This window comes from Homarus americanus, unplaced genomic scaffold (assembly GCF_018991925.1).
Source record: "Homarus americanus isolate GMGI-L3 unplaced genomic scaffold, GMGI_Hamer_2.0 scaffold6147, whole genome shotgun sequence".
NCBI classification, from domain to species: domain Eukaryota; kingdom Metazoa; phylum Arthropoda; class Malacostraca; order Decapoda; family Nephropidae; genus Homarus; species Homarus americanus.
Window position 1 is genome coordinate 314,806 of NW_024725075.1, and position 144,179 is coordinate 458,984.

Below are 144,179 nucleotides of genomic sequence, written 5' to 3' on the forward strand. Positions count from 1 at the left end.
GACGTTATAAGAGCGGTACAGGGATGTTATAAGAGCGGTACAGGGACGTTATAAGAGCGATGCAGAGACGTTATAAGAGCGGTACAGGGATGTTATAAGAGCGGTACAGGGACGTTATAAGAGCAGAGACGTTATAAGAGCGATGCAGAGACGTTATAAGTGCGGTACAGGGACGTTATAAGAGCGATGCAGAGACGTTATAAGTGCGGTACAGGGACGTTATAAGAGCGATGCAGAGACGTTATAAGTGCGGTACAGGGACGTTATAAGAGCGGTACAGGGATGTTATAAGAGCGGTAGAGACTAGCGGTACAGAGCCATTATAAGAGTGGTACAGAGACGTTATAAGGGTACAGGGATGTTATAAGAGCGGTACAGGGATGTTATAAGAGCGGTACAGGGATGTTATAAGTGCGGTACAGGGATGTTATAAGAGCGGTACAGAGCCATTATAAAGTGGTACAGAGACGTTATAAGTGCGGTACAGGGATGTTATAAGAGCGGTACAGAGACGTTATAAGAGCGGTACAGTAACAGAGACGTTATAAGTGCGGTACAGGGATGTTATAAGAGCGGTACAGGGATGTTATAAGAGCGGTACAGGGATGTTATAAGAGCGGTACAGGGATGTTATAAGAGCGGTACAGGGATGTTATAAGAGCGGTACAGGGATGTTATAAGAGCGGTACAGGGATGTTATAAGAACGGTACGAGAGACGTTATAAGAGCGGTACAGGGATGTTATTATAAGAGCGGTACAGGGATGTTATAAGAGCGGTACAGGGATGTTATAAGTGCGGTACAGGGATGAGGCGGTACAGGGATGTTATAAGAGCGGTACAGGGATGTTATAAGAGCACGTATAAGAGCGGTACAGGATGTTATAAGAGCGGTACAGAGACGTTATAAGAGCGGTACAGGATGTTATACGGTAGGGATGTTATAAGTGCGGTACAGGGATGTTATAAGAGCGGTACAGAGACGTTATAAGAGCGGTACAGGGATGTTATAAGAGCGGTACAGGGATGTTATAAGTGCGGTACAGGGATGTTATAAGAGCGGTACAGGGATGTTATAAGAGCGGTACAGAGACGTTATAAGAGCGGTACAGGGATGTTATAAGAGCGGTACAGGGATGTTATAAGTGCGGTACAGGGACGTTATAAGTGCGGTACAGGGACTTTATAAGTGCGGTACAGGGATGTTATAAGAGCGGTACAGGGATGTTATAAGAGCGGTACAGAGACGTTATAAGAGCGGTACAGGGATGTTATAAGAACGGTACAGAGACGTTATAAGAGCGGTACAGGGATGTTATAAGAGCGGTACAGGGACGTTATAAGTGCGGTACAGGGAATTTATATGAGCGGTAAACAACACTGACCAAGAGGCGCCGTGGTCAGGTGAAGGATAGACTGTTGGTGGCTTGATGGTCATGATGTCTATCCCCTCTGATTATCTTCTCTTTTTTTTGTGTTGCTCTCTTGTTTGTTTTTATGTTCTTCTATACATATTGTATACTGGATATACATAATGTATGTATTTTTTTTTTACTGGGATTAACCCACCCAGGCATAGGTCACTAACCCACATCGGGGCCTAGGGCGAAAATGTAATGATCATAATAATAATAGTAATAATAATAATAATAATAATAATAATAATAATAATAATAATAATAATAATAGTAATAATAAAAATAATAATAAAGAACCATAAAGAAATACAAAATGAAAAAAAATCAAAAGTGAGAAACATTATATGTATGTTGTGTTGTCCAAGTAAGAGAAACAATTGAGACCCTGCAATTGTGTGTAAATGAGGCAGAAAGTCAAATCAACAGCCTGGGACTTGATCACAATTTTCGTGATGCCATATGGCAGCAGGGTCTACCATAGACAATACAATATCTTCCCAGGCAGTAGTACCTCCCTGTTTGGTAGCTGCCTACTACCTGTAAGTATATACATAAAGGTTATTGTGATTACTGTTATTCTCAATATCAACATTACTGAGCTCTGGGTTTCTCTACAGGAAAAAACATAATTTCCACAATCTTTTACAAGACCGTCCGCGGCATCTGGGGATTTTTTTATGAAAAAAAAAAATGAAATTGACCTGTGCAGTTTTGTGTAGGAAGGAGCGTAACCTAAAGGCAAGATATAATCTTCCCATGATCAAAGGTGTGTCCTCCACAGCTGGCAGGAAAGTATACAAACCTTGTACAGCCTACTGCAATCTGGACCAAATCGAGCACAAGGATTTTCTTTGGTGTAGCTTCAAAAAGAGAAAAAAAGATCTTTGTCGAGCTTATTCATTTTTATTGGAGCTCCGGCACATAAAAAGTGACACTCCCACACTTACCTTCCAATTCAGTTCTAGAATAAAATTCTTTACATTAATTCAATTTTTACTGAGTGCTTCAATCGAACGACTTTTATCTCCGGGAGAGAAAGGAAAAAATTATGTTTACGTCAACGATTTATATAAGTTTTATAAACCCAAGCGGATTACACTGGCGGACCTGGGGGGAGGAGGAGGACCAACCACGAGGTGTTTTGTGTGACATGCCGAAAAACGACCAATCAGACGCAAGCACACCCATGTCGTCATCACGGTGACTAAATGATCAGTGATTCGGTCCAATTCTTCAAAATACTGAAAAAACAACAACTTATTAACCTAAGACGTATGAACCTAAGGATACCATGTTGTAAGCCAGATGGGGCAGAGGTGGGGGGACACTACCCCTCCTCTCCCCCTAAACCGTTTCTAATTCTCCTGTGGATTATGAGTCACACCGTTAATATCATCGCCAGTAATTAAACTCGAGGTAGTTGGGTGAGATCAGCGGCATCTCCTTACCTGTCGACATTGTTGAAGGATAAGACAGTGTTTGGAGCCCCCACGTGGTGTGTCCCGGCAACAAGGGTTTACATACAGTACTTTCTTTTACAGTGGAGACAGTTGACAACATTATCCCACGGTTTAGAGACAGACAGACAGACAGACAGACAGGCAGACAGACAGACAGAAAGAGAGACAGGCAGACAGACAGACAGACAGGCAGACAGACAGACAGAAAGATAGACAGACAGACAGACAGACAGACAGACAACCCACCCGCTACAGCTATGGTAACAACACTACAGCATTACACCGTCCGGGACTCACCAGACCAGAGCGTGAGACAGCGGGTAGCCTGGCCGACACTGACCATCGTATAAACAATTAAAATCACAAGCACACTCCTGTTGCAAGTTGCAGCCGTGGCCCGGGTCTGCCTGACACACTTGTCCTGCGCCGGGAACTTGATATGCAACTCTGTCCAACGGTAAAATGAATATTATATCGTGTTGGAGACGGTGCCGAGACGGACTCTATTCTCAAGGATATTATTATTATTTTTTTATCTGTGACTGTATGTGGTGGTGAATAGTGCTGTGGTGGTGGTGTATAGTGCTGTGGTGGTGGTGTATAGTGCTGTGGTGGTGGTGTATAGTGCTGTGGTGGTGGTGAATAGTGCTGTGGTTGTGGTGGAATAGTGCTGTGGTTGTGGTGGTGGTGTATAGTGCTGTGGTGGTGGTGAATAGTGCTGTGGTTGTGGTGGTGGTGTATAGTGCTGTGGTGGTGGTGTATAGTGCTGTGGTGGTGTATAGTGCTGTGGTGGTGGTGTATAGTGCTGTGGTGGTGAATAGTGCTGTGGTGGTGGTGTATAGTGTTGTGGTGGTGGTGTATAGTGCTGTGGTGGTGGTGTATAGTGCTGTGGTGGTGAATAGTGCTGTGGTGGTGGTGTATAGTGCTGTGGTGGTGGTGTATAGTGCTGTGGTGGTGAATAGTGCTGTGGTGGTGGTGTATAGTGCTGTGGTGGTGGTGTATAGTGCTGTGTGGTGGTGGTGTATAGTGCTGTGGTGGTGGTGTATAGTGCTGTGGTGGTGGTGTTGGTGTGTGGTGGTGGTGGTGAATAGTGCTGTGGTGGTGGTATAGTGGTGGTGGTGGTGGTGTATAGTGCTGTGGTGTGTGTGTGGTGGTGTGGTGTAGAGTGCTGTGGTGGCGTTAATGCGAAGTAATGGTTGTTGTTGATGGTGGTAGTGCTGATGTTGGTGGTAGTAATTAATGGTGTTAGTTTGTAGTGATGGTGATTGGTGATGGTGATGATAGTGGTTGTGTGGTGGTGGTGGTGGTGGTTTTGTCCTTTGTATATTGGAATGATAAAAAAAACATGAAGGAGGAGGAGGAGGAAGGAAAAAGGGAGAGGAGGAAGATCTGGAAGGAGGAGGAGGTGGGGGAGGGGGAGGAGGAGGAGGAGGGGGGAGGAGGCACAACTTGGCTGTGACAGGTCATCATCACCTCAGGCCGGCGGCGTCTAGTAATGAATTCCCACGAGAGGATGGCAGTACTCTCTCTCTCTCTCTCTCTCTCAGCATCTATCTACCAGCACATGTAACTCTTTAATTATCTATCTATCTACATGAACAACAAGATAGCGTGATACAGTCAACACCTTAACTACATCCCTCACCAACCACTAGACGGTAGATGCAGACCCCCCTTATCTGTCCTTTCATCTCTATTAGACAGAAGTAAACGGGGGAGTAACTACACCTCCTCACACCTGGTAATGAAGATGATCTCGGGGTGGGTGAGGGTGGGGTGGGTGGGTGACGGAGGGGGTGGGGTGGTTGGGTGAAGGTGGGAGATGGTTGGTGGCTGAGGGTAGGTAAGGTGGGGGGGGGGTAGGATAGGCGATGGAGACCTCAGGTTATCACTATCATCAATCATCTTCACCACCATCACCACTATCTCTACCACCATCACCACCATAACCAATATCGTTATCACACTCGCTACCACTATCACTACTACCACAGGATACCATCACTGGTATCGGCAAGAGCATGAGTTAAATCTATCAGCATGTAGATAATGATGATAATAATAATAATAATAATAATAATAATAATAATAATAATAATAATAATAATAACACACACTTACAAAGCCTTAGTTAGTTTTACATTTTGCTCCTGAATAAAAAAAAAATAATTTTGTCATTGAACTATAAATAACAATAAAACTATGGAAATGTAAAAATATAATTTACATTTACTGAACTGTAAACAATATTTACACTATTCGACTGTAAAAAAAAATCATTAAACAAACCCACTATGACAGTTATCCCTTAAAGTGAATTAATATCCATGTATAGTAATGTCACTGATGATTATGTATATTATCATACATACGAACACATATATAACACACGGGAGAAAGTTTACTCATATGAATAATGATTATACATACGACCAAAATACACAAATAATAATAACCTAATGAAATTATTATACATACATACATACATACATACATACCTGTACATACACACATACATACATACATACATACATACATACATACATACATACCTGTACATACACATACATACATACATACATACATACATACATACATACATACATACCTGTACATACACACATACATACATACATACATACATACATACATACATACATACATACATACATACCTGTACATACACACATACATACATACATACATACATACATACATAATATTCTTAACTAATATCAAAGTAAAACGATAATATCCACATTTTTTTAAAGATTCTCACGTAAATACAAACTTTGCCCGATCACTTACCATGCAAATTACATCGTTCGGGGAGATATTGGTGGTTGGTTAGGTTAGGTTATGTGATTATTATCTTATTCTGACGTGACTAGTTGGTGGTAGTGGTGAGAGATGGATGGATAGATGGATGATGTTAGGCTCAGGGGACAAGGGAGGATGTATTGGTGGATGAATGGATGGATGATTGGGTTAATTTAGGGGCCAAGGCCTGTCAAGAGTAGCTACAGTTGACAGCGAGGAGCCCCAGCGACAGTGGCTCTCCCGGTAAGCAGTGAGACTTCCCCATCCATCCCTCCACCGAGGCCTTTCTCTCAAACTCCAACCTTCATCAACCTTTCTATACTGTTAACACTGACCACAACAAGCCCTCTCAACCCACAAGCCTCCATCCTCCCACCTTAACAGTAAAGGCCAAGCGACTCTCTCAAATCCCTCCCTTAGACTGCTGTGAACCATCAACTGAACTATACAAGTGAACGTTCATACATCGTATATACACTACAGAACCACAACAACTATTTCCGCTTTCAACAGTTCACCTCACCAGGCATAGAGCCTGACAGACTACAGTACTGTATTATGAATGAGAGAAAGGAAAAATGTATGGTGTAGCTGTGTTATATTTAATGATCTTTGTCATCATTGTAACACACACTAACAGTCTCCACCAGCCGCTGTATAGTGTTGTCTGTCACGCCATCACACGACAGGAGGAACCGTGATGGGAAAGTTGCAACTATTTGAGAGGTAAACGAGGATAAAGTTTTACTAGATGAAACTCGTGCCGTGTATGGGACAGCAGAGATGAAGAACGACGTGTATTGTGACTGGGAGTGAAAGGAATGGAAATTGATGAATTGAATCTCGTTGGTGGGAATAGCGAGGGAAAATATATAGTGAAGAGACAGATAGGTTGACGTGAATGGGGGAAGTGAGGGATGACTTGGTGATAAGGTGAAAGGGCTTTTGACCACGTTTTGTGCAACCTTGATGACTGGCACCGTGTAGCGACACCCTATGTGTAAGGTTTATATTACATGTTTATGGCTGAGAGAGAGAGAGAGAGAGAGAGAGAGATTTTGTAAACTCTTCTTTTTATCTCACTTTCTTATACGTTCTCTCCGTTTCCTTCACCCCTTTCCTCACTCTCACCCTTACTTTCACCTACAGTTTCCCATCATTTTCCCTCACTTTGATCTTTCCTTTCCTGTCTTCATAATGCTTGATAGAGTCTCTCTCTCTCGCTCGCTCTCTCCCTTCTCTCTCTCTCAGCCGCAGGAGGATGAAGAAGAATAGGCACGGAGGTCGTCGCTGCACGGAGACTAAAGATATGCTAATTAAAAGCGGGAATTGGAGAGTCTTCCTCATTTGCATCAGAAAAGTTTTTTAATTGGAACAATAAAGGTAGCGAGATTTTTTCACGGGGCAGGAGAGAGAGAGAGAGAGAGAGAGAGAGAGAGAGAGAGAGAGAGAGAGAGAGAGAGAGAGAGAGAGAGAGAGAGAGAGAGAGAGAGAGAGAGAGAGAGATGAAGTTAATGGAGTTACCCCTTAGGATGGCATCCCAGCCTCGTCTTAATGTGGATGTCTCAGTGCTGCCAGTAAGGGAGGGTGGCGTGACAAATATTGCACTAACCATTAAAGGAACAAGAAGGAAAAGATGAAATAATCAAATACTAGCCACTACTACTACTACTAGCCACTACTACTACTACTACCACTACTACTACTACTACTACTGCTAATAATAATAATAATAATAATTTTTCTTCCCCAACACCATATAATTGTCTTGTCAAACACAGAAAAGAATCGAGACAGAATGAAAAAAAAAAGGAATAAATAAAAAAGGCAAACAATTAATAATGGAAATACTCAGATACAATGATAGAGTAAAAAAAAAAGGAAGAGGAAAAAAACCCACTCGATTGGGGCAATTTTCTCCAGGGTTGAAGGGCAAATGAGTGGACAAGATGGAGTGAGGGAGAGAACCCACTCCACCTTCCTCACTCCATTGTTGAGTATAAAACTGTAGGAAACTGGAGTGCCCTGGGACAATCACTAGGTGGTTACACACACACACACACACACACACACACACACACACACACACACACACACTCACACACACACACACACACACACACGTTTTGATCCCCAGTATATGTAAAGTATATTGTTCAGATGTTCACAATTTTTATTTGATTTTCTCACGAATTTTATGTCGAGTTGAAAAAGGCAATAGTTTGACACTGTGCAATTGTGATCAGAGGTGAGCGGAGGTCATGGTGACAGATGGGAGGCAGGATTGGGGGAGGATGGGAGAAAGGATAGAATGAAGGATAGAGGGAAGATAGGGCCGAGGATGGGTGAGAGGATAGGGGAGGATGGGAGGAACGGAGGGGATGGGTGGGAGAATAGGAGGTAGGATAGGATAGAGGATAGGAGGAAGATAAGGGAAGGATAGGATGGATGAGGGAGGATGGTTGGGACTCATATTTTCTTTCAGGGATAACTATTGAAAACCAGTTGAGTTAAAAAGTTAGCTTCTTCCCTTTATTTATGACACTCGCTGATGACAGGAAAACTGACACTATAACTTATTATGACAGCGCACCATGACAACCCCACGTCTCTTGCCCATTACACACGCGGACAACCAATCGATGGGCGGAGGATTTTTAAGTTTGTCTCTCTGTAATGACCTAAAAGCTTCGGTTGTTTACCTCGACAGAACGGAATCAGTAGGAAGATTTATCATGCAAAACAGAGGGAGGGTTATGTAGGTGGGGGTTAGGATCAACTTGGATTTGATCTCTTCCACTCTCTCCCTTTCCTCTTCATTTCCTCTCTCCTCCTGTCCTCCTTCCTCCCTCCGTCTCTCTCTCTCTCTCCCCTCCCATATTTCCTTTCTTCTTTCCTTCCTTTCCTCCTTCCCACTCTCTCCCTCCCTCCCTCCCTCTCTCTCCTCCTTTCCTCCTTCCTCTCTCCTTCTCTCTCTTCTTCCCTACTTCCTTTCCTCCTACCCACTCTCTCTCACCTTCCTTCCCTCCTTCTTCACTCCCTCCCTCCCTTCATCTTTCTAGCTCTCCTCCCTTTCCTCCTTTCCCCATTCCTTCCCCCCATTTTTCTCTCCCCTTCCCCCCCTTCCCTTCTATTCTTCCCTCTTCCACTCCTTCGTCCCTCCCCACCTTGCTTCCTCTTGACCTGCCACTGCTGACCCAGGACCTGTAGCTGACCTGTACTCCGTAATAGACTATAACACGTATGATTAACCAAGTGACCAACCATCACCAGGGAGCAGTGTGTCATTGTTAAAAACATCTTCAACCATAACAGGACACGTTCAGATGGCTTCAGGTCATTCATGGTACAGTGGTGTCGCCCTCGTTTGTCATCTGAGCCGTGTGGGTTCGAATCCTTGCACGGAACAGTAATGTTGTTGGTCTGCTTTTCTTCGTGACGTTGTGTGTGTGTGTGTGTGTGTGCGTGTGTGCGCGCGCGTTTATTGTGTGTTTTTCAACGTGCAAAAAGCCTTGTCACGATAACCTCAGGTGTGTGGGGGAGATTTACATAATATATACAGTATATACCTCAGCACACATGAATCTCTTGACATATTTACGAGTCACTTCAGGAGTTCAATGTTGACTTGACTTGGACTCTTAGCTTCATATATACAGTGTTGTTTATTTACAGTATTGTTTATATACTTGTACAGTGTTGTTTATATAGTGTTGTTTATTTACAGTGTACCGAGTTAACTCGTGACCCCTCAGTAACCAAGCCAGGCTGAGTAATTGAAAATAACTCTAAGAAAACTAAAGAAACACGAAATATATTGAGAACTTGGAAGAAACTTGAAGTGGTGATTATATTTCCACTCGATCATATTAGAAAGAATAGTGTTTTGTCCAGAGGGAAGCTCAGAGTGGGATTTTGTCCGGAGATTATTTTGGTCAATGACAAATCATCCGAAGGTTTATTTATTTATTTATTTATTTTATTTATTCATGGAGGGGATAAGACGTTCATTGTTGATATTTTGTTCAGAAGAAATAGTCTTATGTGGTAGAATTTTGTCAGAAAGTATTTTGTCAAGTGAGACTCTGACCTTTATGGGTTTGCTCCTGTATTCAGCAAACCTCGTTGTATTCAACCACACAAATTGACGGACAAAAGATCGAACACCCCCTAACAACGGCATCTGGCCACTAAATGATTCAACCACTCAGGGAAAGCCACGTCTCTCACTCTCCCCTGATAGATGCATTCTTAAGAGGCTGGGGAGAAAGACTTACGTTTACGGTACAGTAGTGAACTCCACAACTCAAATACAGAAAGTTAATTTTAAATATTTAACTTTAGGTACAGGTTGAAAAGGAGGTATAGAGTACAAGAAGAATAATAGTGTATATAGTGTAGATTACAAGTATAAGTAGTAAGTTACAGATACTTTTAATTATATAACTTAACAAATCCTCAGTCTTTGGTAAGGTAGGTATACTTCGGTGACTAAAATATCAAACAAGAAGATATTTTAAATAACTCAACTTTAATATTTATAACATATGTAACCAACAGGCATAGGTTTACCTTTAAAAGTCAGGTAGAGTAATTACCGTAACGAGACTGTATCGCCAACCACACGAGGTCAGGTACTCAGGTACAGGTGTAACAATCCTCCCACACCTACCAAATGTTCCCATGCAATTATAATACACTAACTATGCCCAACTACCCAGTAACACTACCACAAGTTGTACCCCAAGATTGGGAATTGGACCAAGAGGACTGATACAGGCTCAACAAAATGTACTGTGGCCTGACCTGGATTTAATAAACGTGTACCTAGAACCGACTCGTGTGGATAATAGGATTTTGAGGGAACATCTGGTTTTAATTAATGTGTGGGTGGTGGAGACTCGCGGAGATGGATCATTAGATAAATTTATATACGTGGGTGGATAGTGGATTCGGTGTATGGATAAGGAAAGATAGGGAAGGAAAGGATAATAAACAATAGAAAACGGAGGTGAGAGGGAGAGAGGAGAGAACAGAAAGAGAGAGAGAAGATAAAAAGAGAAAGAGAGAGAGGTAGGGTAATAACTTTGTTCATAAGAGCGCTGTGAATGTATGTGCGTCGAGTAAACGGAATTCCAATTAACAGGAGAGAGCAGAGCAGAGCAGAGCAGAGCAGAGCAGAGCAGAGCGGAGGGAGAGAGGGTGGGCAGTTGCTGGAGCTGTGACAAATATTTAGTTCTATTGCATAATACACGGTGATATTATTGCACTTTTTAGATGGTGGGAATATTTTTTGGAATGGTGGGAATATTTTTTGGGGATGGTGGGAATATTTTTTTGGGAATGGTGGGAATATTTCTTTGGAATTGTGGGAATATTTTTTTGGAATGGTGGGAATATTTTTTTGGAATGGTGGGAATATTTTTTTGGAATGGTGGGAATATTTTTTTGGAATGGTGGGAATATTTTTTTGGAATGGTGGGAATATTTTTTTGGAATGGTGGGAATATTTTTTTGGAATGGTGGAAATATTTTTGGGGATGGTGGGACATACATACATACATACATACTCATCGTAGTGGCGGCCGGAGTAGCTCAGGACAGCACACTACTCTGGCATGGAACGTAATTTGAATATTTCATCCCAGCGAGAGAAAGAGAGAGAGACACGCTTCTACCCACCTCTTAACAGCATCAATAAAGGATTCTAACATCTTGGGACTTGAGGAATAAAGGTGATTATGTATAGATTTAAATCTTATTGGTTAGGTTAGGGAAAATAATGATAGGGAGAAGTGGAAGAAGATGTTGACGATGAAGTAGAGAAAGAGGAAGAGGAGAAGTGAGAAGAAGAAAGAAAATGTGATAGAAAATTATAATAATTCGGAGGGAAATAAAAGGGAATCATACATAAATAATAACGACAAAATAATAATGATAATAATAATACACACACACACACACACACACACACACACACACACACACACACACACACACACACACACACACACACACACACACACACACCTGTAATCCCATTCCATTCGTCTCCCATCAGCCAAATGTTCTCACCTCTGTTATTACTGCATCTCTTATCACCTCCTTTCCTCTCTCATCTCATTTCTTATTTTACTCCCTCTCTCTTCCTCCCTTTCGTTTCCCTTCTTCCCCCCCTCTCTTCCATTCCTCCCCCTTCTGACCCCTTCTCTTTCTCCCTTTCGTTCCCCTTCTCTTCCCCCTCTATTCCTCCATCCTTCTGACCCTTTCTCTCCCACTCCTTCTTACTTCTCGCTCTCATCTTCTCCTCCCTTTGTTATTACCTGGATCTCTCATTATATCTCTTCTTTTCTTCTTCACTTTTCCCTTCTTTTCATCCTTCCTTCCTTCCTTCCTTCCTTCCTTCATTCCTTCCATCTCAGCTATTTTACCCTCATTCCCTCTTCTCCTTCAACTGCTCAATTCTCTTCTTTGCCTCTAGTTTGATTTCTCGTATTTTTTCTCCTGGTCTCCTTTATCTCCCCTCTCCCCTCTCACTCCTTTTCTCTCTCTCTCTTATTGTCCATTTCTCCCCCTATTTATTTTCTTCTATATTGTACTTCCTCCTTTAGTTCTTTCTCTACTCCATCTACCTTTTGATTCTCTCCTCTCACCTGACCTCACCTCTTACCACCACACCCCCCTCATCCTATCTCACCCCTCCTCCTCCTTCCTTAACTCCCCACTTCCCTCTCTCTCCCTCTCATCCCCCTTCGCACTCCTCTCCCAGCATCCCCAATCCCTCCTTCCCTACCACAAAATCCCTGCCTCTGTCTTTGACCCCTCCCCTTCTCCCTCATCCCCCCTTCCTCTCCCCTCACACCCCCCTTCCCCCTCACACAACACTAATGCCACACATACCCAGGATGCCTCACCGTAAAATGAGAATGACCCGCGGCAGACGACCTCACGCTAGTAGTAATTGTAAACCGCACCTCCAACCTTGGCCAGAGAGTCTTATTATTTCTCTGATTGTACTGGAGATGGGTGGTGGTGGTGGTGATGGGTGACGGTGGTGGTGGCGTTGTAGGGTGGTAGAGATGATGGATGATGGAGATGGATGGTGCTGGATGATGGACATGTGTGGTGGTGGAGATGATGGATGATGGAGATAGGTGGTGGTGGTGGTGGTGATGGATGGTGAAGATGGTTGGTACAGATAGGTGGTGGTGGTGATGAATGGTTTAGTGGAGATATATATTATTGCTCCAGTAGTGTTATATAATACACCTAATATATGGTAATTAATTTCGTCTCGTTTATACTATAGGTTATAATATTTTAATAAACTAGTTAATTAATTATAGTTTCTTCTGTACTGAGAGACGCAGGTGAACGTGTAGTGATGGAGGTGTTGCCGTGGTCCAGACTTGAACACAACCAACAAATTTTTGACTTACTAAAATACCAATCCTTAATTGGCCTTAGTCTAACATAACCTTACCTTACCTTACCTTACCTTACCTTACCTTACCTTACCTTAACCTAACCTTACCTTACCTTAACCTTACCTTACCTTACCTTACCTTCCTTACCTTACCTTACCTTACCTTACCTTACATTACCTTACCTTACCTTACATACATACCTTACCTTACTTACCTTATTACACCTTACCTTACCTTGCATACATACCTTACTGTACATACAACCTGTACATTACCTACATACCTACATACCTTACCTTACATACCTTACCTTACCTTACATACCTTACCTTACCTTACCTTTACCTTACCTTACCTTACCTTACCTACCATGTACCTGTACATACCCACTGTACCTTACATTACATACCTTATACACCATACATACATACATGTACCTTACCTTACATACATACATAATATACTACCTTTACATACATTACATTTACATGCATACTACATACTTACACCTTGTACATGTGTTACATACTACTGTACATACATGCACCACATACCTATACATACATACATATTACATACAACCTTACATACCCTGTACCTTACCTTAACCTTGCAACCATACCCACTTACCTTACTGTACATACCTTACTGTACTACCTTACATACACATACACATACCATACCTTACCTTACCTTACCTTACCTTACACATACCTTACCTTACCTTACCTTGTACCCTAATATATACATTACATACATACCTTAATACACACCCATACATACCTGTACCTCCACATACTTACATAATACATACCATGTACATAACCTTGCACATACCTTACCTTACTTACAGTACCATACACATACATGTACTACCTTGTACCTTACCTTACATTACTTATTTACATACCTGTACCTTACCCATACTGTACATACTTAATACCGTAATACAACTACCCATACCATTACCTTACCTGTACCCTTGCATACATAATACCTTACTTGTACATACCACATACACCCTTTACCTTACCTTACCTGCAGCTTTACATACTTACCATTACCTTACCTTACCTTACTTTACACATAATAACCTTGCTTACCTACCCTTACCATTACCTTACCTTACCCACACCCACCTTACCTTACGATCTCGTTTCCTCACACGGGTGGGTGACTAAGCATTTATGTATAATTCACACCTACACATGAACACAGGAGGAACCCAAGACGTAGGGGTTCAGGCAGTGTAGCGAGTGAAGGAACGAGATTCTGATGCGATACGTGACATTAGGAGAACCTGATTCTTTTATTAGTGAATCTTTTATGGCATCAGAGACCATGGGCTAGAGCAATACTTCTAATGGAATATTTGATGATGAATAGCGAGACAGGAGGTCGCGGGCTGTGAGCGTTAACTTGACGATATCTGGGGGGTGGTAGGAGGAGGAAGTGTATGGAGGACCAGAAGGAGGGAAGGAGGAAGGAGTGGAGGAGGATGCTTACGATGTGCTTTTGTGGGGAGAGAGAAGGTAGGGGTGTGAGTGGAAGAGTATGGGGAGAATGGGAAAGGGAAGGGAAGAGATAGGAGTAGAAGGATGATGTGGGGGGTAAGAAGAGGATGAGGGAGATGAATGAGGAGGAGGGGGAGGAGGAAGGTGAGAGAGAAAGAAGAGGATAAGGTAAGAAGAGGAGGAGGAGAGAGATAGAGATCCAACAATAAATATCAAATTTCGGCGCCGCACATACTGGAGATATCATAAAGTCTACGGTCAGCGGTTGCCACATTTCACTTACTCCTGTTCCTCCTCTCGCCCGCTGCCGTTGCTCACACAGTATTCTCTCTCTCTCTCTCTCTCTCTCTCTCTCTCTCTCTCTCTCTCTATTAAGATTTCTGATACACATCAGCTCGTCCCCTTAAACTGAGTGAGTGCTAAATGGTGTTCCCGATTATCGTATCTCCTTTAAATAATAATATCTTAATCCATTTTACATTAGAGAGTTAGCATGAACATACGTCACAAGCCCATTCGAGTTAAGAATGAATAACACCATAAATAATCCTATTATAGTTCATGAAACTCAAATAAACTTTTTTTTTAGCCTGTTATTTCCGGGTTTACGTCCAGGAAGCATCGTCATCACTCATTAGCATTTGAATTCCATATCAAAAAATAGTTATTAATTGGCTATCTGGTTTTGTCCCCTGGATGTTATGTTGATTTATTGTTTAGGAGTGATCAGCTTTTGTTTTGTTTTGGAGTGATCAGCTTTTGTCTTGTTTTGGAGTGATCAGCTGTTGTTCTGTTTAGGAGTGATCAGCTTTTGTTTTGTTTTGGAGTGATCAGCTGTTGTTTTGCTTAGGAGTGATCAGCTGTTGTTCTGTTCAAGAGTGATCAGCTTTTGTCTTGTTTTGGAGTGATCAGCTGTTGTTCTGTTCAAGAGTGATCAGCTTTTGTCTTGTTTTGGATTGATCAGCTGTTGTTCTGTTTAGGAGTGATCAGCTGTTGTTCTGTTTAGGAGTGATCAACTGTTGTTTTGTTTTGGAGTGATCAGCTTTTGTTTTGTTCTGGAGTGATCAGCTGTTGTTTTGTTTTGGAGTGATCAGCTTTTGTTTTGTTTTGGAGTGATCAGCTGTTGTTTTGTTTAGGAGTGATCAGCTGTTGTTTTGTTTTATGAGTGATCAGCTGTTGTTTTGTTTTATGGGTGATCAGCTGTTGTTCTGTTTAGAGACCTGTTCAAGCTGAAAGAGGTGTGTATAGTGTGACATTATTAAAGGGTTTAACCGAGTTTACTACACACACACACACACACACACACACACACACACACACACACACACACTGGTACAAACAATTCTGTCCCTCACACCCATCACCTGAATACCTGTCTCTCAGAAGGAGGTGGTCATCATTAGTGCATAAAGGGGATGGTGGAAGGATGAGTGGAGTGGAGGGATGAGTGGAGGCCGAACTATCAAGTGGGGTGGAGGTATGGGTGAAGTGGAGGGAGGACCGTAGGTGTATCAAGAGAGATGGAGGGGTGGTGGAGAGATGGGGTGTGGAGGGATGGTTAAGGGAGGGGGTGTGGAGGGGTGGTTAAGGAACGGGGTGTGGTGGGGAGATGGAGGGGTGGTTAACGGACGGGGTGTGGAGGGCGCTTCTTATATACGTCGCTCGTTAGGCTGAAGAAATGCCATATATACCTGTTGATATCCAATTGTGTAGTCCTCTCTCTCTCTCTCTCTCTCTCTCTCTCTCTCTCTCTCTCTCTCTCTCTCTCTCTCTCTCTCTCTCTCTCTCTCTCTCTCTCTCTCTCTCTCTCTCTCTCTCTCTCTCTCTCAGATGGTGTGGGTCTTGTGCTGTAATTCTCTTCTTTTGTTTTTACTGTCGGCCATTGCTGTTAGATGTTGGTTTAATAAATATGAGTAGAAACGAAAAAAAACAATTATATTATTCATATTTTTTCATTTTATTTATCCTTTTTTTTGTACCATTTATTCATTCTCTTCATAAGTGATTAATCCCGGAGGCTCAGACACACGAGGTGAATTATTTATGAGGAGCCGAGCTGCGTGGCGCCACAAGACACTACTGTCACCATCTCGACACGTGGCACACTCATACACACTGGGACGATGATTCACACACCACTATACGAGAAAAACATACAAAGGCACTTTTACATGGAAGAATAATATCAAATGGAATTCATAAGTGTACATGACACGTCTATACAAGCGGGGAATTTATACATTGACGTATGAATAAGAATTGGAATAGATAATACTTGAACCAGACATGTGTGTGTGTGTGTGTGTGTGTGTGTGTGTTGTGTATGTTGTGTATGTGTGTGTTGTGTGTGTGTGTGTGTGTGTGTGTGTGTGTGTGTGTGTGTGTGTGTGTGTGTTTTTATATGTGTGTGTGTGTTGTTGGCTTATGTTGTGTGTGTGTGTGTGTGTGTGTGTGTGTGTGTGTGTGTGTGTGTGTGTGTGTGTGTTAATTCTAATACTTATATGTATATTCATATATCCATTAACATACATATGCATAACCCATTTATACATACCCTGTATATTAATACATTTACAGTCATTCAAACTTATCTTCATTTTCATATTCATTTTTACATTTACATTAAGACTCACGTTAATTTATCTCGTATTTATATTATTATTTTTTTTTATAATTACAAAATGGACGACTGAGTAATGTGAACCCCCGTGGAGTTAACTTGTGTATATATCTCGCCTTGAGTACGATATTCTAAACCATTATGTACTCAGGAGGTTAAATCGTTGTACTCAGTGTGTTATAACAGACAGGTGGACGTGGTATAGGTAGACAGGTGGACGTGGTATCACAGTGACAATCAAGGAACGCTTATGACCCTGTCTCATGCAACACAACACATTATCAGGGATTAAGCAAACGAGAAACAGACAGACAGAAGAGGAGAGACAGACAGACAGACAGAAGAGGAGAGACAGACAGACACACAGACAGACAGAAGAGGAGAGACAGACAGACACACAGACAGACAGAAGAGGAGAGACAGACAGACACACAGACAGACAGAAGAGGAGAGACAGACAGACAGAAGAGGAAGACAGACACACAGACAGACACAGAGGAGGGGGAACAGACAGACACACAGACAGACACAAGGAGAGACAGACAGACACACAGACAGACAGAAGAGGAGAGACAGACAGACACACAGACAGACAGAAGAGGAGAGACAGACAGACACACAGACAGACAGAAGAGGAGAGACAGACAGACACACAGACAGACAGAAGAGGAGAGACAGACAGACACACAGACAGACAGAAGAGGAGAGACAGACAGACACACAGACAGACAGAAGAGGAGAGACAGACAGACACACAGACAGACAGAGGAAGAGACGAACAGACACACAGACAGACAGAAGAGGAGAGACAGACAGACACACAGACAGACAGAAGAGGAGAGACGAACAGACTTGGACAGACAGAAAAGGAGAGACAGACGAAGACACACAGACAGACAGAAGAGGGGAGAGACAGACAGACACACAAGACAGACAGAGAGGGAAGACAGACAGACACACAGACAAACAGAAAGGGAGAGACAGACAGACACACAGACAGACAGAAGGAGAGACAGACAGACACACAGACAGACAGAAGAGGAGGGAGGAGCAGACAGACACACAGACAGACAGAAGAGAGAGGGAGAGAGCAGACAGACACACAGACAGACAGAAGAGGAGGGGAACAGACAGACACACACCAGACAGACAGAAGAGGAGAGACAGACAGACACAGATAAACGAAAAAGGAGAACAGACAGACACACAGACAGACAGAAGAGGAGAGACAGACAGACACACAGACAGACAGAAGAGGAGAGACAGACAGACACACCAGACAGACAGAAGAGGAGAGACAGACAGACACACAGACAGACAGAACTTTGATAAATAAGAAAGTATAAACGAATGATGTTCTATTTTTATTATTATTATTATTAATTTTTAGACTTTTTGAACCAGAGTAGAATAGAAAGATGTAAATAAAACAATATTAATAAAGATGGATCAATAGCAAAAATAGATTAATGTTTGACCCGGATAGTTGCAAGAAATGTTAATTTAATGTTTTCGTGTTTTAGCTAAAGGCGTTTTATTCCCAGGCAGGTATTTTCAACATGGTCACCGTTGGCCCGAGGCTTTACTGGGATTTTCAAGTTTGACTGTGCAAGAAAAGTTTGTGTTGTCCTTCGCTCCCCACCCACTTTCTTTCTCTCTCTCTCTCTCTCTCTTTTTTCTTTCATATCTCATTTTTTTCCCAATGTCTATCTTTTTCCTCTCTCTCTCTCTCTCTCTCTCTCTCTCTCTCTCTCTCTCTCTCTCTCTCTTCTCTCTCTCTCTCTCTCATTTGTTTGTACATATTCCTTCTATTCCTTCTACGTCTGAATGTCCTTCTTATCTCTACATTTTTGTGAGAACTTGGGCATGATGTGCACACACACACACACACACACACACACACACACACACACACACACACACACACACACACACACACACACACACACACACACACACACAGTTCCTCATTCCCATTATCGGTTCCATGACTCAAGATACGCATCATTTATCCGCCTCCACTTAGATTAGGTTAGGTTGTGGTTTGGTTAAGTTACTTTAGGTTAGGTTTAGGTTAGGTTACTTTAGGTTAGGTTACTTTAGGTTAGGTTTAGGTTAGGTTACTTTAGATTAGGTTACTTTAGGTTAGGTTACTTTAGGTTAGGTTACTTTAGGTTAGGTTTAGGTTAGGTTACTTTAGGTTACTTTAGGTTAGGTTACTTTAGGTTAGGTTTAGGTTAGGTTAGGTTGTGGTTAGGTTAGGTTACTTTAGGTTAGGTTTAGGTTAGGTTTCTTTAGGTTAGGTCACTATAAAGTAATTTGATCGACGTAAACAAACATCCATCTCAATTTGTTATGCCAAAATATTTCAGCATCAAAGTGAACACAGTTTCTAGGAAGCCATGTTATCATTCACTGGATATCTGTTCCACGATTTCTCTCAGGTGATAGTCCAGAACTCTGCCAATTGCCTCACCCAGATGAGTTAGTAATGATATTCCCTTCTCGTGATGACATTCCTTCTTATATCCCATTTTAGGTTAGGTTAGGTTAGGTTTGGATAGATTAGGTTAGGTTACTTTTTGTGAGGTTAAGTTAGGTTACTTTAGATTAGGTTAGGTTAGGCTACTTTTGGTTAGGTTAAGTCATTTTAGGTTAGGTTAGGTTTGGATAGATTAGGTTAGGTTACTTTTTGTGAGGTTAGGTTAGGTTACTTTAGATTAGGTTAGGTTAGGCTACTTTTGGTTAGGTTAGGTTAGGTTTGGATAGATTAGGTTAGGTTACTTTTTGTGAGGTTAAGTTAGGTTACTTTAGATTAGGTTAGGTGAGGCTACTTTTGCTTAGGTTAAGTCATTTTAGGTTAGGTTAGGTTTGGAGTTGCTCATGTCAAGAATACTCAGCCACATCGATGCTCCTCCACATTTCATTCATTTATCGGAGCTTTATTTGTGCTTGAAGCTTTATAAAGAGTACGGCAGCTCCACACTCTATAAACAGGTCAGCTTATAACTCGTAACATTCGGAAGTTTTCTTATTTTTAACCTCAACATTTGTCTTCTCCTCTGTGATGTCCCCTTGTAGGTTCATATCAAGAGCGGTCACAACGTATAGCTTATCTGTTCGGTTATCTGTGTTTAGTATGGGTGAAAGTTGATCCATCCATCCATCCATCCATCCTTCTATCTATCTATCTATCCATCTATCTATTTGTCTATTAATCTATCCATCTATTTGTCCATCCATCCATCCATCCATCCATCCATCCATCCATCCATCCATCCATCCATCCATCCATCCATCCGTGTCACTGTTGATAGAAGGAAAATAAACAACATTCGCCTCACCTGCTACCATGTGACAGCAGAACACGAGTGTCACTGGTCTGTCTACCTGTCACCTGTCTCAATTAAGGCCAGGTCGCCGTGTGTTGTTTGACAGGTGTGACAGTATGAAAATAAATCTTTATCCTAAATTTATTTTCGATATTCATGATAACTGATTATTTCTTCTTGTTTTTTTATATATACGTTTAAGGTGAGGTAAATAGATAAGGAAAGGTACATTAATATATGACCGTAGTTACAATGCTGACCAAAACGTGTTGATCTTTGGCGTTACTTAACTCCTCTAACTCACAACATTCTGATTCAAGTTCACAGAAAAAAACAAGATTCAACAAAAGTATAAATATTCGTTTAGAAAATACCTGACCGAAAAAAAAATAATAGTTGTTTTGTCGAAAAATTCTCTCTCGCTCATTTTAAGCTTCATATGAAAATCCGATTTCTTTTTAGAGATAGAAGAAAAAAACAGAGAGAGGAAAGAAAAACGTTATATGTATTTTCAGCTTACCAAGAATTATTTTCACTGCGTTGAAAAAAATAAACAGTTCCCCCGACGTAAACTTGTTATATTTTAGCTGTTGAGGGTCGGGTCTTGTCTTTGTAAGTTGTGGTACCAATGGCTGATGGTATGTACAATATATCTAGAGAGAGAGAGAGAGAGAGAGAGAACAACTTACTGCTATCTCTTGGAGTGGCAGATAAACTCTTGAGAAACAATTAACTCTTATTATTCCTCCACATTTTGCTGGTATCTACTATTGTGTGCCTGTCTGTCTCGCTGTCCACTTACCTGTCTACCTATAACCCTATTTCCTAATTGCCTGTCTGTCAGTACCAATCATTCATATTTTCCGTCTGTCTTTCTGCATCTCCGTGTGTCACTCTGTCTGTCTTCCTGTCTACTTCTTTATATTTCTTTCTGTTTTTCTACCTGTCTGTAACATTATCTGTCTCAGTCTCTATCCCGTTGCCTGTATGACTCTCTCTCTCTCTCTCTCTCTCTCTCTCTCTCTCTCTCTCTCTCTCTCTCTCTCTCTCTCTCTCTCTCTCTCTCCTCTCTCTCTCTCTCTCTCTTTCCTCATCCATTCATCAATCATCCGCCTCTCCACACACACACACACCTCACCCTAATAATCTTTTATACACAAACACCCTCGATAATATTTCTCGCTCCTCTTATGATAAATAAACCACTCTTACGACCCTGCTGCCATCACCTTAAGCCACCTAACCTAACCTAACCTAACCTAACCTAACCTAACCCTAACCTAACCTAACCCTAACCTAATCCTAACCTGGAAGTGGGCGAGAATTCGATATTTTTTGACGCTTTATATATAAAAATTTGTTATCCTAAAAAAAAAAAATTGCACTGAAAACACATCATTTACCTAGATCCAGTTTGCAAATGGTCGCAGAATATAAGTCGCTTCGTATGACCTGGAAAACACTCTCTTGTTTACCTGATGTCTTGGAGACGCGCGCGGGGAGGCTGAAACATAGAGTAATATCGACCGTCTGGCGCTATATGCGTAAAGGTGGATATCTAGTCTTTATCAATCAAGAGTATTCGCCCCTTTTGTTAGCTTTGGACCAGGATAAATAGGATGCCTTAGCCTTGTACGGAGTTACCAGTTTGTCAATACATCAACAGCGAGAAAAGAGAGAGAGAGAGAGAGAGAGGACTACGTTGCATTTGACCTGTTGTTGACGATGTGGTTTGTGTTGACAGGAAAGGTCACACTGACTGCCTCATGACGACTTGACTTTGGTGGTGTTGTTATGTTTGTTTTGTTTTGTTCAAGGTTATATTTATTAGTGTTTTGTGAAGGTGTTGTTATTATGGTTGTGGGATTGTTTAGTTGTTGTTCTACTTCCTCACCAACAACCCCCTGCCTTTCCTCTTATAACAACCTACTACAACTCCCTGTCACCACAACCCCCAATCACCCCCCCCCCATAACCTGTCCCCCAACAGCCACACCTCGCTTAACAAACACATCAGGGCAGACAAAACCCACACACACACACACACACACACACACACACACACACACACACACACACACACACACACACACAAGACAGGTCAGACGCACCTGGCGCTGCTCAGCAGCAGCCACGTCAACTGTTATGTTGGCCCATACCAACTCCCTCCCCTAAACCCTCCTCCCCACCGGAATATCAACAAGTTCTCGCCAGAAGTTACTATTTCATTTGGGAAAGGAATGGAACCAGTGTTGAATAGTGGTGAACAGTGCTTAAGTCAGTGAAAATCAACTCGGCAGTTGAGTCTTACCCAAGCTAACCTTCACACAGTGAGGTCCCAGGTACCCAGTGATAATTCCCCTGAGACTCCAGGATAGAGAGGCTTGGGACCACACCTCACCCACTTAAGTGAGTGAATTCCTGTGACAACAGACCTCGTGGTGTCCCCATGATGCTACGACACCAGGTAGTGAATGAGTTGCTACAGTATCATGTGAAGTTCCTCATAACACCATCTGTGAGGGAATTACTACGCCATGTGATGCCCCTCATAACACCATCTGTGAGGGAATTACTGCACCACGTGATGCCCCTCATAACACCATCTGTGAGGGAATTACTACGCCATGTAATGCCCCTCATAACACCATCTGTGAGGGAATTACTACGCCATGTGATGCCCCTCATAACACCATCTGTGATGGAATTACTATACCACATCAGGCCCCTCATACACCATCTGTGAGGGAATTACTGCACCACGTGATGCCCCTCATAACACCATCTGTGAGGGAATTACTGCACCACGTGATGCCCCTCATAACACCATCTGTGAGAATTACTACGCCATGTGATGCCCCTCATAACACCATCTGTGAGAATTACTGCGCCATGTGATGCCCTCACTTAACACATCTCATGAGGAGTGCACTCCACGTGATGCCCCTCATAACACCATCTGTGAGAATTACTACGCCATGTGATGCCCCTCATAACACCATCTGTGATGGAATTACTATACCACATCAGGCCCCTCATAACACCATCTGTGAGGGAATTATTACATCACCAGGCCCCTCATACACCATCTGTGAGGTAACTACTATATCATCAGGCCCCTCGTAACACCATCTGTGAGGGAATTACTACACCACGTCAAGCCCCTCATAACACCATCTGTGAGGGAATTACTACACCACGTCAAGCCCCTCATAACACCACCTGTGAGGGAACTAGTACTCCACGTGATGCCCCTCATAACGTCATCTGTGAGGGAGTTACTACACTACGTGTCTGCTGTTCAACACCTCAGCTCACATGATCTACGTGTGTAAACATTAATCTGTATGTTCCTTCACCTTTCTCTAATGAAGGCTTTTGTTAAACCACCAATGTATGTAATAAGTCATTTATGTCCAATGTATATTTTCAGCCTTCGGGCTGCAACCTTTTTCAGTAAACCGTTTATTATTATTATTATTATTATTATTATTATTATTATTATTATTATTATTATTATTATTATTATTATTATTACACACAGGGAAGTAATCATTCACCCTCGTTACCAAACCACTATACTCGTCCACATACCTTAATTAACATACGACAGGTAGAAATTTTCATTGAACCTTTTTATATTATTTTTCATTGATTCTAACTTGAAATTGACACAGGTGATGTTGATTGTTAAATAGGTGAGCTATTAAGGGGTCTAGTGGTGAGTTATTAAATGATTTCTTCACCAATCACCTTCAGTCTTTCGTATTATCAGTCTCTCACTATTTTATCATCGCTTATTACTCTTTTTTCCTATTCTCTTTGACCTCTCTGGATAGCTGATCCTCTACACCTCTCCTTCACTCCCTCCGAATGTAACAGTTGCCGGGTGTGAAGTAGAGAGGGGAAGGGGGGGGGGGAGAGGGGAACTAGTCGGCCTTCTAAATTGGATTACGAGACAAGGCGACCATTGATGTTAGTGAATAGCCCCCGCACCTCCTCCCCCGCCCCCTCCCTTCTCTCTTGCCTCTCTCCTACCCCTTCCCACTGGGCCCCTCCACTTACACCTCCCATCCCTTCATCTTCTGTCTCCACACCGCTCACTCCCTCACTCTCCCCCTCACCTCCCACCTTCTCCTCCCACCCCTCACCTCCACCCCTCACCTCCCACCCCTCGCCTTCCCACACCCTCTCCAACACCCTCACCTCCCACCCCCTCACCTCCCACCCCTCACCTCCCACCCTCACCTCCCAACACCTTCACCTCCAACACCCTCACCTCCCACACCCTCACCTCCCACACCCTCACCTCCAACACCCTCACACTCCCACACCCCTCCACCTCCCACCTCCACCTCCAACACCCTCCACCTCCCACACCCCTCACTATAAATTATTCATCACATTATTATCATTACTAACACAATCTCCAGGCAGCAAGGCATCATGCAGAGCAGATGACATGAGGTCCTCCTTCTCAGGTCACACACCTGAGAAGGGTCTCTACCTGAGTGGTGATGGGTAAATTAGAGAATAGTGGGTGAGAGAACAGCATGTGAGGCTGGGAATATACAGACAGCTGTTAGGAGATGGGTGGTGTCCAGTTCAGGTGGGCGGTTGATGGGTGGGCAGGCGCAGTGGGTGGGCAGTATAAACCCAGGCAGGTGGATGGATAGATTCGGCAAGGTTAGGGATTTGCCCACTATGAAAGGGCCTGTCGGTTCCAGCTTCACACACCCAGAGGGGACACTACCGCCCTCTGTTGCCCCTCCCAGTGTGAAATCTCTCAATGTGTGTCCAATTAGCCTCCTTCCTCCAGGTATCGAGTGTGAGGTTCAGTACGGACTATCAACGGTAGTCTCATCCCCTGTACGTCCCCAGCCAGCCTAACGCGCCTAGCCCCTCACTCTCATAATAATAATAATAATAATAGTAATAATAATAATAATAATAATAATAATAATAATTGCTCTTGTCTCTTCATATAAATGTATATGGCGAGTCAGACAAGCGCCAGTGTAGGAAAGAGGCAGCTGCTGACTCTCCCGCAGTAGATGTAGTCCACCACACATGCAACTTATGAGGACGACCTGGTTGTTACTCACCATTGAAAATTTCCATCATTTTTTCATCGCTGAATGAGTGTCATAATCGACTTCAAGTGACAGCAATGAAAGTACGCATTTGTACGTGTTTATGTGCATGTACATGGGTATGTATGTATGTTTGGATGCGTGTGTGTATGTATGTATGAATGTATGAATGTGTGAGTCTGGTGAACTGGGTTAGTTAGCCACCTCCTGCATACAGATGGCTCTGTCACCACGACGTGCGGCCAATACTGATACTGTGGTAATCCGACTCTCCCAGTGTGGCAGGCAGACCAGGGTACGGGACCAATAATGATAAACACGGATACTATATGTTTCTCTGTCTGTCTGTCTGTCTGTCCGTCCGACTATCTATCTATCTATCTGTCTGTCTCTCTCTGTCTGTCTGTCTGTCTATCTATCTACACTTTTGTCTATAATTCTGTTTTCTGTATCTACATACATACAGGTACATACATACATACATACATACATACACACGCATGCACATATACACACATACAAGTACATACATTTACATACACGTAAACACACACACACACATACATACATGCAAATACACACACATACACCCGCCCACACATACACACAAACAAACACAAACACATTTAATACCCCCCCCCCATACATGCAAATACACACACATACACCCGCCCACACATACACACAAACAAACACAAACACATTTAATACCCCCCCCCCATAACAAGCCAACAAACACCACTACAGTAACAGAAGACATATGGCTACTTAGACAATTCACGTCAGAGTAATCGTGAACATGGCTGCTTCTGCATCTCCCAACTATTACTGTCACAACTCGTGTATGAAAGAGGCGACGTACAGTTCTTTATAGTGGCACTGAAATTACTCCTTATATTGAGGTACTTACTTCAAACTGGTGTGTGTGTGTGTGTGTGTGTGTGTGTGTGTGTGTGTGTGTCGTAGCGGAGGGAGGCTGGGGTCGCAACAGGTGGGTGGATGGAGTGATTCAAGTCAGACATTCATACACACGAAATTAAATTAAGTGAATCGGAGTATTTTCATTGATAATATTGTGAAACTTTAAACCCTGGATAACTATGATTTAACCTCTTGAGTACGAGGACTTAACCTCTTGAATACGATGACTTAACTCCTTGAGGACGGTGATTTAACCTCTTGAGTACGATGATTTAACTCCTTGAGGACTGTGATTTAACCCCTTGAGTACTATGATTTAACCTTTTGGGTACGATGACTTAACCTCTTGAGTACGATGACTTAACCCCTTGAGGACTGTGATTTAACCCCTTGAGTACAATGATTTAACCTCTTGAGTACGATGACAACCCCTTGAGGACTGTGATTTAACCCCTTGAGTACTATGACTTAACCATTTGAGTACAGTGACTTAATCCTTGAGTTCGACCACTTAGAACACAAAACACTAAATAGGGATACTTGTAACTAACTCCCAACAGACTCCACCTACTTAATCCGATTATTTATCTCTCTCTCTCTCTCTCTCTCTCTCTCTCTCTCTCTCTCTCTCTCTCTCTCTCTCTCTCTCTCTCTCTCTCTCTCTCTCTCTCTCTGTTGCCGAACGCGTTATCTGATAATACTTGTGTAATCCTACTTTTTCACTATTCATATATCATTATTAATTCTGCTCTGTTCAACTGTATGCAAATCATATGTCCAGCTAATCCTCTATACTTGTAAATTATGCAAAATATGTTTATCTCTGGGAATTATATATTTATGACTGAGTTGAGTTACATCAGCTGTTGGAAGGCATATATATATATATATATATATATATATATATATATATATATATATATATATATATATATATATATATATATATATATATATATATATATATATATATCATAGAGTATTTATGAACTAGTTAGGAGCGTATCGGGTCTATCACAAAGGAGCACACCCCATTAATTGCCAATTAGAGTATTTCATGCATGATGGCGCACCCCGCTAGTGCCGCAGTGGCAGGGAGAGCTAGCAGAGAGAGCTAGCAGGGAGGGCTGGCAGGGAGAGTTAGCAGGTCAGCAGGGAGGGCTGGCAGGGAGAGTTAACAGGTCAGCAGGGATGGTAGAGAGCAAGGAGGAATAGAGGGTGGCAGAGAGAGGGGAAGGGTGGCTGAAAGGGAGGTACTGTAACACTAAACAAGGAAGGGAAAGTAAATGAGGCGACACACACACACACTGAATAATAAATGAAAGAGAGAGAGAGAGAGAACGAAGGGGTTAAGGTGTGTGGGAAGGAATAAGAAGAAATAGATAGATAAATAGATAGATAGATAGAGAGATAGATAGATAAAAATAAAAGCGAGAGAGAGAGAGAGAGAGAGAGAGAGAGAGAGAGAGAGAGAGAGAGAGAATAATTAAGATAATAAATGTTGTAATTACGGAAGGGACAACAGAAAACGAATTACATCATTAAGGGTGACTGTGGAATTAGCTTGGTGATAAGAAAGTGAGAGTGAAAATGGGAAGTAGATACATACGATAATACAAGAGGAAGGAGAGAAGGAAGATACAATACACGGATAGACTTGTTTTGATGACGTTACCATTGAAAACATTTTAGCTGTACAAGTCAGAGCAATTAGAGTAATGTGACCATATTAGCGCGTATCCCAGTCTAGAGTTTATAAAATGTTGCCAAACCGGAGAACACTCCTTTGTGAAACCCTTGAATTGTTTACCGGTTGACCAATTATTCCATTCGGTGAGTTTTGAAATGTTACCAAACGAGCGAATTTATCTTTCCTTACCTCTTGAAATGTTATCACACTAGAAAAAAATGTCCTTTCACTCCAAACCCTTTGAAGTATTACCAATGTAGCAAATATTGCCATTGAATCATTGCCAAAACAAAACAAATCCCCCCCCCCCCCATTTCCTTTGAAATAGTTGCCAGACCATAACAATTTCTTATCAGTGTTACTCTGATCGTGTTATCAGTTGTGTGTAAATAATTCCTAGAGCTCTTGTAGTGTTACCAAGTTGGTACAATTTCTTCGTTAAGCTTCAAAAGTCTTGCCAAGCCATTGTAAACAAATAGTTGTGGAAATATTGAAGTTATATTACAATTTGACCTCTCTCTCTCTCTCTCTCTCTCTCTCTCTCTCTCTCTCTCTCTCTCTCTCTCTCAAATTTCTTTCCTTCTTTCTCATCATTCTCTCAACTCCTTATTCTCTCTTTTCTCTCCTCTTCTCTTTCTAGTCTCTCATTTTCCTCCCTCCACCCCCCTTCCGTTCATCTTATTATTCCCGCCTTCCCTCCTCCTGTTTTCCCATTCCTCCCTCGACCCCTCCTTCTCCCATGCTCTCCTCCCTTCCTCCCCTCCATCCCCTTCTTCCTCTTTCCGTTCTTCCTCCCTTCCTCCTCCTTTTCTCCCATATCTCCCTCCCCCCTCTCCTCGCCAGCCTGTGTCAGATATTGGCGCCTGCTAATTGACGGGTGAAACAGTCCAGCCTCCCTCTACTCTACTGCTGACCGATCGCCTCCCTTCTCCCCCTGGCGAGTTTGGGTGAAGGGTGATGGGTGACAGCCATGACGAAGGGAGGGGGGAGGCGCTTTAGAGGAATGGGTAGGAGAGAGAGAGAGAGAGAGAGGGAGAGAGAGAGAGAGAGAGAGAGAGAGAGAGAGAGAGAGAGAGAGAGAGAGAGAGAGAGAGAGAGAGTTTCAGTAATACCCTTTGATAATCTTCACTATCGTATAAGGTTAGGCTTCAACCCTCTCCTTTCTCACCCTCCTCCTCCTGTCCTTATTCCCTCATCTACCCTCCTCTTCCCCTCTATCCTCCTTGCTTCCTCGCTCTCCTCCCTCACTTACCTTCATCCTCCACTCTACCTTCCTTCCTCATAGTATCCTCTTCTCTAGCCCTTCCCCCATCCCTTCATCCTCTTCTCCTCCTTCCCTCCTCCTTCACCCACCACTCCTCTCTCACCCTTCCCTCCTTCCCTCACCCTAAATCTCTCACCAACAGTAGTCTTCCTGATCCTACAAAGAGTTAACTGTGACCCTAAGTATTTCCTTCCCTTCCCTTCCCTTCCCTTCCTTTATCCACCCCATCTTCTCCCATTCCTTCCCCCCAATCTTTTATCTCCTCTGTCATCTCATTTCCTTTCACATTGCTTTTCCGCATCTGTTTGTTTCACTTCCCGTCATCAGTGTCTTAACTCCCTCCTCATTCTGTTTTCCATCATTCCTTTCCATCTTATCCCTTCTGCCTTTTCCATCATTCCTTTCCATCTTATCCCTTCTGCCTTTTCCATCATTACTCTTATAACAGCCTCCTATCCCATCCTGTATCTCATCCTTCTCCCTTTCCATCCATTTTCCTTCCTACTTTTTAGTCTTCTATTCCTCTCCTTCGCTTCCCTATCCCAAATTCGTAAGCAGTCTCCTTTCCTCCCCTTCCATATCCCTCCCCTCTCCCACTATCATCATTCATCATTTTCCCTTCCATCATTCCCCTTATTTCCTTCTTTTCCTCTTTCCATTTCCTCTCTCATTTCTCATTCAAGTCTCCCTATCTCTCCTTTTCTTTCATTCTCTTTCCTCCTTCATTCTCATCCCTCCCTCTTCCCCTCCTTCTCCACCCTTCATTATCTTCTCTTCTCATTCATTATATATTACTATTATTACATTAACTCCTAATAACTGCACCATCACAAAATTCTAATACTATCAGTTTCATGTCATACCTTGTTGTATCATCATCATCATCATCATCATCATCATCATCATCATCATCATCATCATCATCATCATCATCATCATCGTCATCATAATCATCATTACCCCCTATCACCATTTATACATCTCTAAAAAAAAACATTCAACATTCCTTTAATCATTCTCTATACATATTTTAAACCAATAACTAATTATAATGGTTTAAGTTTCGTATACAGTTGTTATTTCCCCCATAACTTCAACTCTAAATATATTCTTATACCAAAATAATTACGTTGTACAATTAAGGTTCCTTCATCATCGTGCTTGCTTAGTAATTGCAACGGAGAACCAGGTTAATGTATGAATATTTAACGACATACGGTTGGAAGCTAATTAGTAGAGTGGCCAGGTGTAGGAGAGGTGGGCGTGGCCTTGTTTATATTGACTGTGGGAGATGTGTCTTATGTGGTGGTGATGGTGTTTATGTGTTTGTTTAGTGTTTGCTTTTATTGTTGTTGTTATGGGTATTTTCATTTGTTGTTGTTTTTGTTGGTTGGTGTTGGTGGTGTTTCCCTTCTACTTCTCCCTCTCCTCCTTCCCTCCCCCATCTACTCTTCATCTCTCCTCCCTTACCCCCTCCCTCCCACCATACACCCCTTCCTCCTCCTCCTCCTCCCTTCACCTCCCCTCCCCCCCACCCCCTCCTCCTGTAATAAAAAAAAATACGAGAGATGAAAAAACAAAAAGATGTTTTAGTCGCTTCCAGTCGCCACTTATAAGCAAGCAACCGCCTCGGGAAGCCTGGTTAAGCCTTTGTTGTCTTTTTTTCTCTTGCTGGAGGAGCGAGAGGGAGCCCGGCTTTTATGGAGTGGGATCATCCTGGTATTAAGCAAACTTTCCCCCGAGTGCTCTGCTGTCTGCTGGGCTCCACTAACACCACCTGACTCCCACTACCACCACCTGACTCCTACCACCACCTGGCTCCCACTACCACCAGCTGACTCCCAATACCAGCTGTCCCACTACACCTGACTCCCACTACCACCACCTGACTCCCACTACCACCACCTGACTCCCACTACCACCACCTGACTCCCACTACCACCACCTGACTCCCACTACCACCACCTGACTCCCTCTACCACCACCTGACTCCCTCTACCACCACCTGACTCCCACTACCACACTCTGAATCCCTCCCTCCATCACCACCACCACCACCCTCTCCACACACTCTCCGGTATTGCTTTTAAAACACTTTCATTAATCACCCTGGATGTATTTATGATTGTCTTGTTTATTGTTATCCTTTATGTCGCCTTACTCCTCTCTCTCACTGTGGGGGGGGGGGTTAAGAGGCTGAGATACGCTAGAGGAGAGAGAGAGAGAGAGAGAGATGGGTGATAATAAAGAAGGAGGGAGTGGAATGAGAGAAAGAGATGGGGATAATAGAGAGAGAGAGAAAGAGAATAATCAGGGATAATAGAGAGAGAGAAAGAGAAATGGGGGATAATAGAGAGAGAGTGAGAGGAATGAGAGAAAGAAAGAGAGAGAGTGAAAGTCAGTTCATCTGCATATTTGCTGGTTTTCTTCTCGTTCACCTGCAAAAGTTAATTAGTCTCCCACCTGTCCTGTGTTACCTATGACTTGTGTCTCATCAAGGTTTCCTTCATTAAGACACAACTCTGTCTCTTTAATATCTCTCTCACTCCCTCTATCCCTCACTCAATCTCTCTCTCTCACTCCCTCACTCCCTCTTTCCCTCTCTCCCTCACTCCGTCTTTCCCTCACTCCCTCACTCCCTCTCTCCCTCACTCTCTCACTCCCTCTCTCCCTCACTCCCTCCCTCACTCCCTCTTTCCCTCTCTCTCTTTCCCTCCCTCTCTCCCTCTTTCCCTCACTCCCCCTTTTGAGATGGAAGTCCGTTATATCGAGGGTCCGTTAGATGTGAAAACCCCCAACTAACGGATTATATGAAGAGAAGTCCGTTATATTGAGGTTTTTACTATATGAAAAGGTCAACACATCCCACTATACCCTATCACCACTCTCTAAGACTCATCCTCTTACAAAATCTTCTTCATATATCTATAAGAAATTCAGTGATGCTCTTTTGTTATTTTTTTTACACGATTAAATACCTTTCTCCTGAACACTCTACCAGCCAAGCTCACTAGATTACTTCCCTTATAGTTGTTTACATTCGTGTTCCCTGGCCTTGACTCGGTGCTCCAGACGGCGAGAAACGCTTTACAATTCTAGTCAATCCTTTTTTCTTCTGACGTTTGATGTTGTTAGTTACTGTGGCGCATCTACACACGGCCATGGTAGGAGAAGTTGTGGTAATATTGTTGTAGGGTAGATACACGCCCACGCAGCAGGAGATACACACGCCCATGTAGCAGGAGATACACACGCCCACGTAGCAGGAGATACACACGCCCATGTAGCAAGAGTACACACGCCCACGCAGCAGGAGATCACACGCCCATGTAGCAACAGCACACGCCCACGTAGCAGGAGATACACACGCCCATGTAGCAAGAGGTACACACGCCCACGCAGCAGGGAGATACACACGCCCATGTAGCAAGAGGTACACACGCCCACGTAGGAGATACACACGCCCACGTAGCAGGAGATACACACGCCCACGTAGCAGGAGATACACACGCCCACGCAGCAGGAGATCACACGCCCACGTAGCAGGAGATACACACGCCCACGTAGCAGGAGATACACACGCCCACGTAGCAGGAGATACACACGCCCATGTAGCAGGAGATACACACGCCCACGTGCAGGAGATACACGCCCACGCAGCAGGAATACACACGCCCACGTGCAGGAGATACACACGCCCACGCAGCAGGAGATACACACGCCTCGTAGCAAGAGGTACACACGCCCACGCAGCAGGAATACACACGCCCATGTAGCAAGAGGTACACACGCCCACGTAGCAGGAATACACACGCCCATGTAGCAGGAGATACACACGCCCACGTAGCAGGAGATACACACGCCCACGCAGCAGGAGATACACACGCCCACGCAGCAGGAGATACACACGCCATGTAGCAAGAGGTACACACGCCACGTAGCAGGAGATACACACGCCCACGCAGCAGGAGATACACACGCCCACGCAAGGAGATACACACGCCCACGTAGCAGGAGATACACACGCCCACGTAGCAGGAGATACACACGCCCACGTAGCAGGAGAGATACACACGCCCACGTAGCAGGAGATACACACGCCCACGTAGCAGGAGACACACGCCCACCAGCAGGAGATACACACGCCCACGTAGCAGGAGATACACACGCCCACGCAGCAGGAGATACACACGCCTACGTAGCAGGAGATACACACGCCCACGCAGCAGAGATACACACGCCCATGTAGCAAGAGGTACACACGCCCACGCAGCAGGAGATACACACGCCCACGTAGCAGGAGATACACACGCCCACGTAGCAGGAGATACACACGCCCACGCAGCAGGAGATACACACGCCTACGTGAGGAGATACACGCCCACGCAGGAGATACACACGCCACGCAGCAGTGTACACACGCCCACGCAGCAGGAGATACACGCCCACGTAGCAGGAGATACAACGCCCACGTAGCAGGAGATACACACGCCCACGTAGCAAGAGGTACACACGCCCACGTAGCAGGAGATACACACGCCCATGTAGCAAGAGGCCACGCCCACGTAGCAGGAGATACACACGCCCACGCAGCAGGAGATACACACGCCCATGTAGCAAGAGGTACACACGCCCACGTAGCAGGAGATACACACGCCCATGTAGCAAGAGGTACACACGCCCACGTAGCAGGAGATACACGCCCACGCAGCAGGAGATACACACGCCCATGTAGCAAGAGGTACACACGCCCACGCAGCAGGAGATACACACGCCCACGTAGCAGGAGATACACACGCCCATGTAGCAAGAGGTGTACACACGCCCACGTAGCAGGAGATACACACGCCCATGTAGCAAAGGTACACACGCCCACGTAGCAGGGAGATACACACGCCCATGTAGCAGGAGATACACACGCCCATGTAGCAAGAGGACACACGCCCACGTAGCAGGAGATACATACGCCCACGTAGCAGGAGATACACACGCCCACGTAGCAAGAGGTACACACGCCCACGCAGCAGGAGTACACACGCCCACGTAGCAGGAGATACACACGCCCACGTAGCAGGAGATACACACGCCCACGTAGCAGGAGATACACACGCCCACGTAGCAGGAGATACACACGCCCATGTAGCAGGAGATACACACGCCCACGTTTGTACCTTCTATCAGCGTTCAATAAGGGTGTGGTGAATGGCCCCAGGGAGGACAGGGAGAATAACCAACATAATTAATGGTATTAGGGCGCCTTTGACTCGCCTCCCTTATAACTCACTATTAGCGATCAGGGAGACAGAGTTAACTATTATTGGGGATCAGGGAAACAATATAACTCCGTATTAGGGATCAGGGAGACAGAGTTAACTATTATTGGGGATCAGGGAAACAATATAACTTCGTATTAGGGATCAGGGAAATAAGATAACTCCGTATTAGGGATCAGGGAGACAGAGTTGATTATTATTGGGGATCAGGGAAACAATATAACTCAGTATTAGGGATCAGGGAAACAATATAACTCCGTATTAGGGATCAGGGAGACAGAGTTAACTATTATTGGGGATCAGGGAAACAATATAACTTCGTATTAGGGATCAGGAAACAATATAACTCCGTATTAGGGATCAGAGACAGAGTTAACTATTATTGCGGATCAGAAACAATATAACTTCGTATTAGGGATCAGGAAATAAGATAACTCCGTATTAGGGATCAGGAGACAGAGTTAACTATTATTGGGGATCAGGGAAACAATATAACTTCGTATTAGGGATCAGGGAAATAAGATAACTCCGTATTAGGGATCAGGGAAACAGAGTTAATTATTATTGGGGATCAGGGAAACAATATAACTCCGTATTAGGGATCAGGGAAACAGAGTTAATTATTATTGGGGATCAGGGAAACAATATAACTCCGTATTAGGGATCAGGGAAACAGAGTTAATTATTATTGGGGATCAGGGAAACAGAGAATTATTATTGGGGATCAGGAAACAATATAACTCTGTATTAGGGATGAGAAACAAGATAACTCAGTATTAAGAAGAGAGAGAGAATATACTTCCCAAGGCCACAGCGAGGGTACCGAGAGTGAAAAATGAGGATGCTGATTACTGTCTATAATGAGGAGGAGGGAGAGAAGTAGGGGAGGGAGGGAGGAGAGAAGGTAGGGGAGGGAGGGAGAGAAGGTAGGGAGAGAGAGAAGGTAGGAGGGAGGGAGAAAAGGTGGGAGGGAGGGGAGAGAAGGTAGGGAGGAGGGAGGGAGAGAAGGTGGGGAGGGGAGGGAGAGAAGGGAGGGGAGGAGGGAGGAGAAGGTTGGGAAGGAGGGAGGTAGGGAGGGAGAGATGAAGGGGGGAGGAGAGATGGAGAGAAGGTAGGAGGGAGGGAGAGAAGGTAGGGAGGGAGGGAGAGAAGGTAGGGAGGGAGAGAGAGAGAGGAGTAGGGAGAGATGGAGAGAAGGAAGGGAGGAGGAGAGAAGGTAGGGAGGAGATGGAGAGAAGGTAGAGGGAGGGATGGAGAGAAGTTAGGAGAGAGATGGAGAGAAGGTAGAAGGAGAGAAGATAGGAGAGATGAAGGTAGGGAGGGATGAGAATAATGAGAAACACGGTGATAAGTAATTAAGGGGGAGAGATAATAGATAAACGTGAATATAAGAGAATAAGGGAGAGTGAGTGAGAGACGTGGATAAGATACTGTTGCTATGGTGATGTACTTGGCACTCACAGGTACAGGGTGGCACTTATCTGGCACCGCAGGTATTGAGGGGCTCACTGGGCACTCACGGGTATATGATGCGTACTGGGCACTCATTGATGACGTGGCACTCATATACCCATAATAGTTGGCATCGGAATTCATATGGCATTCATCTTTACTTAATACGTGGCACTAATACGTGGCACTCCTTGGCACTAATCAAAAGATAACGTGACATTTATTAACACATTATTCATCATACATTATTTACATTTGTGTTCATATCTCTCTCTTCATATACATATTCACCATCTCACTGTCATTCTCATACACACACACACACACACACACACACACACACACTCCTTCCTTTAGAATTTTTCTTTTTTTTTCACGCATGTATTCAGGTGTGCTTCATTAGCCCCATCCAAGATAAAGAGAAAGAAAGAAAGTGAGAGAGAGATAGAGAGAGAGGGGTGTCTGGCGCTGTGTCTTTTGACTAGGCACCGCCAACATACAGCCTCAGTACTAGTCAACTTTTTCTCAGTACACCCAGTGGCCGTGAGACAAAGAGACATACTGTGGAGATAGAGAAAGGAAAAGGGAGAGAGATAGAGAGAGGAAAAACGTAGAGAAATAGAGAGAGATCGTAAATGTGTGTGCGTGTAATACTAATAATAATAATAATAATAATAATAATAAAATAATAATAATAATAATAATAATAATAATAATAATAATAATAATAATAATAAACGGTTTATTAATAGAGTTGCAGCAGGTGGCTGAAAATATACAGACTTACATTTGATTTAGACATAATGATATAATATGCATTGAATACATTTACAGGGCTGTACAGTACATAAATAATGTGTGTGTGTGTGTGTGTGTGTGTGTGTGTGTGTGTGTGTGTGTGTGTGTGTGTGTGTGTGTGTGTGTGTGTGTGTGTGTGTGTATGTGTGTGTGTGTGTGTGTGTGTGTGTGCGTGTGTGTGTGTAGAGAGAGAGAGACAGAGAGAGACTATAAATAAGTCCAGACTCCACTAAACATGCCACAGAACTTCCAAGAGATAAACTCCTCACTAACAGTCTCTCTCTCTCTCCACCTCCGTTATCAATTTGCTTTATTACACTTTGTCGCTTTTGACAATACAGTTCTCTTTCTCCCCCCCCCCACGTCTGTCTGTCTCTCATTCTGTCTGTTTTTGTTCGTTTGTTTGTTTGTTTGTTTGTTTGTTTGTTTGTTTGTACCTCATGGGTTTAAGAGGTTCATAATTGGCCTAAATATCCTCCTTAGGGAACGCCAAGGGTCAAGTACGAACATGAAGGGCATTGACTAACACTAATCGTCTGTGTGGCTGTTTATTCTCCATTCATTTATTTATTCACATATTAGATTTTATCATGAATTTTATTAGTGTTTTTTCCTCTGTTTTGTATCATTATTGTTTGTTTGGTACAGCTGTCTTTCTTATATGCTTCTGGGACACCATCTCATTATGTCCACTAAACACCTGTCAACACCTGTATGAGGACTTAGTTAGCGTGGGCAGGTATATGTCACACACCTGTACGTTATTTGGTTCTTTCTGTGGGTTATATTCATTAATGACTAGCTACCGTAATATCAGGATAAAGTTTAAAATACTAATCTAGATATCGTAATTCAGTTGTTGACTTATGATATCGTGACTGAGATAATGATAATTCCTATATCATAACTACTCACCTTACGAGGAAGATAACATATCCATCATAAGAGCGACGGTGGTATGAAGGATATCACATCTTTACTCAGGTACTTAAAAATATTATTCAGCTCAAGAGTCTTTACAGAATCGCTGATTGTCTTGTGTTGCTCTCCTCCTCCACTAGTGATAGAGTATTTCCCAGCCAACCATTTATCATCGCTCGCGGCTCTCTCTCTCTCTCTCTCAGTCACACTTTGCTTGCCACTTTCTTCACCTGTGTCACTCCTTGCTCTCGGGACATTAATTCCGGTTTGTGGTGTAGCAACAGCAGTAGAGGTTGTCGTCGACCACCCACCCACCCACTGACTCTCTCACTCGCCCACCACGGCGGCCACTCAAACCACCACAGCAGTCATCCAGCCACCCATCTTACTACAGCAGTTACCTACTTACGGCCATTCAGTTACCCCACTCATTCCGTCACTGCAGCCACCCGTTCAGTCACTGCAGCCACCCAGCCACGGCAGCCACCAGCCACGGCAGCCACCCAGCCACGGCAGCCACCCAGCCAAGTCAGCCACCCACAACAGCTGTCGGAGTAAGACAGTCATCAATCACCATATTATGATAAGCTATTTGCTCCGAGCTGCAGTTAGCATTTGTCTTCATTACGGTTCTCGGGGAGTAAGCAGTGCCGCACTTCTGGCAGATGGAGATGTGCCCAGATGAGTGATCACTGATTAGGTGCTAGGGGGGCTGTAGAGATGTGTGGGAGGTGTTGTACCATGAGGATTAGTTGTGAAACTTCTAGAAAATACAATTACCTGGTGAACCAACATAGAGAGAGAAAGAGAGAGAGAGACAGGAATAATTATCATCCGCCTCACTATTGAACTTTTCCTCGTAGGTAAAATAAGCTGCCAGTCCACGGTGATGCGTCAAAGGCTTCATTCCCAGGCCTTGGTGAGATAGGATCAACGAACCGCGATCAGTGAAGCGCGGGCGGGTGGGCGGGCTGGCGGGCGGGCGGGCAGGCAGAACGACGGGTGCATACTACTGGTTTAATTGGAGCAGCATCAGCAAACTTTCGGAACGGATATATACAGAACAGTGATACCTCCATTTAACGGACTGTCTGGTGAGGAAAGTCCGTTATATCGAGGGTCAGTTATATATGAAACCTCCATTTAACGGACTATCTGGTGAGGAAAGTCCGTTATATCAAGGGTCAGTTATATATGAAACCTCCATTTAACGGATTACTGTATATAGAAAGTCCGTTATTTGGAGATTCCACTGTAAATATTTTTTTTCCCGATTGATGATTGTTGTGGGTCAGTGTGTTATTCAGTGTTATCAGCTGACCTCAAGACCAGGAGGGCTCTCTTGTGGGTTCATATTGTGTGGTGTTCCTTTGGGGCCCTGTTCAACTTAAGGGTCGTTCGTCTTAAGGGTCCGTTCGTCTTAAGGACCCGTTCGTCTTAGATCCGTTCGTCTAAAGGTCCCGTTCGTCTTAAAGGTTCCGTATCATCCTATAGGCCCTGATTAGCTGGTGTGTCCCTGAGGGCCCTGACCATGCCGCTACACCTGACAAGTCCCCCAGGACCCTAATGGACTGGTTCATTTTCTGCTTCATTTCAGTAATTTTGAGACCAGTTCTACGGCCTGTGGGGGCTACTCTCGACTGGTACTTATAATGAGTTTGTTTTCTATAATGAGGCTCCATTTGTTCTAATACTACTACTACTCTACTACTACTACTACTACTACTACTACTACTACTACTACTACTACTACTACTACCGAAGACATTATATAAGCAACTAAAACTGGATATATATCACCCATGGTCAGTACTGAGTGAGTCAGTCAGTCAGACAAATCAGTCAGTTAGTCAGTCAGTCAGTCAGTCATTCATCCCAAAGTATCGTACAACATTGAGACTCACAGTACGTTAAGGAGACTGGCAGTAAGAGAGGATTTCATTAAAGCGGGGATCAAGGACAGGTGTAAAAGCCAGGTACACGAACTCAGTAATCAATGCTGACAACAGGTATTATAAAACAGAGCACTAATCGTCTTACTGATAAGCTTAACAAACTAACAAACTAAATTCCATTACACAAATATAAAAAAAAAATCTTCGGATCAAATCATCAATGAATTTAACTCCAATTTAGGGAAACAAAATGATAAACGTTAATAGAATGAGTATCAGTCACAGGTGGTACAGGTAGAAGGTTAAAATGTTAAATCACCTTGAGCCGACAATTGTGTAAGGTTGTTAGAGGTTATGGTGAGGGTTGTTAGTGTGAGTTGTAGCATCGAGGGATTTATGAGGGAATATTTAACTCTAATGCTGGATATTATTGTTTCCATTCTCATATTTTGCTGTACGAATTAGTGGGGGTTTTTCATTTAAATATCATTACTCTGAATCCCTTAAGGCAATATATATATCTGTGTGTGTGTGATGTAAAATGAAAAACATCAATTCATTCAAATAAATTAAACGACTTCTTCGCAAATAAAACTCAAGAGCTAATCAGAATATTTAATGATAATTTAATAAAAAAACATCAAATACCATAATTAATAAAAATGATTCATATAATACAACACATTTACTAATCACATAAATAAAAGTCATTATTGTGTAGCATCAGACAAGATCAGAACTTTGTTATCAAGTGTTTTAAATAATATAAACAACATTTTACAAAAGACAGAGAATGATTTTATAATGACAGATTGCGTGGGTCATAACCTCGGCGGCAGACACACACCTGACACTTGACTCATTAGATGATCATTAACTCTGCTGTGACTTCAAACAGGTGAAGAAAAAAAATGAGAGCTTTTGACACACCTGTATGTTGATCCCTTGCCACTTTACACTACAGCTTTGAGTTACCTTCACACACCTGTTCACCAGTGTACCTTTATTATTATTATGAGGACAGGTGACACCCCTTCCTCTGTGCTTAGAAAATAATATAATTGATATATTCTTAGTTAACACAAATTTAAAATCAATGAGGTTAAATTTGTAAAAAAAAAATGGTTAAATAATTATGCCATGGTGTTACCGTATACAGGTATATTGATGCTATGTAATGCATGAGACGCCCAGGTAAGTGTGGCTGTTTCTTTACCTGTCTCTCTGTCTGTCTGTCTGTTTTTTTTATATCTGTGTCTCTCTGTCTCTCTGTCTGTCTGTTTCTTCTACGTTATCTTTCTATCATCCAATGCTCTCTCCTCTCCCCTCTCACCCACACCCTCTCACCCTCTCCCCACACCCTCTCCCCCTCACCTAGTGTATAGAGTAATGGTGATTAATAATGACTAGGTGGGTCGTTTCCTCCTACTTTAACACGTATTAATAATAAAGTCAACCTCCACCCACTCACCTCCAAGCTCTGCCTCTCTCTCTCTCTCTTTCCCTAAGTTTTATCACCCTTTCTCGCCCTATCTTACCATCTTTTATTCTCTTTATCATCATTTCTCTCCCTTTCTCACCCTATCTCACTATCTATTACCTTTCCTCATCGTTTGTTATCCTGTTCACTCTTCATCACTGTCACCTTTATTTACTCTTTCTCGTCTTTTCTCTTCCCTTACCACTGTTTCTTCCTCATAATCATCCATTATTCTTCGGCCATATTTTTTTTCTTCTGATTTGCCGTCATTCCTTTCTCTTGTTATTGCTTCACATATTTGTCAGTGTTCACGTCTACTCACAACTGATCGCGCCCCAACGTCAGCTTAACCCACAGCAGCTATCGTCAACAGCGGCAGTATACATACTAATATTTGCTAGTTGCAATAATCAGCAGCAGTTGTCAGCAGGAGAGTCAGTAATAGTAGGATAAGGATCTATAGTAGAGGCTGTCAGCCAGTAGCATCAGCCGTCAGCCAGTAGCATCAGCCGTCAGCCAGTAGCATCAGCCGTCAGCCAGTAGCATCAACCGTCAGCCAGTAGACTCAGACGTCAGCAAGCAGCAGCAGCACTCTTCAGCCAGCAGCAGCCGTCAGCCAGTAGTATTAGCTGTTAGCCAGTAGAATCAGCCGTCAGCCAAGAGAATCTGACGTCAGCCAGCAGCAGCACGCTTCAGCCAGCAGCAGCCGTCAGCCACCAGCATCTGTCAGCCAGTAGTCGTCATCCAACAGCAGCAGCACTTCAGCCAGCAGACGTCAGCCATCAACATCAGCTTAGTCAGCAGAGGCAAGGCCGTTGTAATTATCCTGCGTCACAAATACTGAAGAGTAAACTGATGAAACATACTCACACTCCCTCCTCCACCTCCACCCCACAACATCCCCACCTCCCTCCCCCCCCGGTCCTATCCCTCCCATCCCCATCCACCCCCATCCTACCCTCCATCACACTCACCCTCCCCCCTCCGGTCCTATCCTCCCACCCCATCACATCCTACCCTCCCTACCACCAACACCCCCCCCCCCCCCCCCCCCCCCCCCCCCCCCCCCCCCCCCCCCCCCCCCCCCCCCCCCCCCCCCCCCCCCCCCCCCCCCCCCCCCCCCCCCCCCCCCCCCCCCCCCCCCCCCCCCCCCCCCCCCCCCCCCCCCCCCCCCCCCCCCCCCCCCCCCCCCCCCCCCCCCCCCCCCCCCCCCCCCCCCCCCCCCCCCCCCCCCCCCCCCCCCCCCCCCCCCCCCCCCCCCCCCCCCCCCCCCCCCCCCCCCCCCCCCCCCCCCCCCCCCCCCCCCCCCCCCCCCCCCCCCCCCCCCCCCCCCCCCCCACCCCCCCCCCACCCCCCCACCACACCCCACCCCCCCCCCCCCCCCCCCCCCCCCCCCCACCCCCCCCACCCCCACCACACCCCACCCCCCCCACCCACCCACCCCACCCCCCCCCCCCCCCCCCCCCCGTATCCAACTATCCTGCCCCATCGAGCCAGCTATCCAGATCACGATTGCACACACACACACACACACACACACACACACACACACACACACACACACCAGTGATTTTGATACTTATAACTGGACGTGCTACAGCCTGGCGACCATTATAGAGAGGAGGAAGCCGTCATGGTTGTATATATATGTAATAATAATAATAATAATTAACGTTTATTGAAAGAGTTTACAGCCAGAAGGTTGAAAATATAGTTACATATTTTAGAATACGAGCAAATAATATAAAAATATAAGTGACACAAATATATATAATAACTAGATGGGGAAAAGCTCAAACCACAGTTCATTTCAACATAGTGACAGTGCAAAGGAGTAGTGTTTACTGGGAGGAATACAATGGTTTATTACAGTTATTGATAATTTTGGGACTGTCATGTTCCATTATCAGCCTGTTCAAGCAATGGGCTGATACAGGGTGCCGAAAAGCACCTACAGGGATTCAGGTGGTAGTAGTCTGTAAGTGATGGTGCAGGCTTCACCAAATTTGCAGATGAGGCCGGTGATGGTCAGGAGAGTCGAAAGGGTCAGTGTGTTGAGACGCTTGATATATGGGAGAGAATAATCTGCAGCCCCTTGCACTTTTTCTAGGACACAGGTGGCATTTAGGAGGAAGACCAGGTGGGGAGGCATAGTGAGCTTGGGAAGTATGAATGTTGTGTAAACACTGAGGTATGTATGTATGTGTGTGTGTGTGTGTGGTGTGTGTGTGTGTGTGTGTGTGTGTGTGTGTGTGTGAAGTCAGATGGGTCTTTATGGGTGTACATACTGCATACCAGACACTATAAGGAACATATTGCCTCAAGTATGCGTGAAGTGTATATGTATACGGAGGTTGGATCTTGCATGAGACACTGTCAAGCGATCCAGGAATGTACTGGGGCCCTGTAGGGTTGGCATAGATTAGGTTAAAACTTGCTGGTACTGTCGTATAACTCAAAATATGGATTAAACTCATTGTGCTATCCATTTAACTCATAAAAGAAAGATCAAAATGATGTTATTTTTTTATTCCGAAACAAGTGGATCGTCTGAACTGCTGTATCTCATTATTTTAAAAAATGGATCCAAGATGGTGGATCATGGTCTCTAACACTGATGTTGTTAGTCACCCCCACCTGTCTAAAACTCCATCTAACCCCCCCCACTCCATCTAAAAAATGGATCAGTGATTTAATAAACAATATTTCTCTACCCAATAATATAACGGTGGATCAAACCCTTGAGTATTGTTGCCCTCCAATATTAGTAAATAAAAAATATGGATCAACGTGTCAATTGTTGTTGTCCCACATGATAGATTGCAGTCAGCCTCGAGGGTATATATATTACATGAGGGTGGACAAGGTCTCACCATGAAATATAACCCGAAGCGCTTGAAAAAAAACTCATAAACCACGAATAAGTGGGAATGCTGAGGAGCGTCACCCAGACACAACGTCTTCTGAAGCAACAATATATATTCCATGAGCACCTCGACGCAGGCATGCAGCGACAGGAAAAAAGTGTCAGGGGTCCAGAGGCGAAGGACTTACCAGCTCCAGGGTACAGGATCACTAGCGACCCCGAAGACGAACGATGGTGAGGGAGAGAGTGAGAGAAGTGAATGAAGGGGGTAAGAGGGAGAGAAGGATGGATAGAGGGAGGGAACACTAAGGCCGAGGTTATCACGTTACCATCTGCCTTTGGGAGAATTTAATTAAGATGACTGAGATCCGAGAGCTGGATGGAAGAACTTTACTCAGCTGGTATTGCTCACTCACGAGTTACGCCAGTCCTCAGATCATTGGCCACTTGACAATTAACGAGGTTTAAGCGCTCATTGTGTCGTTTGTATAAGCAGAAAATATAAAAGAAGATTATAAAAGACGCCTTATTACTTTGCGTCAGGAGTATCGAGGTGAAAGTTCTGGAAATGTATTCATCTCCAGGCAGCAGAAGGTAATGATTAACAGGTGTCGCTTAAGAAAGATTATGGAGACTGGAGGACACATCACACTCCATGAGCTCACTTTGGTCTCTCGGCTGGTGGGTGGTGGCCTCGGGTCGGGGGATGGGAGGTTCTATTTGAAGTTCCGAACTCTGATTCGAAACCAAATTGAGTGCTATTTTGAGGGCCTAATCTGACCTAGCCTAACTTAACCTCAACGTAGCACCCAATTTGGATCCAAAATGAGCCCGGATCCTCAAAATAGAACGTCCTGTCTCCTGATGATCCAGCTCAGCCTACAGCCAACACAGCACCGCCATCACAGTCGCCTGACTCGGAAACTTGTTACCCCGTACACTACTGCGTCACACCCCGTGCAACAATTGGTCACACCCCGTGCACCTAAGCCATCACCTCGAGCACTGCTGGGTCACACCCCACGCACACTGGGTCACACCCGTGCAACACTGGGTCACACCCCACGCACTGCTGGGTCACACCCCATGCACTACTGTTACACCTCCAACACTGGGTCACACCCCGAAACACTGGGTCACACCACGCGCACTGCTGTCACACCCCACTACCACTTGGTCACACCCTGTGCACCACTTCACACAGCACCCGGTGGGTCACACACCCCCCGTGCACTACACTATTGGATCACACACCCTGCACTACACTGCTGGATCACACCCCGTGCACTATTGGGTCACACCGTGCACTACTGGTTGCCACCCCAGCACTACACACACCCCGTGCACTACACCACTGGGTCACACCCCTGCACTACACTACTGGATCACACCTCTGCACTACTGGGTCACACCCTGTACACTGCTGAAACACACACTGCATCACACTATCACACACCCCGTCGCACTACATTGTCACACCGTGCACTGCTGGGTCACAAACCCCTGCACTACACTATGTCACACACCGTGCACTGTTGTTACACACCTGCACTACACCTATTGTCACACCCCGTGCACTACACTACTGGGTCACACACCCCTGTAGCACTACTGGGTCACACCCCTGTGCACTACCTACTGGGTCACCACTCCGTACTACTGGCACACACACCAGGCATACACAGTCACACACCCCGTGCACTGCATGTCACCCACCTGTGCACTACTGGTCACACACACCCCATGCACTACACTATTGGGTCACACACCTGCACTACACTATTGTCACACCTGTGCACTACAGCTCACACACCCCTGTGCACTACACTATTGAGTCACCCACCCTGTGCACTACACACCCTGCACTACACTACTGGTTCACACACCCTGTGCACTACACTACTGAGTCACCCACCTGTACCACTGGGTCACACACCGTGCACTACACATTTGGTCACCCACTGTGCACTACTGGGTCACACACCCATGCACTACTATTAGTCACACACCCTGTGCACTACAACTATGGGTCACACACCCTGTGCACTACACACTAGGTCACCCACCCTGTGCACTACTGTCACACACCGTGCACAACACTACAGCACACCCCTGTGCACTACATTGTCACACACCCTGTGCACTACACTATTACACACCCCACTACATATTGTCACACACCCCATGCATCAGCATCACTATTGGGTCACACACTGTGCACTAAAAACTACACAACTGTGTACTGCACTCACTGGTTATACGGACACAACACTACAAGTCAGTACACACCCTCGTGCACCACACCACTGTCACACACCCCTGTGCACTACACTACTGGTCACACACCCTGCACTACACATGGGTCACACACCCCTGTGCACTACATGTCACACACCCCGTGCAAAACTACTGTCACACACCCTGTGCACTACTGTCACACCCTGCACTACACTATTACACACCACGCACTACACTATGTGATACACAACCCTGTGCACACCACAGGGGTCACACCCTGCACAAAACACTATTGTCACACACCCCGTGTACACCACTGGGTCACACACCCCGTGCACTACACTGGTCACACACCCTGTACCAACATACTGGGTCACACACCCCGTGCACAAAAACTGGGTCACACACCCCGTGCACTACACTACTGGTCACACACCTGCACTAATTACTGTCACACACCCCTGTGCACTACACTACTGGGTCACACACCCCGTGCACTACACTACTGGGTCACACCCCGTGCACTACACCACACACCCCGTGCACTACACTACTACACACACCCCGTGCACTACACTATTGTCAACACCCTGCACTACACTACTGGGTCACACACCCCGTGTAATTACACTCCATTGTTTACCTCATCTGGGAGCCAAGAGACGGTGTAACAAATGCATCAGAGAATTGTAAATAAAACTTGAGTAAAAACATAAAAGTTGCTGATGTTTTTGTAGTAGTTATTGTGAATGGTGAGATCGTCCGGTTTTAAAATAATAAACAATTTAACCTTCGGGAACAAAACCTCCCCAAGAGCAGATGTTTGAGAGCGAGTCCCTGAGAACCTTCTCCTTTATCATCCAGCAATATAATGTTTGGTGGTAATGTTTACTGTGTTGTTAAAGTTGATAATGAAACATAAAGATTGAATATCATGATCTCACTTTTATTAACAGCATCACAATAACAAGCAACGCAATACGCACTAAGCTTCTCTATTCACAACACATTTATACCATATGAATGTACTGTTGTGTATATACAGTACATGCACGCGTGTACGGGTACAGTTATGTATTATACTGTATGTATGTATGGTACAATATACCCGCATTTGAATATATGTATGTAACAATATTGTGTATCTAAAGACTTCATTCTCTATATTGTATAATGTTAGGATTGTGTATAGGCTCCGACTGTCAACATGTGTGTGTGTGTGTGTGCATCTTTTTCACCCTCACCTACCCAAACTGACTCTGGTGTTGCAGGAGGTGTCCGCCCGCTGCCTCCTACAAGCACTACTCTTGTGGACGTAGAGATAATGTTAATTTTGTGTTTATGTTGTGGTAATAATGAATTTAATGTACTGACGCTGTTTGAGGATAGTTACCTCTCGTGTTGTTGTTCATGACGCCGTTCTGTTATTGATGTCTGTAAATTGTTCATCTTATTATCATCACGTAACATAAGCCCATTGAATAACATGAACATTTATGATTGAAATGAAAACATGTGATGAAACAAAACATCTCTCTCTCTCACCTAAGCGGCACGAGTGTGAGTGAAGGTTATTGTAAGAGTGTCAACACGGGATTATACCACACAGGCTTCTCTCCATCATAATCCCCGGCCCGCTGCTGACATCTTTTATCATAATGATCACGTCAGCTTAAGGAGAGGCTTTGTATAAGTCCCTCTAAACAGGTCATACTCCTACTAAGCAGTCCTTTTATTGTTGTTGTCTATGTATTCAGCTACGAGGGGATTGAATCAGCCTTAATGTACAGTTTATAAAGTCGGTAGAGGTGTTAAAACCGAGTTACATAATATACAATATACACAATATGTATTTAGTATAGTGTATCATTTGTATTATAGGGGAATCATCAGTTCAGTCATACCGTCATCTGAAGGATAGTGTCGAGTCAATCATCCATCCATCTATTCATCTATCCATCTATTGCAGGTTGAAGGGGTGATATAATTCGACTATCCACCTAGCCATTGAGGTGTCATCATTTGTCTCCATCTATCTAGGGCCGTCCTCCATCTTCTCTCTCCTTCTTTGTTCCATCGTGATTGCCTACCTGGTGGGAGAGAGGGGGTGGGGGGAACACCTCCACAGTTAGTCAGGAAAATGGATGGCTGATTTATTCTCTCTCTCTCTCTCTGATACACTGGCAAGTAGGTAAAGTCTTGACACAGTTGGTTGCGGGATTCATCAATTAGTATAAGGCGATGATACGTAATAAAAACAGAGAGACAATCAGACAATCAGACAGACAAACACTGAAACACACACACACACATAGACATAAACTCAGACAGACACAGACACTACACATAGATAATGACACTTAGACTCTGATAGACAAACACACACTTAATGTATATCTCGTTTATCTTTCCTTGGTAAGTAGATACACACCCTTAGCTTACGTGTGTACCAGAGTGTCTCAGGTCGGAGCAGGGAGTGATTGAGGGTCATTACGTCTGTACTAGCCATGAAGGATCACAGCTGCATGTGTTTGTGACTGTGTGACTGACTCTTCTTCCTCCTCCCTCTAAGTCTTTCTTGTTCTTCTTCTTTCTTCTTCCTTGTTCTTGTTCTTCTTCCTCCTGTTCTTCTTCCTTCCTTCTCTAATAAAAGTCTTGATTTCACCTTTCCTACTTTCTCCTGTATGTTGTGTCCCCCTCTTCCTTTCTTCCTTCCTTCTGTTCTGCTTCCTTTCACTCACTGTCTTCTTTTTTTTCCTTTCCCTCGCCTTCCTTCTCTTCTACTCTTCTACCGTTCGTTCGTCATTCCCTCTTCTCCTCACCTGATTTTTTTCTTTCTGTTATGCCATTTTCCCTTATTTATTTCTTCTCTTTATCTTCTCTTCCACCTCATCCTCTTTCATTTTCCATTCTTCTTTCTCTTTTCATTCTCCTCTCTCCCATGCCCTTCTTCCTCCTCCAGTGCCCCTCTTCCATCTGCCCCTTTCCTCCTCCTCCTCTTTCTCTTTCTCTTCCTCTTCCTTGTCCTCCTTCTCACTGCCCGAACACGACAGGTGTATAAACTTAGTGATAGTGTAAGACTTTCCTAGGGACTAACACACACACACACACACACACACACACACACACACTGCATGCTTTCAATAAAACACAAAAATATACTGATATTTATACAACATTAACACTACAGTATTCACTTCATGTAATGGTAGTAGGCAGCTATCAATCAGGGAGGTACTACCGCCTGGGAAGATATTGGAAGCATAATGTGTTGTCTAATGTTAGACCCTGCTGCCATATGGCATCGCAAAAATTGTCCCAGGTTGCTGATCTGTCTTTCTGCTTCATTAACACACAATTGCAGGGTCTCAATTGTTGCTCTTACTATTGACAACACAACATACTTATATTGTTTTATTTTTTATTTTTTTTTATTTCTTTCTGGTTCTTTATTATTATTATTATTATTATTATTATTATTATTATTATTATTATTTTATTTTTAATTTTGGTTTTATTTTATTATAAATTTCATTTACTGTGAATAATAATAATAATAATAATAATTATTATTATTATTATTATTATTATTATTATTATTATTAGTAGTAGTAGTAGTAGTAGTAGCAGTACATTTTCCCCAGGCCCCGATGTGGGTCAGTGACTGTGCCTGGTTGGGCTTATCCTATATATATATATATATATATATATATATATATATATATATATATATATATATATATATATATATATATATATATATATATATATATATATATATACACATATACATATACATATACACAAGTTTGACACTACAAGAAAAGTATTAAACATAAACAATATCCAGAAAAATATGAAAAGAAGATTACATAGTTACCTGGTTCACTAACTATTACCTTTACTGACTGATGAACGAGACTGTTCTCTTTATTTGTCAAGGTGAATTAGTTAAGCCTCCGAAGCACACCGTAATTACAGGTGATTTATGTCTCACCTTTTATATTTACTGGAGGGAAGGAGAGCTAGTTAGTTCCAGACGTGTTGTTCTTGAACACCACTTACCCACTCACCCATCCAGTCACCCATCCACTCACCTACCCACCCATCGCATCCCAACGCAAAAATCCAACACCATCCATTCCTGCTACGGCAGACATAAATATCCGGCTAATTAACGGAAGAGACCAGGAGGCCGGCTATTTGTCTTGGGGCTGCCCAACTTATCCGGTTCAGAGGTCAGGCCTTAGTCTTATGGCCAGGAGCCAGGATCAGGAGTGAGTGTTTGTAGGTCAGGGGATGCCAGCTTCAAGTCCAGGAGGTGATAGTCTCAAGTCCGGGAAAAGTGAAAAGTCCAATAGCTACACTTCAGCTTCAAATCCAAGAATCACTGCTAAGTCCAAGTGTAAGTCTTAACTTCAGGAGGTGGTCTGAAGCCCATTAAACGGCCTCAAGTCCAGGACCCAATATTAAGTCCAGGAATTAATTGCAATTCCAAAAACCAGAGACGGTATATAGAATGATTATCACTACAGTACTGGACAGACAGGCAGGCAGAGGGATAGAATAATTATCACTTGGCTCGTTGAGTAAGGCAGAGGCGAGGGTCACTGCATCAAGTCATCCAAAGAGAAAGACGAGGGAATCAAAGGCTGTTAGGACGCTTTACGGACACCTGGCCGGGCATAACCTGGCCTTTTACTAGTGGTGGAAGGGCCAACGTGAGGTGTCCTGATGGCACTTGGTCGCTGGATGCCCTACATAAAGTCGGTGAGTTACTTTGCCACTCTGCTACAGTGGACATCATGTTGTGTCACTCTCTGCTACAGTGGACATCATGTTGTGTCACTCTCTGCTACAGTGGACATCATGTTGTGTCACTCTGCTACAGTGGACATCATGTTGTGTCACTCTCTGCTACAGTGGACATCATGTTGTGTCACTCTCTGCTACAGTGGACATCATGTTGTGTCACTCTCTGCTACAGTGGACATCATGTTGTGTCACTCTCTGCTACAGTGGACATCATTTTGTGTCACTCTCTGCTACAGTGGACATCATGTTGTGTCACTCTCGCTACAGTGGACATCATGTTGTGTCACTCTCTGCTACAGTGGACATCATGTTGTGTCACTCTCTGCTACAGTGGACATCATGTTGTGTCACTCTCTGCTACAGTGGACATCATTTTGTGTCACCCTGTTGTGAAAGTGGCTCCCATAAACCGAAACCTTAAGGGCAGTGCGGATACAGCATACTGAAACCTGAAAAAAAAATCGGTAAACAAACAGGCAATGTGGTCGGCAATGCCCTCGAGCGTTTTATCATTTCCCCAACCCCGAATGCGAACCAGCGACGAACCTTACACAGACACACATACAGACACACACACACACACACACACACACAAGGCTAGACTATGAGTTAAGCAAAAACCCCATTAGAGTGTTGCTTCAGGGGTCAGATGGTAACCTCTGACCTTCGTTTGACTCCATGTAGGATTTCGGTCTCGAGCCCACAGTTTCATGTCCTTGTTCTCGAGTCTCTTAGGTTTAGAATCAATGGTCTCGAATCCTTAGTGTCGGTCTTGATTTCATGTCCTTGGTCTCGAGTCCTTGGTTTCAAGTCCTTGGTTTCGAGTTTTGGTTTCGAATCCTTGGTTTCAAGTCCTTGGTTTCGAGTCCTTGGTTTCAAGTCCATGGTTTTGAATTTTTGGTCTCGAGTTCTTGGTTTCGAGTTTTTGGTCTCGAGTCCTTGGTTTCGAGTCCTTGGTTTCGAGTTCTTGGTTTCGAGTTTTTGGTCTCGAGTCCTTGATTTCGAGTCCTTGGTTTCGAGTCCTTGGTTTCAAGTTCTTGGTTTCGAGTTTTTGGTCTCGAGTCCTTGGTTTCGAATCCTTGGTTTCAAGTCCTTGGTTTCGAGTCCGTGGTTTCAAGTCCTTGGTTTTGAATTTTTGGTCTCGAGTCCTTGGTTTCGAGTCCTTGGTTTCGAGTTCTTGGTTTCGAGTTTTGGTCTCGAGTCCTTGATTTCGAGTTTTTGGTCTCGAGTCCTTGGTTTCGATTTTGGTCTCGAGTCCTTGGTCTCGAGTCCTTGGTTTCGATTCCTTGGTTCGAGTTCTTGGTTTCAAGTCCTTGGTTTCGAGTCCTTGGTTCGATTCCTTGGTTTTGAGTTTGGTCTCGAGTCCTTGGTCTCGAGTCCTTGGTTTCGATCTTGGTTTCGAGTTTTGGTCTCGAGTCCTTGGTCTCGAGTCCTGGTTTTCGATTCCTTGGTTTCAGTCCTTGGTTTCAAGTCCTTGGTTTCGAGTCCTTGGTTTCAAGTCCTTGGTTTCGAGTTTTTGGTCTCGAGTCCTTGGTTTCGAGTCCTTGGTTTCGAGTTTTTGGTCTCGAGTCCTTGGTTTCGAATCCTTGGTTTCGAGTCCTTGGTTTCGAGTCTTTGGTTTCGAGTTTTTGGTCTCGAGTCCTTGGTTTCGAGTTCTTGGTGTTGAGTTTAACTTCAAAGGGAAATTACTCGCTTTAGTGACGTCTTCACATTCCAAGGCAGATATCAATTAAAACTTTTCATAACCCTAAAAAAAATAGAAAACATTTAATTTCTCATCTAAATCTAATAAAAAACTACAAAAAGTACGACATTTGGCCAGGTGGTAGATGACGTCACACAGAGAGACTGCCAGCCGCATGATCATTGAAAAATTAATCACTTTTTTCTTTTGGTCTGGAGTCTTTATTCTTAGATGTCACCTTCTCTATTATATTTCTAGCTATTTAAGATAAACAGAGAAATAGATTGATGAATGGATGAAGAGAGAAAGATGACAAGAAAAGAGAGAGAGAGATTAATGCCATCTTTCTCACTCTAAAATTCTCTCCTTTGCTACCTTCTCCATCTATTTTTCACGTCTTTCCTACATATCCACGTTCTTCTTTCCACCATCATCGTCTCCTTTTGCATCTCCCTCTTCTCTAATGACTCTTCCACCCTTTATTGTCCCCTTTCTCTGTCTCTGGTATTTCTTCTTATTTCTTCTCTCTCTCTCTCTCTCTCTCTCTCTCTCTCTCTCTCTCTCTCTCTCTTATTTTTGTTAGGTTTCGTTTCATTCTAATTCCTCTGTTTTACCCTATTTCCTCCTTACACCCCACCATTTCCCTCACACCCCACCATTTCCCCCACACCCTACCACCTTCCTCACACCCCACTACCTCCCCCACGCCCCACTACCTCCCCCACACCCCACCATTTTCCCCACACCCTACCACCACCTTCCCCACACCCTACCACCTTCCCACACCCCACTACCTCCCCACGCCCCACTACCTTCCCCACACCCCACTACCTCCCCACACCCTACACCTTCTCACACCCCCACCTACCCCACTACCTCCCCACACCCCACTACTCCCCCACGCCCCACCACACCCCAGGGTCAGGTTTCTAGCTCTGCCAAACGATGCCATAAAATGTGATCTTAAAATTTCCCAGCGGAGTGATGGAGAGGATGGCTGTGTTGATTGTCAGAATTAACCCCAAGTGTAGACCTGGTGAGCCATAGCCGTCTCGCCTCTCACTATAAAACTAATTTGCACCTCACACGTTGAGGTCTAATTTGCACCACAGTCTTGATGGTCTCAGGTTCCTCAGAGGGCCATGAAAAATGATATAAACTAGTCTCCTAATACACTGTTTATATATATCTATTCGTATATATATATTAAGAATGTATATTAATATATAAATCCATAATATATATACATGAACCAACTAATTGAAGACATGATGCAAATTGGCTATTTACTGTCTAAGTTGAGTGATGTTTGAGTATATCGATTATAAGGTTCATAGCTCCGCGATTTTCGAACCTTCGAACAATTTGAATCATCGAATATCTAGGGTTTGTAAGTGACGTCACAGATCAGCTGATGGCTTGCTTATGGACCACAGAGAGAGACCTTGTCAGTACCAGTCTTACGTCTCTCTGGTAAACATTAATCAGAGTAGTTGACTGACACTGGGGACACGGGGAAAAGACCAAAGGATATTAATGCAGTGTTTCCCGACAGGTGAACAACAACAGCGACTGGAGAGCAGAAATAAACCGGAAATCTGGAGGTGTTGACTGAGCTGATGTGAGGTTAGTACAATGTCACTCACTGCATGAACACAAGGTAAATCATTTAATCTTTGGGAATATCAACATGCAATACTCTGTGAGGGAGGTTACACATCTAGTCAAGCAAATACTGTCCGTGTGTTTGTATAATTAAGTAACTTTTCATCATTAGTGTTTGTTTGGACAATTATTATTACCGGCCTTTGGGTAGTTAGGGGAAAAGCAGTGAGTGTGTATCAATAATTATCACAAACTCGAACGTGATTTAAGAGGAATAATAAATCACCCGTTTCTGTATAGTTATTGCAGTCGTAGTAGTTCAGCCGACCTTGTGAAGCTTCGTTTTTTTTACGGTCTGTAGTCGTACAGTTTATTTCAGAATGTTTTTCCTGATGAGAGGGAAGATTAACTATCCTCTTTCACCAGCGTTCAGAATTCTGTACACCGCGTCGCTAAAAAAGTGGAAAAACGTGATGACACTTTTTTGAAACGCAAGAAAATATATATAAAAAATATATACGATTTTCCTTTTGCTTTCTATCCACTTCCTTTAAATTTTTGTTTTTCCTTTCGTTTTTATTCATTTATTTTTGCCATTTAAATTTCCTTCTCGGTATATAGACGCAGTGGTACCAACACAACAACAAATAACATTAAACAGCGTTGCCAGATTATTATGAAAAAGTCAACAAGTAGACAATATTTCTTCAGGAAACGCCGGGCGTAAAATAGACCACATTACCATCTTATCTAATTATAAAAATTTGAATATCTAAAGCATTATGGAAGTCTTATGAGGATATTATATTCTTACTTAACTTTTAATTCAACAATATAATGCTCGGGTCTCGACATAGATAAAGACAGTCACGCATCTAGTTAAAACTATTTCAACATCAAACTACTTTATACCTTTACTCTACGTTCAATATAAACTTTGGTTTTAATCTGAGACAATTGAGTTCGGGGGGTGACTTAAATGGATTGATCTTATCTTGACTAAAGTGTTTTTATTGTTTTTGTTTTTTAACCAGTCATAACTACCCCGGTACAATCAGGTAGTTGTACCCTTACGACTGACGTGAAGGATCTTCCGTCCATAACATGAGATTTTATAAACAAACCCTCTTCTGTGTAATGAGGTCAGTGTAATCCCCTTTGGAGAGTGACCTGGAATTGACCTCTGATTTAATGGTTCATCAGTCATACAGAAGTTTAAGGTCTTGTTGGGTTCAAACTACCCGTACGAACCCGAGTTTAAGGTGTGCCTCTGAACCCTGTGTGTTGATGTTGACTCGACCAAGGTGAGTCTTGTGGGGTGAACCGTGTCTGGTATGGGAAGGGTGGGCGTGGTGGTGAATGTGGGTGTCAGTGGGCGTGGTGGTGGTGAATGTGGGTGTCAGTGGGCGTGGTGGTGAATGAAGGTGTCAGTGGGCGTGGTGGTGAATGTGTCAGTGGGCGTGGTGGTGAATGAGGGTGTCAGTGGGCGTGGTGGTGGTGAATGTGGGCGTGGCACCAAGTCTCAGAAGATGAACCCTCCTCCCCAAAAACAAAGCATTAAAACAAGATCCACACATTGTTTACCTCCCATAAGTTAGCGGGTCGGTGCACCTCACTGTCAATTAACTCCACACACCTGCGAATACCTGAGGTGGTTTTACGGTGCATGTGTGAGGTACAGTACCCAGATGTGTAAAGTGACACATGTCTTCTATCACACAGTAGTGGGGGTTCTTGTGTGTGGATATTTACCCTCTCGAATTAACATGTATATTTTCGTTCTTCATGTGCACATTTTACATAGAAGAGGGCCTCACTCACATACACACACACACACACCTCACTTAGACTCTATCTATCAAGAATGGTCCGTATATCTCGGCTCCTCACCTTCAATGTTATGTCTCCATTTCCCTCCCTCGCCCCCTCACTCTCCTTCTCTGTCCTCTTCTCCTTCCTGTTATCGTTTTATCCCAGTTCTCTGTATGAGTTATCGCTTTTTTGTTTATCATTATACAGTTAGAAACAATATCACTGGTACAGATACAAGCACAGGTAGAGTTATAGGTACAGGGACAATTACAGCCACAGTGATTCATAAATAAAAATAAATGTCAATGCACATCGTTAGGTCACGCCATTTCCACACAAAGAATGATGACATTTATTACATTCATATTTTTCTCGACATTCTTTTCTGCAGTCAATTTTGTTTTGGTTTTCTTTTCAACCCCAGAGGTCAGCAACCCTTAGGCCACCGCTGACACACACACACCTCTCTCGCCTTTCATAAGATGTCACTCGCCATAAGTTTCCCAGTGTGATGTGTTCCACCACTCTTGAAATCGTTCCTCAAGGGGGTACAACACTCAGCTCTCACTCACTCACTCACCTACTCGCTCACTCACTCACTCGCTCACTCACTCATTCCCCGACATTAACACCCGGAACTAACGCTATTGAAGCTTTATGGAGTGTGAGATAGAAATAGTATATATATGTACATAACAAACATAATACCATTTTGAGTTGGAACTTAAAGAGAGATGAACTGACTCGAGGGAAGAACAATTGTTAAGGTTTGAGAGCTCGTCAAGAGGAAAAGAAGGAAAATAAAGACTAAAGATCGTGAATAGTGAAGTAATGGAAAAGTAAATGGATAAAGAGGAGATTGACAGACGTAATAAATGAGAGAATGTAACATAGATAACATGAATTATACCAGGATAGTCGAGGCTAATTTAAATGTGTGGGGGTGTGTGTGGTGGTCAGTGTCGGGTGTGTGTGGTGGTGGCCAGTGTCGGGTGTGTGTGTGGTGGTGGCCAGTGTCGGGTGTGTGGTGGTCAGTGTCGGGTGTGTGTATGTGTGGTGGGTGTCGGGTGTGTGTGGTGGTGGTCGGGTGTGTGGTGGTGGCCAGTGTCAGGTGTGTGTGGTGATCAGTGTCGGGTGTATGTGTGGTGGTGGCCAGAGTCGGGTGTGTGTATGTGTGGTGGTGGCCAGAGTCGGGTGTGTGTGATATCCGTTTCATTATAAAGGTTACACCGTGAAAATTTTGCTGTGTAAAAATAAAATAACAAAAAGCAACAAAGGCAGCAGCGTCAAGTAACAGCAAGGAGCCAACAGCCAGCAACAGCACGAATTCAATAGTCCTTTTTCTTCGCTCTATGCTCTTCACTCTTCTGTTTGGCCCAAGTTTTTTTTTTTTTTTTGTGACCCGAATAGTTGAGTGGACGGTTCTCTGCCTAAAGCTCGTGTTATTTTATGTAAAGGGAAAAAAAAATATTGCGTCAAGTGGTGCCTTAAGTGTAGTCAGGATTATGTATATCTCGCTTTTCACAATAACGCGGCCAACAGCGAACTGCCTGAGTCTCGAGGTTAGGTTAGGTTAGGCTAGGCTGAAAACTCCCGGTAAGTCTGTACGTAAATTCTTAAAATTTCGTGTGTAATTATTCCTTTTATTGGGGTGAGAAAAAAACATCTTTGTGTCATACATAAAACAAGCCAGTTTGATACAGTCAGATCACCAATTACGAGGAAACTGTAATGATATGACTCTCTCTACACCAAGACAGTGTAGCTCCCAGTTTGTCATCCCTTGTGTGAGGGTCTAGTGGAGTGTGTTAGTTCGGTGGCTGTTGTGCTGTGAAAAAAATGTGTTCAGGATTTACACTATTCCCTGTACACATGATTAGGTTCTTTCTAACGTGGTCGATCCTCAAACATTACCACTACCACCACATAACACCACATACAACAACCACACAACACCATCACTACTACCCCTACCACCACACAACACCATTATCATCATCACAACCACACAACACCATCAAAACTACCACTACTACCACAACACCATCATCATTACCACAACACCATTACCACAACACCATCACCATTACCACAACACCATCACTACCATCAACATTACCACGACACCATCACCATTACCACAACACCATTACCACAACACCATCACCACAACACCATCACCATTACCACAACACCATCACCATTACCACAACAACACCGCCATCACCATTACCACAACACCACCGCCATCACCATTACCACAACAACACCACCACCACCCCTACTACTACAACACCTCCATCACCTCAAAACCTTACAGAAGTTACCTCTCGTCAGGTCCGCCAGCCTCACACAGATACATGCAAATGTAAACTGGTCTACATAACACACGGGCTGGACACTCTGGGAATGACCCAACCTCCTACCTGTTATGGAAACCCGACCCCACCCCTCCCTGTCCCTCTCCCCCATATTCTCGTGCCCTGAGAGATCCCTACATCAAATATTTCTCCTCTCGTTATCATAAACTCTCATTGCCATTTCAGCGCCATTTTTTACATTAATTCTTTACATCATAACATAAATAAACCTTTTGGCTCTATTCACACGTCTCCATTAGAGGGGAATTTTTTTAATGTACGAATCTCTGGAAAGCAAGAAATAGCTGATGAGTTATTTGTCCTCCGATGATTTTTTTAAAGTATTCCATCTAACTCGGGGTTGTATTTACGGTGGAGAGTCATACAGTGTTTCTCTTTTGCAGCAGCGATGATAAAAGGTGTCACAGTTTTCAGGTGGGTTGGGTTGGTGGCAAATAACATACATTATTTTTGGACAACTTGGAGTGTAACACCGACAGGAGATTGGCTACGGCTGGTGTTGAGGGTTTACCTTAGTGCTGTTGGTGGTGGTGGTGGTGGTGTTGGTGTTCGTCCGTTTATTATTGCTAGGTTAATGATATCTTTACTACTACTATAACTCGTATTATTCCTGATGCTACTACTACTACTACTACTACTACAAGCATCGTTAGTCTCCTCTTCCACATGAAAAGTTTGATATATACAGTATACTGTATATTAATAATTCAACACATCTCGCGCATCCAAAACGAGACGCAAGAGCGCACACACACACACACACACACACACACACACACACACACACACCTTGAGGACCACATCTAATTAGACACCATCTAGATTGGCCAAAGCTGTATAGGGTGGAGTGGGTGGAGGAGGAGTGGGAGTGAGGAGGAATGGAGGGTGGGTGGAGTGGGTGGAGGAGGAAACAGCGGAGTCTGCTAATGACACCTCCGACGACTTAAGGATAATTAATGACTTACGTTCATTTACTCAGTCTCTGGGGAGTAGTGAAACACCAGTAGGGAGGAATAGGTCGTCTGAGAGAGAGAGAGAGAGAGAGAGAGAGAGAGAGAGAGTGAGTTAACACAAACGTACAAGTTCAGTGACCAGATAATAACGCACGTGCACCGTCATTTTAATCTTGTCTGACATATAGAGAAAAAAAACATTTGTGTCACTTTATCAAATGAAACTAAACTTGATTCTGTGTATAGCTATCGTAAGTTAAAAATACCTCCCTCCCCCCCACCACCCTTCTCTTCCTTCCATCCCTCATCCCTTCCCTCTTCCCCTTCTTCTTCCCCTTCCACCATCTCTCCTCCATTCCTCTACACCACCCTCCTTCCCTCCCTTCTCCACCATCTTCCACCCTTCCCCATCTCCCACCCTTCCCTATCTCCCTCCCCCCCTACCATCCCTCCTTCCCCCCTACCATCCCTCCTTCCCCCCTTACTCCCCTCCTTCCCACTTACCCTCCCTCCTGCACCTAACTGGGAATCTGAGAATACATCTTAATGATACTCTTCCTTTACGACGACGTTGGTAAGTTGACCTTCAAAATGGCTTCTAAATAAAACAGAGACTTTACATGAATTAGACAGGTTGAGAGAGACAAAACAGGTGGAAAACATGTCATGATCTTGTTGGCGTCAGGAGAGATCTTTAACCTTGTCCCTATCTCACTAACAGACGTCTCCACACAGGCTGTGGGGTTAGGTTTACATCTCCACCTAGTATAGCGGAGACCTAGGAGATATAACTTGTATAGGTTTGATAGATATATGTATTTTGGGAAGGAGGAAGAAGATGGTGAATCAAGAAAGAGAATTTTGAAACGGCACAAAATTAAAATATAGGAAAAACAAAAATAATACGGTGACCTTTATACACCCAACTCTCTCTCTCTCTCTCTCTCTCTCTCTCTCTCGTTACGGTAAGTCAACCTCGTCTATAGAGCGGTCAGCTGATCGTCTCCATACGGAAGCCCCGCACCATCTTACACCACTCTGCCACCATTTACATGTATTTCCCTTCACGTTATCTGCCCAAATATTGACTCGGGGCCAAAACCGTTTCAAAGTTTTCCTGCATATTCCTGACCATATGGTAATTTTTGGTCGCACTCAGAACATCTTTGGAGAAAATTTGTTCGTTATTTTTTTCCAGGTTTATTTTTTGTATTTGTATTATTAGTGACGAGATGTTGGGTTTATGTTATGGGATCATGTTTTTTTAATTATAATTAATTTTTTATATAAATTTTCTTGGTTTATTTCTGTTTTTCTCATTTTTGTCTTGTTTCTGTGTTTATATTTGTTATTGTCTTGATTTTTTCTTACTTTTTTCACCTTTGTTTCCTTTCTCTGTTAACTTGATGTTACTAAAGCACTATAGCAGGATAATACCAGATGTTACTGTAACCACACACTGTTAGGTTAATAGTTCAAGATTCTAATACTGTGGCATAATAGTTATTGCTTTTAACAACTCGAATATACTAATGATAATTATACCATTGATAATAGTTATTGAAATTATATAAAAAACGGTTGTAAATTATAATAAAAAACAATTATAATACAAATATAAAATAATAATAAGAGTAATAATAAGATATTTTTTTAGTCTACCTAGGAGTTAATAGCCATAAAACTATACGTTATTCTTCTCGGGCAAAAGCTAAAAGAACTTCTTTAATACAACTATAAATAAATAAAGATAATCAACATAACTTTTACCCAGAAAAAATCAGAACTTAAAACTGTTCAAATGTTTGCGTGAGACAGTGATGAGGTAACAGTATAGCGGCTGTGTTAAGTTAGCCTCGAGTACCACCGTGACTGAGGGCGCTGCGTGTTATGTCTGTTTACAGAAAAATAACCGACATTTGCATACAACCAACACAAAATACGAAATTCCATCTAAAACCGCTGGCGGCAATCACCAATAACGATAACTTCCTGAAGCCTTTGATGGCCCAACTACAAAAGGAAACTTGGACAAAAGCCGCCGTCTTTACCTTTTAAGAAAACGACTAACATTTTCCAAGAAAAAGTTTCATAAACCTGCAAGAAGCAGACCTCGATAACGGCCGCCTCACCACACCACCAAAAACGCCACATTTTCCTGTCAGCCAAACTTGGAATTATTGTACAGTTTCGTGGGAGTTCTGCCGGGGGATAAATGTAGACGAAAAATCGGTGTTTGTGTTGTGTTTGTGTACAGGAGTTGGTCAAGTGTATGTGTGTTCTTGTTCAGTGGTCAACGGAGGTGTTTGTGTACAGGAGTTGGTCAAGTACATGAGTGTTTTTGTTCAGTGGTCAACGGAGGTGTTTGTGTTGTGTTTGTGTACAGGAGTTGGTCAAGTACATGAGTGTTTTTGTTCAGTGGTCAACGGAGGTGTTTGTGTTGTGTTTGTGTACAGGAGTTGGTCAAGTACATGAGTGTTTTTGTTCAGTGGTCAACGGAGGTGTTTGTGTTACAGGAGTGGTCAGTACATGAGTGTTTTTGTTCAGTGGTCAACGGAGGTGTTTGTGTTGTGTTTGTGTACAGGAGTTGGTCAAGTACATGAGTGTTTTTGTTCAGTGGGTGTTTGTGTTACAGGAGTTGGTCAAGTGTATGAGTGTTTTGTGTGGTCAACGGAGGTGTTTGTTGTGTTTGTGTACAGGAGTTGGTCAAGTACATGAGTGTTTTTGTTCAGTGGTCAACGGAGGTGTTTGTGTTTACAGGAGTTGGTCAAGTACATGAGTGTTTTTGTTCAGTGGTCAACAAGGAGTGTTTTTGTCAGTGGTCAACGGAGGTGTTTGTGTTGTGTTTGTGTACAGGAGTTGGTCAAGTACATGAGTGTTTTTGTTCAGTGGTCAACGGAGGTGTTTGTGTACAGGAGTTGGTCAAGTACATGAGTGTTTTTGTTCAGTGGTCAACGGAGGTGTTTGTGTTACAGGAGATGGTTGAGTACACTTGTCACATCTGTTTTTATTATGACAAACACACAGACATAAAGACATACTGTTATGTGTTTGTGTACAAGATGTGAACTGAAGTACACATATTAATCATAGTTCGTGTAAGTCTTATGAACAATTATGTATAACTCATTCTGTAGTAAGGAAGAACTAGCACATATTAACTTGAGTGAAATGAAAACATGTTACCTTTTGCCTGTGTTGGTTAATCAGACAGGTGTTTGATTATGTAATTAAAACTAAACTTGTTAAATTATGTTACCATATGTGTGGGTGATTGTGTTAAATGTATAGATGTTAAATTGTTTTATGGATGTATTAACTGTTAGAGTGTGTTATGTTATGATGTCCAGAATAAGTGTGTTAGATTGTTTTAAAAGTGTATGTATTAGATTGTGTTAAATTGTGTTAGAAGTGCGCGTGTTAGAGAGGGTTAAAATTGCGTGTTAGGTTGTGTTAGAAATGTGGTTATTATATTGTGTTAAAAGTGCGTGTTAGATTGTGTTAAAAAAATAATTATGTTAAATGGTGTTAAAATTAGATTACATTTCTGAAACTTGGTAATAAATTTTGTATGAATCATGAGCGTTCAATATATGTTACAGTATGAACGTTATGTTAGAATGTTGTGTACTGTAGAAGAGTAAGATTGTCTGGGTGAGTAAGAGGAAGAAGAGGAGGAGGAAGTAAGAGGAGGAAGAGGAAGTAAGAGGAAGTAAAGGAGGAGTGAGGAAGAAAGCGGAAGTAAAGGAGGAGGAAGTTAGGTGAAGAGGAAGAGAAGGAAGGAGGAGGAAGTAAAGAAGGAGGAGGAAGCGGAGGTAGGCTACAACACCCTACTTGCCACAACGTGAGGCTCTTTTGCGGATTTCAGAAAGCATTCAGAGCGGCTCTACGAGAAGATCTGGGAGGCTTAGGCGAACTGTCAGCCGACCTAAACCTCCTATTTATACATTTCCGAGAGAGAGAGAGAGAGAGAGAGAGAGAGAGAGAGAGAGAGAGAGAGAGAGAGAGAGGCCCGATTGTCTCTCTTTCTCTCTCTCTCTCCAGGGGATATTCCGCCCAGGTCTCGCTACCCAGCCAGACAACGCTCCCCTGTTTTTATTTTGAGGTGATATTGTAAGAGTTCAGGTACGGGGTGGGGGGAGAAGGGGAGAGAGAAAGAGAGCAGGGGGAGGGGAGGTAGAGAAGAGGGAAGGAAGGAAGAGGAGAATGAGAGAAAGAAAAAAGAAGAGAGAATGAATAAAGACAGAGAGAGAGAGCGAGACGCAGACTAGTGTTCAGTAAAAATAACAGACCAAGGGAAGACGCTGAACAGACCCAACGGATGAGCACACTGCCCACCGAGTAACAGGTGATCCATTAACCACGGCCCTTTACCATACCTCCTGCCTCCTCGATATTCATGGGAGTTTTATTTCGTGTATACATGTGGGCAGCGGGAACGGCTAGGGAGGGAGGGAGGAGGGAGGAAGGAAGACAGGTAGGGAGAGGTGGTTGGAGAGGGTTGGGAGGGAGGGAGGGCAGGTAGGGAGGGGAGGAAGACAGGCAGAGAGAGGGTTGGGAGGGAGGGAGGGAGGAAGACAGGTAGGGAGAGGGTTGGGAGGGAGGGAGGAAGACAGGCAGAGAGAGGGGGAGGGAGGGAGGAAGACATGAAGGAGAGGGGGGGGGGAGGAGGGAGGGAGGAGAGGGTTGGGAGGGAGGAGGAGGAAGACAGGTAGAGAGGGGTTGGGGAGGGGAGGGAGGAAGACAGGCAGAGAGAATGGTTGGGAGGGAGGGAGGGAGGAAGAAAGGTAGGAGAGTGGTTGGGGAGGGAGGAGGAGGGAGGAAGACAGGTAGGGAGAGTGGTTGGGGAGGGAGGGAGGGAGGAAGACAGGTAGAGAGAGTGGTTAGGAGGGAGGGAGGAGGAAGACATGAGGGAGGTTGGGAGGGAGGAAGACAGGTAGGAGAGGGTTGGGAGGAGGAAGACAGGTAGGGAGAGTAGTTGGGAGGGAGGAAGACAGGTAGAGAGAGTGGTTGGGAAGGAATGAGGGAGTGAGAGGGGTTGGGAGGGAGGATGGTGAGAAGTAGAGGAAGTGAGAAAGGGGGGAAGCGTAATTGGGAGAGGGAGGGAGAGAAGGTAAGAGGGAAGGAAGGGTGGTTGGAAGGAGAGAAGGACGGGGAGAGAAGGAAGGAGGAAGACTAGGAGGGAAGGGAACAGAATAAAGAGATAAAACTGTATCTATTTCCAGCGCCACTAAATGCTACAATGTATTAACACGGAAATTTACTGAACCGCGAGAAAGAGCTGTAACTATTTCCACAGGCGAGAGAAAACTGAGAGTCGAATTCACCCAAGTATTTCCACTGGTGCCAAAGCCTGTACCTTAATCCATACACCTGAGTAAGTTTAAAGGTTCGGTTAGGTTAGGTTAAGTTAAGTTAAGTATTCATCACCACAAACCGAGACGATGGATTTTTGATGTAATTTGCATTTCGAGAAGTGGTAAAGGCTCCAATATTACCATAGTTCCAAATGTACCAATGCAGGAAGAACAGTGGTTACAGTGTATCAATTTCTAGAGGCACCAAAGCCAACCGTATCATTCATGTATAGAGAGTCGTTAGTGTATGTTGAATCGTTAAAACTGTATTGGTTCAAGCGGCTCTAGGTATTAGGAAATATATCAGGTTTACATAGAAATTCTTACAACTGTGACCATTTCCCAACACAAATGTTAACAATGTATTACTTTCCAGCGGCACAAAAGGTTACAGAAATATGTTACATGAAAATGCTAAATCTTCAGACTGTATCCACTTCAAAACACCTTATGAGACAATACAAATGTTACAGCTGTATTTTGTTCCAGCGGCACCAAAGATTACCCCGCACAGTATGTCAATATAAACAGTAAATATAGATGTTTGGGGAAGTTTATCCGAACAAAGGTGGACAGAGTTGTTATTTTCATCTACACCCACCCACGGATCACACCCACCAACGGATCACCCCCACCCACGGATCACACCCACCCACGGATCACACCCACCCACCCACGGATCACACCCACCCACGGATCACACCACCACATCCACCACGGATCACACCCCACTCACGGATCACATCCACCACGGATCACCCCTTTCACCCACGGATCACACCCACCCACGGATCACACCCATCCCACCACGGATCACACCACCCACGGATCACCCCACCCACGGATCACACCCACTCACGGATCACACCCACCCACGGATCACACCCACCACGGATCCCCCCACCCACGGATCACGCCCACCACGGATCACACACCACCACGGATCACACCCACTCACGGATCACCCCCACCCACGGATCACACCCACCACGGATCACACCCACCCACGGATCACACCCACCCACACCTATCCACGGATCACACCCATCCACGGATCACACCCACCCACGGATCACACCCACCCACGGATCACACCCATCCACGGATCACACCCACCACGGATCACACCCACGGATCACACCCACCCATCGGATCACACCCACCCACGGATCACACCCACCACGGATCACACCCATCCACGGATCAAGTCACCCACGGATCACACCCACCACGGATCACGCCCACCCACGGATCACACCCCCACCCACTGATCACGCCCACCCACGCATCACGCCCATCCACGGATCACGCCCACACTACCTACATACTGTACAAACACTAATGAAGTGAAATTACATTTATATATATATATATATATATATATATATATATATATATATATATATATATATATATATATATATATATATATATATATATATATATATATATATATATATATATATATATTAAAAGTGAGAATAAAGTGTGGTAACCTTTGACAATATTTTTTCATATTATTTCTTTTAATCTAAGTTAATTAATATACCGGTATATAAGTTTTTGTCGACATTGATGGAATAACTGCAAAATCCTCTTATAATTTTTATTTATTTATTTTATTTATTTATTTTTTCACTTTCGTTTTTGAGTCAAAGTTGTCAGGATAATATACAAAATTAATCAGCCACGTCCAGCCTAGTCATTAGTCATGTTCCTGGGTGGGCGGAGTGTGTCCAGCTTGTAAAAATTAATTGTTATATATATTTTGGTACCGAGGCTGACCTTTATTGAACAAGGGATTCAAGGCGTCATCCGTTTGCACGAGATGTTGCATGGTATTTTACACGAGGAGTTGCACAAGTGGTTACAATATGTCCCCTGTATGCACGAGAGGTTACAATATGTCCCCTGTATGCACGAGAGGTTACAAGATGTCGTCCGCTATATGTACGAGGGGTTACAATATGTCCGCTGTATGCACGAGGGGTTACAATATGTCCCCTGTATGCACGAGAGGTTACAAGATGTCGTCCGCTGTATGTACGAGGGGTTACAATATGTCCGCTGTATGCACGAGGGGTTACAATATGTCCCCTGTATGCACGAGGGGTTACAATATGTCCGCTGTATGTACGAGGGGTTACAATATGTCCGTTGTATGTACGGGGGGTTACGATATGTCCCCTGTATGCACGAGGGGTTACAGTATGTCCCCTGTATGCACGAGGGGTTACAATATGTCCGTTATGTTATGTACGAGGGGTTACAATATGTCCGTTATGCACGAGGGGTTACAATATGTCACGAGGGGTTACAATATGTCCGTGTATGTACGAGGGGTGTACGAGTCCCCTGTATGCACGAGGGGTTACAGTATGTCCCCTGTATGTTACAATATGTCCGTTGTATGTACGAGGGGTTACAATATGTCCGTTGTATGCACGAGGGGTTACAATATGTCCGCGAGGGGTTACGATATGTACGAGGGGTTACGATATGTCCGCTGTATGTACGAGGGGTTACAGTAATACATTATGTCCCCCTGTATGCACGAGGGGTTACAATATGTCCCCTGTATGCACCAAGGACTACAATATGTATTTTGCTTGCCTGAGATATTACACGGTATGGCCTGCTTTCACGAGATGTTTCCAAGGTATTTTTTTTTTTAGGACTACAATATGTATTTTGCTTGCCTGAGATATTACACGGTATGGCCTGCTTTCACGAGATGTTTCCAAGGTATTTTTTTTTTTACCTGAGATGTCACAAGACGTTCTCTACTTGTTCGAGATGTTATAGGGTCTCTTCTGCTTGTTCTTTTACGGTTTATAACACGTCCTCTGCTGTTCTACCTGCAGGAGGAGGAGGAGGAGGGGGGAGTTGCAAGATGTCCTCAGCTCACACGAAGGGTTACCAGGTATGCCACCAACTTGTCTCGCGTATTAGGATCCAAAGTTAAATTAGTCCTGTGAACCAGCCAGCCATTATCATTGGCTCACACGTTCTCTGGGGGTATACAGTATATCACTTTATATTGTTCCTCTATATAATCTAGGTTACTATTATATAATCTACATAGTATAATTTTATATGAATACTAGAAAATGATAATAATAGTGATAATTTTACCACCAAACCACTGAATCATTTACTCTTCTAACATATAATTAAAAAAATACTTTATAGGTACACATTGATGGTTGATAGTGACAATGTATGTGTTTATTGTGCTGTTATGAAGTGTAATGGCTCGTGTTGTTATGGGTGGTTGTTGGTGGTGGTGGTGGTGGTGGTGGTGGTGGTGTTCTTGATATTATTGTTGTGGTTGTTGATTGTTTATTATTTGTTATTGTTGGTGTTATTATTATTGATATTTCTGTTGTTGTTTTTGTTCATTTCTGTTAGTGTTGTTGTTTTTCATTTTACCTGATTATATAAATACCATAAAAAAATAAATTACAAAACTTATCAATCACCATAACATAATTTACCCCGATTAATAAATACCTTATATAATTCAGATTAATTTGACTAGATAGAACAATTTAATCTAATGGGTTTAAAAGTTAGTAAATATTATAGGTATATCATTGTGTTTTAATGCTATAATTTGGTGTAATAAGTCGTGTTTGGCTGTGTTGTACGGGCTTACTAAATGCTTACGTGATGTTTGTTTACATTAGTGATCCCTTTAAAGATATCTTGTGTATACTGTAAGCTGACCTCTAGTGGCGGCAATGTGCAACTCTCCAATAGAAACTGTCAATTGTGGTTAGTTTTATTGTTATTATTATTATTATTATTATTATTATTATTATTATTATTATTATTATTGTCGTTGTTGCTGTTGTTATTATTACTATCATTATTATTACTATCATTATTATTAGTATCATTATCATCATGAAAAGCGTAAAAAAAAAAATCTCCCTCTCCTCAAATAATTTCAGTGTAAAAAAAAATACAAAATCTTATCTTGAGAACATCCAAGTGTGAAGCAGGTAAGCAGTGCTCCGGGGTGATTAAAGGGGGGCCCTGTGTTACTACCTGGTGAAGGAAATTAACCCATTTATTGCCGTCTTGGACCCCTCCCAGGTGTGGACCTCTACTAAAAACCCCAACAGTAATAATACTTTGATGACCTTCTCCTCTTCTTCCATCTCCTCCTGCTCCTCCTCCTCCTCCTCCTCCTCCTCCTCCTCTCCTCCTCCTCCTCCTCCTCCTCCTCCACCCTCCTCCTCCTTTTTCATCTCTTCTCCTCTCTCCTCTTACTTCTTCTGTTGCTTTTCTGTTCTCCTCCTCGTCAATCTCATCCTAAATCCTGTTCCTCCTATCATCTCTCTCTCTACACTCAGGGGAAAAGGATTCTTCTCAGAAAAAATAAACACCATATTCCATTATAAGTTTGAACTCTTGTTCCAGTAATTGCTCTATAAATTCTTCCCCTGGTTAGAGCAGACCTCCTTCACGAGAGCATCTGGGCAGGTTAAAGGGTTGGAATCTATACTTGACCTCTTCGAATCCTTTAGCAAGAGTGTTTGTCGACCGGATCCTCTTCCTCCTCTTGTTCCCTTGTCCCATCGCCTAACAGGGTTACAAGACGCGGTGTTAGGAGTACAGTTTAGTTTGCCATGTTGTATTCAGCTCTCGGGGATGGCGTATCTTGTTTCCTCTCTCTATTATTTACGTTTATTTCTTATCCATGTATCCTTTTCCTTCTCCTCTTGTCTCTATTTTCTGCAGGTTTTTCACTCCTATCCTTTGTCCATTTATACTCTCTCTCTCAACCCTCTTTTCATCCACTCTTGGCCTCAGGATTTACCCATCTCAGCCCCCTCGCTCTTGGGGAAACTTTGATGGCACGAAATTAGTTAAGTCCCCCTCCGTCTCCTCCCTTCGTTCTCTCTGATGACTTCCCTTATTATCTCGCGAAAACAGAGACGCCAAGGTTTATTTTTTCCTCCCTCCCTTTTTTTTTAACTCGGCTGTTTGGCGGGATATGATTGGTCGTGGATTTGTGTACAGTTCTCAGCTCTGACTTGGATGCTTTATTGTCTTTTTTAATTAATTTCTAAGTAATTTTTCATAGTGTCTTTAAGCCAAACGTACAGTAACTTGTGTTTGAGGTTTCTTCAACATTTAGGAAGCGAAAAACTTCCACAAAAGAATGATTTTACTTGAATTTTGACAACTTATTAGCGCAAAAAACAGACTTACTGGGCATGTTTACATCTAGTTATGCACATCACCACCAGAGGCGCTCTCGTCGCTCTTGTTACCAGGGAGTCGGGAGAGTGAAGTGTCTTGTGTTAGTTGTTCCTTGGTGTTGTGTTGTTGTGTTCTGGCTATATCTACATACACATCTTCCTTTAGGTATGGTTTAAACACTTACTACAATATCTATGACAACAATAATGTGGAAAAATATCATATGTTGATGAATGTTGTCACTCATAGATAGTTTGATACAGTAAGACTTTTAAGGTAAAAATACGTGAGCTACAATAGAATAAATGGTGTGAGCTATTAAAAAAAACTAGTATAAACCACACGAAAATTTTACTCATAGCTCCATAAACCGACACATAAACACCATCAATTAAACTCTGGTGTGAACTACGACAGACCGAGGAAACACCACTTAACGACTGGCTTCTCACACGTTCGATAACAGTCACACACGTACAGTCACACACGTACACACAGTCAGAACCTCGCATGCAACTGGACTATTTAACATTGATTTATGGTGAGATGAACGTCAACTTAACACCTCCACTACAGCTGCTACAAAGAACGTTCTCAGGTCATTAATTACGGCACAATTCTTCATCTATAAACGTCTCTTACTCGCAAGGAAAAACAAATGAATCACGCGAAAACACACACACACACACACACACACACACACACACACACACACACACACACACACACACTTCGTAGAATCCTAGAAAAATACAAATAGAATTAACGAACCTGAAGGAGAAACTCAGATATAAACATCCATTTTAGGTATAAACATTCATATCAAATTTATATTGAAGAGAGAAACTTCAGATGTTTATAATAAAATTTAAATCACATTACTGATATACGTACGTTAAATCAACATAAATTTCTACATAAAATACCAAAAACTATATATCTCGACACATCACAACACAATACGCCACACCGCACCACACCGCACCACACTGCACCGCACCGCACCGCACCGCACCGCACCACACACCACATCGCACCACACCACACCACATCACACCACAACACACCACATCACACCGCACTGCATCACACCATACCGCACCACACCACACCACATCACACCACAACACACCACATCACACCGCACTGCATCACACCATACCGCACCACACCACACCACACCACACCACACCGCACTGCACCACATCACATCACACCACACCGCACCACACCACACGCACCGCCCCGCACCATACCACATCACACCACACCGCACCGCACCACACCACACCACAACACACCACACCACACCGCACCGCACCGCACCGCACCGCACCGCACCACACCACACCACACCGCATCACACCACACCACACCGCATCACACCACACCACACCGCACCACACCACACCACACCACAACCACACCACACCACACCACATCACACCCCACCCCACCACACCACACCCCACCCCACCCCACCCCACCACACCCCCCCACACCACACCACACCACACAACACAACACTTACATTATTACCCCTCGACATTTTCTCCCCCATAAGAAATACCTATAAAATATTTCACCACAAGAGATACCAAAAAAAAAAAAAGACTCCTCAATAAGACACAAGACCCCAGACGACCTAAGACTCTCACTTGAGGGACTTGAGACTGACGAGGCCAACCATATTTCCCTCTAGTCTCGACAACAGCGCATCTATCAAAATATAACCCGTCCAAGAATTCAATTTGCCCTCGAGTAGAAGCCCCTCAGAGACATGAAGAGTCGACTTTATAGTGTGTGTGTGTGTGTGTGTGTGTGTGTGTGTGTGTGGGGGTTGGTGTTACCGTGTGTGTGGAAGTGTTTTTTGTGTTAGTGTGTGTGAGTGTACGTTTGGTGTTTGTGTGTGTGTTTGTGTTAGTTTGTTTGCTTTGTGTTATTGTGTGTGTATGTGCATGTTTATGTGTGTGTGAATGTATGTGTGTGTGTCTGTATATACGAATCCTCATGTGTATATAGGTACCAACGAGTAATGACAAGCGTAATTAAGTATATTTTCACTCATAATTACCCAACCATCATTAGCCTCCTACATTACTCACCAACCCCCCGCCCCCCCCGACCCATTGTAGGTAAATAAATACCCCAAACCATTCCCTAATCCACACTAAAAATCAGAGTCATACCACCTCCAAAAAACACACACACTACCTCAACCTCCAAGATCCAACACTTCGACTCTTCCTCCAATCCCTAATCACGAAATTACCTCACCGAAATTATTAAGGGTTACGATGCTCTAATCACATACTAATCACACCTGGACCTAAGATTGGCATGATTGGTTGGCTTCAGGCACGGGACAAGAGTATTGACAAGGATAGACGTCATTAGTTTGAATTACAGCTTTGTCGCCTGCCCAAGAGTGTGTGTGTGTGTGTGTGTGTGTGTGTGTGTACTCGGGTGTCATGTACTCAGTCCCTTAATAACACATGCAGGGCGACCCTCAGCCCTCGGTAGCCTCCTAACTAGACCCTCAATAACCTCCCAACTGGATCCCCAATTACCTTCCACCTGGGCCCTTCATAAACTCCCAACTGGGCCCTCAATAGCCTCCCAACTAGACCCTCAATAACCTCCCACCTAGACCCCAATAACCTCCCAATTAGGTCCTCAATAACCTCTGGCCTCAGGAACGTGTGTAGCTGTTGGAAGAGATTCATTGTCAGCAACAAATGACCTCACACCATGACATTGCCGAGATTAGTAAGAATGTGTGAATATACAGAGGCAGTGTGAGTGTGTTACAAGGCCACAACATAAACCTGAGTTATGTACGAACGTGTGAAATATAAAAGATGGCGCTCTAAATAAAGTGACCGTGTTAGGAAGTGTGTATTTTTAAGTTTACACCACGACGACAAGAGTATGACAAACATTGATGTGTGTGTGTGTGTGTGTGTGTGTGTGTAGTGAAGATTGTTATTTATTATGTCGATTGTGTGTTAGTATGTTTATGATGAGAATTTTAATGTTATGAATATGGAGATAAATTGTGTTATGAGATGTATGGAGTCATTTTTTTTTTTAATGAGGTTGATGATAAATTCTAATTATATATGGATCGTGTGTGTGTGTGTGTGTGTGTGTGTGTGTGTGATGATGATGATGATGATTATTTTTTCTTAATGAGTATGATTATAAATTAGGTTAATATAGGGACGATGTGTCATATATATTATAATTATTATATTAGAGTAGCATAATTATTATTCATATCAAGTCACATATATACCTGTATGCCGTGTTTCGTACAGGTAAAAGGAGGTCAATATGTAGTGTTTCATACATATCAAATCAATTTACACATTATATTCGCCCATATTACATATATTTAGTCCATATGATACCACATATGAAATCAGGTTCCATATTTCCCTGTCATACATATTAGAGGAAGTACATATGTAAATTTTTATACATATAAATTAGTTAAATCGGTAAATATTCAGTTTTTTGTTCTGCAATGGAGTTTATTCTTATATATCAGTTTGAAATATTAAATCACGTTACTTTTTCATCCTTCTCTATTATTAAAAGGAAGTTACTATGTAAATTTTAATATATATATATATAACTCAATGTCAAATCAAGATATACATATACATATTAAAAAAGGTTAGGATATACATATTTTATACATAGTGAGAGTTGAATGTTTCTCTTATATGAAATAACAGGTAAATATAAATCTTTTCATATATCAAACCTAATCTAACCTAACCTAACCTAACCTCTTTCTAGTATGTAGATTAAAATACATATTAAGATGGAAAGTAAATAGAGGTGATGTAATGCTCAATAGTCTAGTGTATATATGGAGAGTAAGCCGCCACAGCCCTCTCTGCTCCCCTACACATTAATCTACATATGAATCGTAGACGAGATGATAACTCCACCGTAAGTATTCCATGGATGTTTCGGCTACTGATGGTGCTATGTGGGATGTTTTGGCCAGGGAGAGGAGCAGAAACTCTCTCTCTCTCTCTCTCGTCTTCCCTACAACACATATAATTTTTCGTAGATACTCACTCTAAATCTCCTGTCCCGTCCATCTCTCTCCCTGTTCCATTACTCTCCCCTATAGTGAGAGGGGAGAGGAGGTAGAGTGGTGAGAGAAGAAAGGGAAGAGTGTGAGATGGAAGAACAGAGAAAGAGAGGGGGTGAGGAGAGGAGAAGACAAAAGGGGGGAGGGGGGGGAGAGAAGATGACAGATGAGGGTGGGAAGTGAGAGAAGAGAAGATAAGGGAGGAAAGATGGGAGTGTGAGGGAGAGAAAAGGTTGGAGGAGACGATAAGGAAGGAAGGCGGGAATATGAAGGAAAGAGGGAGAGAAAGGTGGGGAGGAGAAGGGAGATAAAGAAACAATGCCATTCTTCCTCCCTGGGTAATTTCGCTGTCTTTAAAGGCTTCCTGTAAAAATCTGAACGCCATTACGAGTGACTGTTATCTGCCTCCCTCCCTGCCGTGTCTGAGGGAGAGGAGGGGGGTGAGGTAGATAGGAGATAAAGAGATAATAGATAGAAAGATGGAGAGAGAGAGAGAGAGAAGCAATGATAGATAGGTAGAGAGAGAGAGAGAGAGGTGTGTGGGGGAGGGGGGTAAGTCTCCCTATACTGTTGACTTAGTTCACACACACACACACACACACACACACACACACACACATACACACACATACAAATCAAATTAAAACACTATAACAATGATTTAATTCACCTTTACATAAACCGGAACTTTTTATTTCTGCTTCACCTTCAAGTCTGGATTCAATTAAGTGAGACTTTCTTTGATCTGGGTTCCGTTGTCGAGTGCCATGATGACGTCAGAGGTCAGATCAAGTTCATTTTTTTACACCTGGTTGTGGGAGTGAGGTTGTGTGTATATTCTGTCCCGGATTAACTAGATAAATTAAATCACGTTATATATCTATCTATCTTCTTTGACCCTCAGTAAATTAATCATACTCATCTATCGTCACCTGTCGTCATCTATCGTCACCTGTCGTCACCTAACGTCATCTATCGTCACCTGTCGTCACCTAACGTCATCTATCGTCACCTGTCGTCACCTAACGTCATCTATCGTCACCTGTCGTCACCTAACGTCATCTATCGTCACCTGTCGTCACCTAACGTCATCTATTGTCACCTGTCGTCACCTAACGTCATCTATCGTCACCTGTCGTCACCTAACGTCATCTATCGTCACCTGTCGTCACCTAACGTCATCTATCGTCACCTGTCGTCACCTAACGTCATCTATCGTCACCTGTCGTCACCTAACGTCATCTATTGTCACCTGTCGCCACCTAACGTCATCTATCGTCACCTGTCGTCACCTAACGTCATCTATCGTCACCTGTCGTCACCTAACGTCATCTATCGTCACCTGTCGTCACCTAACGTCATCTATCGTCACCTGTCGTCACCTAACGTCATCTATCGTCACCTAACGTCATCTATCGTCTTCATTTTCAACAATATTCTAACCTAATGACGTCAAATACTTCACTTAAACCCTTAAAATTACGTAACTCAGGTGAGATACAGAAGGGCATTTAAATTACCTGCACCAACAAAGAATAAATCTCACGGTGTATGATAACTTCTAGTGTGACTTTAAAACAACAAAACTTAATTGTTCTCGGTGTTTTCGTGTTCTTGTGCTCTAGTGTTCTCATGTTCTCGTGTTCTTGGTGTTCTTATTTTCTCATCTCATGTTCTTATGTTCTCGTATTCTTTGTGTTCTCGTGTTCTCATCATTTGGCCTTCGCATGTATTGAGTTTGGTTCACAAATCTCTTGAGTACGATGAGTTAATCCTTTATGTACTCTGTCATCGTACTCAGGGCATGGGATATTGTACTCAAAGGGGTTAAGACATCGTACCCAACGGATTAAGTTGTTGTACCTGAGGGGTTAAGTCATCGTATTCAAGGGGTCAAGTCATCATATTCAAGGGGTTAAGTCATCGTATTCAAGGGGTTAAGTCATCATATTCAAGGGGTTAAGTCATCGTATTCAAGGGGTTAAGTCATCGTATTCAAGGGGTCAAGATTCTATCCACACGTGAGTCATCAATAGACACTCCAACAACGTGTAAGTCATCAATAAATGGTCCATCAATACTCGAAGCATCAGTGAGGGAGGGAGGAAGATAGATGTGGTGGTGGGGGAAGGATGAGGGAGATTGGGGGAGGGAGGAAGGAAGATGGATGTGGTGATGGGGAAGGATGAGGGGATTGAGGAGGAGGAAGATAGATGTGTGGTGGGGGAAGGATGAGGGAGATTGAGGAGGGAGGAAGATAGATGTGGTGGTGGGGGGAGGAGGGAGATTGAGGGAGGATAGATGAGGGAGGGAGGAAGATAGATGTGGTGGTGGGGGAAGGATGAGGGAGATTGAGGGAGGGAGGGAGATGTGATGGTGGTAGTGAGAAGGATAGAGGCTGTCAACTCACCTGTAATTTACTCATCAGATGTCGAGGTTTTGTGTTGTGGTTGATCGTCTTTCTGTCCTGTAATATTTATTTTAACCTTTTGCAATTTATAATGTGTTATGGCTTCAGTTTGTTCTTTATTATTTATTTATTTATTTAATGTTGGGGAATTATTTATAGAAGCCAACTGGTATTAGTGATGGAAAACGTTAGTGGTATTTTATTTAATATTTTTGGGTTAGGTTAGGTTAGGTTAGGTTGGGTTATCATATACATAACATTTCACTCATTTTTATTGTAGATTTATTTAAAATTATATCCAAAAATTATCAATAATCTCTGAATTATCTAAGTTATAATAGTTATTTTATTTTAATATTGTATTGTAAGATTATAATACATGACGTTATAGTGATTAGAAAATAATACATATTGTTCTTTATACCTTGAGGCTGATGGATAAGTGTGTGTGTGTGGTGAAGAAGATAATATATGCACTTGAAATGGTCTCCAGAAGTAGTAAGAAAACTCTATACACTTAACCTAATGAGCCACAGTTTTAAAGGTCATGTCTGTTAGTATGTCTGCCCGTATGTCTTCCTTTATCTTTAACTTATGGCTAAATTATACGTATTAACTCCGTAACACAAGACATACAGTACAGGAGAGCGTAAAAAGGACCCAAATAATTTAAATCAGGCGGAGAGAGAGAGAGAGAGAGAGAGAGAGAGAGAGAGAGAGAGAGAGAGAGAGAGAGAGAGAGAGATATTCAGAATACCTCATACCACTTAAATAAAATAACATTAGTAATATATTCAACAGAAGTCTACATCATAGGGGGTGTGGGTGTGGGTGAGGGTGGGAGAAAGTTTTGATTGTAGCCTTGAGTAACTTTTGTTTCTTAATTAACAGGTAAACTTTCATTTTCTTCATGCACCTCTTTCAGCCCGTCAGAGATTCGAGCACCTGTCTGGGATTTACGGGGATTTAAATCGCGTAGGGTGTGGATGGAAGCTTGAGGGATTACCTTTTGTTTGGGATGGGAATGAAATTTTGGTAATGTGGGATTAACTAAAATTTGAATTATATTTTATTTTATTTTAGGATTACCTGTTTCATGATGCGTCATTAATAAAGTGATTATCATTTTGTATTGTAATTCTTTTGTATTAATGTGAGGCCTCTATCGGTATATACTCAATACATATGTACTAAAGATTATCACCCTAACCTAACCTAACCTAACCCAACCTACCCTAACCTAACCTAACCTAATCCACCCTAACCTAACCTAACCTAACCTAACCTAACCTAACCCAACCTAACCTACCCTAACCTAACCTAAACTGAAGAATCTCCACCAATTCGTATTTCACCTAAGGAGTAATCACCCTAACCTAACCCCAAATAGCGTTAGGGTGGTTAATCTTTAGGTGAACTAAGCTTGGGGGTTGAGGCTCTTCAGGTGATCCTAAGAATGAGTTAATTTCCTTCATATAAAAGAAAATAAATAAACTGAATAACATCACATGAAAACATTTATATTATTTACTGTGATATAATGTTAGTGTAAGTACAAAACAGGAGCACACACACACACACACACACACACACACACACACACACACACACACACACAGTAAACAATAAAGTCACCCATACCTGTAACAGGTAAAGTACAGGTATCGTCTAATTAACAACGTCCTCTTTTCTAATTAAAGTGAGTAGTCGTGTGAGGTTCATACTATTAAATCTGTTTTAATTACACAATAAAATAAGTCCAGGTTTTGAGAGACTTTACTGTTGCCGAGGAGGAGGACCCGGTGGTACAGGGTCAGGTGTGTGTGTGTGTGCGTGTGTGTGTGTGTGTGTGTGTGTGTGTGTGTGTGTGTTTATCAGTGATCAAAACATCAATGATCAAAGGAACAGTGATTTGGTAGAGAAATGATCTGAATGCTTATGATGAGGCAAACTGTGATCAAATAGACAAGTGATCATAGAAACAGACAGCGAAGAGAGAGGGAGAGAGACAGTGATGAACAGGGAGGGAAGCAATGATCAGAGAGACTGTCATTGATCATAGTACCACAATGAATGATCAGAGAATCAACCAATTATCAAAGGGGCAAGTAACCTAGGAGCAGGGAGAGAGAGAGAGAGAGAGAGAGAGAGAGAGAGAGAGAGAGAGAGAGAGAGAGAGAGAGAGTGGCCTTATCAGAGTCACTTGGCAGAACACACACACTCTCTCTCTGTCTCTCTCTCTCTCTCTCTCTCCCCTAAATTAACCCTCTCGGGCCTCGCTCTTGATTAATGGAGGCTCCCTTCATTTAATTACGACCAGGAAATGAAATACCAGTGTCAGGCTCACCACATCTAGCCGGGCTGAAGGAGTTCATTAATACCTTACCTTTTTGTCACGGTTTTTGGGGTGTAGGAGAGAGAGACCCGAAGGACCCTGTCAATTTTTGTCTCTATTGGGATTTTATATCGAGTTGTTGTTCTTGAAGGGATGGTGAAGAAAAGCCCAGTAGAAATATTCCAAGGGATATTTTTTCCGTTTGTTTTTGTGAAGGGAAGAGATTTTGTTTGGGATTTTATTTATTTTTTCAATTATTTTTATTTTTTTGTTATTAAAGAGAGAAAAATAGAATATATATATTTCCTTAGAGTTTTATGTCTTTTGTTTTGTATTATTATTATTATTATTATTATTATTATTATTATTATTATTATTATTATTATTATTATTTTATTGAAGTGGTTTTTTCTTTAAGGGGGATTTTTTATCAAGATGTTGAGAAAACGAATAAGAAAACTTGAATTTTCTGTGGATTTTCTTTTTTCCAACTTTTCTTATTTTTTATTTGTTTTGACTGATTCTATTTAGTATTTTACTGAGGGAGAAAATATATGGGAGGTGAAGGAAGGAGTGAAGGCAGGAGGGAAGGAAGGAAGGAGGGAAGGAAGGAAGGATAAGTTGTATGACACTATGGTAGGGAATTATGACTTTTATTTCTCTATTGTTTATTATTGTTGTTGATTGTTGTATTGTGAGTTGTTATTATTTACTGTTTACTCGCCTTTGTGGTCAATTTCTTCTTTAGACCAGAAGTGATTACTCTAAAACACTATATACATACATACATACATACATACATACATACATACGAGTACAACATACGAGTACACACATACGAGTACACACACACACACACACACACACACACACACACACACACACCTCGTTATCTCACATAGTAAAGCTGCTGCTGGTAATTAGTGTGCAAAATACAGGTGTCACCTCAGGTAGTGAAGATCAGCCCTGAGACACTAATTATCTCACTATCTCAATTTCTCTCTCACCAACAGGCCTCCTCACTCTCTCACAGCCTCTCCAACACACCATCAGGTCTCAACTATAGTATTCAATTACAAGTACACACATGAAGCCACACACACACACACACACACACACACACACACACACACACACTTACTTACTTCTAAATTAATCAAACTTAATTCATTACTCTGGTAATAACTCAGCTTCACCAGCCAATATATTACAAGTGAACTATTAACAGGATTTACAAACACTTCACTACCACGTAAAATATAATGATGTAGCTACGTGGTGTAGTGAGTAGGTCTTAACGCAACACTTAATCCAATTGCTACTTAATAGAATCCAATAGTCGTACAGTAAAGAACTACTTCCTGGAATCGAACATTTGTCGATGTTTATGTCCAGTGTGGAGTCTACCGAGTGTAGCCAATAGCTGCAGTGTTCGCCTCAAGGATCACGTATGTAACTTGTTCTATACCTGAAGTTGTCACGGGAAAATTGGAGATGAATTTTGTATTGATATAAACACACACACACACACACACACACACACACATACACACACACCTGTAAGATACACCTGTGATCTCTGGCAACTTACTACATCACCTGAACACGAGCAAAAGCACCCGAATATTACCCAGCCTCCTGCAGAAGCTCTCTCCTCCTGAGCGCCTCATCTCCAGGATCCTCCAGCAGGACTTGTTAGGTCTGGCAGAGTGACACAAGGGCGTCATTACACGGTGGAGAGGCGGCTGCTCATAACATCGTTGTTAAGCCATTTGTACCATAAGACTCGAGGCACATCCACAGACCAATAAACTTCCACGAGTCAACCGGCAGACTTACATTCAGTACCGCAGGGAGGCAGACTTTAACGGGGGTATATAAGTACAGGTTTATATAGAGAGTACAGGTACAGGCTTAGGAGTAGAGTACAGGTACAGGTTTAGGAGTAGAGTACAGTTGCAGGTTTAGGAGTAGAGTACAGTTACAGGTTTAGGAGTAGAGTACAGGTACAGGTTTAGGAGTAGAGTACAGGTACAGGTTTAGGAGTAGAGTACAGGTACAGGTTTAGGAGTAGAGTACAGGTACAGGTTTAGGAGTAGAGTACAGTTACATGTTTATATAGAGAGTACAGGTACAGGTTTAGGAGTAGAGTACAGGTACAGGTTTAGGAGTAGACTACAGGTACAGGTTTAGGAGTAGAGTACAGGTACAGGTTTAGGAGTAGAGTACAGTTACAGGTTTAGGAGTAGAGTACAGGTACAGGTTTAGGAGTAGAGTACAGGTACAGGTTTAGGAGTAGAGTACAGGTACAGGTTTTCTCGTACAGTTACTGCCAGCATAATTACATAATTTAATATAAAATATACCAAAGCTAACTTCCTTGTGGTAAAAGTATCATAAGTTTAGAGTTATAATCTTAATAGGACGGATTTAGTCACACAGATACAGTTAATATAACCCTATGATGATGACGTCATAGAGGAGTTGTTTTGACTTCACAGCAACAGACACACAGCTAAACATAACCTCATCTACACATATGACACAGTATGGTAATCAGACCACTAAAATAGTAATCTATAACTTACGTATACTGTACTGTACACTAGTGAACTAAGACTTCTAGAACACCAAATTGGTCATAAGTGCATCATCATATCTCCCCGTGACGGCTGATGGCAGCTGTTGGGTATAACCAGACGGTATGACTCACCCCCCCCCCCCCTCCTGTTCACCACCGTAAACCCAGGGCACCAGCCCAGAAAATGCAGCTGAGACCAGGGGATGGGCACAGCTCTGATGGCCCAGTTGCCATCAGGCATGTTGAACCTGTTTTACGGTTGGATGCCCTTCCTAACGCCAACCCACAGGGAGGGAGCAGCTGGCAAGGCAGAGTCTCAAACGCCTGTGATAATCAAAGACTACCATCCTACCTATTGACAATAATAATAATAATAATAATAATAATAATAATAATAGTATCATTAGTAATAATAATAAAAATAATAATAATAATAATAATAATAATAATAATAATAATAATAGTATCAATAGCAATAATAATAATATAAATAATAATAATGATAGAAAATAATAATAATAGTATCAATAGTAATAATAATAATGATAATAATAATAATGATAGACAATAATAATAATAATAGTATCAATAGTAATAATAATAATGATAATAATAATAATGATAATAATAATAATGATAGACAATAATAATAATAATAGTATCAATAGTAATAATAATAATATTGGTAATAGCAGCAACAAGTACTGTACATCTCCTAACGAGCTTCTCTCGTTAAGTCACTCGATATTCTAAACTTGGCACAGGTAACTTCCCAGCGAGGCCACAAACTACCGCCTTCGTAATTTACTTTGTTAAGATGCCAATCACTCACAGTGCAGGTCATTAAGTATTCAGTCTGAGTAAATCCTGCGATCAATAATGACTTAGTCACTGTAAAGACTCCCACCACCTGTTCCCCACGTTGCTCTTACCTGTCCTTTAAAAACTAACTGAAAAAATACTCACCCAGAATTACAGTCCCCAGAGGAAGATTTGACTAATTACAGCTACAAGTAACTCGGGACGTTAACACTGATCCTCTGTTGTCACACTTAACACAGACACTCAGGTTAACAGTGGGACAAGTTAGATCATTCAGACCAACACAGACACTCAGGTTAACAGTGGAACAAGTTAGATCATTCAGACCAACACAGACACTCAGGTTAACAGTGGAACAAGTTAGATCATTCAGACCAACACAGACACTCAGGTTAACAGTGGAACAAGTTAGATCATTCAGACCAACACAGACACTCAGGTTAACAGTGGGACAAGTTAGATCATTCAGACCAACACAGACACTCAGGTTAACAGTGGACAAGTTGGTCATTCAGACCAACACAGACACTCAGGTTAACAGTGGAACAAGTTAGATCATTCAGACCAACACAGACACTCAGGTTAACAGTGGACAAGTTAGATCATTCAGACCAACACAGACACTCAGGTTAACAGTGGAACAAGTTAGATCATTCAGACCAACACAGACACTCAGGTTAACAGTGGGACAAGTTAGATCATTCAGACCAACACAGACACTCAGGTTAACAGTGGGACAAGTTAGATCATTCAGACCAACACAGACACTCAGGTTAACAGTGGAACAAGTTAGATCATTCAGACCAACACAGACACTCAGGTTAACAGTGGAACAAGTTAGATCATTCAGATAACACAGACACTCAGGTTAACAGTGGAACAGTTAGATCATTCAGACCAACGCAGAACACTCAGGTTAACAGTGGAACAAGTTCGATCATTTCAGACCAGCACAGACACTCAGGTTAACAGTGGAACAAGTTAGATCCATTCAGACCAACACGAACACTCAGGTTCAACAGTGGGACAAGTTAGATCATTCAGACCAACACAGACACTCAGGTTAACAGTGGAACAAGTTAGATCATTCAGACCAACACAGACACTCAGGTTAACAGTGGAACAAGTTAGATCATTCAGACCAACACAGACACTCAGGTTAACAGTGGGACAAGTTAGATCATTCAGACCAACACAGACACTCAGGTTAACAGTGGAACAAGTTAGATCATTCAGACCAACACAGACACTCAGGTTAACAGTGGAACAAGTTAGATCATTCAGACCAACACAGACACTCAGGTTAACAGTGGGACAAGTTAGATCATTCAGACCAACACAGACACTCAGGTTAACAGTGGAACAAGTTAGATCATTCAGACCAACACAGACACTCAGGTTAACAGTGGGACAAGTTAGATCATTCAGACCAACACAGACACTCAGGTTAACAGTGGGACAAGTTAGATCATTCAGACCAACACAGACACTCAGGTTAACAGTGGAACAAGTTAGATCATTCAGACCAACACAGACACTCAGGTTAACAGTGGGACAAGTTAGATCATTCAGACCAACACAGACACTCAGGTTAACAGTGGAACAAGTTAGATCATTCAGACCAACACAGACACTCAGGTTAACAGTGGAACAAGTTAGATCATTCAGACCAACACAGACACTCAGGTTAACAGTGGAACAAGTTAGATCATTCAGACCAACACAGACACTCAGGTTAACAGTGGGACAAGTTAGATCATTCAGACCAACACAGACACTCAGGTTAACAGTGGAACAAGTTAGATCATTCAGACCAACACAGACACTCAGGTTTACAGTGGAACAAGTTAGATCATTCAGACCAACACAGACACTCAGGTTAACAGTGGAACAAGTTAGATCATTCAGACCAACACAGACGCTCAGGTTAACAGTGGAACAAGTTAGATCATTCAGACCAACACAGACACTCAGGTTAACAGTGGAACAAGTTAGATCATTCAGACCAACACAGACACTCAGGTTAACAGTGGAACAAGTTAGATCATTCAGACCAACAGCAAGTGAGGAGGATATTGAGCACTTGTTAGTATTATTTATTATTTTCAAAGTAGAGTTTAAATCCACTTTATAATGATGTTCGTAGAGAGTATAATTTATTGGTGATAGTAAAGGGGTGAAGACAGGGGTGAGTGGTGAAGACAGAGGGGTGAGTGGTGAAGACAGAGGGGTGAGTGGTGAAGACAGAGGGGTGAGTGGTGAAGATAGAGTGAGTGGTGAGACAGGGGTGATGGTGAAGACAGAGGGAGTGAAGTGGTGAAGATAGAGGTGAGTGGTGAGACGGGGGTGAGTGTGGTGAAGACAGAGGGGTAAGTGGTGAAGACAGAGGTGGTGGTGAGACAGAGGGTGAGTGGTGAGACAGAGAATTGAGTGGTGAAGACAGGTGAGTGGTGAGACAGAGGTGGTGGTGAGACAGAGGGTGGTGTGGTGAGACAGAGGGTGGTGGAGCCTAACTAACCAATCTAAGATCCCATTACAGGTGCATGGGTTAGGTGGAGACATGTATCGGGAGGAGGAAGATAGAAATATAACGAGTATAAGATGTAGGAAGGTGATAGACTCGAGGGAAGGAATTATTATAAAGAAACAAAGAAGTATTGTGTGAAGGTGAGGAGAGACAATAACATAACCCGGAAACATGGTGGACTGTATATCAAGACTGAACCAAAGTTTGTTTATTTTATGAGTTTATTTAATTCATTACCATCAGAGGTTACCGGTGATAAAGTTAATTACACTAAATGCTCGAATTGTTAGTTATTAAGTCATTAAATTGTAAGCGGCTTTTATTCTACCGACACACAATGTTTTTTTTCTTTTATGTCTTGTTTAGTTGTTTATTTTTTCTTGCTTATTGTGAGGAAAAAGTCAGGAAAATCTGTTCATTTTAACAATAGTGTTAATAATTACGATAATCCTCTGTCGTCCGTCCCACGTAACGCATCACCAGGTTCAACACTCGTCAGGACAGGACACACAACTCACAACATTCGACAAATGTTTTGCCAAGAGACACAACATCAGGCAGCCCGGATTCCATTTACTTTGTTCATATTGAATATCGATGGTGGCCGGAAACTGTGCCCGATAGAGGCCTTGTCCCCGTGTGTCCGTTCGCTAAAAATATCAAAGGAAACGCCAACAAAAAATGAGCTCATATTTACCGTCAGGAGTCAATAAAGCCATTTCATTGTTTGGGCAATGTTGACATCAAAGTGTGGCCCCTGCGCTCTATAAACAAGTCGCTGCAGCTTATGTTTGAGAGCCCCGAGTAGCCCGGGCCCGTCCCACCTACCACCCCAAAAACCCTTTCATCTTGCTCTGACGACACAAAATATTGAAAACTGTGTGTGTGCAATATGGAGATACATAATCTCTTTGATGCTCTGCAGGAGTTTTTGATATTATGTTAGTGCGGGAAGAAGCAGAGGGCAGGAAGACAGAGGAACGGGAGGATGGTAAAATACGAGTGTCAGAACGAGCGTCTTGTAGGGCTAATGTTTATATGGGAGTGTAACCAGAGCATCAGGTGAGCCAAAGGGGGGATGGGGGTAAATAATTATACCTTCGGGCACCAAAGTCAGTCATCTACACGGTATATACAGTAGATATTGTAACCCACCTCAAGAAATATATATAAACGAGTATATGTTTAGTATTATCTGAAGTATTATCTACATGTCACCAGCCTCTTGATATTAACAAGTGGATAAAAGAAAACAATTCCTCGTGTCTGTATTTGTTTACATAGGTTTATAGTTGTAAATCTGTAAATATTGAAATAGTATAAGTTTATCTTCACCACCACTACACCCTGTCACCACCACCACCACCACCACCACCCTCTCCACCCACACCACCACCCTCTCCACCCACACCACCACGCCGTCCCACACTCCCCACTCTATACAGAAAAGAATAAAGGAAAAACAAAACAAAAAGACTGATAAAATTACGACCAAAAGTGTTCAAGGTAAATAGGGAAGGCAGCAGTCCACACACACGACAGCTGACACAGAGGTGAAAAATGTGTCAGCGTGTGTTTGTTGAGCGACAGATGGAAGGAGTACTCGTATGACTATTGAAAATTGCATCAGTTGTCAGGAGGTCCATGTGTTGTATGTCTGTGTGTCAGCTGGGTAGAACACGGTCAGGAAGAATAAATCAACAGAACACAGGAAAATTTGGGTGATTTTTCGATGCATCAAAGAGATATAGAGAGAGAGAGAGACTTTGTGTTGTGACCAGCGGCGTATGGGATATATCTTAACGTCAGGTAGAAGAGACGAAAAATACTTACTCGATTGATCACCTGAGCCAAAAGGTTAATCATAAATGTTGAAAGTTTATCAATTTTGAGGTTTTATTAATGTGTCACCTTTAGCCAATGACCTTTGACCCCTGAGTGAACCGTGTAGGATTTAATGACTTCTTTCGCTGTTAATAGTTGTTATTATATCACGAGTTTTATTTTTCATTGTAGTAAGACGGATCAATACACCTTACCTTACCTTACCTTACCTTACCTTACCTTACCTTACCTTACCTTACCTTACCTTACCTTACCTTACCTTACCTTACCTTACCTTACCTTACCTTACCTTATCATCAAGGCAGATATTAAGGTAGCTTCTCCTCCTGGTATAAATAATCAAATAATTCTTAAGGAAAATATAGACACGAGTTGGAGGTAAAACTGTACCAACTTCTTTCTTGGAAGCGATTTACAGCGAAGTGAAAAGAGAGGCGATGAAAGAGAAAGGATAGAGGGAAATGGGAGGAATATATAAGATGGAGGTGATAAGAAGACAAGAGAGAGAGAGAGAGAGAGAGAGAGAGAGAGAGAGAGAGAGAGAGAGAGAGAGAGACTTGGAACATATATTAAGATAACTGTTCCCACACCTACTGACAACACCTCACATGCCGTACTGTCCCCTCATGTTTGTGTTGTGTAGAAGACCTATTTAAGATACACCAAACCCAACTTAATTCACGACGTTAATAACAAGGAAGATTATTATCAATGTTTTGCCGAGTCTAAGAGAGGCTGACGAGTTCTGTGGTTTAGCTGACAAAAAAATTGACTTGAGTTGGAAACGTTCATCATCAACTTCCTTTATTGTGAAGTAAATTGAAACTCCACTCTTTGGGTCTCCTTTTGTATCCCGCCATTGTTGTCTGGTGATGACACATGACTGACTGACCCCAGAAACAGGACGAGTCTCTCTATGGTAAACAACCCCTAGCCTTTATGTTTCTCTCCTCAACCACAACTGGAATTAATTTTCTTTTGAATGAAAAATGTTGAAAAGATCTCAGGTAGTCTTGATGCCAGAGGAGGATCCCAATGGGTTTATCCCTAATCTTAAAATCAGACTTGTGTTCTTGTTCCTGAGCCAAGTCGTCTTAGTCGATTCTTATTCAAAATAAATTCTTGTCTACTCGAGTAAAAATAACCAAATGCTCTTCTTATAACTGAGGACAAATGTCGGCTGTAAATATTTCTCATCCAATCGCAACTTTTCCTGTGTTGTGCAAAGTTATTGGAAAAGTTTATTTGTAAGCCGCTGTATTCTACTCTTGAACCAAATGACTTACTCACTTTTATTTAGTGTGTGTGAGTATGTGTTGGAGACGACCCGGAACATGTGATGCTTAACTGGATTCCTGACAAGTGTTGCACAAGACCCTTAATAACGGGGTTTTGACTACAGTGGTTCAGAAAGATTCCTGTGAAGCCTTGAGAGCATTGTTACACACACACACACACACACACACACACACACACACACACACACACACACACACACACACACACACAAAAACGCCCCTCAGTCTACTACTGAAAACAACTTCACTCACCACAAAAGCCTCGCCCTCCACCATACACAGCCTCACCACACAAACAAAACTGTGTGGAGGTGTGTGGGCGTTTACTCAACAGCTCACACAAACCTGACCTTTTCTAGCAGGTGGGGATTACAGCGTGTGTGTGCCCAGATCAGTGGACGGGGAGGTCAGGCGACAAAATCCCTCCAGCAAGCAACCAAGGCTGCTCCTCAACTACCCCTCGACCGTCTTTTGTTTGGGCGAAGTGGGACTTGATCCTAAACTGTGGCGACCAGGCACAGGCCCAGAGTTTGTTGTGCTCGGAATAGCACGTCCTGCCTCCCTCACTCCGTTGATTCTCTTTCATTTCTCCTCATATGAGCTTTACAAAGGCTACCATAAGTAACATTTATCCCAACTCCATTGTTATTGTTTCCTATTTTCCTTTTTATTGTTGTAGTATTTTTTTATTTCGAGATACTTAAGTCAGAGAAACAGTGACGCGAACATCAGGCAACAGACGGCCCTCTTAACCTCTTGTGTGTTAAAAAAGTTGACCAGAAATAATGATAAAATAAGTGATTAGGTTTGCTCTTGTTTGTTGACATTTTTCCCCATAGTTGGTTGAGAATATGATGTCAGGGATTCACTATCGTTTAAGACCTATCACAAGAGGGAGAACTGTGGGAAGAATCTTTGCTGTTTGTTGATACACTCTCTCTAGTAGTCATGATCTTAAGCCCTAGCAAAAAATGTAAACTGAATTCAATTACCCTAATTACTCATTCATTATCATATTTGGTATTTATCATCATCATCATCAACGTTAGTATCATCATTTTCACCACCACCACCTTCACCACCTTCACCACCACCACCTTCACCACCACCACCACCACCTTCACTGCAACCTTCACCACCACCTGCCTTTACCACCACCAACACCACCACCACCACCTTCACCACCACCACCTTCACCACCACCACCTTCACCACCACCTACCTTCACTACACCACCACCACCTTTACCACCAACACCACCACCTACCTTCACACCACCACCACACCACCTTCACCACCTACCTTCCACCACCACCACCACCACCTACCTTCACTACACACCTTCTACCACCACCACCTTTACCACCAACACCACAGCCTTCACCACACCACCTTCACCCCACCCCACACTACCCTTCTCCACCTTCACCCACCACCACAGCCTACCACACCTTCACCACCACTTGTACCTACCACCACCTTCATAGCTACCACCTTCTACCTACCCAGCCACCACCACCACCTTCACTACTACCTACCACCACCTTCACACCACCATCACCTTCACCTGCCTTCACCTGTCCACCACCACCACTTTCTGCCACCACCTTCTACCACCACCTTCACCACCACCACCTTCACCACCTGACTACCACCACTACCATCACACCTTCCTGCCCTGCCAGCCACCACCACCACCACCACCACCTTCTACCTCACTTTCACCACCACCTGTCCTGCACCTTCCTACCCTCACCTTCTACCACCACCACCACCACCACCTTCACCACCACCTGTCTCCACCATCACCTACCACCACCTTCTACCACCACCCTTCACCACCTGTCCACCACCACCTTCACCACCTTCACCACCACCCTTCACCACCACCACCACCTTCACCACCACCACCTACCACCACCTTCACCACCACCACCTTCACCACCACCACCTTCACCACCACCACCCCCACCCACCCACCACCTTCACCACCACTTTCACCACCACACCTTCACCACACCACCTTCAACACCTACCTACCTTCACCACCACCACCACCACCACCTTCACCACCACCACCTTCACCACCACCACCTCAACACAATAGGTAATCCCACTAATTCATCCCTAACACATTACTATAAACACCAAAACAAAAATCCTTTCTTTTTCCTCTGATAAAAATAATTAATTATCTAGATTAGTAGAATTAAATCATATTTTTATATCCAACTGGAAGATACATTTAACACGTAATTCTTAAAGTAAATGATTCAGAGTCTTCCTACACAAGAACACTCCGATTAACACAACGTTTATAGAAGTATTAAGACTTTTTGGTAAATCGAAATATATTGAATGGTGATATATTTTTTTTATTATTATTGAAATATAAGAAAAAATTAAGTTGTGTTTATCAAGAAGGTTTAGGGAGAAAGTTCCACGATAGAAAACTCTTCAAGATCAGGCCTTGTTTACGAAGAATTGGTCACATACAGGAAGTTGCCGATGGTGTTTACGAGGAACTTCTTTATGAAACTTTTTATCCCAATGGTGCTGACTCATCATGACTCATCATATTGTTGGTAGAACTGACTCACCCTGACTCAGCATACTAGTGATGAAATTGACTCGTCTCTCTCTCTCTCTCTCTCTCTCTCTTCTCTCTCTCTCTCTCTCTCTCTCTCTCTCTCTCTCTCTCTCTCTCTCTCTCTCTCTCTCTCTCTCTCTCTCTCTCTCTCTCTCTCTCTCTCTCACACACACACATGAGGGTCGCCAATATTGTTGTTGATTTCTAGTGTAGCTAAAAGGAGCCAGGGATCAGTTCATCACTACAGTTGTGTTTGATTACATAGTGACAAATTACACTCCAAAATGTAATACACATACTGGGTATTGTAATGAGATACAGTTATGGTGTTTGTAACTGAAGTGTCAGGTTATCCTTTAAACGTGTGTGTGTGTGTGTGTGTGTGTGTGTGTGTGTGTGTGTGTGTGTGTGTGTGTGTGTGTGTGTGTGTGTGTGTGTGTGTGTGTGTGTGTGTGTGTGTGTGTGTGTGTGTGTGTGTGTGTTGTTTGTGTGTTTGAAATGATAATATTCGACTATGAAATTCCATGTAAATTAACCCTCAATAGATTATTATTCGCTCGTAGGTAATGTATATTCTGTTTGCCCTCACAACTGGTATAGCCCGGTAATATTAACGAGCTGCAGTGTTATTCCTTTTCAAATAACATTTACACCATTATTCCTATTACTGTCATAGTCATCAAAATATATAAGCATTTTTTTTCTTCAAAACTTTTTATAATATTTTTTGCTTTAATAGTTTTTTGATAAACTTTTTTTGGGGGGTATTTGAATAATTTTATAAATGATAGAATTATTCATATATGTTGTATCTTTATTTTAATCAACTTAATTCCTTGAGTACGATGATTTAACCCCTTGAGTACGATGACTTAACCCCTTGAGTACGATGACTTAACCCCTTGAGTACGATGACTTAACCCCTTGAGTACGATGACTTAACCCCTTGAATATGATGATTTAACCCCTTGAGTACGATGACTTAACCCCTTGAGTTGGTTAAGTCATCGTACTCAAGAGGTTAAGAACTCTTGGTCTGTGTTATCACCGTCTTCGTTATAAAGAGGAATAAGAAGAGAGAGAGAGAGAGAGAGATATCAGGATAAATGGGGAGAGGGAAATATAAGATGTGATAAAAGCGAAAGATGGGAAAGAAGAAAATGAAATTAAATAAGAGAGGAAGAAAGCAAAATATAAAGAGAAAGCTTGGAGATGAAAGGGGGTAGAGATGTGTAAAACAAGAAAGGAAAGCTGAGAGAGATAAGACGATGTAGGGGAAAAAGAGAGATAGATGGGGAGGGAGAGGAAGGAATCAGAGAGAGTGTTAGAGATGAGGGAGAAGGAAAAGGGATATAAATGAACGTACAGTAGGTGAAGGAAAAAGGAGAGATAATTGGGACATGAGAAGGGAGAGAAACATGTAGGGGAGGAAGTAAATGGGGAAATGAAAAGAAGAGTGTGTGTGTGTGTGGTCTGACTCCCTCCTGTGTTTACATCTTCTACACTCCCGCCATTAACGTTGGACTCTGATGAAAAACTAAACATTGTGATCTTATAATTTTTTCTTCTATTTTTTCCCCTAAACGAGATTATTATTTATTTTTTTTCTTTTATTTATTTATTTATTTATTTATTTAGTAGCTGAACTGATTTATTTTTTCTCCTAAACTGAAATTACGTCGACTAAGTTGAGTGTGTTTAATTATATAAATACATAAATACGCATTTTGAATTAGACACTTTATTACGTCACACACACACACACACACACACACACACACACACACAAAATACTCCAGTAATATCAGACAGTAACGTACACACTATAACTCTGAGACGTGGTAAAGTCGGAAGCTTATGATATATCAACTGAGAGACATTCGTGCAAGTAGTGGCAGAAGTAGAAGGCGTGTAAAAGTATTAGTAATTGGTAGTAGTAGTAGCAGTCGTAATAATAGTAGTAATAATAGCAATAGTAGAGAGAGAGAGAGAGGTCAATGATTCATCAGGGAAGAAGAGGTAGGCAGGTGGTGGTGGACTCAGAGACGTGTTGCACCGCCCCTCACCCTTCATCCAGATGCTATCACCATAAATATTCAACAGAGTCACATAATTTCACCAGTCGCGGGACTCAAACGCCAGGCGGAGGTGATAGGAAGAAGGTGGTGGGGTGGGGTTGAAATTGAAGGAGGGAAGGAAGGAATGAAGGAGTAGAGAATGAAAATGAGACAGGAAGGTGAAGGAATGAGGTAGTTGATGGGGATAGCGGAAGTAAATGGAGAAGGTACAGAGAGACGAAATGAAAGCGAAGAGAAGAATTATCAAAGGAGGAAGATGAAAGCGGAGGGTAAAGTGTGTGTTTATTTATGTGAGAGATAGAGAGAGGGTGAGGAAATGTGTGTGTGTGTGTGTGTGTGTGTGTGTGTGTGTGTGTGTGTGTGTGTGTGTGTGTGTTTTTGCCTCCCACCCATGACATACACACACACATTAAATAGGAATCATTGCCTCATATCATTAACTTCTATGTATCTTTTTATAAACTTCTGACTGGCCATAGACGATCATGTAGTCCAGTTATTAAGTATACATGAATTGTTCACAGAAAACCTGACCTGACCTGACCTGACCTGACCTGACCTAGACTAATCAAAACAACAATAAAGACTTCAACTATACATAGCAATACGTGATAGTAATAAATAACTTGATAAACCCTGAAACTAAACCCATACTGTTAGATTCCGTTGTGGTTTATATTATATTGTTACTGTTAACACATATTAAAACACCTACACTAAATATAAAAGTTTGTATTTATTTATTTATTTATTTATTTATTTATTATTATTTATTTTATTGTGCTGGTCAACCTCGCTACAGGGGCTAGATGACCCTCGGGCAGCTGACCAGCACGTTCGTATCATCTCGACTTAATTATGTTACAAAGTCACTTCTGAGTTTTAATGTTCTTTTGATAATATTTACTGATTCTTACCTAAATGTCAACAAATCAGTGGGTTAAGGAATACGAAAACAACTAAATAAACACACATGCAGTCACACACACACACACATACACAGAGACAGACACAGACAGACAGACACACACACACAGAGACAGACACACACAGAGACATACACAGCGATAGACACACACACAGACAGACAGACACACACACAGAGACAGACACACACAGACAGACAGACAGACAGACAGACAGACAGACACACACACACACACATACACAGACATAAGGGAACTGTGATGGCGCCAGGCTAGTGAAGGACATCCATTTTTTCGCTATATAAATTCATGGAAGACGAGAGACTAACACACACACACACACGCACACGCACACACACACACACACACACACACACACACACACACACACACACACACACACACACACACACACACACACACACACACACACACACACACACACACACACACACACACTACTGGGGGTGATATATATTCAGTTACACGATTATTTAATTTATCCTCATAGCTTTTAGTGTATTACAACATCATCCTCCTCTCTGTGTTGTGTGTTTATGGTGAACCGTGTCTGTTTGTCTGTCTGTCTCTATGTCTGTCTGTCTGTGTGCCTGTCTGTCTGTCTGTCTTTCTATGTGTGTGTCTCTTCTGTGTTTTTAACTCTCTCTCTCTCTCTCTCTCTCTCTCTCTCTCTCTCTCTCTCTCTCTCTCTCTCTCTCTCTCTCTCTCTCTCTCTCTCTCTCTCAGGCAAATCTAAAAAAATCAGAACACCAGAACCACTCAGAAAAACACCGCCAGAGAAGCCTTTAGAACCCCCAGAACCACTCAGAACACCGCCAGAGAGTCCCTTAGAACCCATCAGAACCACTCAGAAAAACACCGCCAGGGGAAGCCTTTAGAACCCCCAGAACCACTCAGAACACCCCCCAGAACCACTCAGAACACCCCCAAGACCACCCAGTACACCCCAAGACAACAAATTGCCCCATAACCACTCAATACACCCCATAACCTCAATACACCCCCATAACCACTCCAGTACACCCCCTTAACCACCAGTACACCCCAAGAACCCTCCAGAACACCCCCAGAACCACTCAGTACCCCCATAACCACTCAATACACCCCCATAACCACTCAGCACACCCCAGAACCACCCAGTACACACAGGCCACTCTAGAACACCCCATAACCACTCAATACACCCCCCATAACTCCCTCAAAGAACACCCCCAGAACCACCCAGTACACCCCCATAACCACTCAGAACACCCCCAGAACCACTCAGTACACCCCCAGGGGAAGTCGTAAGTAGTCATCAGCCGGCCATCAAAGTTTACAGTAAGATCTTTAACCTCTCAGTATCACAGGGGTGGGAGGTGGGTCAGGTAGTGGTGGTTTATATACGTAAGGTGTTGAGAAGCTGTATGTCTACCCTGTAAACGTTATACAATGTGTGAGAGACAGACAGACAGAGGGAAAATAAAGATATAAACAGGTTACCACGTTTCTGTTATGTGACAGGAGAGGTGGTGGGGAGGGGGGGGGATTACACAAGCTTACCAACTACACTTTGCTATGTTAATGTTATCTGAGACGTCCATTGAGGGGGAGTGGTATGATGATAAAGAGCCGAGCGCAGTAATAAATGATAATGATGATAATAATGATGAGAGAAGTATTAATAATGATGATGATGATGTAATAATAATAATAATAATAATAATAATAATAATAATAATAATAATAATAATAATAATGATAAAAGGAAACTGCATATAATATTTTTTCTCATCTCCGCATAACGACATTGCCATCAAGAAGAGGGAGAGGAGACGGGAGGGAGGAGAGGGAAGGAGAGGTAGGAGGTGGTGAGAGAAGGAGGGAGTCTAGCTGAGGGGGGGGAGGGGTAGAGGAACGGGGGAAGGGGATAAGGAGGCAATCTAGCTGAGGAGGGGGGATGTGAGGGTTGGAGAGGGGGAAGGACTCAAGTGGAGGAGGAAGAGAGGGATTTTAGAAGACAGTGGGAGAGAGAGAGAGAGAGAGGGGGGGGAGAGTCACTGGGAATGATGCGAGAGGGAAGAAAGGAAGGAAGAGAGACAGAAGAAACAGGAAGAGAAGAGAGGGGGGGTAGGGAAGTGGTAGAGACCGTAGCAGTGGTCGTGTCCGTCGCCACCCTGGTGCCAGTATGGTGGCGTTTACATAAAGGATGGCACCATTACACACACGAGCCTACACTTTTATTATGTTTCCCCGGACCTCGATAACACGGGACGACTACAAGAAACATACTTTTTTATTTTTTTTTATTTTTTCCTCCCGCAGAAGTTTCTCGCTCGCCTCATCCCGTGAAACTTTGGCTCCTAAGTTTCCGTAAATTCATTGGACACAACGATAACTGGCCCAGGAAGTTAGGGGGACATTGATAGATGAATTAATGAAGTAAGAGAGAGAGAGAGATGGTGAGAGAGAGAGAGAGAGAGAGAGAGAGAGAGAGAGAGAGAGAGAGAGAGAGAGAAAATATTTATCGTCTTCCTCACCAATAACAACAAAACAAAAACAATAACAAAAAAAATTCAGCAACAACAAATATAACAACAATAACAAGTCCTTCACCACCAACCACCCACAACAACAAAACCATCACTAACAACCACAATCCAGGAGACATCACAGTTCAGATTGGGAGATGAACGACGTCTACACTTTCCCTCATCCACTCTTATGGGTCTCTCTTTAAAAGGAATCTCCCTCCATAATTTCTCTCCACATTTCAGAAACACTTTCATTATCTCTTAACTTGCCGTACGGGATATGATAATTTATTACCCCCATTATGAACAGTATCTTATAATAGGCGAGGTAGTCAAGAACAAGGATTACGGGATAAAGATTTAATTACATTTTCTCTTTCACTGAGTCTCTTAATATATTGAGGGGTTTTAATGTATGTAAAGTAGGATAGGTTGAGGGGAAGGTGACACTGTGTAGACTGGCTCCCTGCTGCTGTCTGGAGGAGGATTGTGAGGGAGGGAGATTGTGAGGGAGGAAGATTGTGAGGGAGGGAGATTGTGAGGGAGGAAGATTGTGAGGGAGGGAGATTGTGAGGGGGTATGTGTTTTTGGGTTATATAAGTGTGTGTGTGTGTGTGTGTGTGTGTGTGTGTGTGTGTTGGTAGGGTAGTGGCGGCACTGCACTTGACAGCCTTCTCTCCCCCAACTTATAGAATTAGAAACCCATTTACCACTGGATGGATCGTGAATGCCCCGGGATAGAACCAGCGACCCCTTATTTCTTATAGTGGGATATATCAGAATTTCTTATTGGTCGTTAAATTATCATAAAAATCCACCGAGATGAAATAAAATCTAATTAAAAAAAAATCTAAATAATGGTGATGATTTTACCCTTTGATGACGATGATTTTACCCTTTGATGACGATGATTTTACCCTTTGATGACGATGATTTTACCCTTTGATGACGATGGTTTTACCCTTTGATGACGATGATTTAACCCTCTGAGGAGATGATTTTACCCTTTGAGGACGATGATTTAACTCTTTGACGACTATGATTTAACCCTTTGAGGACGATAATTTAAAAGTGGATAATAGATCAAGAACGAGGTGGATAGACACATATAAAATAGACTCAGGAAAACCTATGGAGGATAACGAGGAATGGATAACAAGAGGCAAAGAAGAAACGTAAATGGAGGAAGATTATAAAGTGGATATAGAGAACAGTATGTGATCAAGACCTCCACATAACGAAACAAAAGGCGAAGTACAGCACTCACACTTGAAGACAATCACGAAGAAGGAGCAGCCATCTGAGGAGGAGGAGGAGGAGGAGGAGGGGGGGAAGAGAAGTAGGAGAGGGAGAGGGAAGAGGTGCTATAAATACAGACGAACTTTGCACCTCACAAATTTTAGCTGTGTGAGGGGAATAAAAAGTTAGAGGAAGATGGTTTTTACTGTGAGGTAGGCAGAGCGGGTGTGTGTCTCGGGCAGTGTGGAGAAGAGAAATATCCTCACCACTGTACCTCATATTAATGACCTGACACTCCCTCCCACCACGTAACATGGGGACCGTAACGTAGGAGCCGTCACATAGGAGGTGTAACAGGACCCACAGGTAACATGGAAGGTGTAACTCTTAGGGGTCATTCATCAAGGACAAGTAGAAGAGTAATTTTGTTTTATAAAAGTTAAGGCAGACGATGATGTGTTGAGGTGATGATGACTAAGTAGGTGCAGGTGTACCTTTGCTGAGACCGTGCACAGGTGATGGTGGGAGGTGTGCACAGGTGATGGAGGAGGGAGATAGGTGATGCACACATTATGAGGTGAGATGTGCACAGGGAATGGATGAAGGAGTGCACAGTTGGTAGTGGGAAGAATGCACATACATACATACATACATACATACATACATACACATACACACACACACACACACACACACACACACACACACACACACACACACACACACACACACACACACACATACACACACACACACACACACACACACACACACACACACACACACACACACACACACACACACACACACACACACACACACAAATCACCCTCACTAGCCACCAAATATGGACAACACTCGGAGCTGTCAACCAGAGCCTGGACTAACACACGATTAATTAAAAGACTCCCATAAAAGTAGATTCATATACGATGCAGATCATAAATTAACACAGATAATGTACAGGTAATCCACTATCCCATGAATACATTTGTGGCTTTTGACGGCAATCGCGCGTGTTTTTGTAATCCGTATGCAAATGAGGCGCGCTGTGATAAGAGTCAATTGCTAGGCGAGTCGAACACAAGTAATGACTCCCACAGTGTAAAGGTTAAGCAAGGTTCAGTATTTATTCATTATCTTTATGCTAATGGTGTTGTGACGCGTTCTGTATGCCTCACCCTACAGTAATTATCAATGGAATAATTTCACCTTTACTTTGTGCCATATGTGGGGGGGCGGTGGTGGGAGGTAGTGTTGTCTTTTGAGCTTACCTGTAGGGAGGAGAGGGAGGGGGAGGGGTAGGAGGTTTCTATTAGAGAACGAGAATTGATATCTGTGATTTATGTCCTCCCCTCCCCCTCCTTCCTTTCTCCCTCCTCTCCCTCCCCCCTCCTCCCCGTGCTTTCCTCAGCCAAACTCCTTTTTAATTCCCCTTCGTCTCTTCTTTCCCTTTTCCCCGTTCCCCTTTCCTTTGATACACTTTATCTTACTATCGCCTATTCCCTCTTCTCAGTCTCTTTTATTCTCCCATCTTACCCATCCCCTTCTTCCTCTTTCCCTTCTTCCTCTTCTCCCTCCTCTTCCTCCTGTTGCCACTTCCGCTTTCCTCTCTTCTTTCCTTTATTTCCTTTATCCCCATCCTACTACTTCATCCCTCCTCCTCCTCCACTCACCATCCTTCTCACCTCCCCCCCCCCGTGTTTACTCGTTGTTTAGTATGGATGGTAACGACCGCTGGCCTTCATTACCCCGTTGTCAGCCAGATTTACACACAAGACCATCCAGCACCGGGAGGAGGCGACGTGAAGCACAACAATTGACGGGGGGGGGGGAGGGAGAGCGTGAAGACCTCGCCTGATATGAGCTACAGACCTTGTGTAATGACTCATGGTACGAACTGTAGGTGTGTGTGTGTGTGTGTGTGTGTGTATTAACCTGACTTAGCCTTTCGGATTGGAACATAATCCCTATGGCTCTTCAGTCCTTAGAGTGAGGACCTATTAGGGTGGGACCTATTAGAGCTGGGGTCCATTAAAACTGTGACCCATTACCCATGAACCCTCTCGTAGGTATAGTGAAGATTGACAGAGTGAAATGTATTGATGTAATTACCTCTCCCTCACACACACACACTGGAGGTAAATAACTAACCCAAGACGAGTATGTTTTCCTGCGCCCGGTGTTTTCTGCTTCGCTTGTTAATTACGTAATAAAGAATTTCCTTATTTTTTATTTTGGAAATCTGGTGGGGGTGGTGGAGGTGGGGAGGTGGTGGGGGTTCTTAAGTGGTGTGAAAGGTAACCTAAAATATTAGTCAGGTTTCTTAATGCATAATGTAAGGAAAATATGCTGTCCTTCACTTGTGTACAGTATTATTGTGTGTGTGTGTGTGTGTGTGTGTGTGTGTGTGTGTGTGTGTGTGTGTGTGTGTGTGTGTGTGTGTAGAGAGAGAGAGAGAGAGAAATTACAGAAAGTATAATTTTCATATCACCTGTAGTCACCAGCTGGTTATACTGTAGTACCATAAGTCAGACGTGAGATGAAAACTTTGAAGAAAAAAAAAGTCACGATTTTACGAACGATCTATAAACATTATTTTTATCATCAAGATGCTGAGTGTTTGAGACAAGTGTTTATATAAGAACAAGTAGCCTACATCTTGCAGCTAAGTTATAAACATCGCTTCTGGTTGTAATTTCCTCTATTTGCAAGAAGGAAATACTCCCAAACCATCTTTTCGACAAACAGAAGCTCATCTAAAAAACAAATTAAATAAAAGAACGTAATGAATAATCCGCTTTTTTATGATGGAGGAAAAATAGTCTCGTGTCTGTCATTTCCTTTGTCATCAAGAGAGAGGATCAGAACCTTTTCCACCAAAAACAAAAAAATAAATAAAAGGACTTACTGAATAACACGATTCTTTATCAACATCTTGTCTCTGTAATTTCCTTTGTCAGTAAGAAAGAGAATGAGAGAACTCGTCTCTTCCTCAATCCAAAAAAAAAAAAACAGTGAGAGAGAAAAAAACGGAAAAAAATGTAACGAATATAATTTTTCTTTTTATATGAAGGAGAAAAAATACATCACGTCTTTGTAATTCCCTTTGAGTGCAAGAGGGAAAATGTGATACGTCTTTTCTCGTTTACCTCCCCCTTCCCCCCTCCCTTCCCCCTTTTCCCTCCTTTACCCCCTCTCCAACCCTCCTTCCCCCCCTCTCTCCACCCCCAAGTAAACCAGGATTAATGTGATTTTGTTTTTGATTAACGAAGAACAATATTTAAGTTTGGCTCTCAATTTCCCCGTCAGCAGGAAGAGGGAGGAACCACTCTGGGTTTGCCCTCAAGTACCCTGATGCCTAGTTTATTCTGCATAATAGGTTATTGGAACAGTTCTCCCAACTCTCATGGAAAATAGTCAGCCTGCCTGCCAGTCTATGTGTGTGTGTGTGTGTGTGTGTGTGTGTGATTTGGGACGCTGTGTTCAGACTTGCTTAAGGACTGTGGTGATGGTGGTGTGGTGGTGATGATGATGGTGGTGGTAGTAGTTATTGGAATTATTTACTTATATGTATATTGTATACATAATGGCATATACTTATATATGACGTGTGAATATGTATAATTGCTCATATACTGTATACTAGAAAATAACATAGGTAAACGCAGTTATCCTTAGAAAAATGATCATAACACACACACACACACACACACACACACACACTACGGGAACTTTGAGACCAATACTTCCCATGTTGAGGTAACTATCCTGTACCTATAAGAGCATTATTGTGTTTGTCAGCATCGGGAGGCTATCGTCTAGTAAGCTTATTGTGTGGATTTACAACCTTGTGAGTTATTTACTGTCTCGCCATATAGATTTAAGTCATTCTTCTGTGTTTATTTATAATGATGTTTTGGCTCTAAATCACGGAGGAGTTTTAGAAGGTGATTGATAATAGATTGAAGTTAGTAAGACATGGCAGCGAATGAACAAGAGAGATAGGAAGAGAAATGTGAAAGATAGAATGGGAGGATAGAAGGTGGGGAGGGTGATAAAGAACAAAATGCACAGACATGGTGAAATGAAATATGGAGAGGAGGGGAGAGGAGAGGAGAGGAGTGGCACAGGTGAAGGCGGATTATGGAAAGGACAGAGAGTAGTGTGTGTGTGTGTGTGTGTGTGTGTGTGTGTGTGTGTGTGTGTGTGTGTGTGATATAACTCTGTAAGTTAAGTTAGACCGGAAAGAAAAGATTAAAAAATAAAATACTTAGAAAGTTTTGGAAATAATCTCTTCACGTAACATCCAAACTCGAAGACGAATCATGAAATTGACAATAACAACCTTCAAATTCTTTCTCCAGAGGTTGCAGTAATGAAGCCATATTGATTGTTGACACTGGCTCAATGCTCCGTCCTCTTGCCTCATGTCTCAGTCTTGTTATGACACTGAAGAAGAGAGGTTGTCAGGACGCTTCTTGAGGGAGATTACTGAGTGTAGTAAAGACATTAAGGACCCTTGAGTAAGAGGATCCAACTCTCCTGGGTACAAAATCATGGTGTCCAGGAAGGTTGAATAACACTGAAATGGTTAAGACATCGCAATCAAAGGGATTAAGTCATTGTATTCAGGTTTAATCCATCGTACTAAAGACCGCATGATAACGCAATTCAGGTTTAGTCTGTACCTGAGGATAGCATCGTACCGGCGATTAAGATATATATTTCACTGTTGTTAAGGAGGACTGGATGACTGGGTCAGTGAGAGAGTGAGTTGTCTCCCTCCGTCACAGCTGCTTCATGGAGGAAAATTCCTGTAGTTTGTCTTCTTTTGTGTTCTCTCTTTGTTGTTGATTTGAGGCACTTTATTTGACCAAAGTTTTCTCGATTTTAGCGGGAACGACCAGCGTCTTCCCCACACAAGATGTGGCATGGTTCTGGTACTAAAGTGTAAATATTTTAATGTTTTATTTTACTTTCTATTAAGATTTTGACTGAGTATAACTCAAAATTTGCATTTGTGAACTCTGCAACCTGAAGTCTGCAATTCTGAACTGTGCAACACGAAACGCTACACGTGTGAACGCTCTCAACGTGCCAGTAAGGCTGGAACAAGCACTCCACTTGGCAGGAGCGCCGTCTTGGAGATGTAATCAGCAGGACTCCCCATCGAGCGTGTACCCTTCCAAATTCCATTCCGTTCGTCTTTTATGAAGTAGCTATTCGACCCACCAATGGTTCTCTGGATCCGCGATTCCTATTCGGCCCACAGTGGCGCATTAGCCTCCGATAAGGCCCTTGGTATTCGACCGGGAGTGGCAGCATGTAGCCAACGGCCTCCATATCGCTTGTGTTAGCGGAAGCCAGATAAAATATACATCAGACCAGACCAGACCAGACCAGACCAGACCAGGCCAGGCCAGGCGCTTCCACCACGTACACCACACAATTCTTGAAGAGTGACGCCTCAGTACTGTACTTGCCTGCTGAGGATTGGTTGAAGCTGACCCTATTTGTAAGATGGATTGATGGTTTACAATATATTGCGTAAGACACGCGAGGAAACAAACACTCATGTGTATATTGAAAAAATGTGTGTGTGTGTGTAAAAACATACAGTATACAGTATAGTTATACAAAAAAATCTTCTGACTGGAATATTGAGTCTGCTTCAAGATGGTCGGTGTTACAGTGCCCGAAGATCCTCTCCTGGTCTATCAACCATCATTATCTTAACTACATAATGATTTTCACTTCCCAATAATTGTATATCGGAATGGTAAGGTCGTTGAGATACCACGAGAGGAAGTGATTCAAGACTGCCTGAGGAGGAAGTGATGTTCTTGAGTGACCGAGAAGTCGGGTTTAAGAATCTCATAAATAAAACATAAAAACAGTTAACACTTTCACAATAAGATACCGGTATTACCTCGATAAAGATGATGTCTCCATTATATTAACAATACGATTTCTTTTGTAACTCCACTAAATATATGTCTTTATTTTTAAAAGATGTATTTGCTTTCTATATACAAAATAACGTCTGTATTACCTGTGCCAAAAGTACACATATCCTGTCTCCTCTACTGTCAACAAGAAATGTAAAGCCTTTAAAGACAATCACTTGAACATGTCATCTTGTTGTGTTCCGTACAGCGTCCCTACACTTAATAAACACAACCCTTCGTTAATCTGTGTAGTGATGCGCGAGCGAGGTGTAGCAGATGGTGTGAGGAGGGGAGTATTCCACACTTTTACACCTCCTACAAACACTGGCCCCCTGGATCTTAATTTCACCTCCCCATAATCCACCTGAGGGTAAACAAAAGGGGGGTACTCCTCGAGGTCTCATTGTGTGGGGTGATACTCGACACGAAGGAGGGTGACAGGTTCTACCATCAACTCAAGTACAATTCCCCAGAGCTAGGTATCTGAATGCCTCAGTCGTCCCGTGTTGTAGTGTTGATGTCGCCCTTTAAACATATTGAGGGACGATGTGATACCTAAGCTGAGGTGTATAGTGTGAAGTGTTGTTGTTATTTGTGTTTGTTATTATATATTATTATTATATTAATATTATATTATTATTATTATTATACAAACAAGGAAAAACCTGATCGAAACAAACAGACAGACAGTGAGAGCTAGACCAAAGAGAAAGACAGACAAACAGGCACTTACTCCAGACAGACTGACAGACAGACGGCGGAGCAAGACGTCAAGGCCAGCATCATACACAACAACTCGGTCATAACTTACCAGCAAGGAGAACATTTTACTGATCATACAGTGATTCTATTGGTTGTTGTATGATACTGTGTGTGTGTGTGTGTGTGTGTGTGTGTGTGTGTGTGTGTATATGTGTGTGTGTGTGTGTGTGTGTGTGTGTGTGTGTGTGTGTATGTGTGTGTGTGTGTGTGTGTGTGTGTGTGTGTGTGTGTGTATGTGTGTGTGTGTTATGTGTGTGTGTGTGTGTGTGTGTGTGTGTGTGTGTGTGTGTGTGTGTGTATGTGTGTGTGTATGTGTGTGTGTGTGATATGTGTATGTGTATGTGTATGTATGTGTGTATGTGTATATATATGTGTATGTGTGTGTATGTGTGTGTGTGTGTGTGTGTGTGTGTGTGTGTGTGTATGTGTGTGTGTGTGTGTGTGTGTATGTGTGTGTGTGTGTGTGTGTATATGTGTGTGTGTGTTATTGTGTGTGTGTGTGTGTGTGTGTGTGTGTGTGTGTGTGTGTGTGTGTGTGTGTGTGTGTGTGTTGTAATGGCCAGCATGCTCTCCTCCCAAGCAAGTGGACCTGGGTTCGATCCCTGGCAGGGTGAAACTATGGGCAAGTTTCTTTACGCTATTTGCCTCTGTCTACCCAGCAGTAATTGGGAACCTGGATATTCTGGGGTAATGGTTAGCCAGTGCAGTTGGCGAGTTGTCCGGTCTTCTGGGACTATTCCTTGACACTGGATCATGCAGCTCGTTAACTTAGGGTGTGGTTGTTGTGTTGGCGACAGCTTCTACACCTTAAACAAATTCACGCCTAGGTGGCCCTTGGGCCAGCCATCCTCGTTACACGAGGGGCAACCATTATGTACTATTAAACATTAGTAACTCCCTTAACAGGTAACTGGTAACACTCGGTAACACTTGTCCGCGAGCTGTGAACTTATTTTGACTTAAATATTTAGTGATTTTGTAACGTGTGATAAAGTTATGGTGAGGGGCTGTGGTTCACGGCGAGGATGGAAACATACACCTTCTGCTCTTCTATTCATGTTATACAATTTTAGTTTAAGATAATGGCTACTGATGTTTACCGTATATAAGTAGTGATAACAGTACTGTATGTTGTTACAGCGTCCCTGTGTTACCTGTTACAAGATGAGTGACGTCAACACTTCCTCTACCGCCATAAGGTGAGCACCATTACTGTTGGCACTGTTGAGTAAATCCTTTTATTCACACATAATATTAAACAAAAACATAGATTCTGTCATGGCTCCTGTAAGTCTGACAGTAAAAATATTACAGGTGTAAGTTAACTGTTAGCCAGGAAACCTAAACTGAATTCTTTTTTCTATATATATATATGTGTTAACAGCTCCTCGGGGACAGTGGACATCACACCTCAGGTCAGTCTCTCGCTATTGTTTTATTGTCTATCGTTATTAACTCCTGAGCCTTGTGTGTCTCGCTCATGGTCGCTAACCCGTCCCCTTCCTACCCATCCCACACCCTGTACTACAACGTGTGGGCCTCTCCCTGTACCCCCTCGTCGCGCTGCTCCCTCTTCTACTGACGATGGGCCTCACTCACCTTAGCTGTACGGGTGTCTGTCCAGGTTTAAAAACTTAAGAGGGTGATCGCCGTGTTTGGGTTCGTTATACACTGTCAGTTCTGGTCATATCAAGGCGCCTAAGACCACGTTTTATGCGAGTCGATCTCACTTCCTCCTTTTTAGGCTACAGTACATGGGAAGTTCTCCACCTGCTGCCCGTGTCCGAGTCCTCCGCGTCTTTCCTTCGCTTTAATCAACAGTTTCGACTTTTGGCTCAACAGCACTCAAGTCTTTCCTAACATAATCTTAAAGATGTTATAATTTTCATATAACTTTGGTTGTTTCAGGAATATAATTTCTCTGTGTCTGGGATGTAAATAATAATAATTATTCAGCCTATCATATCCATCCACCATATGTTTGAAGCTATCCAGCGTACTCGAGTTAATGATGATATTTGGTAACTTGTTCCAGTCGTCCACTACTCTATTTCCAAACCAATGTTTACCTATTTCGCGCCTAAATCGAAATTTGTCTAATTTGAAACCATTGTTACGAGTTTGCTCCTGGTTGGATAGTTTGAGTACCTTTGTTATGTCCTTACTCAGTCTAAAATCTTTCTTTTTTAAGGTTCCTGTGTGATGTATGACGTTATTTATCGTTAAACTCTCTCCTTCTCATTTGTTGTGTCGTGAGAAAACTTCCATATTTCCGTCTTCCTGTTTTAAGGTTGAAACTTAACCTTGCCAGTGAACGTTGCTTGTCTGTCTGTCTGTCTGTCTGTCTGTCTGTACTTTTCATATGCATTTCGTAACTTGAGTTTGTATCAACGGATTTAGGTAATCACACTCACACACACACACACACACACACACACACACACACACACACTGCTTTAACTTAAGGTAAGACGAAGTTTATGGCTAGTCTCTGTGTTTTTCAGTGCCATTTTAAGAGTTATTTTTGACACCTCAGCCTAAGTCAGTCAGTTAAATGCGCTCGTACACCACCAGACCCGAAGAAAAGTTAAGTCACCAACTTTTGAAAATTCGCGAATAGGTAGTTAGGTTAGCTTAGGTTAGGTTAGGTTAGGTTAGGTTAGGTAAGATAGGTTAAGATAGGTAGGTAGGTATGTCTGCCATTCCAGTGGCAGCCAGGAAGGAGGGAGGGGGAGAGAGAGGGATGAAGGAAAGAGGAGGGAGGGAAGGAATTGGGAGAGAGAGAGAGAGAGAGAGATGTAAGTCTCATCGTTGGGTACAAACTGAAGGCACTGTGATAAAAGTCTTTTGTTTCCTTTACTTTTCTCTCAACTTCGTTTTTCACTCATTTATTTTCTTCGATTCTGTTCAGGAGTTTTGTTTTTTCTTTTCTTGTTTCTTTTTTTTGGAACGATTCCCATTAAAGTTTTGTGGATTAAAGAGTGTTGTCAAACTTTGTTCCTGAAAATTATTGGTCAGGTCAGACTTTTAGGTGCGTTGTCTGTTGGTTGGTATCGCGCCTTTAGTGTGAGGATGCTGGTAGGTTAGGTTAGGTTAGGTTAAGTTAGGTTAGGTTAGGTTAGGTTAGGTTAGGTTAGGTTAGGTTAGGTTAGGTATATACTTCAAATTATATACCAAAACGAACTCAATATTTCCCACAGTCGAAAATGCTTCAGCTCAGTCACTTCAATTAACACCTGTATTTAAAATTGTCTCCTGTGACAAGGTATATATAAATTAAATCTTTCTCACTGGAGGAAAAGAGGGAGGGAGGAAGGAAGAGTTGGAGGGTGAGAGAGAGGGGGAGGGAGGAAGAAAGGGAAGGTGAAAGAAAAAGAGAGAAAGAAAGAGAGTCTATGGTCTTTCTCCAGGGATCACTAACTACCAACATAAAGAGAAGAGGGACACAAATATCACCCAGAGTTTGGAGATGGTTCGACCCAACAAGAGTACCTACAAAAAAATCCTCTCTTGTTAGTCTGGTGTTAAGGGTCTACAAGGCAGCTGCTGGGGTGGTGGGAAACTTCCTCTGTGGGTCTCTTGATCCTCTTGTAGATCCGGAGATTATTTTCTTTAGTTTGGCCAAAGGAGAAAAATATAATAGTAATAAAAAAAATAGTAAAATGAATTAGATTTATTTATTTATTTATTTTGTGTGTGTGTGTGTGTGTGTGTGTGTGTGTGTGTGTGTGTGTGTGTGTGTGTGTGTGTGTGTGTGTGTGTGTGTTATTTATATTATACGGTACATCACACAGCAGAACCCAGCAACAAAAAATACATTATGCAATACACCAAAATACAGAATTACACACACACACACACACACACACACACACACACGCACACATATATACATTACCATAAACTGCTTCCTCCACTGAAAAGACGCTCAGGGCAAAGACGCGCGAAAAATTGCCTCCCATTTTGTTTAATCTCCGTGTTGGTGGGAATGGCTGTGCAGAGATTGTGTGGGATTCTTGCAGTGCTCTCAGTGTTAAGCTCACCTCCCTGGCCAGAGCCTTACTTGAGCCTTGATAATGTTGGTTTGTGTGTGTGTGTGTGTGTGTCCTACTTACAGCGCGAAACACACACATTATATTTATTTTATATTTACTATTATTATTATTATTATTATTATTATTATTATTATTATTATTATTATTATCATTATATTCATTATCATTATTACTGACACACACACACTCGGAAATGAAGGATTACCTGTGCCGGACAGGTAAGCTGGTCTGTCTGTTCGCTTTTCTTTACTGTAGGTTCATTCAATGATATTTTTCATTTTCCATTTTTCATTTCATTAACTCAGATACAACAATACAGACACAGAGATATCAAAGTGAGGATGACACACACACACACACACACACACACACACACGCACACTACTGAAGCTTACTGTGTGTCCGTACATCGTATCCTATCATCCTCTGCATTAAAAGGAAGTAAATCTGTATCATATAATTCAAAGTTTAATAACTGTATTCCTGATAACTATTACACGTATGAAATGTAATATTGTGTGTATGTGTATGTGTGAGACAGAGAGACATAGAGAGAGACAGAGAGAGAAAGAGCGAATAGGAGAAAATTGATATACATATATTTTGCTCCTAAATCCGTATCATAATTGGGCGTTTATATAACCTTTTGAAATACACACACACACACACACACACACACACACACACACACACACACACACACACACACACACACACACATTCAGGTTATCAACAGAAGACCATAAGGCGATTTTCCTCTGCAGGTACAATTAAGGTGATTAATCATTCACGGCTTCTGATTCCTGATATATGCACTAGTTACCTGACGGCAAAATACACACACAAAAAATCCCTCTGTTGGGTGATTGAAATCCGTTCAATCTCCCTAATTTACACCGAAATCCTGAACGTGTAAACCTGGCGGGGATAACGATAGCCTCATTTTGAAGGATCACTCGAAATTTGATGTGTGTGTGTGTGTGTGTGTGTGTGTGTGTGTGTGAATCGAGATGCAGGTTTCTATTGGGGAAATGTTACGTCTTCCTTCTCCACGCCTCCATCCTCCACGCCTCCATCCTCCACGACTCCTTCCTCCTTCCCCACGCCTCCATCCTCCACGTCGCCTCCTGTCCTCCAGGGTACACATAGCTCAGGCCAAAGCAGACGGTGTAAATTCAATCTTTTCTATCGGTGTGAATGCCTTAAGATTGTTACCTCAGTGAGAGAAGAAGAAAGGGAGATGCCGGCAGATAAAGAGAGAGATAAAAGAGAACGAAAAATTATGGAGAGAGAGAGAGAGAGAGAGAGAGAGAGAGAGAGAGAGAGAGAGAGAGAGAGAGAGAGAGATCCTTATTCTTACCATAGGAAAGAGTATCTATTCACCTCACTTCAGTATCACGAAACTCCCAGGTACACACACACACACACACACACACACACACACACACACACACACACTCGCGGCTTCTCCCTTCACCCTCGTCTGTCCCAAACACTAATAAAACACAAGTTATGACGAATTTCCTCTCTATATGATAATGATAACGCGGAAATTATTGCAGCCGACACGAGAGTAACGCCGGAATGAACATAACATTATATTACCCCACTCCCTGGATATACATCAAGGACGTCATCCACACACCCACACAGTAGAGAATCAACCTTATGCTTCTTGTCAATTGAGGTCAAAACTGGCACTTGTCTCGTATGTATTAGTGTCCTGTAGATAGATTCTTCGAGGGGGAAAATGTGCCCTTCTAATCATTGGGTTTGGAATTTGTGTGTTTCCTCGTTTGAACAATGGCCAGGTGAGTAAATGATCTGTTTGGTAGTCAGAGGAGGACACACCTGAACTATATGTGGAAGTTCTCTGTATCATGTCTATATCATGTCAGTCATTATAACTTAAAGCTTTACCGTGTGTGTTCATGTCAACGTGATTATCAAGGTGACAACGAGGAGCTGGAAGGTAGTTTCTCACGTATTGTCAATTATTATTTTTTGTGTTTAGATTTAGTCGACTTGTGTGTGTGTGTGTGTGTGTGTGTGTGTGTGTGTGTGTGTGTGTGTGTTCATGTTAATATCATCACCCAACAAAATAACATGAATCCAAAATTAACGACAAATCTCTGGGTACGTCATCAATTTGGCTTCTAGAAGCAGCCTGTGTTGAGTGGCAACTGCTGCAGCGGCATAAATCATTCCTGTTTAATCTGCTTTTATGCCCAGAGTTAATTATGATTATTTCTGGAATGCAGAATTATAGCTGCTACTGGCGACATGTGATTTTGGCAACAAAGACTCGTGAACGTATAATGTACACGCTAAAGCTTGTGTACACATGGATACACGCACGTCACACACACACACACACACACACACACACACACACACACACACACACACACACATACATACAGGAATACCCACCCATATACACATACACAGTGATGTTATAGGAGTAGATAAGGCATAAGGTAGTGTAGTGTAGTGTAGTGTACTAAGGGAAGGTAAACACTGAGCATTACACCTGTATTTGTAAGTCTCTTTCTCTGTCATTCCTTCACCCTTTCTCCTCTATGTGCAGATAATTTTCTCAAATCCTTTTATCCATTTTCTGGAAGGAATTAAATAGTTTTCTTTGGCCTATTCACCGAGTTTGTCTCATTTAAACCCATTTTTTGTTATTAACCCCATTTTCTTTGACCCATCATCCCATTTTCTTTGACCCATCATCCCATTTTCTTTGACCCATCATCCCATTTTCTTTGAACCATCATCCCATTTCCTCTATCATTTAAACCCATTTCTTTAACCTATATCACCCCATTTTTGTTAACCTAATCACCTTATATCTTTAAAAACTAACCCATTTCCCTCCCGGCATAAATCCATTTTTTGTGATAAAGTTTCACGCGGGTCGACCAAGTCTAAGTAACTGGAGCCAAAATCCTTCTCAAACACTTGGTTGGTTCTTATGCACATAGACTAGTGGTTGGCCGACTGCAAGCGTTACACACGGACCCACCCAACCCACCCACCCACCAACCCAACCCCAACCCAATAGCCCAACAGCAACCCACCCACCCGCCATACTACCTTTATTGAGGCGGAATCTTTCATATTGGTTCAACTCTCAGTACAGACACAGTTTCTTCTTCTTTCTCTCTCTATTTTTGCGTTCGTTCATTCTGTCTCTCTGTCTCTCATTCATTATTTATATATATATATATATTCTCTCTCTCTCTCTCTCTCTCTCTCTCTCTCTCTCTCTCTCTCTCTCTCTCTCTCTCTCTCTCTCAATATTTTTCTTCGCTCTTGAATTAATATGTTAAAGAAAATGGGATAAATATAAAAGAAAATGGGTTAAATGTCACAGAAAATGGAACACTGAACGGGAGACTGAGAAGATATTCTATTTCATAAACAAATTTTCGTCCAGAAAATATCAAGAGATGTGAAAGGGAAATAATTTTTTGATAATATTTAATGTATAAAGAGAGAGAGAACTATCAGGTCTTCCTCTCAAACCTGAAAATGTAAAGTGAGATTCATCTTCGGTAAGAGGATGTTTGCTCTCTCTCTCTCTCTCTCTCTCTCTCTCTCTCTCTCTCTCTCTCTCTCTCTCTCTCTCCTCTCTCTCTCTCTCTCTCTCTCCTCTCTCTCTCTCTCTCTCTCTCTCTCTCTCTCTCTCTCTCTCTCTCTCTCTCTCTCTCTCTCTCTCTCTCTCTGTTCTGTTTATCTCTGTTTTATTTCTGTCACTCTGATCCCCTCTGTCTCTCCCTGTCGTTATTTATGTGTTCTGTCGACATCTCTCTCTTTCTCAATCTCTCCTTTTTCTTCATAGTTAAATTTAATACTTTCCCACAGACACTTCTTAGTTAGGTCCTGTCAACGTGAGTGTCTGGGGAAGAAGAAGAGAGAGACACCAATGAAAGTGGTCAGGGATACTGGCCACTGTAAGAATCCTTCAATCCAGTCTTGGCAATCGTCCCATGAGTTGTGTGGCCTTGAGAGAGATGGGAAGGAATTGGGATAGCAGGATTGGGAAGAGGTGGGGAGGGGGGAGGAGGGGGGAGTTGTGTAAGAGGGGTGTAAGGCTAGGGTAAGTGGTGGGGGTATCAGGCTGGGGTAGATGGTAGGAGGTGGGTAGAGTTGGGTAGAGGGATAGAGGGTATGTGTTGGAGGGGTTAGGAGGGAGGCAACTTAAGGTTCCAAGGGTAGGAAAAGAGGGTAGGTGATGGAGAAGGGAAAGGTGAGAGGAATAGGAGGAAGGGGGAAAGGGAGAGTGTAGGTCTGACACGTGAAGGGATGAAGAGGGTGTAGGAAAGTCTGACAGGAGGTAGGAGGAGGAGGACTGGAAGGGGTGTAGGAAGTTCTGAGGAGGGAGGGAGGTGCTGAGAGATTGATTAGGGGGTGGAGGAGGAACAGGGGGTGGAGGAGGAACAGGGGCTGGGAGTTGTGAGTGAAGGGGCTGTTAAAGGTGTAAGGAGAGGGTTAGGTTAGGTTAGGTTAGGGATGGAGGATGTAATTGGGAGGACGAGATTAAGGTTGGGAGTGACAAAGGGTGTGGAGATAGGTGTTGGTGGTGGGGATGAGTGAGTGATAAGGGGGAGGAGGAAGAGGGGTAAAGATCTCCCTCCCGGAAGTCACTCAGCCCCAAATGGAGGAGAGGAAACAGGTGATGCTGCAGAAGGTCCCCGTGAGTGATGGTGGCTCACGGCTTATATGAGCTGTAGCAGTCTATAAGGGAGGGAGAAAATGAATTGACTGTAATCGACACAGGAGAGAGATGAAAAACAAACTCTCTCTCTCTCTCTCTCTCTCTCTCTCTCTCTCTCTCTCTCTCTCTCTCTCTCTCTCTCTCTGTATGTATTGCGCCGTTAGCAGAGATTAAATTATAATATTTACTTTGTATCACTACCATTATACTCCAATTTCTCTTGAGCGATAGACCAACAACGATATAATCTCCTGGGATATCGTGTTAGGGGAATGTGAGCCCAACGAGCCTGAGATATAGAGAACATTTTTCAACTGTTTTACGCAAGACATTCATGGGAGGTGGTGGAGGGGGGCAAAAAAAGAGCCATCCGTCATACAAGTCTTGGAGTGAGGAGCCTCGTTGGCCACCGGAGGAAAGACCCGGATATACTCAGCTAAGACTCAACGATTCTCAAAGACTCCTACCGTAAGAGTCTTCTGTATCTTTAACTCTAAACCTAATCACGGTATAGACTCTCAGTGATGCATAATTCCCTCGTAAACATAAACCTACTGTCTTGCCTTAGTCACGTCTCTCGTAGTTAAGGACTAAAGGTATATCTTACGAACAATGGAGTATTAGAGCCCCAGCAGCCACAAGAGACGATTTCCCCAGTTTAAGGGCAGATCGGAAGGACTATTCAGAAGGGTGGAGGGTGTGGAAGGGGGTGGAGGTGTGTGGAGGGGGTGGAGGGGTTGGAGGTGTGTGTGTGGAGGGGGGTGTGGGATAAAGGTGTGTAATGGAGTGAAAGTGTGTGGGATAGAGATATATGGAGGGGGATAGGTTGAAGGTGTGTGGAGAGTGGGGATGGAGGGTGTTGGGATAGTGGTGAAGTGGGGGTTAGAACTGTGTGGTGAGGTGTAGAAAGGTGGAGAGGTGGAGAAAATGGAGTGGTGGAGGAATGGAAGAGGGACATAGGAAGAGTATCACTGCCTCCACCACACCTCCAAAACGCCAACACCTCCTCAAACTCTCTCTCGAAGCCGTGTAAGAGGTGTCGAGGGAGAGCCTCCCCCCCAGCCTCCTCCTCCTCCTCCTCCTTCTCCAGGCGTGTTGAGAAGAGAACGGTAATCAACAATAAGACTTCACTCGTGCAGAAACTTTTTCCTGTTTTTCAATCGACAATCATATCATTATTCCCGAGGAGAGGGGCGTTGATGGGGTGAGTCTGGCGTTGAGGAAGTGAGGCTGGCGTTGATGGGGTGAGTCTGGCGTTGTGGGGGCGGGGTCTAGCATTGGAGGGAGGCCTGGCGTTCAGGGAGCCAGCCAAGCGTTGAGGGAGCTAACCAGGCGTAGGTGGAGTAAGCAAGGCGTTGAGGGAGTGAGCCAGGCGTTGAGGGAGCGAGCCAGGAAAGAGGGGGTGAGCCAGGCGTTGAGGGAGAGAGCCAGGATTGAAGGAGTGAGCCAGACTTCATAGATGATACTAATGTGAGAAAATCGGGACTTTCCGGGAGCTTCCGTCTAGAGGAAGTTATTGAACGAGAAGATGTGAGGGGAAACGATATAAATTCTTCTCTCGCCTTCCAGTGAGTTGAGAGTCGGGTGCTAGGGGCAGACGGAACAGGGAGGAGATAAAGGAGGAGAAGGAAGGGGAGAGGAGGAGGAGGAGGAAGGGGCGGGGAGCAGACGTAAGAGGGAGGAGATAAAGGAGGAGAAGGAAGGGGAGAGGAGGAGGAGGAAGGGGAGAGGAGGAGGAGGAAGAGAAAGGATGTATAAGAGAAGGAGATAAAGGAAGAGGGGGATAGGGTAGAGGAAAAGGAGGGGAAAAGGAGGAGGAAGAGGTGGATGGGGTAGATATAAGAGGTGGGCGATAGGAATAGGAAGAGAATGATAAAGGAGGAGGAGGAGGGCATACCTAAGAAGGCGGAAGAAGAGGCGAGGGCAGATATGAGAGGGAAGGAGATAGGAATAGAAAGAGGATGATAAAGAGGAAGGAGAAGGGGACAGAAAAGAATGGGGAGAATTGTGGAAATGGAGAGGGATGTGGAGGAGGAAAACGAGGAAGAGGAGAGAGAGAGAGAGAGAGAGGCCATACCAACCAATATTAGGGAAGTAAACATAACAGTCGGGAGGATAAGGCAAGGCACTCTGGAAAATTAACTTTGTGTTGGGGTGGACAAACTTCACTTCCTTGTTAGTATTGCCGGCATAACTCTCCTCTACGGCGGCCGGGACATATATCCTGGTATAACCTTTCATTTATCTGAGGGGTAATATAATAGATGGTATATACACGTACTTAAAGGGCAAAATATATCGTAATTCTAATATACTCTTGGGAGGTTATATAAAGAAACGCTCTGACAGTCACTCCCTGCCACGGATATAGTGCAAGGAAATCTTTCTTCCTTTTAGAGCAGCAACATCAGGCCTTGTGTTTAATGTACTTGAGACCCAAAGCTCCATTTATTTATTAAAGTATTCATTCATATACTTGGCGTTTCTACACTCACTATTTTTTTCTCGTCAACGTCCAGAGTTTCAGTGTGAATCATTTATTGCTGTGTCTGTCAGGTTCACTATTTTTGTTTTTCTAAAGGTGATTGACAGCTGTCGTGGAGCTCAGGAACCCCACTCACCCTGGCTTCTCCTCACTGTTCTAGCTGCTGGTGATGCTACGTGAGTGAGGCACAAGATGATATTGTTACGAGATGTTTTTACCTTTCTGGGTCACTAATACGTTAACAAATTACCTTAAGGATCGGGGAAACAATCAAATGTACTCAAAAGGCTCAATAAACTGTTGAATGAGATATAACGAAAATTAAGATGAAAAAATACCCAATAGTGTTTATATCTGTTACTATGCGAGAGGTGGATGCTTCTGAAGGTGGTTTAAAAGGACTTGTCTGGGGAGAACTAGAAAGCAGAGGGGGGTATGTAAGTGAGAGAAGGGGATAGGAGGAGGAAGTAGGTACGGTCACTTTCTGAGAAGACCGGAAGAAAGACCGTCTCAATTATGTACGAGCTGTAGGCCAAGAGGAGGAAGGTGAGGAAGGCGAACGGATACCTGGAGACAAGAACAAAAGTAATTGTTGTGAATTAGAGGAGACACTGGGGCCACTAGTGGGACTTAATTACTGTCCTGTGAACTTATTTAGGTCCGGGAAGGGTAATTAGGAAGGTTAAGGTGTCCACAAGATGATGCACTTCTGGCCAGTGTCTCCCGGCCCAGCCTCCTTTACACCTGTGACTGTGTTGTACCTCTTGTAAATTAAGGCTACAGTGACCTGTTGTTGAGGTATAGGACAAAGCTCATAGGCCTCCTTACGTGCGTCCGTCCGTCTGGTGGTCTGACGTGATTTATAACTTGGGTCGTAAAATATAATTAATATTTTTTTTTTACCAAAATGCTGATAATTACTGACGCCTTCTGTATACCTTGATGGCCAGTCGAATACAAAATAAAATCAAGTAAATGTGAAATTTTAATTAAACTGTTTAATTTAAGAGACATTGAGAGATTTGGCATAATTCTGTACATATTCTGAAAATGTTGACGGGGAAGAGATAAAAAAATAAAAAAACGGGGCCACCAGCGAGGATTTTAAACACATCCCTCATGAATACGTTTCAGTAAGTCACCTGAATAAAAAAGTCAGTGACAAACAGGTGGCCACTAAGCTGAAATCTCATTCCGGGAACAAGAGCCACAGCTCATCCAACTGACTTGGTTACCAGGTCTAAAAATACACAATTAGCGGTAATAAGGTCACCTGGCGCTAAAGTCTGATGAAACACCTAACTAGGAGACATGTGTGTGTGTTGCAGACATAAGAGGGGTGTTGGAGGGAGAGAAACACACACACACACACACACACACACACACACACACACAACAGAAGAATGTGTATCTTTATCTTAATTAAACACTCCATGATAAAGACTTTCAAACTGTGGTCACTCTAAGACTAATCCACTTTAAAAAAGGACTGATTAAACCACGTCTAAACCAAGCCACCCTCGAGACCAAGCCACCCCTAGACCAAGCCACCCCTAGACCAAGCCACCCCTAGACCTAGCCACCTCTACACCAAGCTACCCCTAGACCAAGCCACTAGACCAATACCCCTAGACCTACCTCTACACCAAACTACCCTAGACAAGCCACTACACCAAACTACCCCTAGAACAAGCCACCCCTACACTGTTACCCCTTAGACCAAGCCTACCCTAGACCAAGCCACCCCTGACCAGAAGCCACTACCCTGACCAAAGCCACCTTAGTCCTAGCCACCCTACACCAAGCTACCCCTAGAACACCACCCTTGGAGTAATCACTTTTACACTAAGCCATCCCCACCAAGCCATTTAAAAAAATATATATATATATTCCTCTCTGATTAAACCGCTGCTAGATCAAGCCACTTTCCGACCAAGCCAGCATCAAATGGGGCTCGGGAGGGAAGGGGGGGGGGGTTCCACTGAGGTCGGCTGATCAACACAATTTATTTTGTTATACTCGGCAGCCTTTGATCATCACAGACGAGATTTTTCCCCATTAAAAGCGGTGAAGGAGAAGACGGGAGATCAGGCCGGGGCGGTGGTGGCCATATTGTTTGGTTCTGCCTGTTACTTTTATTATTATTATTATTATTATTATTATTATTGTTATTGTTATTGTTTTAAGATTGTTAGTGTTATTATTGTTATTGTTTTTAGGATTGTTATTATTGTTATCATTGCTGTACTCGATCGCCTTTACTTTCCAAACGGTAAAGTCAGGTGTTTGGTTATAATTTAGTCAAGAGGCGAGTGTTGCATCCGTGTGTGTGTGTGTGAGCGAGAAAGAGAGAGAGAGAGAGAGAGAGAGAGAGAGAGAGAGAGAGAGTTAATACAATAAAACATCCAACAATTACCACATCCGTCTGCCTCCAACTTGTACATCCGGCTCCTTGTGTAAGCCAGAAGACCCGACAGTGAAGAATTAGAAGTATATCTTAACACCATCACTAACCTAACCCTTGTTTGGCTCCCGGAGTTTGGTCTTTTTTACTGGGGTATTTTTACACCTTTGTCCGGTGTGTGTGTGTGGTGAAGGAGGGTGTGGGGTGAGGGAGGGTGGGTGAGGGTGTGTGGTGAGAGAGAGGGTGTGGTGAGGGGTGTGGGGAGAGAGGGTGTGTGGTGAGAGAGGGTGGGGGTGAGAGAGGGTGTGGTGGGGAGAGGGTGAGGAGGGTATGTGGTGAGGAGGGTGTAGAAGGAGGGTGTGTGGTGAGAGAGAGTGTGTGTGAGGAAAGGTGGTGAGGAGAGGGTAGTGAGGAGGGTGTGTGGTGAAGGAGGGTGTGTGGTGAAAGGGGTGTGTGGTGAGGAGAGGGTAGTGAGGAGGGTGTGTGGTGAAGGAGGGTGTGTGGTGAAAGGGGTGTGTGGTGAGGAGAGGGTAGTGAGGAGGGTGTGTGGTGAAGGAGACTTCTGTGTTCTTTCTGATATACCGCTATGACGTAATGGGAGCTGCTCTAACTATGTTCTCATTGGCTGAATGTTCCTCTACTGTTGTCTTATTGGTGAAATGAATGACCACGTCACACACTCGTCTTGAAAGCGAGAAAAAAAACAATAATAAATAAAATTGTTAACATTCTTAATAAAGGTTTATAAGACTGGCTTCCCCGTCCGTCCGGAATGAATGAAATAAACTTATAATGTTTAAGACCAGATTTAATGAGCCTGATGGGTAATTTTGGCCGGGCAGGGGAGGAATGGCCGGGCCGGATAGGAGTGGCCTGGCCGGAGGAGGAATTCACTCGGTTACAGTAGAGTTTCCGTGAAGTTTCTCTTGACCGTATTGTCTGTGGTACTTAACCGAATACCGAATTACAAGAGACATTAATTTTAACTTGAGTATCTTTGAGAATTCAGTTCCTTGTGTATCATTTGGGTTGGGAAATGTTACACACACACACACACACACACACACACACACACACACACACATAAAAGACGTAAACATATTAACAACATTACTTTACAGAATAATTAATCTTTCAACATTAAGAGACTTAAAACAAGACCTATAATGCTCAGTAAACAAACAACTCAACAATATTAGACTCCGTAATCTCAGTAAATCAAAGCTCATTGGTTAATAAAAAGTCTGTAATAATAATGAAAGAATCTTCATAATGCCCACTACGTTCTTAACAACATTTCAGTATTGCAATATGATCAAACGCTGGCAGACATTGACACACTCTCTGATACAAAGTTTATTTTGAAAAAGTAAATAGTGGTACACAGCGACACAATGTAAAGGCGTATGTGTCGTCCCTCGCACACGACACCTCAACCTTCCACTTACCTCATATATCTCCATGAAGTGTGTGTGTGTGTGTGTGTGTGTGTGTGTGTGTGTGTGTGTGTGTGTGTGTGTGTGTGTAAAAGGAGAAAGGCAGAGAGGTAAACAGACACAACATATATATCCCAGAGGATTACTTTCCATACACACACACACACACACATACACACACAGACACATACAGACACATGGATCTCTGAGAAATACCTTCCCTCCTGGCGTCATAGAGAAGTGAGTGATACAGAGGGCGGGGGCGCAGGTCAGGACAGTGAAGGATGGTGCTGGAGCCGCCCTCTGAGTGGCTGGCCTCTGAGGGGGGTAGCTGACCTGTGCTTGGGGAGGAGCCAAAAGATGTAGATTATTTTAATGGATCTCGATATCTCACTTGTGTGTGTGTGTGTGTGTGTGTGTGTGTGTGTGTGTGTGTGTGAGGGGGTATATGGGTGTAGGGGGTGTATGTGTGGGGGAAATATGTATGTGTATATGGAAGTATAGGTGGGTGTGGGTGTCTCTTGAAATGAGTTAAGAAATGACTGATTCTATTTTGACATGTGCTGGCAGTGTTTCTCTCTCTCTCCAGCCTCAGAATTACTCCCTCGTTTCACCCCTATTCTCTCCCCCATTACGACCCTCCCCTGGACCCATTAGCAACACGCGTCCCCCTATTCCTCGGTGACAGTACAGGCCCTAGCTCCACAAATTGATACCCTATTCTCTGTTCATTTTGTAATAATAACACTCTTGGTTATCGTAATTACAGCATATGAGATATTTACTGTAATCTCCTAGTTTGGTTTGGGTACAGAGACCTTACAGTATCATCTACAAATAATACAATACACTTATCTTTGTTGATATTCTCTTTGTATTCTTCTAGTTGTTGTATTTTAAAACATCCTAATATTCTATCTTCCTTTCTAGCATCTATCCATCCATCCAGGTGCTTCCTACAGTCCCAATTTATGTATACACTTTTACAACTTCTATTCCTGAAACCAAAAATAATTCCTGACTTCTTTCTACCTGCTGTTACCTGGGGTGTAGGCAACAACCTCTTAGTATTACTTTGTCTACGTCGAATCTATTATTAACATTCTAGTATTTTTACGACCTTTCATTCTTCTTTATCGCATCCCTCTCCCACACACATCTCTCTCTCTCTCTCTCTCTCTCTCTCTCTCTCTCTCTCTCTCTCTCACCAGAGGTTCGTAAGGCACCCAAGCAGCTGCCCCCGGTGTGGTGGTTCCTCCCGTCTGGTCACACACGCCAGGGGAGACTCAATTACCTGGGGATGTTGAGTCACCTGTGTCTGAGATTTGTCTCTTCTCTCTCTCTCTCTCTCTCTCTCTCTCTCCCCATTCTGTGATTCGTTGATTCATTGATTCACATCTACGAGGCTCAGTGATTCAAAGAGATTCATTTCGATTGATTCTCTGGGTTGTGTGCCCTCTCCTGAGACTTGCCTCCCCCCTACCTACCTAAATCCACGACTGGTTGATTCATTGATCACTTTGGCGTTCGGAGATCCAGATTCAATTAGTCTTGACTCACCAATCTGCTGCGGTCCGTAAAAAATAATGATATATTTATTGGTTACTAAAAGGCTGACTCAATTATACATTTCATACATAAGTCGTGAAATACAAAGTGGAAATAAACGATTCGTCTCATCTTCCTGAAGTTGAGATCACTTGTGGGAATCTGTTCGGAAATCGACGAAAATAAATGCTAATAAAAGCGTAAAAAAAGATAAATAAATGTAAATATTATGAATAAAAAATAAATAACCGGAAAATATATAAATGAAATATGACAAAAGAGATAAAGGTTATCGTCACTTGTCCTTCACGCCCAAACGATAAAGGTCACGCCCACACGACGAAGGTTACGCCCACACGATGAAAGGTCGTCACTTTTATCCTCAGTTTCCGTAAGGACTTTCTCAAGACTTCTCTAACAATAATGTATAATAATGGACACTTTTGCCGGAAGCCCACTTTCACTTTTTTCATTTGTAAAGTAAATACCAGAGACCTAGTGTGTGTGTGTGTGTGTGTGTGTGTGTGTGTGTGTGTGTGTGTGTAAATTGTATTCTAATAATTTTGGTAGTTCAATAATTGTTGTTTTCCACTACAATACAAAAAACAAAACAAATTACATTACACTCGTTTTGTGAGAGAGGAGGTGGGCGCTCCTGAGTGACCTACACCATCAGTCCCGTAATGCTTGTACTCTCCCTCCCTAAGGGTGCAGGTAACACAGAGTCATCACACCCTCCTGATAAAATGGCAAATGTGTCGTTAATGCGACATTCAGACACACAGCTCTGTAATCCCTTAATTAGTGGCGCTAAATAACCTGGGGCACAAATGGACTGTGTGCCTGCCTCTCTCATTACCAGCACCAACACACTCTACAGTATATGTTTACCCCTTTACCGTCTGCCTCCCTGTACTGATACCACCGAGTGTGTTCACCAGTGTTAATACATGTTACAGACTGAGGGGACACGGTCGACCCAGCTGTGAGTGGGTACCTGACTTAAGATGGGCAGGTGAGGGGAGTCAGATAGTGTCATCCCTCTTGTTGCCTTATGTATCGAGTTGTTGTGTTCACTGTATCCACACTGCCTCTAACCAACTACTATGTGTAAGGGATTCACTTTCACATTTTCACAATTAACAGGAAAATAACTTGGTCACATATTCAAACAGTTCGAAAATAGGAATTTTGCCAAAGGTTTCTGGTACAAGTAAAATGGTCAACAAATTGTCGAACGTAATTCTATCAATAGCCTCTGAAGCGATTGGAAAGTCAATGAGAGATTAACACTGTTCTGAATACAAATGACAGATTACAGCAGAAAGTACAGATTACGACCCTGTATTCTGTGTGTTGAAGGGAGGGTCTAACTCATTTTGATGGACACACAACAATACACCTAAAAGAGATATTTTATTTTCAAACCCATAACTTGTTTATTTAATATCAGTAATGTTTAATAGTAGAAAACTTTAGGAGAATTAAAAACATGTGTTGATAGGTTAGGTTAAGGTTAGGTTAAGGTTAGGTTAAGGTTGGAGTTAGGTTAGGTTAGGGTTAGGTTAGGTTAGTGAGATGTTATAAACCAAATATTTGCTTTACTTCCCTCTGTCATGTTAATAAGACGCCTGTAACACTATTATGTCCCTCGAATTAATGATTATATTACAACAGTTGTTTTTATAAATTAATGATAAAAGCTCTCTATATAATCTTTGTGTTTATTGATAAAATTGTATATACAGTATATATTATATTTGTTGGTTCACTGAACAAAAAAGTCCTGTATATTTTTCATCGTATTACGGCGAGAGATTTACCGTAAAAAAAAAATAACGAAAATACTGAAATAACGTCAACACCCCTGAAACTATACAGATAAATTACTTATTGGTAATAACTGAGGCGAACTTTTGTAAATAAAAGTAAAAAAAAACAATGATATTAGATGTAACAAAATCATACATGTTATTATCACTACTTCTGGGTTAATGGCGTTTAATGGTGCTGTTGAGTCGTAACAAACAAACAAATTGACCTAAAAACACACACACCAAAAAGTTATTCCCAAAATTGTGTTAATACGGGTCACATTCACAGTGATTGAGTATAAATAATAATAATCTATGCTAAGTGTGTTTTGACCCGGAAAAATAACATCCAAAGGGTTGGTATCGGAACCTGATTAGTCCGCTTCCCATCAGAGGTAAATCGGCCGTTTGGGAGCCAATCAGCCAATTAACAGAAATGGTATGACATTACGCTTTTTGGAGTATCTCATTACCCCCCCCCCCTTCCTCTGTGTGTGTGTGTGTGTGTGTGTGTGTAGAACATTGGACTACATCTCCATTTCACACAGAATAAAAAAAAAATACAACCGGAAGAAATTCGTGAGAGGGAAGAAGAGAGATTAGCGCCTCGCTCGGCTGGGTCAGGTGAAAGACTGGCTGTGAATGTTAGTCGCGACGCCTTATACACGCGGCGCCGCTCACCAGTCTCGGGGGTCGTGAGTAGTATTCAGAACTCGGCATCACAGGATTTAACATTTTGTGGTTGTCTTTTACAGTAATTCCGAATTATTGAAGTCGTAGTCAACATGTGTCCGATATGGATTTACTCCTGAATTTTCATATAGTTTATTGAGAGGTAGACTGTGTAAAATAGATTACTGTTAGTTATAATTCAGCTATGGCTTGATATAATGTACTATACTACTAAGGCTGTCACACGTGTCAACAGTGTGTAAAAGATAAAGTGATCCCGTAGGAGCACTTGGGGTACAGGACACTGTAAACTAAACTTTTTTTTCCCGACACAAAAGGAGGTAAGGCCGGCACTACACTTGACTGCCTTCACTTCTTCAGCTGTAAAATTAGGTACCCATTGTCAGTTGGGTAAATTGGGGCCGCCCAGGATGTGAAGCAGGACAGGAAACAAATACTGTATAGACTGGGCTGCACGACTCCTTGGTAAATGTATATGGAAGCATACTGAACAACACTCTGATAATCTGGTTTATAACCGTAATTCGCCAAATAACAATAATCGATACAGTAATTTCACTTATTACCAGTTTCGTGCAGCGATTATATTACGTACCAGCTATCACTTTTAATGACGGATTACACAGAGTATCGATTACCGATTTACCGACAGAAAAACAAAAATTGTTCATCAAATGAGTGACGTCACCGCTGTCCCTCACTTATCTCTCTGTCGGGTGAAAAATAAAACCTATCAAAGGTTCTAGATTCAAAAGGTCAATCAGCCATATCAGTGTGGGCAGCTGATCAAAAGTCAAGCTGACCAACCACAGTTCTTCTCTCTTCACTGCTGATTAGACCAATCACAGACGCTGCTCTACAAGATTGACGTCACATTACTGAACTAACAAATCCCAACCGTCGCTTCAAAACACTGACGTCACACCAATCAGCATCGCCGAAAGTGACAGGCAAGAAGGGTTGACGTGGAGAGAGATAGGGAAGGAGGCGACATTGTGAATAATAATAATTATGTTCTGCCATTAAAACTGTTAACATATCAGCCATTATCAGTCATGGGCGCCACACTTTACAGAATTACTCACTGCAGTTAAGGGCGTGTCCTAGCTGATGATACTTGAAGAGTTTCGTTTTCTATGAGTATAAAAAATCATATTTTTCTCTCAGTGGCTCTCACTGACTGGGGAAAAAAGACAGAGGAAAGACTTCAAAGAAAACGACGGTAGATGAGAAAGAACGTGAAGAAAAATTACAGCAGAGGGACAAAGACTTAAAGAAAACGGCTGCAACAGCAGGAAGACTTCAAAGAAAACGGCAGCGGACGAAAGGAGTAACTTAACATCTTGTGGACCCGAGAGTCACAGAGGTACAGTGTATGTCCTCACATGATGATAACGATAACAGCGATAATAACACTGATTATCTCAACCAGAGGAGAGGTTAAACTTTACTTTGACTCAAGACAAAGTTTCACATGAGAGCTTTATAAAGATTTCGTCTACCCTCTCCCCTCACGTCTCCCCTCTCGCATCTCCCCTTCTCCCCTCTCCCCATCTCCCTGTCGACGAAAACTTCGAGGTGGATAAAAATATCTGGAACTACTTTGTGATGCACTTACCCTTCTGGGGTGCAATTTCAATGTGTGAGGATGAATATTCTAGATCTTTTCTTCAGTATCCGCTACATGTCTGTGTTTACAAACGGCTAAACCTCGCCCAAAATACGTTAGAGTGACTTAGTATTTGCCACTGATATTTCTTATATACTTTCATTGTTTATATTTATTTTTGTATATTGTTCAGTTTGAGGAATTGTTAGTATAGGAGAAGAGAATTAAGTTATTTTCATGGTAAATTGGTGGAATTGTCCTCGGCAACTACTGGGTCTAACTCTCACCCAACTCCCTGTTTTACGCTGGTTGTTTTAGTCTGTAACTCTTTACTTGTGTTTCTGTTTTAATTCAAGAGTCAAACCAAGAGTAACACAATTGTAATCTCTCTCTCTCTCTCTCTCTCTCTCTCTCTCTCTCTCTCTCTTTCATTCAACTGTTTTTAACATTATCTTCACCGTCTTTGTGTAACATTTTTTCTTGCCTGTGAAAATAATCCCAAGGACAAAGTTTATATAAGTTAAGTCTACCTGAGAGTTGTTAGTTATAAATAAATATGAACTGTGGCGGAGAGACAAAAACAAAACACAAAAAACTGAGTGAAAAATACCGTCATTTTGATAATAGATTCAATAGTGTGAAGCTTTACTGTTCGCTGCCACAAAACTCTGCCTGGAATTCAACTGCTATTAATTTTATCGTTTTCGTACAGGGTGACGTCAACTACTACTGTGATGACGTCAAATATTCTGGTCATGACGTTAACTACTGTGGTGGTGATGTTAAGTATTCTGGTCGTGACTTTAACTACTCTTGTGGTAACATCAACTGTAGTGGTAATGACGTTAACTTTGGTAGTGATGACGTCAACCGTGGTTGTGTTGACGTCAATCTTGGTAGTGGTGACGTCAATCTTGGTAATGAGGGGGTCAGTACAGTAGGTGTGTGGGCGTAGCGTCTCACTGGGCGTGTGGGTGGGCGTGGTTATGTGGGCTTGGCTAGGTTAAGTGGGTTTGGTTAGGTTGGACGTACCTGATTGTGTAGACCCGCTGTACCGTACGTGACTTCAAAGATAGACCCTCTACAATGTTTACAAGGCGTTGTTCTGGCTCTTATATTATTGTGTTGGTTGTTTACAGCAGTTTACATCATTATACAGCAGTTTACATCATTATACAGCAGTTTACTTCAATATATAGCAGTTTACATCAATATACAGCAGTTTACTTCAATATACAGCAGTTTACATCATTATACAGCAGTTTACATCATTATACAGCAGTTTACTTCAATATACAGCAGTTTACTTCAATATACAGCAGTTTACATCATTATACAGCAGTTTACATCATTATACAGCAGTTTACATCATTATACAGCAGTTTACTTCATTATACAGCAGTTTACTTCATTATACAGCAGTTTACATCATTATACAGCAGTTTACTTCAACATATAGCAGTTTACATCACTATACAGCAGTTTACATCATTATACAGCAGTTTACATCATTATACAGCAGTTTACTTCAACATATAGCAGTTTACTTCAATATACAGCAGTTTACATCATTATACAGCAGTTTACTTCAAAATATAGCCGTTTACTTCAGAGCCGTTCTCATTCCCTTGCTTCACCTTCTTGGATACTCAGTGAAGCAAGGATTTAAAACTTCTTCATTTTATTGGTTTAACTTGAATTAATCTTAAAACTGTGTCGGTTCTTGCCTCTTGCTGTTGTAGTTTCTTTTCATATTTTTTTCCTCAAGAACTCCAAGCAACTCATGTTTCCTCCTTCGTTTTTTCGACCCTGGGGTGAATCTACATTTTTGGGGCCTATTTTTGTCTTTTTGTTTTGTTTTTTGTTTTTTGTTTTCATCGCTCAACAACAACAACAACAAGATTGAATTCATCGATTAGTTCAGGGGTTGAATTTACCTGTAGCTAGAATTTGTACATTTGTTAAACCTTTATGTTAACTTACCTGTAAAACGTATTCATTAATAATGTCTCCAATGCTTTTTATTTATTTATTCTTCATAGTAAACAAGTACATCAAGAGCTTCTGAAATACCATTACATATTGATTGGGTGATTTCACTGATGTCACCTATGAAACTACCATTAAAACAGACACATATTGTACTATATAACATCAGGGGTACATTAAACCATTACCTTTTATTTTACGTTTCAGTACATCACAGAAGAGTATCTAAAATCCAACACAATTCCTCAGAGATTTCAAACTGTACCTGTAGACAATATTCTCCCTAGTCATCTGTGTCTACCTCACTTACCTCTGATTTTTATGTCTCTAATTACCGCACAGGTGAGGGAGTAAATAAACACTGACTTTTTTTCGTAAATAGAATTTTTGGTTATTACAATCTCATTTCTCCTCCTCCTCTCCCTTCTCCCTTTCATTCTTTCATCCTTCCTATCTCCCTGTTCCCTCTCCTTCCTTCCCTACTCCCTACCCTCCCCCTCCCCTTCCTTCCCTGCTTCCCCTTCCTCTTTCCTACCTTCCACTCGTCCTTTCCCCAATCCCTCTCCCCTCACTCTGCTCCCCTTTCCCTCCCTTCCTCCCCTCCCCCTTCCTCCCCCCCCCTCCAAAAAGGCGTGCCAACTCAGCATGAAATAGCGCCAGGCCACACTACCCCACACACACTTTCATAAGCAAATGGACTCCAAATCCCCAAGATCTACTCTAGCATTATATTTTTGCGGCCCCGCATAATACCGCAGTGGTAGGGGGGGGGGGCGGTGGGGGAGATACAGAGATGGTGGGGATGGTAGGGAGGGATGGGAGATAGTAGGGAGGGGTGAGGGATGGTGTGGAAGGGTGGGGGAGTAATGTGGGGGTGGGGATAGTGTGGAATGGTGTGGATCGTGTGGAGGGTGGGGATGGTTTGGAGGGAGTGGGGTAATGTGGATGGAGTGGGGAACGTGGATGGTGAAAATGGGTAACCATTTCTCCCCTCACCCTACTTCCCTCAGTCCTCTCTGTACAATCCGACCACCTTTCCTCATCCTCCCCACCCACTTCTTCCCCTCATCTTCCCCCACCATCAACTTACCTCCCCTCATCTTCCCCCACCACCCACTTACCTCCCCTCATCCTCCCCTACCCTCACCTCCCCTCATCCTCCCCACCACCACTTACCTCCCCTCCATCCTCCCCACCATCCACTTACACTCCCTCATCCCCACCATCCCTTACCTCCCCTCCTTCCCCACCATCCCACCCACCTCCCCTCATCCTCCCCACCATCCACCCCACCTCCCCTCATCTTCCCCACCATCCCACTTACCTCCCCTCATCCTCCCCCACCACCCTTACCTCCCCTCATTCTCCCCCATCATCACCACCTCCCCTCATTCTCCCATCCACCCACCCCTCCCCTCATCTTCCCCACCATCCACCACCTCCCCTCATCCTCCCCACCACCCACTTACCTCCCCTCATCCTCCCCACCACCCACTTACCTCCCCTCATCCTCCCCACCACCCACTTACCTCCCCTCGTTAACTGATCACTTGCTTAGTTCTCGTCTAATTGATTGATTCTTTGATTGACTGACTGAAGAAAAACAGACAATCAATCACAGACACACATTATTTCAAGCTAGAGTCAATATGTACCTCTCGCCCGCCCACAGTCGACCCAGCTGCAGAAGGTCCACCCATCTTTACCACTGGGGGGGAGGGGCAATAACACACCAAAGGCTCCATCATCAGTGTACTATATCCACACTGCACCTAACGAACCTCCAAGCCTAGAGAGGACCCCCCCCTCCCCCACACACACACACACTTTCATGTTGGTATAATAAGGGCGACGGTTCATGGCTCGGAGGCGTAAAAGGAACTAATTTGATCTAATTCTTGGATTATCTTCACAGAGAGAGAGAATGAGCTGCTATCTATCACAAGAGATACTTTTGGTCGACTGAAATTTAGCCTTGGAAATGTATATATGTATAGACACTATGAATTACTGTATATGATTATGAAGGATGAGTGAATGTACCTATGTGTATATGTATGATTAAGTTAAGTGATGTTTTGATGTATGTTTCTCTGTTTGTTTATTTAAAGTTTTGTTGCTTTTTTTTTACGATGTTGTCATCACCTGGGAAGTACCGTACCTGTACCTGTACTTGGATCGCATTAGGTTCTCTCTGTAATAAATGCTGTACCTGTGTTGTATAAAATCAAGCATATCAGAATTACTGTACCTGGGTAATACTAACAGCACCTGGAAATTACTGTACCTTTACCACACGACCCGGTACAGTAAGAGTCACGGTTGGATACAGGGAGATCATAGCCCGGTACAGAAGGGTCATAGCCCGGTACAGGAGGGGTCAATCTCGGTTCTAGGAACAGCTAGTCCCGGTACAGGAAAGGCAGCGTCGTCCTGCTGTGAGGGGAGGCGAGGGAGAGGGGGGGGGAGGGCATTAAAGGGGAAGGTTTGAACCAATGGACCACGATTGATTGGAGCACAGGTGGGCAGGTGAGGTAAATATTCAGAACCATTTTTCGTTAAGCTCCGTTCCCTCTCCCCCCCTCCCCCTCCCTCCCCTTCCCTCGTTCTGCCTCACTGTAAAGCGTGTTTCTCTCTCTCTCTCTCTCTCTCTCTCTCTCTTTCTCGTTGTTAATGTACACATATACTTAACTCCTTAACTCCATGTGTTTTTTTTATTATTTTTGTTTGTTTTTTTAATTAGAAAAGTCAGAAGAGGAGATACACACAATAGCAGTGACACACACACGTACAAAGCACACACAGCACACTCGCACTTACACAGCACACACAGCACACACACACACACACACACACACACACACACACACACAGCACACTCGCACTTACACACACACACACACACACACATACATACATACAGCACACGCGCACTTGTACACAGTGACGTAATTAACGCTATGCTCAATACAAAAGTAAAATTCGTTTGTTTCTTGTACTGTAGAAGACAAAGTTGTTAGTTGCTTGCATGGTCACAGCGTCCAGTCGTCATGCTACCTTGGCCTAGTTGCAATCATAACACAAAACTATCGAATCAAACACGCCTGACACAGACGTACATCACTAACACATACGACGGTCATGTGGCGGCTAGACTGTGTGCGTGTATCCCTGCAGGAGGAGTGATGACCCCCACCAGCACCTACAGCAGCACACAGTTAGGGAAACATTTACCTTATGGGCGACTAGACTAAGACTTCCCTAGAACACACTCACACGTCTCCTTGTATCCTTCTATACAAATGACTCACTCCTTCCTTTTGAGACTTGTGTTGACGCTCTCCTGCCCCACCACCTCCCCCTACGCACTACCTCGCACAATAATGATAATCTCGTTGTTGTAGACGATCCCTCCTGAAGGCTTCCTCCTCTCACCTTGCAGCTGTCCGCATTAAGCGCTGTCTCTCGCCTGGCTACGGTGATTCACTAGCTTTAACGACATCTGCATCGGATCACAAACTCGCAAATCTCATTTCCCCGTTTCAAAAACTTTATTTATGGAGTTAGAAAGAAAAGTTTACCGCCCGGAGCGACGTCGGAGGGAGCCTGTCGCATCTCCAAGACGCGCGCTGGAGGCTGATGGCCAACCTACTAGTGTGTCTCTAATTTTTCTAACAAGGACTGGCTGTGTGACGGTTCCCGGAACTTACGGAAGATGCATATGAACTTACATAACGTTTTACAGGTAGAACTTATTCAGGATTTTTTTTTTTTCATTCGAAGTTCTCGGAAGGACCTGATATGTTAGGAGGCCTCGGGGCCAGCGATGGACGCGGCTGAGCCTAGAAACTTTCCTTAGGTGGAGGGTGAAGAAGCGTCTGAAACACTGCTGGAAGTTCTCACAAAGACTCGCTGTATTATGACGTTCCGGGAACAATGGTGAAGAGAACTCAGCTTTGATGCCTGTACGCGTAGAGTTACAAGAGGTATGTTAATGTTGTACTGAGAACAGTACATGACTTTATTAAAGATAAAAGAGTTTGTATAAATATAACAAACTAAGGGACGGACGAACACGGAAGGTTACACCGGACAGACAGACAGGTAAAGATGAGTGATGGCTCGTTGCTCATCCCCAGACCAGTTATGTTAGTTATGTGACCGTCTGGCTCTATTTATACACTAGTTATTTAAATGCATCGGGAGGTAGGAGGCGAGGATGGCGTCACTTACATGTGTTTATAGCACCGGCCTTGACCAGTGAGCGGTGGTCTCTCTCAACACCGACACAAGTTAGTGTTAATGTTGACGTGAGGGAGAGTCACAGACACTTTAAGGAACGGGCCAGAGTTTCCTTGTGGCTCATAGTTAAGGCTTCTACAGGGTAAAGAGGAATACTGTGTTTAATTATATATTGTTCGGGGCTTAATGCGTGTACTGTGTATGTGATTATTAATGTGTACATACGCGTGTGTGTACGTTTACCTATATACATGTGTCTGTGTGTGTGTTTTAACATAACTAAAGCCCAGGTGCATTGATCTGCCACGACACACACACACACACACACACACACACTATGGCGTCAAGTAAAGGTACAAAAACATTACCAGCGGAGATGGTTCAATAATCAGTTAGCCAGTCATCAAACCATCATTTTCTATTTCAACTTCCTCTTAATGAGTCACTTTACTGCCACCACCTCCCCATAACTCTCCGGATAAATTTTTACGGAAACATATATCTTTTTTATCCTTCCTCCCCTTCCCTTCCTTTCCTCCCTTCCCGTAGCTGGTGAGTGTGGCGACCATCCCCTGTTCTCGAGTGGCGGTATAGTTTATTTTTACGTCTGCTTCTTGTCGTCACGCCGCCAGCATCTCATATTCATGGGCAACATGACGATAAACAAGCGGCTCCTCACAGGTGGGGCGCGTCACCCGGGCCTGCTGTTGCTGCTGTGCACTGCTGTTGCTGCGTGCTGTGTGCTACTGCTGTTGCTGCTGTGTGCTACTGCTGTTGCTGTTGGTGAGGACACTGTCACTGCTTCTTCCGTGTACTGTTGGTGGTGCGGCTGTTGCTATTGATACTGGTTTTGTTGTTGGTGGAGATGTTGCCACTGCTGTTGGTGGAGATGTTGTCACTACTGTTGGTGGAGATGTTGTCACTACTGTTGGTGGAGATGTTGTCACTACTGTTGGTGGAGATGTTGTCACTACTGTTGGTGGAGATGTTGTCACTACTGTTGGTGGAGATGTTGTCACTACTGGTGGAGATGTTGTCAGTACTGTTGGTGGAGATGTTGTCACTACTGTTGGTGGAGATGTTGTCACTACTGTTGGTGGAGATGTTGTCAGTACTGTTGGTGGGGATACCGTCACTGCTAGGAGGTGCACCTACTGGTAATACAGGTGGTAGTGGTAACGAGGCTCTGTACTTGTTGTTGTTGTCACCAATCATAACATCTTCTCCTCTACAGTACTACACACTCCTCATTACCCAGTCGTTTTTACTGCTCATACTTGTTATTATGACCATTATCATCTATTCTTATTACCTGTAACACCTGTACCCGTAACATTTGTACCTGTAACACCTGTACCCGTAACACCTGTACCTGTAACACCTGTACCTGTAACACCTGTACCTGTAACACCTGTACCCGTAACACTTGTACCTGTAACACCTGTACTCGTAACGCCTGTACCTGTATCACCTGTACTGCAACACCTGTACCTGTAACACCTGTACTGTAATGCCTGTACCTGTAACACCTGTACTCGTAACGCCTGTACCTGTAACACCTGTACCCGTAACACTTGTACCTGTAACACCTGTACCGTAACGGCCCAGACCTGTAACACCTGTACCCGTAACACCTGTACCGTAACACCTGTACTGTAACGCCTGTACCTGTAACACCTGTACCCGTAACGTACCTGTAACACCTGTACCGTAATACTGACCTGTAACACCTGTACTGTAACGCCTGTACCTGTAACACCTACTGTAACACCTGTACCTGTAACACCTGTACCTGTAACACCTGTACTTGTAACACCTGTCTAACACCTGTCCTATAAGTCTTATATTTCTTGTTGTTTATTCTCTCACTTGTTTAACACCTCCTTACTTTCTCCTTCTCCCCTTTCCTCCTCCTCTTCCTTTCTCTTCACTCTTCCGTTCTAAAGGTTATGTGTTCAGTCTACCTGCCTCTGGAGAATATATGAGAACAGAGGAAAATACAAGACGAAATACAGGGGAAGACTAAGTGAGGTTGGAGGAGGAGGAGGAGGAGGACATAGGGAGGAAATTGGTGGAAGAGGAGGAATTAGGGATGAAACTGCATGGGGAGGAGGAGAAGGAGGATGAAGAGGAAGAGGAGGAGTAGGTGAACAGGACTTAGCGAACCTGGAAGAAGGAGGAGGAGGAGGAGAAAGAATAATAAATAAGGAATGAGAGAAAGAAAAGAGAGGCTGACATAACAAGGAGAGACCAACAGACAGTCTTGCTTATCGATACGCGGTTATTTTTTTTCTCCCCTCTTCCCTTTCCCCTCCTCTTCCCTCCCCTCTCCCCCCTCCCTCCTACTCCCCCCCTCCTCGTATTTTGCCCGGTCTTTGATCCGTCGAGCGACTCCAGAGTCTTTGGGCCGTTTTGTCTTGTCCAGAGTTTTGTGTGGTTATGGAGCGGAGGCCCTATTACTGCACCCAGGGAGGAATTTAGCACAACAACACAGATAAAAACGAAGGAGAGAGAGAAGAAGAAGAGAGAGAGAGAGAGAGAGAGAGAGAGATAATTGGAGATAATGAGTCATGGGTTACGTAAGAGGAGGTATTGCATCCAGGGAGATAAGAGAAGTAATTAACAGAAGTGGAGAATAAAGAAATAAGAGAAACAGAAAATAAATCATGGAATAAAAGTAATGAAGTTTTTTTTTTTTTTAGTATATGCTAATTAGTTACAATTATGTATTTTGAGTTGCAATGGATAGTATATATATTTACCTGTGTATGGGCCTAGGTAGTTAATTACTTGAACCTTTAGAATAACACAGGTAATTAGAAAGAAATCTCCTAGTAAAGAACTTTGACCTTTGACATCTTGGGAAATTCCTGATACCTGGGCCAGTACCTGTTATCTAGGGAAAATACGTAACATCTAGGGAAATACCTGACACCTGGGCCAGTACCTGATATATAGGGAAAATACGTAACATCTAGGGAAAAAACTAAACATTATCGGAAAATTATGGTCTATAGCTAAATACCTGACACGTTTCTTTACAACTAGTCCTATTAATAACAAAAAGGTGAAATATTTACAGTAAAACATTATATCTATCCACAAGGTATAAAATAATAGTTTAAAAGACAGCCAAGCGTTCACCTTTATGTATTGTTTAAATCATTCTTCTCTTTTGATGCTGGACACCTGAGGGAAAAAAGTCTGAAACAACTGAGGGAATAAAGTCTGAGAGCACACAAGTTTTTCTCAGTTGTTTTGTGATTTGCATTTTGTGAGTTGCCAACATTTTTTGTTCTGGGGGAGTAATAGACTAGACTCCTGAAGGCTCTCAGTGGGGGTGTAATACTGGAGGCTCTCAGTGGGGGTATAATACTGGAGGCTCTCAGTGGGGGTATAATGCTCAGGCTCTCAGTGGGGTATAATACTCGAGGCTGTCAGTGGGGGTATAATACTGGGGCTGTCAGTGGGGGTATAATACTCAGGGCTCTCAGTGGGGGTATAATACTTGAGGCTCTCAGTGGGGGTATAATACTGGAGGCTCTCAGTGGGGTATAATGCTCGAGGCCTCAGATAATACTCAGGGCTCTCAGTGGGGTATAATACTCAGGGCTCTCAGTGGGGGAATTATAATACTCAGGGCTCTCAGTGGAGGTATAATACTCAGGGCTCTCAGTGGAAATTATAATACTCGAGGCTCTCAGTGGGGGTATAATACTGGAGGCTCTCAGTGGGGTATAATACTCAGGGCTCTCAGTGGGGGTATAATACTGGAGGCTCTCAGTGGGGTATAATGTCGAGGCTCTCAGTGGGGGTATAATACTTGAGGCTCTTAGTGGGGGTATAATACTTGAGGCTCTCAGTGGGGGTTAACACTGAGGCTCTCAGTGGGTATAATGCTCGAGGCTCTCAGTGGTATAATACTTGAGGCTCTTAGTGGGGATTATAATACTTGAGGCTCTCAGTGGAATATAATCTAGAGGCTCTTAGTGGGGGGTATAATACTAGAGGCTCTTAGTGGGGGTATAATACTTGAGGCCTCAGTGGGGTATAATGCTCAGGGCTCTCAGTGGGGGTATAATACTTGAGGCTCTCAGTGGGGTATAATACTTGAGGCTCTCAGTGGGGTATAATGCTCGAGGGCTCTCAGTGGGGAGTATAATACTAGGAGCTTAGTGGGGTATAATACAGGGCTCTCAGTGGGGAAGTATAATACTCAGGGCTCTCAGTAAATTAATACTCAGGGCTCTCAGTGGGGGTATAATACTCGGGAGCTCTCAGTGGGGGTATAATACTCAGTGGGGGTATAATACTTGAGGCTCTCAGTGGGGGTATAATACTGGAGGCTCTCAGTGGGGTATAATACTGGAGGCTCTCAGTGGGGGTATAATCTCGAGGGCTCTCAGTGGGGTATACTTGAGGCTCTCAGTGGGGTATAATACTTGAGGCTCTCAGTGGGGAATTATATCTTGAGGCTCTCAGTGGGGGGTATAATACTGAGGCTCTCAGTGGAGTGCTAATCTCGAGGCTCTCAGTGGGGAATTATAATACTTGAGGCTCTCAGTGGGGGTATAATACTTGAGGCTCTCAGTGGGGAATTACTTGAGGCTCTCAGTGGGGGTATAATACTTGAGGCTCTCAGTGGAAGGTATAATACTGAGGCTCTCAGTGGGGTATAATACCTTGAGGCTCTCAGTGGGGGTATAATACTCAGGGCTCTCAGTGGGGGTATAATACCAGGGCTCAGTGGGGGATATAATACTCAGGGCTCTCAGTGGGGTAATCTTGAGGCCTGGGACTCAGGCCTGTGGGTATAATACTCAGGGCTCAGTGGGGGTATAATACTTGAGGCTCTCAGTGGGGTATAATACTCAGGGCTCTCAGTGGGGGTATAATACTCAGGGCTCTCAGTGGGCAGCCAGTGGGGTATAATACTCAGGGCCTCAGTGGGGTATAATACTCAGGGCTCTCAGTGGGGCATAATACTCAGGGCTCTCAGTGGGTATAACTCAGGGCTCTCAGTGGATATAATACTCAGGGCTCTCAGTGGGGTATAATACTTGAGGCTCTCAGTGGGGTATAATACTCAGGGCTATGGGTAACACAGGCCTCAGTGGGGGTATAATACTCGAGGCTCTCAGTGGGGTATAATACTCAGGGCTCTCAGTGGGGAACGGCTCAGTGGATCAGGCCTCAGTGGTATAATACTCAGGGCTCTCAGTGGGGTACCAGGGCCAATTATAATACTTGAGGCTCTCAGTGGGGTCCTATACTCGAGGCTCTCAGTGGGGTATAATACTCAGGGCTCTCAGTGGGGTATAATACTCAGGGCTCTCAGTGGGGATTATAATACTTGAGGCTCTCAGTGGGGAATTATAGCCTCAGGCTCTCAGTGGGGGTATAATACTCAGGGCTCTCAGTGGGGGTATAATACTTGAGGCTCTCAGTGAATTATAATACTCCAGGGCTCTCAGTGGGGGTATAATACTTAGGGCTCTCAGTGGGGGTATAATACTCAGGCTCTCAGTGGGGGTATAATACTCGAGGGCTCTCAGTGGGGGCAAATACGAGGCTCTCAGTGGAAATTATCATCTCAAGGCTCTCAGTGGGTATAATACTCAGGGCTCTCAGTGGGTAAATACTCGAGGAGCTCAGTGGAATTATAATACTTGAGGCTCAGTGGGGTATAATACTCGAGGCTCTCAGTGGGGAGTCATAATACTCAGGGCTCTCAGTGGGGGTATAATACTCAGGGCTCTCAGTGGGGGTATAATACTCAGGGCTCTCAGTGGAATTATAATACTCAGGGCTCTCCAGTGGGGTATAATACTTAGGGCTCTCAGTGGGGTATAATACTCAGGGCTCTCAGTGGAATATAATACTCAGGGCTCTCAGTGGGGTATAATACTCAGGGCCTCAGTGGGGGTATAATACTTGAGGCTCTCAGTGGGGGTATAATACTCAGGGCTCTCAGTGGGGAATTATAATACTCAGGGCTCTCAGTGGGGTATAATACTCAGGGCTCTCAGTGGGGTATAATACTTAGGGCTCTCAGTGGGGTATAATACTTAGGGCTCTCAGTGGGGAAGTATAATACTCAGGGCTCTCAGTGGGGTATAATACTCAGGGCTCTCAGTGGGGGTATAATACTTGAGGCGTGGGGTATACCAGGGCCTCAGTGGGGGTATAATACTCAAGTCTCAGTGGGGTATAATACTCAGCTCAGTGGTATAATACAGAGGTGGTTGCCGCCCTTGGTGAAGTAACAGAGAACAGTACACAAGATACACACACACACACACACACACACACACACACACACACACACCACACACACACACACACACACATGGCCTCTCCCTCCCTAACCTATAATGGCCCTCTTCAACCTCATGGCCCTCTCCCGTAACCTCATGGCCCTCTCCCCTAACCTCCCAGCCTCTCTTCACTCCACATGGCCCTCTCCCATAACCTCACATGGCCCTCTCCCTAACCTCCATGGCCCTCCCCTAACCTCCCTGGCCCTCTCCCCCTAACCTCCCATGGCCCTCTCCCCTAACCTCCCATGGCCCACTCCCCTAACCTCCCATGGCCTCTCCCCTAACCTCACATGGCCCTCTCCCTAACCTCCCATGGCCTCTCCCCTAACCTCCTATGGCCCTCTCCCCCTAACCCCTCTGCCAGCCTCTCCCCTAACCTCCCATGGCCTCTCCCCTAACCTCCATGGCCCACTCCCCCTGGCCTCCCCCTAACCTCCCATGGCCCTCCCCCTAACCTCCCATGGCCCTCTCCCCCTAACCTCCCAGGCCCTCTCCCCTAACCTCCCATGGCCTCTCCCCTAACCTCTCATGGCCCTCTCCCCTAACCTCCATGGCCTCTCCCTAACCTCCCTGGCCCTCTCCTATCTCCATGGCCCTCTCCCCTAACCTCCCATGCCCTCTCCCTAACCTCTCATGGCCCTTTCCCTAACCTCTCATGGCCCTCTCCCCTAACCTCTCATGGCCCTCTCCCCTAACCTCTCATGGCCCTCTCCCCTCAACCTCCCACTGGCCCTCCCCCCTAACCTCCCATTCCCCTCCCCTAACTCCCACCCAGCCCTCTCCCTAACCTCCCATGGCCCTCTCCCCTAACCTCCAGCCCCTCTTCCCCCTCCTCCCATGGCCCTCTCCCCTAACCTCCCATGGCCCTCTCCCCTAACCTCCCATGGCCCTCTCCCTCCACCACTTCACTGATGACGAATGGACGTGTTTTATCTGTTGCGAGGAGAGATGGAGATAACGTGAGAGTCCTTGGGTCCTCCTTGTCCACTGAAAGATTGTGCTGAGCCTCTTAAGACCATTGAAGGATTGCCCACAGGATTCCCCGCTCATTGAAGGAGTGTCCAAGGGCTCCTAGGATCAAAATAGTACTGTCCAGGGGCTCCTAGGATCCAAATAGTACTGTCCAAGGGCTCCTAGGATCCAAATAGTACTGTCCAGGGGCTCCTAGGATCAAAATAGTACTGTCCAAGGGCTCCTAGGACGTCTGAAGGATTGTCGAAGCACCACCGAAAGACTTGTACGGGGCGTCCTTTGAAACATTGCTGTGATTTGTGCGTCCTGAAGGAACTCGAGGGGCTAAATCATCGTACTCAATCATCGTACTCAAGGGATTAAATTATCGTATTTAAGAAGTTCAATAATCGTACTAAATGGGTTAAGTCATCATCCACCAAGAGATTAAATTACCGTATGCAATAGATTGTCATCGTACTCAAGGTGTTATGTCATTGTCCCTGAATATAACATTGTGTATGGTAGAACAAACATTGAGAGAGAATGGAAGGAGTGAGAGAGAAGGGAAAGAAGGAGAGGGAATGAGAAGGAAATGAGGGAGAGAAGGTGTGAGAGAGAAGGGAAAGAGGGAAAGAAGGTGAGAAAAAAGTTAAATAAAAGAGATAAAGGGAAAAATAAGTAAAGGAGAGAAAAATAAAGAAAAAGAGAAAGGAAGTATGAAAGGGATATACGGAGAGGAAAGGAAAAAAAGGCAACAAAGAATGAGAGAGAAAGGAAGAAAGACAAAGAACGATAAATATATAGAGAAAGAAAGAGAGGGGAGGAAGAGTCATTATTTGCTTGTAAACGTTGGCTGGGGGTCGAATGACTCTGCTGGATAATGCGACATATAGTGAGAGAGAGAGAGAGAGAGAGAGAGAGAGAGAGAGAGAGAGAGAGAGAGAGAATAACCTTTGCTCTTTGCTTATAATGTTGGTCAGAGGTGGAGTAGTCGCGGGGAACGATATAGTTTCTGGGAGAGACAGGCAATTAGAGGTGGAATGCATCAAAGAGATAGTAGTGAGAGAGAGAGAGAGAGAGAGAGAGAGAGAGAGAGTGTTGGGTATTAGTAAAAGGAAGAGAGAGAGAGAGATAATGATAGAAAAAAGAGAAGCGGAGAGAAGAATGGAAGAGAGAGACAGATAAAGAAAATGTGACAGTAACGAGAGAGAGAAAAACTAATGGGAGAAAGAGAGAGAGAGGGAGAGAATGGCACAGGGAAAACGAGAGAGACAGACACACACACACACACAAGATAGACGGTGGACGGTGGATGACAGATAGAGAGAACCGTCTTGGTAGTGCAATACCTTACCGTCCCAGACCACAAGGACCTAACGCCCTCCCAATCAGTAAGGCCGAGTGACCCACCCATCGCCTCTGAGACTTCCACCCTTACGGACGCCTCAAGAACGCTGTTGCAGTTGTTGGTTGCAGGAGTTATTGCACACGTCCTGAGGAGTGTAATCACCAGGTGGCTATAGTTGTGGTTGTTTCCTGGTTGATTTATTTGTCAAGAGTGAGGACTTAACGGCACGAGGCGAGAATGTATACAGGTCTTAACTTAAGGAGGAAATGTGATATTGTTGGCTTATATACGTAGGTTGGTGGTGGTGGTGTGGTTGTGTGGTGGTGGTGTGGTTGTTGTTGGTGGTGGTGTGGTTGGTGGTTGGTGGGTATTGTTGTTGGTGGTGGTGTGGCTGATGTTGGTGGTGTGGTTGTTGCTGTTGGTGTGTGTGGTTGTTGGTGTGGTTGCTGGTGTTGGTGGTGCAGTTGCTGGGTGCAGGTGGTGGTGTGTACTGTTGTTGCAGGTGTGGTTGATGCTGGTGGTGTGGTTGTTGTTGTTGGTGGTGGTGTGGTTGTTGGTGTTGGTGGTGTGGTTGTTGCAGGTGGTGGGTGGTGTGGCTGTTAAGGTGGTAGTGGCTGATGCTGGTGGTGTGTCATGTTAAGAAAGGTGGTGGTGTGGTTGCTGGTACAGTGGTGTGGTTGTTGGTGGTGGTGGTGTGGTTGTTGTTGAGGTGGTGTGGTTGTTGGCAGTTGGTGGTGTGGTTGTTGGTGGTTGTGTGGTGTGGTTGATGGTGGTGGTGGTGTGGTTGATGTTGTTGTTGTGGTGGTGGCCATAGTGGTTGTGTGGTTTGAGTGGTGGTGTGTGGTGTGGTGATGAGTGGTGTTGGTGGTGGTGGTGTGGTTGATGTTGTTGGTGGCGTGGGTGGCTGTTGGGTGGGGTGTGTGGCTGTGTGGTTGTTGGTGTGTGGGTGGTGTGTTGGTGGTGGTGGTGTGGTGGTGTGGTTGTTGGTGGTGTGGTTGTGGTGTGGTTGTTGGTGGTAGTTGTAGTTATAGTGGTGGTGATCGCGAATGTAATAGGTGGTTGTGGTGTTGTGGTGTGGTTGTTGGTGGTGTGTTGGTGGTGGTGGTGTGGTGGTGTGGTTGTTGGTGGTGTGGTTGTGGTGTGGTTGTTGGTGGTAGTTGTAGTTATAGTGGTGGTGATCGCGAATGTAATAACACCGGAGTTAGTAGTGATGATGATGATGATGATGATGATGATGATGATGATGATAATGATGATGAGAATAAGAGCTTTAATATTTATGTATGAATATTAATAAACACAGAGACTCTTAATACACTTGTACTTAAGACAACAATTGGTAATAAAAACTCACACTTAATACTCTCTTGTCTCATATAAATAAGACCCATTCACTTTACACAAACACAACTTATGATATCACTTAACCTCTTAATAAACATCTTGGTACGTTATCCTCACTTTAAAATGTTTATATAAAAATTCCTTATGTATCTAGGTCAGCGTTACAGCGGCTATGTTGCCAGGATTTACTTTATGCATCGAGAAGGAAAAATTACAAGAGGTGTTTTAGAAAATTTACATCCAAATTATGCAACAGTGAGCAACTTTTTTTGGGGGTCTCAACTTTGCAGATAAGCTTTGGTAAATCTCATTACTGAATACGTGATTAAATTAAGTTAGTAGTAGACGTGTTGCAACATGTTACTCTTGAACAAAGATCACGAATGTTTACTGTCACTCTGGTGGTGGTGTGTGTGTGTGTGTGTGTGTGTGTGTGTGTGTGTGTGTGTGTGTCAAAAGTTACAAAGATATAATTAAGAACTAAAGGCTATGGCTCCTCCTGCAGCCCAGAGAGAGAGAGAGAGAGAGAGAGAGAGAGAGAGAGAGAGAGAGAGAGAGAGAGAGAATACCATTGACACATTACGTCTAACACAAGCAGGGGTTCACGTAACGATTAATCCCCTTATGAGTCAGTAGGGATTAATTCCTCGGTACACTGAGGATTACATTTTGCAGCATCAAACTCAAACATCACTTTCATATAAATCCTCTCTGAAAATATTAACCTAAAATTTGATATTCAGTTACCAGCCGCGTTCGCTTACCTGTACGTTTATATTGGTGTTTAATCTACCTGTATAACCTCTTCATTCAGGTAACCAGGTAAGTCTGATTTAGTATGTTTATGATGGTAGATTCTCTGTATCGCTATCTATCGTCATCTATCGTTATCTATCGTCATCTATCGTTACCTATCGTCATCTATCGTTACCTATCGTCATATATCGTTACCTATCGTTACCTATCGTCATCTATCGTCATCTATCGTTACCTATCGTTATGTATCGTCATCTATCGTTACCTATCGTTATGTATCGTCATCTATCGTTATCTCTACTTCTACAAACACCGAATGCAAAAGATACGTATGATATGGTAAGTGAAAGAATAGAAATATGGGTGAAAATAACGATAGTAAATTGTATAGTATTGATTCTGACGATATGAGAGAGAGTGTGTGAGTGAGAGAGAAAGTGAAAGAAAGAGAGAGAGAGTTAGGGTACCAAACTTGCATGGCATTGAGATTAAAAAAAAGTGACCGAGAGACTGAAGGTGTCAAGCTTGCATGACAGAGAGAAAGAGAGAGAGGGGGGGGGTGAGGGTACTAGATTCACATGGCAAAAGAGAGTGAGAGAGAAAGAGGGAGTGAGAGTGCCAGGTTCGCATGACAGTTAGACAGAGTGAGAGAGTAAGAGAGCGAGGGGATGAGGGTGCCAGCCTTGCGTGGCACTGTATGATTTACGAGTGAACAGATGTACGGATGATGATGACGAGAAATAGAGAGAGAGAGAGAGAGAGAGAGAGAGAGAGATGGTGTGTGTGTGTGTGTGAAAGGAACAAGCAGCAGTGGAGACAGACACACAGACAGACAGAAACATACAGACAGACAGACACACAGACAAAAAAAAAGACAGTGTGAGGAAAAAGAAACACAAACACCGAAAAAGAGAGAGAGAGAGACAGAGAGAAGAGAGAGAGAGACAGAGAGAAGAGAGACAGTGATGAGAGACGTGTGTAATGTGGTGGTGTGGCGGGAGACAGCAGGAGGCGTGGTGGGTATGTGTCACGCTGGCTGCCGGGACCCTTGTAAGGTAACGCCCACTGATGTACCGTGACTTAACCACCGCTGCCCTTCTGATGGATGGTGGACAGCCCAGGGGGAAGTAGGGGGCTGGAGGGGGGGGGGATTTTTGGAGGACAAGGGAAAGGGGAGGAAGGGTATGAGGAGAGCTTACGTCAGGGTAAGGGGAAGTAAGGGTGTTTTTGGGACAAGGAAAAGGGAAAACTTGAAGGGGAGGGGAGGAAAGGGTATATAGGTCATGAAAAAACGGAAAGGGAGTGATGTTTGTGAAAGGGAAAGAGGAAATCGAATGGGAGGGGTGGGAGGAATATTTAGGTCATTGGAAGGGGGAAAAAATAAGAGGGAGGGAAGTTTGGGAAAGGGAAAAGGGGGAAATTCTTAAGTGGTAGAAGGGAGAGGAAAGGTGTGTGGAGTGTGGTAAAAGGGGAGGTAAGTAGGGGGTGTTTGAAGAGAGAGAATGGAGAGAAAGGGGAAGGAAGGGGCAAGAGAAAGGGAAAACCCAAGTGAAGATGAAAAAGGGGAAAAGTGTTAAACAAGGAAAAGGGAAAATCCAAAGAACCCTTGAAATTACATGACGAAAAAAGAACAATGGAAGAGAGAGAGAGAGAGAGAGAGAGAGAGAGAGAGAGAGAGAAAGAGAGAGAGAGCCGAAGGAAGGCATGAGGGGAAAGTGAGTGAGGGGAGGAGGCAAAAGGGAGGCAGGTGAGGGGAGGAGCACAAGGGGTTGACAAGTTAGATGTCGTCTTTGGTCTGCTATTTGTCATCCCCCTTCCCTCCCCCTCCTTCCCTCCCTTCCCCCTCCCTCCCCCCCTTACACCCCACACGTCTGTCTCCTTCTGTTTTCTCTTCTCTCTTGTTTATTTCATTTCTTCTAAGTATACACTATCTACACTATTCTCTCTAAGTAAATATTGACTTTCATTATAACTTGTAATAAAAACACATTAACAAAACTCTATGTAAAGTATGTGTTGTTTTGGCTCCTACGTGGACAGTACCTTCTCGGGGGCTAGTTAAAGGATGGTTGGATAGATGAAGGTAATGTTATTGGTTAATGTTATTGTAAAAAAAATGTGGAGGTGTATTATAATGATTGTGTA

General features: G+C 43.3%; 2 protein-coding genes across 2 annotated transcripts; both read right to left on the minus strand.

Moving 5' to 3' along the window:
- Positions 1-32,592: 32,592 nt before the first annotated feature.
- LOC121864727 lies at positions 32,593-34,483 on the minus strand. The gene is made up of 2 exons (XM_042363886.1): positions 34,008-34,483; positions 32,593-33,919 (listed from the first exon to the last, which is right to left on the minus strand). Exons 1-2 carry the CDS (start codon positions 34,481-34,483, stop codon positions 32,593-32,595), a joined length of 1,803 nt encoding a protein of 600 aa, XP_042219820.1.
- Positions 34,484-52,143: 17,660 nt separating this feature from the next.
- LOC121864728 (probable splicing factor, arginine/serine-rich 7) lies at positions 52,144-102,944 on the minus strand. Its single transcript, XM_042363888.1, has 2 exons — positions 102,834-102,944; positions 52,144-52,728 (listed from the first exon to the last, which is right to left on the minus strand). The coding sequence occupies exons 1-2, from the start codon at positions 102,942-102,944 to the stop codon at positions 52,144-52,146; spliced, it is 696 nt and encodes a 231-aa protein (XP_042219822.1).
- Positions 102,945-144,179: the final 41,235 nt, after the last annotated feature.

Bases quoted from the DNA above. Each gene is read 5' to 3' on its own strand.
- LOC121864727 (XM_042363886.1), bottom strand. From the start codon at position 34,483: ATGGGCGTGTGTATCTCCTGCTACATGGGCGTGTGTATCTCCCTGCTA. The intron at 33,920-34,007 runs GTGGGCGTGTAT...CTCCTCACGTAG, and splicing joins GGCGTTGTATCTCCTGCTAC to GCGTGTGTATCTCCTGCTGC.
- LOC121864728 (XM_042363888.1), bottom strand. From the start codon at position 102,944: ATGGAGGCCGTTGGCTACATGCTGCCACTCCCGGTCGAATACCAAGGG. The intron at 52,729-102,833 runs GTGGGTCGAATA...ATCGAAAACCAG, and splicing joins GCGGATCCAGAGAACCATTG to GACTCGAGACCAAGGACTCG.